The 144,179-nt window shown below is 43.6% G+C and overlaps 5 protein-coding genes and 1 long non-coding RNA gene across 16 annotated transcripts in view; 2 read left to right on the top strand and 4 right to left on the bottom strand.

Annotated features, from left to right (window-relative positions):
• Nucleotides 1-89, bottom strand: part of si:ch211-278j3.3 (E3 ubiquitin-protein ligase RNF19A) — an 80,271-nt gene extending 80,182 nt beyond the window's left edge. Inside the window, exon 1 of the mRNA XM_042301098.1 lies at nt 1-89. This exon is cut by the window's left edge and continues 1 nt beyond it. The gene's annotated coding sequence lies outside the window, so the exon portion shown is untranslated.
• A 263-nt stretch (nt 90-352) lies between these two features.
• On the top strand, nt 353-14,235 carry LOC112217969 (zinc finger protein 513). 2 transcript variants are annotated; one of them, XM_024378591.2, is made up of 5 exons: nt 353-579; nt 1,146-1,282; nt 8,496-8,633; nt 12,454-13,125; nt 13,290-14,235. In XM_024378591.2, the coding sequence occupies exons 1-5, from the start codon at nt 569-571 to the stop codon at nt 14,144-14,146; spliced, it is 1,815 nt and encodes a 604-aa protein (XP_024234359.2). In that variant the 5' UTR covers nt 353-568; the 3' UTR covers nt 14,147-14,235. The 2 variants fall into 2 exon arrangements, with proteins under 2 accessions (XP_024234359.2, XP_024234358.2); XM_024378590.2 differs by having other exon boundaries at nt 354-579; nt 12,451-13,125.
• An 11,727-nt stretch (nt 14,236-25,962) lies between these two features.
• On the bottom strand, nt 25,963-94,365 carry LOC112217967 (sorting nexin-17). 2 transcript variants are annotated; one of them, XM_042301094.1, is made up of 15 exons: nt 93,584-94,365; nt 82,561-82,635; nt 75,962-76,079; nt 68,400-68,464; nt 63,373-63,483; nt 62,826-62,916; nt 53,103-53,190; nt 37,412-37,481; nt 34,541-34,633; nt 32,786-32,989; nt 27,429-27,569; nt 27,224-27,301; nt 27,061-27,135; nt 26,873-26,914; nt 25,963-26,619 (listed from the first exon to the last, which is right to left on the bottom strand). In XM_042301094.1, the coding sequence occupies exons 1-15, from the start codon at nt 93,641-93,643 to the stop codon at nt 26,500-26,502; spliced, it is 1,431 nt and encodes a 476-aa protein (XP_042157028.1). In that variant the 5' UTR covers nt 93,644-94,365; the 3' UTR covers nt 25,963-26,499. The 2 variants fall into 2 exon arrangements, with proteins under 2 accessions (XP_042157028.1, XP_042157029.1); XM_042301095.1 differs by lacking the exons at nt 75,962-76,079; nt 82,561-82,635; nt 93,584-94,365 and adding an exon at nt 70,475-70,645.
• LOC121840000 lies at nt 72,677-75,955 on the bottom strand. 8 transcript variants are annotated; one of them, XR_006079301.1, is made up of 3 exons: nt 74,397-75,955; nt 72,923-73,238; nt 72,677-72,752 (listed from the first exon to the last, which is right to left on the bottom strand). It is a non-coding gene; the product is annotated as an uncharacterized LOC121840000 (long non-coding RNA). The 8 variants fall into 8 exon arrangements; XR_006079300.1 differs by having other exon boundaries at nt 74,366-74,403; XR_006079302.1 differs by lacking the exon at nt 74,397-75,955 and adding an exon at nt 74,298-74,331.
• A 1,036-nt stretch (nt 94,366-95,401) lies between the features above and the next one.
• On the top strand, nt 95,402-100,308 carry LOC112217966 (all-trans retinoic acid-induced differentiation factor). 2 transcript variants are annotated; one of them, XM_024378588.2, is made up of 7 exons: nt 95,402-95,542; nt 98,139-98,281; nt 98,838-98,906; nt 98,997-99,068; nt 99,268-99,389; nt 99,559-99,659; nt 99,978-100,308. In XM_024378588.2, the coding sequence occupies exons 1-7, from the start codon at nt 95,450-95,452 to the stop codon at nt 100,080-100,082; spliced, it is 705 nt and encodes a 234-aa protein (XP_024234356.1). In that variant the 5' UTR covers nt 95,402-95,449; the 3' UTR covers nt 100,083-100,308. The 2 variants fall into 2 exon arrangements, with proteins under 2 accessions (XP_024234356.1, XP_024234355.1); XM_024378587.2 differs by having other exon boundaries at nt 98,820-98,906.
• A 3,677-nt stretch (nt 100,309-103,985) lies between these two features.
• Nucleotides 103,986-136,414, bottom strand: eif2b4 (eukaryotic translation initiation factor 2B, subunit 4 delta). Its single transcript, XM_042301092.1, has 13 exons — nt 136,334-136,414; nt 135,839-135,876; nt 129,114-129,276; nt 128,357-128,581; nt 125,803-125,885; nt 119,778-119,869; nt 117,338-117,452; nt 114,931-115,007; nt 113,139-113,241; nt 110,990-111,117; nt 110,276-110,453; nt 108,135-108,315; nt 103,986-104,610 (listed from the first exon to the last, which is right to left on the bottom strand). The coding sequence occupies exons 1-13, from the start codon at nt 136,353-136,355 to the stop codon at nt 104,411-104,413; spliced, it is 1,605 nt and encodes a 534-aa protein (XP_042157026.1). The 5' UTR covers nt 136,356-136,414; the 3' UTR covers nt 103,986-104,410.
• Between the last annotated feature and the right edge of the window lie 7,765 nt (nt 136,415-144,179).

Below are 144,179 nucleotides of genomic sequence, written 5' to 3'. Positions count from 1 at the left end.
TTGGAAGGCTACTGTCTCTGCGCTGATCGCCTGTGAGTGAGACAACGTTAGCTAGTCAATGGGAGAGTAGTAGAACGCCCCTCTGAATAATAGCTGTAGTTTTGGCTTAACTGCGTTGGGAAAAAGAAAGACTCAGGTGAGGCACACAAATGCTTATATTTTCTCGTAGTGAGGAAACGAGTAACTTTTTACAACACACATTACATTTTATGGACATAATTAATAAAAATGTCCCTGAAATGTCCCTTTAAATAGGCTGCAAATGTCTGAAATTATTTTTTTAACAGAAAGGCAATAAAATTAAAATAAAACTACATGTACCATGAAACAATCGACCGGAAATGTATTTCGGATGCGGAAACACGTGTCCCAGCGGAAGAGAATGTATACAATGGAAATCCAAAAATCAATTAAGTTATGAAAAACACCATTAATTGTCTTTCTTTTGTCGCAGCTGCACATAAAAAATGGCGGATATCTCGACACAGTCATTTAGATCTCGTTTATGACCGTTTACGTGGAGCGTTGAGTTACTGGATGAAAACGGCTACAGACGAGAGGTTTATTTATGATATTTAGGTAAGTTAGCTTGATAACTAACGTTAGTCATACTTTTTTTTTCCATAGCTAAGGTTACGGATCTTAATCGTTGTCTACATCTTGTCATTAACTAGCAAGTATACTTTAAAACATTTTTTTTATAACAAACTCTACTTCAATTTGAAACCGTAGCCTTTCAGTCAAATTAGCCTGGTAACGTTACGTGTAGTCATTGATGCTAACATTAGCTAGATAGTTAACATCATTAGATAGTTAGCTGTCTACAAAGGATCATTAAGGGCCTTGAGCAAGTGAGCAAGCTGCAACAACAGCCACCGGACAGAGCAATTTGATCTGACCGCATCCCTTTACTCAGCCAAATGGCTTGCTATGGTTATCTCTAATGTTAACAAGGCATTTTAATCATGGATGTACAGCTGTTACCTAGGTCTGTGTCACGCAGTTGCTAGCTAGTTAGCTGTGCCTTTACCAGAGCTATGTAGAGTTGTAGCTAGGTTCAATTGTGCCTGAATTGCTTAAATGCTTTGGCATATCTGATTCAATCTTTTGAAAATGTTTATTTTTATTTTTTAATCTGTGTCTAGAACTACTGGAGAAGCACCGTTTCCTGGAAAGCAGCATGAGCTGATAGTGACTGAGGTGTTCCAGAAGAGGTTTCAAAAGAGAGAGGCTGCCCGGAAGATGCCAAGAAGAAAACAACAGAATCCTCAATCTGTCAAGTGTAAGGGATCAAACTTTCATTCTTATAGCACAAACAGACTGGTACCCAGGCTATGTAATCATTCTAAACATTGTCATATGCCAAACATTACCTAAGAATACAAAAAAATGTTAGGAGAGAAAAAAAACAGGTCTGGATATCAGGCCAACTGTTATATGAATTGTCCCTGTATAGAACAAGGATGGTCGCTCCCATTCTGTATGCGGAAACAAGCATTATATTGCCATTGTTAATGTTGTTTTACATTGTGTCCTGTCTGTGTACACCGACTACCTGATAGTCACATTTTGAAATACAGGAACAACAGCATTCATTCATTCACAACATAATTTGTTTTACTGGAATGTTTTGTAAGGTGTAAACTGATTTGGTAATGTTATCCAACATGGTTGAAATGGACATACTTTGTGATGAAAACCACCCTACTCCAATAGGCATTTGACTGGAGAACCTGGCAATGGTTAAACAATTGTTTTCACGTGATAATCTTTGAGGAACAGATGTCCAAAAAATGATAAGGAACCATAGTTAGATGAAGCTAATAGCCGACAGGAAATGACTTGCATGTTATCAGAGCCTATGGGAAAGCTATGTCATCAGGTTAAGCTTTATTTATACAGCACATTTCATACATGGAATGCAACCGAATGTTATTCAAAGGGGAAAACTAATGAAATGTATGAAAATAAAGGCTGAAATAGTTACTACACAAACATAAGAGGATAAAAAAAAGCATAACAATTAAAATTGAATGACACAAAAGCCTCCCGAGGAAAAGCAAAGCTAAAATGTGTGTTTTTAAGATCTCTTTTCAATATGTCAAACCGTTTCAGCCTCCCTCAGGTTCTCTGGCAGGCTATTCCAGAGGCAGGGAGAATAGTAACTAAATAGTAGCCTAATAGTAGCCTCTCCATGCCTCTTGGTCCTAGGCTTTGGGATAGTTAAGGCTAGTGCCAGGAGACCTACTGGGTACATAACTTAAAAGCATGTCTGACATGCAGTACCAGTCAAATGTTTGGACACACCTTCTCATTCAAGGGTTTTTTGTTACTTTTACTATTTTTTACATTTTAGAATAATAGTGAAGACATCAAAATGATTAAATAACACATATGGAATCATGTAGTAACCAAAAAAGTGTTAAACAAATCAAATTGTATTTTAGATTCTTCCAAGTAGCCACCCTTTGCCTTGATGACAGCTTTACACACTCTTGGCATTCACTCAACCAGCTTCATGAGGTAGTCACCTGGAATGCATTCCAATTAACTGGTGTGCCTTGTTAAAAGTTCATTTGTGGAACTTCTTTCCTTCTTAATGTGTTTGAGCCAATCAGTTGTGTTGTGACAAGGTATACAGAAGATGGTCTTTTACCAAATAGGGTTAAGTCCATATTATGGCAAGAACAGCTCAAATAAGTAAAGAGAAAAGACAGTCCATCATTACTTTAAGACATGAAGGTCAGTCAATCTGGAAAATGTCAACAACTTTGAAAGTTTCTTCAAGTGCTGAAACTGGCTCTCGTGAGGACCTCCCCAGGAAAGGATGACCCAGAGTTACCTCTGCTGCAGAGGATAAGTTCATTAGCGTTACCTCTGCTGCAGAGGATAAGTTCATTAGCGTTAGCAGCACCTCCGATTGCAGCAAAAATACATGCTTCAGAGTTTAAGTAACAGACACATCAACTGTTCAGAGGATACTGAGTGAATCAGGCCTTCATGGTCGAATTGCTGCAAAGAAACCACTACTAAAGGAAATCAATAGGAGGCTTGTTTAGGCCAAGAAACACGAGCAATGGACATTAGACCGGTGGAAATCTGTCCTTTTGGTCTGGAGTCCAAATGTGCTATTTTTGGTTCCAACCGCTGTGTCTTTGAGACAGAGTAGGTGAACGGATGATCTCTGCATGTGTGGTTCCCACCGTGAAGCATGGAGGAGGAGGTGTGACGGTGTGGGGATGCTTTCTTGGTGACATTGTCAGGGATCGTTTTAGAATTCAAGGCACACTTAACCAGCATGGCTACCACAGCATTCTGCAGCGATACGACTTCCAATCTGATTTGGCCTTAGTCCCACTATCATGTGTTTTTCAACAGGACAATGACCCATCACACCTCCAGGCTGTGCAAGGGATATTTGACATAGAAGGAGAGTGCTTGAGTGCTGCATCAGATGACCTGGCCTCCACAATCACCTGACCTCAACCCAATTGAGATGGTTTGGGATGAGGTTGACAGCAGAGTGAAGGAAAAGCAGCCAACAAGTGCTCAGAATATATGGGAATTCCTTCAAGACTGTTGGAAAAGCATTCCAGGTGAAGCTGGTTGAGAGAATGCCAAGAGTGTGCGAAGCTGTCAAGGCAAAGAGTGGCTATTTTGAAGAATCTTAAATATAAAATATATTTAGATTTATTTAACACTTTCTTGGTTACTACAGTACATGATTCCATATGTGTTATTTCATAGTTTTGATGTATTCACTGTAGAATAACAATGTAGATCCTTCTATATAACAACTATCCCAGGGGGGCCCCCGGACCCTCTAAACAAGGGGACTGGAATTGGCCAAACTTGCAGTTTTAATACATGTACAAAATGATCACTTCAGTCCATGTAGATGAAGGGGAGGAGACGGGTTAAATAAGCTGTTTTTTTTTTTTTTTTTAAGCCTCGAGACAATTGAGACATGCATTGTGTGTGCGTGCCATTCAGAGGGTGAATGGGCAAGACAACATATTGAAGTTTCTTTGAACAGGGTAGGGTAGTAAGTGCCAGGCGCACCGGTTTGAGTGTGCCAAGAAATGCAACGCTCAACAGTTTCCCGTGTGTATCAAAGAATGGGTCGACATCCAGCCATTTTGACACAACTGTGGGAAGCGTTGGAGTCAACATGGGCCAGCGTCCCTGTAGAACGCTTTGAACACCTTGTGGAGTCCATACCTGACACATTGATTCTGTTTCTGAGGGCATAACGGGGTCCCACTCAAGATTAGGAAGGTGTTCTTAATGTTTTGTACACTCTGTGCGTAGGGCACAGGTCAGATTAGGATCTCAAGGAATTCAGCTACAAATGTGTTTTATGTAGGAAATCTGTTCACTTAAGTATTCCCATGAATAAAGCCATAGCAATCTCATTTTGGAGTTTAGCTGTAGTCAATTTGTAGTGTACAAATTATAATTATGCCCAGACAAAAACCGTCCCGCAGCTGAATCTACTTGCCTAGGGAGTAGGTGCCATTTGAGAACCAACCAGACATGTTCAGTCATACTGTCATGCATCACATTCTCCACTAGAGGGCAGCAGAGTTAACTCGGAAGGTCTCTGTGGCAGACTGAAAACTACAGGCAGCTGGTGTCATTGACTGCTGGATATTCATAGCTGTGTATATCCATGGTGGTTTTTTAAAAAGTTTTTTTTACATGAACTTTGACAAGTTTGAATTTCTGTCATTTCATGCTAGCAAAACATGGCTTGATTCATATGAAATGGCCAACATCAAGTTAAGGATCATTTTACCTCCATCTTGCCTGATACCTTAGACCCCCATCCAATTTTGCATACCGCACCAACAGATCCACAGACGATGCCATTACACTGCCCTATCCCATCTGGACAAGAGGAATACCCATGTAAGAATGCTGTTCAATGACTACAGCTCAGCATTCAACACTATAGTACCCTCCAAGCTCATCATAAAGCTTGGGAACCTGGGTCTGAAACCCATCCCGTGCAACTGGGTCCTGGACTTCCTGACGGGCCGCCCCCAGGTGGCGAAGGTAGGAAACAACACCTCCACTACGCTGATCCTCAACACTGGGGCCCCACAAGGGTGCGTGCTCAGTCCCCTCCTGTACTCCCTGTTCACCCATGACTGCGTGGCCACGCACGCCTCCAACTCAATCATCAAGTTTGCTTGATGATTGACGACACAACAGTAGTAGGTCTGATTACCAACCATGGCGAGACAGCCTACAGGGAGGAGGTGAGGGCCCTGGCGGAGAGGTGCCAGGAAAATAACCTCAACAAAATTAAGGAGCTGATCGTGGACTTCAGGAGACAGCAGAGGGAGCACCCCCCCATCCACAACGACGGGGCCGCAGGGGAGAGGGTCAAGAGCTTCAAGTTCCTCGGCATACACAACACTGACTATCTGAAATGGTCCACCCACACAGACAGTGTGGTGAAGAAGGCGCCACAGCGCCTCTTCAACCTCAGGAGGCTAAAGAAATTTGGTTTAACCCCTAAGACCCTCAAACTTTTACAGATGCACCATTGAGAGCATCCTGTCGGGCTGTATCACCACCTGGTACGTAAACTGCACCGCCCGCAACCACAGGGCTCTCCAGAGGGTGGTACAGTCTGCCCAACGCATTATCGAATGCACACTGCCTGCCCTACCAGGACACCCGATTTATCACAGGAAGGCCAAAAAAGATCATCAAGGACATCAACCGCCTGTGCCACGGTCAGTTCACCCCGCTATCATCCAAAAGAAACTCTCACTTCTTATTTGTGTTTTCATTCCCTGATTTAATATAAAGAAGGAAATGCAATTACTAGGATGTTTTTGTTACTTTTCAGGGCATTTAACAGCATACAATTCTTACATATAATGATCATCTTTGGTGACATTTTATCAAAGGGTAGTAGTAGGCCTTTTGTGGCCTACTACTAGGGACGATACATTTTGTTTTTATTTTATATTTTTACTTTATTTGTGATTTATTGTGTACTGGACAAAAAATAGAAATGTAACATGCAACAATTTTAAAGATTTTACTGCATTACAGTTCATGTGAAGAAATTTGACAATTTTTAAATATCTTCATATGACTGAGAATTACAGATATGCATTTGTTGGTCACAGACCAAGTATATTGAATATCTTATTGCAAAATCATTGGCATTAGTATGGATTTGGTCCCCCCTTTTGCTCCACTCTTCTGGGAAGGCTTTCCATTAGATGTTGGAACATTGTTCCAGGGACTTGCTTCCATTCAGGCACAAGAGCATTAGTGAGGTCGGGCACTGATGTTTGGTGATTTAGGCCTGGCTCGCAGTCGGTGTTCCAATTCATCCCATAGGCGTTCAATGGGGTTGAGGTCAGGGCTCTGTGCAGGCCAGTCAAGTTCTTCCACACCGATTTTTGACTAACCATTTCTGTATGGAACTCGTTTTGTGCACGGGGGCATTGTCATGCTGAAAGAGGAAAGGGTCCTTCCAAAACTGTTGACACAAAGTTGGAAGCACAGAATCATCTAGAATGTCATTGTATGCTGTAGCGTTAACATTTCCCTTCACTGGAACTAAGGAGCCTGAACCATGAAAAACAGACCCAGACCATTATTCCTCCTCCACTAAACCTTAGTTGGCACTCTAGAGAACACGTTTCCATTCCAGAGTCCAATGGTGGCGAGCTTTACACCACTCCAGCCGACAGCCATGGAAACCCGTTTCATGAAGCTCCCGACGATTAGTTATTTTGCTGACGTTGCTTCCAGGGGCCGTTTGGACCTCGGCAGTGAGTGTTTGCAATCGAGGACAGACGATTTTTACGTGCTTCAGCACTCGCCGGTCCCGTTCTGGGAGCTTGTGTCGTCTACCACTTTGCGTTTGAGCCGTTGTTGCTCTTAGGCGTTGCCACTTCACAATAACAGCACTTGCAGTTAACCCTGGCAGCTCTATCAGGGCAGAAATGTAACAAACTGACTTGTTGGAAAGGTGGCACCCTATGACGGTGCCACGTTAAAAGTCCGAGCTCTTCAGTAAGGCCAGTTCTACTGCCAGTGTTTGTCTGAGATTGCATGGCTGTGTGCTTGATTTTATTGACCTGTTTCTATTTATTTATTCTATTTAACCAGGTAGGCCAGTTGAGAACAAGTTGTCATTTACAGCTGCAACCTCTGGCCAAGATAAAGCAAAGCAGTTCGACAAAAACAGAGTTACAAAAACATAGTCAACAACACAATAGAAAAGTCTATATACAGTGTGTGCAAATGTAGTAAGATTAAGGAGGTAAGGCAATAAATAGGCCATAGTGGCGAAATAATTACAATTTAGCATTAACACTGGAGTGATAGATGTGCAGGTACACATGGATAGATGGGCTGTGTACAGGTACAGTGATCAATAAGCTGCTCTGACAGCTGATGCTTAAAGTTAGAGAGGGAGATATATAAGACTCCAGCTTCAGTGCTTTTGCAATTCGTTCCAGTCATTGGCAGCAGAGAACTGGAAGGAAAACCTGTCAGTAACGGATTTGGCTGAATCCACTCATTTGAAGGGGTATCCACATACTTTTTTGTGTGTGTGTGTGTGTGTGTGTGTGTGTGTGTGTGTGTGTGTGTGTGTGTGTGTGTGTGTGTGTGTGTGTGTGTGTGTGTGTGTGTGTGTGTGTATAGTGTTTCTTAAAGGTACGGGTGTGGATCAGGAAACCAGTCAGTATCTAGTGTGACCATTTTGCCTCATGCAGCACGACACAGCTCCTTCACATAGAGTTGATCAGGCTGTTGATTGTGGCCCGTGGAATGTTGTCCCACTCCTCTTCAGTGGCTGTGTGAAGTTGCTGGATATTGGCGGGAGCTGGAACACACAAACGTACACTCCGCTCCAGAGCATCCCAAACATGCTCAATGAGTGACATGTCTGGTGAGGATGCAGGCCATGGAGGAACTATTGCATTCACCCACCATACACCTGGTTGTGAGGCCAGTTGGATGTACTGCTAAATTCTCTAAAATGATGTTGGAGGTGGCTTATAGTAGAGAAATTAACATTTAAATTCTCTGGCAACAGATCTGGTGGACATTTCTGCAGTCAGCATGCCAATTGCACACTCCTTTAAAACTTGAGACATCTGTGACATTGTGTTGTGACACAACTACACATTTTAGTGGCCTTTTATTGTCCCCAGCACAAGGTGCACCTGTGTAATGAGCATGCCGTTTTAATCAGCTTCTTGATATGCCACACCTGTCAGGTGGATCGATTTATCTTGGCAAAATATTAAATGCCCACTAACAGGGATGGGATGTAAACAAATTTTATGCACACAATGAGATAAATGTATTTATTGTGATTTGTAGAAAATGTCTTCTCTTTTATCTCTGCTCATGATACATGGGAGCAACACTTTTTTTTTCCCCCATGTTTTTATATTTTTGTTTAGTTATCGATAGCGTATGCTAGATGGAGTTGTTGCTCTGTGTTGCAGTGGATTCTGAAGATGGTGTAGTGACCATTGTAGCTCCAGGAATCCTCACCTTGGAGGCAGATTTCGTTCTGGGACACGACCTTGAGTTTTGTGACGCCGACCATGACAAGATCCTAGGCCTGGACGACAAGTACTCAGGTTGGTACTTTTTTAAACATTTTATTTTTTAAAAGTTTTTTTATTTGACCAGCTTAGTCACAATTAGGTCAAATCTCTGAGGGAGGGAGACCTGGGCCTGAATTTATAAAGTGTCTGTAAGGAGATTGCTACTGTTTCTGGAATCAGTTTAGCACTTATATGGTGGTGCTTTTATAGTCCTGTCAAACCGGTTATGCATTGGTTGAAACTCCCAATGTTAAATTAAAAATAATATCCCTACCCACCATACTGTTATCTGACACCAAAGTCGATGACAATTGGCCAATCAACTTGGAGGTACACTGCACACTCCCCGCCTCTCGTCATGACCCGTCCTGCCACCCCACTGAGAACTACTCTACCGGATTTCCTGACATTAGAGTCATCAGTTATATATTTTCTCCAGCTCTTGTTTTAATTTTTTTTATCATGTTTGTAGTAAATATTACCCCCCTGTCAAGCACATTGTTGCATTCCATGTCTGAAATAAAACTTGATTTGATCTGACAATTTGTGACAATTGGATTTAGATCCATTTGGACTGAGTACGTTTGTAGATTTATAATACATGCACACGCCAGAATGTTGCTGTTAAAAGATCCAGAGAGCAAATTCTCTAACCCTTATTACATTTTCTTATTGTCATTATTATCCATTTTCCGTAACAGGGTTCGTAGCTCACCTGGGATTTAAAGGTCCTGTGTTTGCCTACCGGAGGGGATATTTAGACCATCCTCTTTCCTGTATAGTATTTGACACCACCCTCCCTTTCCCGACACATACACCGGCACGCAAACGCACGGTGCTCGGGTGCGTGCTTATTTTCATTCATTAGGTGTCTCTTTTTAAAGAAACTTTTGGGTTCGTTGGGCATCGTTGAGTTGCAAGGGACAGGGAGTATGACACCGCGTACTAGTCAGTGGAGAGACCAGCTCAAGGGGCAGGGAGTATGACACCGCGTACTAGTCAGTGGAGAGAGCGGTGGAGAGACCAGCTCAAGGGGCAGGGAGTATGACAACGTGTACTAGTCAGTGGAGAGACCAGCTCAAGGGGCAGGGAGTATGACAACGTGTACTAGTCAGTGGAGAGAGCGGTGGAGAGACCAGCTCCCAAACTCTCAAGGAAGACGGTACAAATGTTTACAACGATAAATGTTTACAACTTCTCTTTCAGGCACCGCTTTGTCATTTTGAGAAGCTAAGAAATGTGTCAAGCTGGCTCACGTGGAGCTGACAAACAGCTATGTGAGAAGGTTTGACTCCTAAGCAACCTGCCTACACATTGTTGGGAGTACAATAGACCAACATAGCTACTGCAGTACGTCAAAACTGTGTGCTGGGAAAACCTTGGTAGCGCATGGGTGGAGTAGCCATAGGTGCTCGGGAATTTCCTTGGTAGCGCATGGGTGGAGTAGCCATAGGTGCTCGGGAAAACCTTGGTAGCGCATGGGTGGAGTAGCCATAGGTGCTCGGGAAAACCTTGGTAGCGCATGGGTGGAGTAGCCATAGGTGCTCGGGAAAACCTTGGTAGAGCATGGGTGGAGTAGCCATAGGTGCTCGGGAAAACCTTGGTAGAGCATGGGTGGAGTAGCCATAGGTGCTCGGGAAAACCTTGGTAGAGCATGGGTGGAGTAGCCATAGGTGCTCGGGAAAACCTTGGTAGCGCATGGGTGGAGTAGCCATAGGTGCTCGGGAAAACCTTGGTAGCGCATGGGTGGAGTAGCCATAGGTGCTCGGGAAAACCTTGGTAGCGCATGGGTGGAGTAGCCATAGGTGCTCGGGAAAACCTTGGTAGCGCATGGGTGGAGTAGCCATAGGTGCTCGGGAAAATCTTGGTAGCGCATGGGTGGAGTAGCCATAGGTGCTCGGGAAAACCTTGGTAGCGCATGGGTGGAGTAGCCATAGGTGCTCGGGAAAACCTTGGTAGCGCATGGGTGGAGTAGCCATAGGTGCTCGGGAAAACCTTGGTAGAGCATGGGTGGAGTAGCCATAGGTGCTCGGGAAAACCTTGGTAGAGCATGGGTGGAGTAGCCATAGGTGCTCGGGAAAACCTTGGTAGAGCATGGGTGGAGTAGCCATAGGTGCTCGGGAAAACCTTGGTAGAGCATGGGTGGAGTAGCCATAGGTGCTCGGGAAAACCTTGGTAGCGCATGGGTGGAGTAGCCATAGGTGCTCGGGAAAACTTGGTAGCGCATGGGTGGAGTAGCCATAGGTGCTCGGGAAAACTTGGTAGCGCATGGGTGGAGTAGCCATAGGTGCTCGGGAAAACCTTGGTAGAGCATGGGTGGAGTAGCCATAGGTGCTCGGGAAAACCTTGGTAGAGCATGGGTGGAGTAGCCATAGGTGCTCGGGAAAACCTTGGTAGAGCATGGGTGGAGTAGCCATAGGTGCTCGGAAAACCTTGGTAGAGCATGGGTGGAGTAGCCATAGGTGCTCGGGAAAACCTTGGTAGAGCATGGGTGGAGTAGCCATAGGTGCTCGGGAAAACCTTGGTAGCGCATGGGTGGAGTAGCCATAGGTGCTCGGGAAAACCTTGGTAGCGCATGGGTGGAGTAGCCATAGGTGCTCGGGAAAACCTTGGTAGCGCATGGGTGGAGTAGCCATAGGTGCTCGGGAAAACCTTGGTAGAGCATGGGTGGAGTAGCCATAGGTGCTCGGGAAAACCTTGGTAGAGCATGGGTGGAGTAGCCATAGGTGCTCGGGAAAACCTTGGTAGTGCATGGGTGGAGTAGCCATAGGTGCTCGGGAAAACCTTGGTAGAGCATGGGTGGAGTAGCCATAGGTGCTCGGGAAAACCTTGGTAGAGCATGGGTGGAGTAGCCATAGGTGCTCGGGAAAACCTTGGTAGCGCATGGGTGGAGTAGCCATAGGTGCTCGGGAATTTCCTTTTTCCAGTTTTACTTCTCAATTTAAAAAGTAGTTTTTTTTTAGTTTTTAAATTAAGATCCACGGTCCATGATAGCATGGATGTCATTGAGGTCCAAAAGTTACTGCTGAATTCAGACCCATTTGAGATGTGCCAGAGACCACCAAAACAGACTGACTGGGGTCAAGGGCTTGAGGCTATGCCTGAGGTATCTGCATCACCTTCATGTTAACCTAGTTGGGTTTTAGACTGAGGCCTTCTCTCCTTTCAGGGGTGGCCATGAGTATGAGTACTGGAATAGATTTCAAAGGCTTCATCTTTTTTTCAAATACTATAAAACTATTTGGTGGTGCTTTGTGGGTTGCCTGAATGGGCAAGTAAAATTATCTTGAAGATCGATGTTAATTTACTTTGACTCTAGTGTTCTCCTTTTTGTGGGGACACAACAACAACAACAACAACAACGAAAAGAAACCAAGCCAAGCATCACACTGTTCTTCTCCCCAAAAATTCCCCCATCTACTCCGTGTCTCTTTCACTCAACTGCGTTCAGCCTGTACACCCTCGGTCTCGATGAGCCATGTAATGCCTTAAGCTGCGTTGCCTTAGACCTCGGGAGGGCTGAATAAATTAATGTTAAATGGCACTAGCTTTTCTATTTATATATATATATTTATATTATTGTGTGTGTATATGGGGAAATTATTTCCAAAGGTTATAAAATGCGATCTGTTGGCATTTAAGATAAATGAGAAATGTTTTTCAGGCGAGTGCTCAACCAGTCAAATGCCAAATTCCCATCTCTAGCTCCACCTATCCTTCCCCCATCTCCCCCTCCCACAACTTGTAGAGTCCATGTCCTGACAAATTGAGGGGGGATGCAACTCTAATATGAGGAAGGTGTTCCTATTGTTTGGCCTGTTCCTCATACTGCTGTTTTCTCCCCCTGTAGCAGCTGAGATCTCTGTGTACCCTCTGGGTGATGAGGAGAGTTGTGCCTTCAGCAGTCTCAGTATGGCTGGGCAGTGTGACCAGGAGCAGGGCCCTGAGTCCCAGCCCGACCACGAGCCCCCCTACCTGTCCTGCCGGGGCTGTGGTCTGGACCTAGTGGGACCCTACTGTCACCGCTGCTGCAAGGGAGAAAGGGGGGAATTCAGAGGCTTTCGCTCCGGTTCGCGACCACAAGCGTACGATGGCGATGGCGAGGAAGGGGACGGAGGCGGGATGGACGGCGCTGATGGAAAGGACGATAACTTCATAATGGGCGACGACGGTCCTTCCTCCAAGCGCCACTCCTGCCAGTTATGTGGGTTCTCCTCACGCTATGCCAATCACGTCAAGAGGCACATGAAGACTCACAACGGGGAGAAGCCGTACCGTTGTCCCATGTGTACCTACGCCTCGGCCCAGCTGGTCAACCTGCAGAGACACCTGAGGATTCACACTGGGGAGAAACCCTACAGCTGTGACTCCTGCTCCTTCGCCTGCAGTTCCCTAGGCAACCTGAAAAGGCATCAGAGGATGCATGTGGTGGGACAGGAAGCAGTCAGACCTGCTAGTGGACCTCCTATTGGTCCCTCTGGTCTGAAGAGGCAGCGGGAGGAGGAGCCTAATGTGCCAGCTGAAGGTAATGAAGGCTTTCCATTTAATTTAATTTGAAAAAACCTGAACTAAAGATTCAGGCCTGGAATAGTTTAAGATGTGTTCATGTGTGTTTTTTATATATTTTAGGCAATTATATTATTATTTTTTTGAACTTGCTTGTTTCTCCCACGTCTGATCTCGTTCCAGAAGCCCTAAGGCCTGACCTGAACCTCCATGTAGGAGGCCATAACAGAGACTACCTGCCATGCTCTGATGGACTGAGGGTACCACCACCAGAACTCCCTGAGCACCATCCCTCAAGACTTCTGGAGGTGCCTGGCTGTGGACCTGGGGCTGAGTCCGGGGGTAGGGTTGGGGCTGTGGTGGGAGTGAAGTCCGAGGACAGAGATTCGCTCCCTCCTCTCCCCTTCCTCTTCACCTGTCGTATCTGTGGTATCCCCATGGAGGACGAGGACGGCTCCACCACCCAGATCTGTGCCAAGTGCACGCTGGACATGCTGAACAAGGACTCGTCTGGCCCCAACAGCCCCGGAGAGCGTGGGGACAAGGTCTACACCTGCAGTGCCTGTCCCTTCCTCACCCACTACCCCAACCACCTGGCGCGACACATGAAGACGCACACGGGAGAGAAGCCGTACAAGTGCCCTCAGTGCGACTACGCCTCCGCCCACTTCGACAACCTGAAACGCCATCACCGCGTGCACACGGGCGAGAAGCCGTACAAGTGCCACCTGTGTGACTACGCCTGTGGGAACCTGGCTAACTTAAAACGTCACCAGCGGGTCCACTCGGGCGCCAAGCCGTTCCAGTGCGCAGTGTGTAGCTACAGCTGTAACCAGAGTATGAATCTGAAGAGACACATGCTGAGACACACGGGAGAGAAGCCTTATAAGTGCCAGCAGTGTGGCTACACCACAGGACACTGGGACAACTACAAACGACACCAGAAGAAACATGGCCTCGCCACCGACGGCTGGGTCAAAGTTCAGATGCCAGGTGCCCATGAGGAGGAGGAAGAGAGGGAGGTGGGACAGCCAGAGTAAAGAAGGAGATTGGTGATGCAGTATTTGCTCAGATAAGGAGAAGAAGAGCTGGGACATACATTTAACATGTAAATAAAAGAGAAATCCTAGATTGTTTTTGTTATTTTGTCAAAGATCTTCTGCGGCTGCTATGTAGAATCATGCAAAATATAAAATTATTGTGATTATTCTTATGTTTTTTATGCCTTTGGACACAGAGTTGGATGGAGGAAGCTATTTAGGTTGTTGTTGTTGCCAGACAAATGAACTACTTTAACATTCCCCCTAAAGCCCAAAATGCTGCATTCTCCACCATATGCTGTTTTCTTACACACACCAACTGTGCCCTACAGCTCCTCCAAACATCATTGCACATTATGGCTTACAACCACTAGTTGACCTCTTATTACAGATGTAGGACCTTCATTTGAACCAGTTTTGCAATAGCAGGAAAATATTCCTGCTTGCAACAGGAAATGTGGATTATAATTCATGGACATTTTTTTGTAGAGGCTGATTTTTTTTTTTTTCTTCTTCAGGGCAAATCAAGTCTGAAATTTCAGTGGAAATGATACTTTTTAGAAGCTTAATTTTATTTATTTTTTTAACTTGTACACAAGTTTGCTTGGAAAATTGTCAGTGACAAAAGTAATCAAATTAAGATCCTACATCTGTACCAGTCTAGTCTACAATTCCAAACTCTCTACTGTCCACTTCATCTTCCATAGCTCCTCCCTGCTCTCCTCCTCAACCCCTTATATCTCCATTACAACCTGGGGGTGTGTTCAGGGCACAGCGTTTTGGAACGTTCAGATAGCATATTTCTATGTAGAACAATTTAATGTCTGTTCTATTCAGGGTATTCCTATCTGCTACGTTCCAAAACATCTGCCTCCTGAAGCTGGCCTCGTTGAGAAAGGCCCTCGGACGGAGAGTGTATGGACCTGATACCAGATCTGTTCCTGATCTCTTGCTGACCAACTGCTGTCAATGACCATAGGCGTTGGCAAGACTGCACAAACCGATCTGGGACCAGAGGGGTATATTATAAAGTAGAATCAACGAGTTAGCCAGAGAACTTTGATAAACAGCCAGAAATATTCACTTGGATACACTACATGACTAAAAGTATGTGGACACATGCTCGTCGAACATCTCATTCCCAAATCATGGGCATTAATATGGAGTTGGTCCCCCTCCCCCTTTACTGTTGTAACAGCCTCCACTCTTCTGGGATGGTTTTCCACTAGATGTAGGAACATTGCTGCTATAACAGCCTCCACTCTTCTGGGAAGGCTTTCTACTAGATGTCGGAACATTACTGCGGGGACTTGCTTCCATTGGTAGTTAGTTGCAACCGAGGACAGACGATTTTTTAAAAGAGCTTCAGCACTCGGCGGTCCTGTTCTGTGAGCTTGTGTGGCCTACCACTTTGCGGCTGAGCCGTTGTTGCTCCTAGACGTTTCCGCTTCACAATAACAGCACTTACAGTTGACCAGGGGTAGCTCTAGCAGGGCAGAAATTTGATGAACTGACTTGTTGGAAAGGTGGCATCCTATGACGGTGCGACGTTGAAAGTCACTGAGCTCTTCAGTAAGGTCATTCTACTGCCACGGTTTGTCTATGGAGATTGCATGGCTGAGTGCTTGATTTTTATACAGCTGTCAGCAACAGTGTGGCTGACAAAGCCGAATCCACTAATTTGAAGTAGTGTCCACATACTGTGTGTGTGTGTGTGTATATATATATATATATATATATATATATATATATACTGCTCCAAAAAATTAAGGGAACACTTAAACAACACAATGTAACTCCAAGTCAATCACACTTCTGTGAAATCAAAATGTCCACTTAGGAAGCAACACTGATTGACAATACATCTCACATGCTGTTGTGCAAATGGAATAGACAATAGGTGGAAATTATAGGAAATTAGCAAGACACCCCCAATAAAGGAGTGGTTCTGCAGGTGGTGACCACAGACCATTTCTCAGTTCCTATGCTTCCTGGCTGATGTTTTGGTCACTTTTGAATGCTGGCGGTGCTTTCACTTTAGTGGTTGCATTAGACGGAGTCTACAACCCACACAAGTGGCTCAGGTAGTGCAGCTCATCCAGGATGGAAACATCAATGCGAGCTGTGGCAAGAACATTTGCTGTGTCTGTCAGCGTCGTGTCCAGAGCATGGAGGCGCTACCAGGAGACAGGCCAGTACATCAGGAGTCGTGGAGGAGGCCGTAGGAGGGCAACAACCCAGCAGCAGGACCACTACCTCCGCCTTTGGGCAAGGAGGAGCAGGAGGAGCACTGCCAGAGCCCTGTAAAATGACCTCCAGCAGGCCACAAATGTGCATGTGTCTGCTCAAATGGTCAGAAACAGACTCCATGAGGGCCCAACGTCCACAGGTGGGGGTTGTGCTTACAGCCCAACACCGTGCAGGACGTTTGGCATTTGCCAGAGAACACCAAGATTGGCAAATTCGCCACTGGCGCCCTGTGCTCTTCACAGATGAAAGCAGGTTCACACTGAGCACACGTGACAGAGTCTGGAGACGCCGTGGAGAACGTTCTGCTACCTGCAACATCCTCCAGCATGACCGGTTTGGCGCTGGGTCAGTCATGGTGTGGGGTGACTGACCCCACACCGTGACTGACCCCTCTGCCATTAGGTACCGAGATGAGATCCTCAGACCCCTTGTGAGACCATATGCTGGTGCGGTTGGCCCTGGGTTCCTCCTAATGCAAGACAATGCTAGACCTCATGTGGCTGGAGTGTGTCAGCAGTTCCTGCAAGAGGAAGACATTGATGCTATGGACTGCCCCACCCGTTCCCCAGATCGGAATCCAATTGAGCACATCTGGGACATCATGTCTCGCTCCATCCACCAACGCCACGTTGCACCACAGACTGTCCAGGAGTTGGCGGATGCTTTAGTCCAGGTCTGGGAGGAGATCCCTCAGGAGACCATCCGCCACCTCATAAGGAGCATGCCCAGGCGTTGTAGGGAGGTCATACAGGCACGTGGAGGCCACACACACAACTGAGCCTCATTTTGACTTGTTTTAAGGACATTACATCAAAGTTGGATCAGCCTGTAGTGTGGTTTTCCACTTTAATTTTGAGTGTGACTCTAAATCCAGACCTCCATTGGTTGATAAATTTGATTTCCATTGATAATTTTGTGTGTGATTTTGTTGTTCCCTTTATTTTTTCAGTATATATATATATATATATATTATTATATATTATTATTTTGGGGTTGGAGTAGACCATTCCCATTTCAAGTTGAACTTTCCAAAAAAAATGCAAAACAATTTTCAGAATATTTAAGGAAAGTTGTAGTAGTGTGTTGCTGTGGAAACCCTCACTGTGTTCATATTAACTGTGAAGCCCATTTGTTATGTTCTCCTGTTTTGTTTCTACTTGAAGAAGCAAGTATGCTTCCCCAAATGCACCCTATTTCCTATGGGCCCTGGTCAGAAGTAGTGCACTACATGGGGAATATGGTGCCATAGGGTTCTGGTCTAAAGTAGTGCCCTATTAATGGAATAGGGTGCCATAGGGTTCTGGTCTAAAGTAGTGTCCTATTAATGGAATAGGGTGCCATAGGGTTCTGGTCTAAAGTAGTGTCCTATTAATGGAATAGGGTGCCATAGGGTTCTGGTCTAAAGTAGTGCCCTATTAATGGAATAGGGTGCCATAGAGTTCTGGTCTAAAGTATGTGTGTGTTTGTGTGTATATATATAGCGTTTATTTTGTTTACGTGACTATCCTCATTAGATGTGCATTTCTTTTATTTATTTTTTATAACGATTTCCCCCTTAATCTTGAATGTGTGATGTGCCATTAAGCTTGTTATACGGGAGAAATATACAAAATTACCATGAACTTTACATCTTCTCAAGTCCATTTGTTACTATATACAGTAAAACAAATATCCGGTTGTAACGAAATGATGGATAATCTGAAATGCATTGATTAGTCTAGCCTGGAGTGCCCCACATTTCTTGTGATTGGGTTTGAGGGTCCATTTCAGCCAATTCAGAAGTAAACTGATTCAAAAGGATAATTAGAATTTCACTTTCAATTTGAAATGGAATTCATCCCAACCCTGGCTGAATGTCTTTTTCCCCTCTCACTGTGTGTAGAAGGTGAGATGTCTCGTGTGTGAGCTTTAAGACAGACGTGTGTGTGTGTGTGTGTGGCGCTTAAGGTTATGTCCAGCTCTACCTATCTACGGTCCAAGTGTAACTCTTGTTCTGATGGTTTTATAATTGCCTTAATTAAGTATTTTGAAATAAACACTTTGTGTTCAATCAGTGGGAGACTGCATTCTTTTGTTTCTGTATTTTTGGGGGCACGATTCCAATTTAGGAAATTGCATAATTTCCTACGCACTTCTCAGTAGTTCGCGGTTCCCTTGTGCACGCTGAATACATGTAATTGAACCACTGACACCCCCCCGGCCAACATTTTCTTGTGGTGTTGTCATTAAATACAGTTTTCATTTATCTTAGGCCATCCATTTAAATTAGTTCGCCAGACTATAACGGAGAGAACCGTTCAGAATATTAGGGATCAATGAAAGAAAACCGTCAAAATATGAGTCCCCGTTTCACCAACTGGTAGATTTAAAAAAATACTCATCTTGTAGATTTTATTTAGGGTTTAGGAAAGTGTTTAAAAACATATTTTAAGAGCCTTTATGCATGAAATAAGTCGTTTTATTCTTTCTATAAAATTGCCACATTCAATTCTGCAACCCATGATATGCTGAAAGGTTAGTGGATCATAAGGAGAATAGCAGGTTATAACCCTCGTCTATAGTCTGCACGAACCATGGAACGGTGTGACGACACAGCCGAGTATAGGTTATAACCCTCGTCTATAGCCTGCACGAACCATGGAACTGTGTGACGACACAGCCGAGTATAGGTTATACCCCTCGTCTATAGCCTGCACGAACCATGGAACTGTGTGAAGACACAGCCGAGTATAGGTTATACCCCTCGTCTATAGCCTGCACGAACCATGGAACGGTGTGAAGACACAGCCGAGTATAGGTTATAACCCTCGTCTATAGCCTGCACGAACCATGGAACGGTGTGACGACACAGCCGAGTATAGGTTATACCCCTCGTCTATTGCCTGCACGAACCATGGAACGGTGTGACGACACAGCCGAGTATGGCGCCATGAGTCCGGTTCAATCGTTTATGGCTTGGTCTCTATTCTGGTTCATCATCATAATAAGTAACCACATGGCTGTGACAGTGTTTAGAGGAAGTAGATAAATGTTGTGATAATGTAGTCTATACCAACTGAAGGGAACCGACAGTAAATTGTATGATAATGCAGACTATGCCAACTGAAGGTAGCTAACAGTAAATTGAATGATAATGTAGTCTATACCAACCAAAGGGAACCGACAGTAAATGGAATGATAATGTAGGCTATGCCAACTGAAGGGAACCGACAGTAAATTGAATGATAATGCAGACTATGTAGATAATGTAGATCATTGAGACACGGATCACTTTAGGTTTGATATGCAGCACATCAGAAATCCTTCCATCTGAAGTAAGGAGACTTCTCCCTCATCTGACACACAGGCCCTTCACTAGTTTATACCAGTAGAATGAATGTTACATTCTGTTGTTCATCCAAGGCTAATACAAATACAGACTCAAGATTGTTGGTATAATTTGGCACCTAAAAATGTATTTAAATCCATTTAACAGTATAATATGGTGATGGGAAAAACCAAAACAGAATCATCATGATACCCTATTTCCCATAGGGGTCTAAAGTAGTGCACTACATAGGGGTGCCATTGGGTCCCAATAAAAAGTAGTGCACTACATAGGGAATACTGTAGGGTGCCATTTTGGCCGATGCAAACAACATTCTCTGCAGAAAACATCCATCCATTCTATAAGAGCACAGTCTATGGGTTTGCATTTCCTTGACTTTATTTATTTATTTTTATTTTACCTTTATTTAACCAGGTAGGCAAGTTGAGAACAAGTTCTCATTTACAATTGCGACCTGGCCAAGATAAAGCAAAGCAGTTCGACAGATAGACTTGCCATGGCGCTACATTGGATCAGAACAGCTGGTTGAGATAACATTCTGCTTCCTCCTCATAGCCTGGTCCCAGATCTGTTTGTGCCGTTTGGCTCAATTTCCATAGCCTGGGTACTAGTCTGTTTAGCTAGCATGCCACTCATTTTATTCAGTGTGATTGTGAGTGGAAGGCTAATAACTAAGACAGACTGGTACCCAGGCTACTACAATGACCGTAGGCAAGACAACACAAGCGGCTCTTGGACCCCAAGGCGATCCTCCTATAGCTTTCTCCGTGTCTACTTTTATTAGTATTCAATATATGGTAATACGAGACTAAGTATTGTTCATCAACGAGGAAAAAGCCTGGAATCCAGGTTACATTGATGCTAACAAAATGGGAATGTTTTGAATAAACTCCTGTGGAATCCAATTTAACAAAATGGTGTAAATGAATTTTTCCATACAGACTTTCATCTGTGACCTTGAACATGAATGAGATCACAGATTAAATATGTCCATTTTCAATTAAGCACCTCTTGAGATGATTGCCTCATTGTTTATTCAAGAAAAATGTTACACAAACCCCCAAAACTTTGTTTGCTAAACTAACACAATCAATAATCAAAATCGGACAATGGTATTTTAATACACTTTTCATTACAACTAAAAAAAATGTTTTTTAAAAATCATTCTGTAAACAATTGATTACATTTGATCTGTTTTTGATGACAAACTATTGACTATTCAGACGTTACTACAACGTTCAGAATATTTTACTTACATGTACATCTATCTATAAGTCACTTTATACCATGGCTTTAAAAAATAAAAAGTTTGTTGTGCAAAATGCTTTAGTAAACTATAATTTTGGCATTTATGAAGAACCACAAAACAAATCGGTGAGGAGGGGGGGAGGGGACAAGAAATTATGGATTTTCAGAACCCTTTGGAAATATTCCATGGCACCCTATTCCCTATGTACTGCACTATATAGGGAATAGGGTTATATAATGCCCTGGTTTAAAGTAGTGCACTATATAGGACACAGGGTGCCATTTAGGAAGCAGACCATTGTTTTTCATGCCCCACATTACTTAATAAATATCCATCTCCATCTGTAATACTGTGCAAAATTCTGGGTTCAGGAAGTGCAAGCAGTTCAGCCGACCAAATCAAACCACATCTCCTCCTGCAAGATTCTAGCTGGTGAGGTCGCATTAGCTAAGGCTGATACTTGGTTGGTGGGTTTTGCGTTTCGACCTATGGCAAACCCACAGTGGACCACAGGACCAGAAGTGGAAATGTTCCAATCATCTTTCTGGCAATATTAACAAGTCTGAAACTTGTACTTGGAGATTCACATTAAAACTCATACTAATCATTATTAAAACAGCACTGTTATGAAATGGGGAAGATCAATAACACCCTACAAAGGAAGTTATTGGGAAAAACATTTTGGCATATTGGCAACATTAACACTTACATTCCACGGATAAGTAACCCATTTCAAGAGCTAGAATTGACAACGTACCTTGGATTTCTGATGTGACAGAATTACAGGCTAAAAGAAAAGACACCGATGAAGACAAAGACACAAGGCCCCTTTTAGAATGAAGGAATGTCAGGACGCTCTATGGTAGAATGAAGGAATGTCAGGACGCTCTATGGTAGAATGAAGGAATGTCAGGACTCTCTATGGTAGAATGAAGGAATGTCAGGACTCTCTATGGTAGAATGAAGGAATGTCAGGACGCTCTATGGTAGAATGAAGGAATGTCAGGACGCTCTATGGTAGAATGAAGGAATGTCAGGACGCTCTATGGTAGAATGAAGGAATGTCAGGACGCTCTATGGTAGAATGAAGGAATGTCAGTATGCTCTATGGTAGAATGAAGGAATGTCAGGACGCTCTATGGTAGAATGAAGGAATGTCAGGACGCTCTATGGTAGAATGAAGGAATGTCAGTATGCTCTATGGTAGAATGAAGGAATGTCAGGACGCTCTATGGTAGAATGAAGGAATGTCAGGACGCTCTATGGTAGAATGAAGGAATGTCAGGACGCTCTATGGTAGAATGAAGGAATGTCAGGACGCTCTATGGTAGAATGAAGGAATGTCAGGACGCTCTATGGTAGAATGAAGGAATGTCAGGACGCTCTATGGTAGAATGAAGGAATGTCAGGACTCTCTATGATCTTCTGTTGAATCTGACAATTAATCTTAATGGTTGTACAGTCGTCTCAAATAAAACTGTGAAGGACCTCGGCGTTACTCTGGACCCTGATCTCTCTTTTGAAGAACATATCAAGACCATTTCAAGGACATCTTTTTTCCATCTACGTAACATTGCAAAAATCAGAAACTTTCTGTCCAAAAATGATGCAGAAAAATTAATCCATGCTTTTGTCACTTCTAGGTTAGACTACTGCAATGCTCTATTTTCCGGCTACCCGGATAAAGCACTAAATAAACTTCAGTTGGTGCTAAATATGGCTGCTAGAATCCTGACTAGAACCAAAAAATTTGATCATATTACTCCAGTGCTAGCCTCTCTACACTGGCTTCCTGTCAAAGCAAGGGCTGATTTCAAGGTTTTACTGCTAACCTACAAAGCATTACATGGGCTTGCTCCTACCCATCTCTCTGATTTGGTCCTGCCGTACATACCTACACGTACGCTATGGTCACAAGACGCAGGCCTCCTAATTGTCCCTAGAATTTCTAAGCAAACAGCTGGAGGCAGGGCTTTCTCCTATAGAGCTCCATTTTTATGGAACGGTCTGCCTACCCATGTCAGAGACGCAAACTCGATCTCAACCTTTAAGTCTTTACTGAAGACTCATCTCTTCAGTGGGTCATATGATTGAGTGTAGTCTAGCCCAGGAGTGGGAAGGTGAACGGAAAGGCTCTGGAGCAAAGAACCGCCCTTGCTGTCTCTGCCTGGCCGGTTCCCCTCTTTCCACTGGGATTCTCTGCCTCTAACCCTATTACAGGGGCTGGGTCACTGGCTTACTGGGGCTCTCTCATGCCGTCCCTGGAGGGGGTGCGTCACCTGAGTGGGTTGATTCACTGTTGTGGTCATCCTGTCTGGGTTGGTGCCCCCCCCTTGGGTTGTGCCGTGGCGGAGATCTTTGTGGGCTACACTCAGCCTTGTCTCAGGATGGTAAGTTGGTGGTTGAAGATATCCCTCTAGTGGTGTGGGGGCTGTGCTTTGGCAAAGTGGGTGGGGTTATATCCTTCCTGTTTGGCCCTGTCCAGGGGTGTCCTCGGATGGGGCCACAGTGTCTCCTGACCCCTCCTGTCTCAGCCTCCAGTATTTATGCTGCAGTAGTTTATGTGTCGGGGGGCTGGGGTCAGTTTGTTATATCGGGAGTACTTCTCCTGTCCTATTCGGTGTCCTGTGTGAATCTAAGTGTGCGTTCTCTAATTCTCTCCTTCTCTCTTTCTTTCTCTCTCTCGGAGGACCTGAGCCCTAGGACCATGCCCCAGGACTACCTGACATGATGACTCCTTGCTGTCCCCAGTCCACCTGGCCATGCTGCTGTTCCAGTTTCAACTGACCTGAGCCCTAGGACCATGCCCCAGGACTACCTGACATGACTCCTTGCTGTCCCCAGTCCACCTGGCTATACTGCTGCTCCAGTTTCAACTTCCACCTGACTGTGCTGCTGCTCCAGTTTCAACTGTTCTGCCTTATTATTATTCGACCATGCTGGTCATTTATGAACATTTGAACATCTTGGCCATGTTCTGTTATAATCTCCACCCGGCACAGCCAGAAGAGGACTGGCCACCCCACATAGCCTGGTTCCTCTCTAGGTTTCTTCCTAGGTTTTGGCCTTTCTAGGGAGTTTTTCCTAGCCACCGTGCTTCTACACCTGCATTGCTTGCTGTTTGGGGTTTTAGGCTGGGTTTCTGTACAGCACTTTGAGATATCAGCTGATGTACGAAGGGCTATATAAATAAATTTGATTTGATCTATGGTGGAATGTCAGGACGCTCTATGGTAGAATGAAGGAATGTCAGGACGCTCTATGGTAGAATGAAGGAATGTCAGGACGCTCTATGGTAGAATGAAGGAATGTCAGGACTCTCTATGGTAGAATGAAGGAATGTCAGGACTCTCTATGGTAGAATGAAGGAATGTCAGGACTCTCTATGGTAGAATGAAGGAATGTCAGGACTCTCTATGGTAGAATGAAGGAATGTCAGGACGCTCTATGGTAGAATGAAGGAATGTCAGGACGCTCTATGGTAGAATGAAGGAATGTCAGGACGCTCTATGGTAGAATGAAGGAATGTCAGGACGCTCTATGGTAGAATGAAGGAATGTCAGGACGCTCTATGGTAGAATGAAGGAATGTCAGGACGCTCTATGGTAGAATGAAGGAATGTCAGGACGCTCTATGGTAGAATGAAGGAATGTCAGGATGCTCTATGGTAGAATGAAGGAATGTCAGGACGCTCTATGGTAGAATGAAGGAATGTCAGGACGCTCTATGGTAGAATGAAGGAATGTCAGGACTATGGTAGAATGAAGGAATGTCAGGACGCTCTATGGTAGAATGAAGAAATGGCAGGACGCTCTATGGTAGAAAGTCATATATGAAGACCAGGGGTTGGAACTGGTTCAGGGAACAGAACAGAAAAATAACTACATTTTTTGAGGAACAGAACCAGAACCGAGAATGGAAGTGATCAATACTGTTCCAGAACAGAACCGTTCTTCTAAAAGCATGGGAACTGGTTGATAACGCTCTTTTACATTCTGGGTATTTTTCATTCCCACAAAAACAAAAAAAACCGCAACAAAGCACCAATGCAAAGCCCTCACTTTATCACTCAGGAAGTCATTCCAGTGTCTGTCTGTGCCTGCCAGCTGAACATCTTTGCCAGTGTGTTTGTAGGCTACCTGCCCCTCCCTCTGAAGCATAGTCTACTGTAGCTACTGATGTTACAAGCATGGATTTCTGGAATTTACTATGATCCCTGTCCAGCATTCATTTCTATGACTGTCAGCTAGCTGGACAGAGTGAAGAGACTATAGATGACTGTCAGCTAGCTGGACAGAGTGAAGAGACTATAGATGACTGTCAGCTAGCTGGACAGAGTGAAGAGACTATAGATGACCGTCAGCTAGCTGGACAGAGTGAAGAGACTATAGATGACTGTCAGCTAGCTGGACAGAGTGAAGAGACTATAGATGACTGTCAGCTAGCTGGACAGAGTGAAGAGACTATAGATGAGTCAGCTAGCTGGACAGAGTGACTATAGATGACTGTCAGCTAGCTGGACAGAGTGAAGAGACTATAGATGACTGTCAGCTAGCTGGACAGAGTGAAGAGACTATAGATGACTGTCAGCTAGCTGGACAGAGTGAAGAGACTATAGATGACCGTCAGCTAGCTGGACTGAAGAGCTAGATGACAGAGCTGGACAGAGTGAAGAGACTATAGATGACCGTCAGCTAGCTGGACAGAGTGAAGAGACTATAGATGACCGTCAGCTAGCTGGACAGAGTGAAGAGACTATAGATGACCGTCAGCTAGCTGGACAGAGTGAAGAGACTATAGATGACCGTCAGCTAGCTGGACAGAGTGAAGAGAAGAGACTATAGATGACGTCAGCTAGCTGGACAGAGTGAAGAGACTATAGATGACCGTCAGCTAGCTGGACAGAGTGAAGAGACTATAGATGACCGTCAGAGCTGGACAGAGTGAAGAGACTATAGATGACCGTCAGCTAGCTGGACAGAGTGAAGAGACTATAGATGACCGTCAGCTAGCTGGACAGAGTGAAGAGACTATAGATGACTGTCAGCTAGCTGGACAGAGTGAAGAGACTATAAATGACTTATCAAGCTGGACAGAGTGAAGAGACTATAGGCGTAGGTCCATTATCACTGATACACAGCTTCCACTTGGTTTTAGTCATTTCAACGTCAATTGAGTGTTTCACAGCATGACCCCGTGGATTAGACTTCAGACTGTAATTTTAGTTCTATTTGTTCTTGATATTTTATTAAGTTGAATGTCTGGTATAGAAAAGGCAGAAATAAAACAATTCAATAAACATAGGATTGTAAAACAGGAGGGCAGTGGGTAGTCATTTCATTCTGTACCTGAAACACATAAGATTGCCATCTATCTTTGTGAAGCTGATATGACAAGACTGATCTTAAGGCAGGCAGCAGACTCCCAGGAAGGGCTACAATCTTACAGAATCAGACAATCCGCTCGGCTCAGCTTGGAATCTTTGCAGATTGCGTTCGACAGGTGGAGTTGGGGAAGGGGTGAATATTACAGGTCATCATCCCCGATCCCCTCGAAGGCATAGTTGCCATGGAAATCGTTGCCGCTGATGTCATTGGCTGAGTTGGAGGCGCTGATCCCTCTGAGAGACACAGAGCTCAGCTTAGTCTGAGAGAGAGAGAGAAACAGAGACATCGTGTTAGAGCAACAGTCACTTACACATTTCCATATCGACCCCCAGCCACCTAAAACAGAGACTCATATCGACCCCCAGCCACCTAAAACAGAGACTCATATCGACCCCCAGCCACCTAAAACAGAGACTCAACCATAGAGATCAGATGATTTACTGTTAATTGTGATTCTCTATGTAATTCTGTGGACTTGACATTTGGGAGATCAAAGCAGAAGCATTACTCACTGAGAGTTTGACAATCTGGTCTCGGTTTGGGTCAGGAGAGTCCTGCAGGGGAGAGGAAGGTCACAAATAAGGTGAAACATCAAGTAGAAGATCTTTCCATTCTAAAAAAAACGTCTAAACGTGTTCTCTCCGGGGGTGTACGGTAATCAGTGGCATATATCATAGACCTGTGCAGTCCCCGGTCTCACCAGTAGAGGGGGGGATTTCACAGCTTGCTGACTTTCAGACCGATGCAGAGGGCCATTGTGACGTTTCCTTAGCATCTGAACAAGACATAATGAATACAGGAAGTCAGAACACGGCAGACAAGTTAAGGTGGATCTGTCCAATCACCAAAGACCAAACACGCACCTTCTTGATGCTTCCTCCTGACTTCTTTACCATCAGCTCATCAACCATCGACTGAAGACAGATGCTCATCATGATTGCCTGAAATCACACACACACACACACACACACACCAACTCTAGATATTTCATTCATTAGCAGCAGAGGTTAAACTCCTATCTCTTGGGTGACTCCATATTGACCTGACCGCTAAACCCTAACCTCTGACCTGTGGGCTGGTGATGGTGACCCACTGGAGACGATCTTTGCTCATCAGATACTCGAAGGCCAGCTCCAACTTCACCTCACACTTGGCTGAGGAGCAGGGGCCCGGGGTTGGGGAGGAGGAGCCGTTCACTACCGGGACCTGCTGCGGTTGGGAAAGGAGACAGGGGCACTATGGTTGGACACCACCACCATCATCGTCGTCATCATCATCATCATCCCCCCAACTCAAGCAGTCTGTGCAGCTAATGAATGCCTACACTACAGGGAATGTAATGTTAGCTAAAGGACAGAGGGTGAAGCTTCCCTGATTGAAGGTACAATCAGATGCTGTGAGCATAGGACTCGGGTCAAAAGTAGTGCACTACTACATAGGACTCGGGTCAAAAGTAGTGCACTACTACACAGGACTCGGGACTCGTCTCCCATAGGACTCGGGACTCGTCTCCCATAGGACTCGTCTCCCATAGGACTCGGGACTCGTCTCCCATAGGACTCGGGACTCGTCTCCCATGGGACTCGTCTCCCATTATTGTACAGTCTTTACTTAAGGGCTCTGCAGTGGGTCGTTTGGGATATACACCGTTTCATCATCATAGTGCTCACTAGCCCTACTGTTTATAGGAGTCTCCTTCTGGAAAAACAGTCTGTTTCCACTTCATCCTCAAGCTCCCTGGGTAATGAGATGGAACAAGAGATTCTATTCTAAGTTGAGATGTGTTTTTCAGATGCTTCTCCTAGTAATGTACAGCTGATGCATTAGGATGTTTGGAAATAGTTTGATTGGAGAGGAACAATCATTAAATATGACGAGGATCCCTGAGGGCGAGTTTAGTAGAACCGTTAACTACTGGTCCATGTAGTGGGGGGGTGGGACAGAACTAAGTTCCCTGTTACCAACTGGATGCCATTCAGCCACAAGAGCATTAGTGAGGCCGGGCACTGTTGTTGGACGATTAGGCGTTCCAATTCATCCCAAAGGTGTTTGATGGCGTTGAGGTCAGGGCTCTGAGCAGGCCAGTCAAGTTCTTCCACACCGATCTCAATAAACTATTTCTGTATGGACCTCGCTTTGTGCCCAGAGGGCATTGTCATGCTGAAACAGGAAAGGGCCTTCCCCGAACTGTTGCCACAAAGTTGGATGCACAGAATCATCTAGAATGTCATTGTATGCTGTAGCATTAAGATTTCGAGAGGTCTTTATAGAGGTTACAGAGATTATAGAGGTTACAGAGGTCTTTATAGAGGTTACAGAGGTCTTTATAGAGGTTATAGAGGTCTTTATAGAGGTTAGAGAGATTATAGAGGTTAGAGAGGTCTTTATAGAGGTTATATAGGTCTTTATAGAGGTTAGAGAAGTCTGTATAGAGGTTACAGAGATCTTTATAGAGGTTAGAGAGGTCTTTATAGAGGTTACAGAGATTATAGAGGTTAGAGAGGTCTTTATAGAGGTTAGAGATTATAGAGGTTAGAGAGGTCTTTATAGAGGTTACAGAGGTCTTTATAGAGGTTACAGAGATTATAGAGGTCTTTATAGAGGTTAGAGGGGTCTTTATAGAGGTTAGAGAGGTCTTTATAGAGGTTACAGAGATTATAGAGGTTAGAGAGGTCTCTATAGAGGTTACAGAGATTATAGAGGTCTTTATAGAGGTTAGAGAGGTCTTTATAGAGATAACAAAAGGTCTTTATAGAGGTTACAGAGGTCTTTATAGAGGTTACAGAGGTCTTTATAGAGGTTACAGAGATTATAGAGGTCTTTATAGAGGTTACAGAGATTATAGAGGTCTTTATAGAGGTTACAGAGATTATAGAGGTTAGAGAGGTCTTTATAGAGGTTACAGAGATTACAGAGGTTAGAGAGGTCTTTATAGAGGTTACAGAGGTCTTTATAGAGGTTAGAGAGGTCTTTATAGAGGTTACAGAGGTCTTTATAGAGGTTACAGAGATTATAGAGGTCTTTATAGAGGTTAGAGAGGTCTTTATAGAGGTTACAGAGGTCTTTATAGAGGTTACAGAGATCTTTATAGAGGTTACAGAGGTCTTTATAGAGGTTACAGAGATCTTTATAGAGGTTACAGAGGTCTTTATAGAGGTTACAGAGATTATAGAGGTCTTTATAGAGGTTAGAGAGGTCTTTATAGAGGTTACAGAGGTCTTTATAGAGGTTACAGAGGTCTTTATAGAGGTTACAGAGGTCTTTATAGAGGTTACAGAGATCTTTATAGAGGTTACAGAGATTATAGAGGTCTTTATAGAGGTTACAGAGATCTTTATAGAGGTTACATAAATCTTTATAGAGGTTACAGAGGTCTTTATAGAGGTTACAGAGATTATAGAGGTCTTTATAGAGGTTACAGAGATTATAGAGGTTACAGAGGTCTTTATAGAGGTTACAGAGGTCTTTATAGAGGTTACAGAGGTCTTTATAGAGGTTACAGAGGTCTTTATAGAGGTTACAGAGATTATAGAGGTCTTTATAGAGGTTACAGAGATTATAGAGGTCTTTATAGAGGTTACAGAGATCTTTAGAGGTTACAGAGGTCTTTATAGAGGTTACATAGATCTTTATAGAGGTTAGAGAGATTATAGAGGTCTTTATAGAGATTAGAGAGATTATAGAGGTCTTTATAGAGGTTAGAGGGGTCTTTATAGAGGTTAGAGAGGTCTTTATAGAGGTTACAGAGATTATAGAGGTTAGAGAGGTCTTTATAGAGGTTACAGAGATTATAGAGGTCTTTATAGAGGTTAGAGAGGTCTTTATAGAGGTTAGAGAGATTATAGAGATCTTTATAGAGGTTATAGAGCTGCTTTATAGAGCTGCTTTATAGAGGTTAGAGAGATTATAGAGGTCTTTATATAGGTTATAGAGATCTTTATAGAGGTTATAGAGATTATAGAGGTCTTTATAGAGGTTATAGAGGTCTTTATAGAGGTTATAGAGGTCTTTATAGAGGTTATAGAGATTATAGAGGTCTTTATAGAGGTTATAGAGATTATAGAGGTCTTTATAGAGGTGTTTTATAGAGGTTAGAGAGGTCTTTATAGAGGTACTTTATAGAGGTCTTTATAGAGTGTTATAGAGGTCTTTATAGAGTGCTTTATATAGGTTATAGAGGTGATTTATAGAGGTGCTTTATAGAGGTTAGAGAGGTGCTTTATAGAGGTGCTTTATAGAGGTGCTTTATAGAGGTACTTTATAGAGGTTATAGAGCTGCTTTATAGAGGTTACAGAGGTCTTTATAGAGGTTAGAGAGGTCTTTATAGAGGTTACAGAGGTCTTTATAGAGGTTACAGAGATCTTTATAGAGGTTACAGAGGTCTTTATAGAGGTTACAGAGATTATAGAGGTCTTTATAGAGGTTACAGAGGTCTTTATAGAGGTTACAGAGATCTTTATAGAGGTTACAGAGGTCTTTATAGAGGTTACAGAGATCTTTATAGAGGTTACAGAGGTCTTTATAGAGGTTACAGAGATTATAGAGGTCTTTATAGAGGTTAGAGAGGTCTTTATAGAGGTTACAGAGGTCTTTATAGAGGTTACAGAGATTATAGAGGTCTTTATAGAGGTTACAGAGATCTTTATAGAGGTTACATAAATCTTTATAGAGGTTACATAGGTCTTTATAGAGGTTACAGAGATTATAGAGGTCTTTATAGAGGTTACAGAGATTATAGAGGTTACAGAGGTCTTTATAGAGGTTACAGAGGTCTTTATAGAGGTTACAGAGGTCTTTATAGAGGTTACAGAGGTCTTTATAGAGGTTACAGAGATTATAGAGGTCTTTATAGAGGTTACAGAGATTATAGAGGTCTTTATAGAGGTTACAGAGATCTTTAGAGGTTACAGAGGTCTTTATAGAGGTTACATAGATCTTTATAGAGGTTAGAGAGATTATAGAGGTCTTTATAGAGATTAGAGAGATTATAGAGGTCTTTATAGAGGTTAGAGGGGTCTTTATAGAGGTTAGAGAGGTCTTTATAGAGGTTACAGATATTTTGAGGTCTTTATAGAGGTTAGAGAGGTCTTTATAGAGGTTAGAGAGATTATAGAGATCTTTATAGAGGTTATAGAGCTGCTTTATAGAGCTGCTTTATAGAGGTTAGAGAGATTATAGAGGTCTTTATATAGGTTATAGAGATCTTTATAGAGGTTATAGAGATTATAGAGGTCTTTATAGAGGTTATAGAGGTCTTTATAGAGGTTATAGAGGTCTTTATAGAGGTTATAGAGATTATAGAGGTCTTTATAGAGGTTATAGAGATTATAGAGGTCTTTATAGAGGTGCTTTATAGAGGTTAGAGAGGTACTTTATAGAGGTACTTTATAGAGGTACTTTATAGAGGTACTTTATAGAGGTGCTTTATAGATGTGCTTTATATAGGTTATAGAGGTGATTTATAGAGGTGCTTTATAGAGGTTAGAGAGGTGCTTTATAGAGGTGCTTTATAGAGGTGCTTTATAGAGGTACTTTATAGAGGTTATAGAGCTGCTTTATAGAGGTTAGAGAGGTGCTTTATAGAGGTTAGAGAGGTGCTTTATAGAGGTTATAGAGGTGCTTTATAGAGGTTATAGAGGTGCTTTATAGAGGTTAGAGAGGTGATTTATAGAGGTTATAGAGGTGCTTTATAGAGGTTAGAGAGGTGCTTTATAGAGGTGCTTTATAGAGGTGCTTTATAGAGGTTATAGAGGTGCTTTATAGAGGTTAGAGAGGTGCTTTATAGAGGTGCTTTATAGAGGTTAGAGAGGTGCTTTATAGAGGTTAGAGAGGTGCTTTATAGAGGTGCTTTATAGAGATTATAGAGGTGCTTTATAGAGGTTATAGAGGTGCTTTATAGAGGTTAGAGAGGTGCTTTATAGAGGTTAGAGAGGTGCTTTATAGAGGTTAGAGAGGTAATTAATAGAGGTGTGTGAAGACAGTTAAACTGTAGTCAGGCAATGACCCGTCTTTCGTCCTACATTGGTACTGTACATGTATGGTACAGGAAGCAGGAAGGGACGCCTTCGAATGAGCATACAGCTGTCAGGCTGGGTGATAAAGGGGCTCTGTGGGGTTGTGTGTAAGTGGTCAGTTTACCCAGAGGAGAGGAATAGAAGCATGTGTGTGGCACACTACAGGGGGGGAGACAAATGGGAGAACCACACTTGTGTTAATGAGAGGGAGGGGAAAGGGGGAGGTGAGAGGTCACGCTAACACCAATTTCGGTCATAATTTGGATGGATTCCAAAACTAATTATGAAATTGGTTCCCCTCCCCTGTAAAACTGACCGTAGAGAACAACTTCCCTCTACTCCAAATTCAGCATTCAGAGGACACTTAAAATAGAGAGTAGAGTAACATAATTTGGGGGAGGGTTACTTACAGACGAAGTGACCCTCCAGCACCTCATGCGCGTGACCTTGAAGCTCCCCTCCTTCATCTGTTCATTGGGCAGCTTGACCTGGAAGTTAAGCTCGTTGTTGCCTGCAGAGACGATCACGTGACAGCCCTTCTCCGGGAAGTCTGTCACGCACGGGTCAAACTTGATGTAGCCAAAGTACTTCAGCGTCTGACCGAGCCTAATGAACTGGAGAAACAGGCAGACATCTTAGTCTAATGAACTGGAGAAACAGGCAGACATCTTAGCCTAATGAACTGGAGAAACAGGCAGACATCTTAGCCTAATGAACTGGAGAAACAGGCAGACATCTTAGCCTAATGAACTGGAGAAACAGGCAGACATCTTAGCCTAATGAACTGGAGAAACAGGCAGAAATCTTAGCCTAATGAACTGGAGAAACAGGCAGAAATCTTAGCCTAATGAACTGGAGAAACAGGCAGAAATCTTAGCCTAATGAACTGGAGAGACAGGCAGAAAGACATGAACTAGAAGAATGAACTGGAGAGACAGGCAGAAAGACATGAACTAGCCTAATGAACTGGAGAGACAGGCAGAAAGACATGAACTAGCAGAATGAACTGGAGAGACAGGCAGAAAGACATGAACTAGCAGAATGAACTGGAGAGACAGGCAGAAAGACATGAACTAGCCTAATGAACTGGAGAGACAGGCAGAAAGACATGACCTAGCAGAATGAACTGGAGAGACAGGCAGAAAAACACAAACTAGCAGAATGAACTGGAGAGACTGGCAGAAAAACACAAACTAGCAGAATGAACTGGAGAGACAGGCAGGAAGACATTGGCTACACCACTGGCCACAACCTTCTACAATATCTTCATTTTTAATCCAAAATGTCTTCCTAAAGGGAGTATTGGAGATAAAATCGGTTAACTACTAAATTGTGCGACTACCTACAAAGTTACTATGTAGTTGATTGGAAGCCATTGCTCCACTTTCTAACTAATACATAGGAGATTTTGCCTCCAACCCATTCAACTTCTTCTATAATACTGTCACTCTGCACCAGCTTGGTAGAAGAAGAAGAGGGATATAGTTCTAGGAGACAGCCTTGGTAGAAGAAGAAGAGGGATATAGTTCTAGGAGACAGTCTTGGTAGAAGAAGAAGAGGGATATAGTTCTAGGAGACAGCCTTGGTAGAAGAAGAAGAGGGATATAGTTCTAGGAGACAGCCTTGGTAGAAGAAGAAGAGGGATATAGTTCTAGGAGACAGCCTTGGTAGAAGAAGAAGAGGGATATAGTTCTAGGAGACAGCCTTGGTAGAAGAAGAAGAGGGATATAGTTCTAGGAGACAGCCTTGGTAGAAGAAGAAGAAGAGGGATATAGTTCTAGGAGACAGCCTTGGTAGAAGAAGAAGAAGAGGGATATAGTTTGGTAGAAGAAGAAGAAGAGGGATATAGTTCTAGGAGACAGCCTTGGTAGAAGAAGAAGAGGGATATAGTTCTAGGAGACAGCCTTGGTAGAAGAAGAAGAAGAGGGATATAGTTCTAGGAGACAGCCTTGGTAGAATAAGAAGAAGAGGTATATAGTTCTAGGAGACAGTCTTGGTAGAATAAGAAGAAGAGGTATATAGTTCTAGGAGACAGTCTTGGTAGAATAAGAAGAAGAGGTATATAGTTCTAGGAGACAGTCTTGGTAGAAGAAGAGGTATATAGTTCTAGGAGACAGTCTTGGTAGAATAAGAGGGATATAGTTCTAGGAGACAGTCTTGCTTACTTCTTTCTTGGATCCTTTCTCTTGCAGTGATTTCAGCTGTCTGTGCTGGTCCTTGTTAACGAGGATCCAGCCTCTATCTATGTCCGACACCGTCTAGGGAGAGAGACAAGGATCATCTTTCTGCCCCAAACCCTCCTCATAGAGGCTTCAGATACAACTGTTCCTCAGTTTAAGTCCAAAATGAACTATTCCACTGTTGAATTAAACACCAAAACACACACATTTGGCAGCTGAATACACACATATACAAGTCAATGACACACACATTGCAGACAATGGCAAACAGACAATTCTCTCTTTCCATTAAAATATTGCATCCTTTGGCCCATAACATTAGCTAAGCCCCCCACACAGAGACAAGACAGCAGCCAGATCAGATGAACCATCTCTGAAATGCTATAGAAACACCCTGTGTTGCTGCTGTATCTGGGTAGTGGGTGTTGCTATAGAAACACCCCCATGTTGCTGCTGTATCTGGGTAGGGGGTGTTGCTATAGAAACACCCCCCATGTTGCTGCTGTATCTGGGTAGGGGGTGTTGCTATAGAAACACCCCCATGTTGCTGCTGTATCTGGGTAGGGGGTGTTGCTATAGAAACACCCCCCATGTTGCTGCTGTATCTGGGTAGGGGGTGTTGCTATAGAAACACCCCCATGTTGCTGCTGTATCTGGGTAGTGGGTGTTGCTATAGAAACACCCCCATGTTGCTGCTGTATCTGGGTAGGGGGTGTTGCTATAGAAACACCCCCGTGTTGCTGCTGTATGTATGTAGGGAATAGGGCCCTGGTCTAAAGTAGTGCACTATGTAGGGAATAGGGCCCTGGTCTAAAGTAGTGCACTATGTAGGGAATAGGGCCCTGGTCTAAAGTAGTGCACTATGTAGGGAATAGGGCCCTGGTCTAAAGTAGTGCACTATGTAGGGAATAGGGCCCTGGTCTAAAGTAGTGCACTATGTAGGGAATAGGGCCCTGGTCTAAGTAAGTAGTATATGTAGGAATAGGGCCCTGGTCTAAAGTAGTGCACTATATAGGGAATAGGGCTCTGGTCTAAAGTAGTACCACTATATAGGGAATAGGGCCCTGGTCTAAAGTAGTGCACTATGTAGGGAATAGGGCCCTGGTCTAAAGTAGTGCACTATGTAGGAATAGGGCCCTGGTCTAAAGTAGTGTATATAGGGAATAGGGCTCTGGTCTAAAGTAGTACCACTATATAGGAATAGGGCTCTGGTCTAAAGTAGTGTACTGTATAGGGAATAGGGCTCTGGTCTAAAGTAGTGTTCTATAAGGAATAGGGCCCTGGTCTAAAGTAGTGCACTATGTAGGGAATAGGGCCCTGGTCTAAAGTAGTGCACTATGTAGGGAATAGGGCCCTGGTCTAAAGTAGTGCACTATATAGGGAATAGGGCTCTGGTCTAAAGTAGTACCACTATATAGGGAATAGGGCCCTGGTCTAAAGTAGTGCACTATGTAGGGAATAGGGCCCTGGTCTAAAGTAGTGCACTATGTAGGGAATAGGGCCCTGGTCTAAAGTAGTGCACTATATAGGGAATAGGGCTCTGGTCTAAAGTAGTACCACTATATAGGGAATAGGGCTCTGGTCTAAAGTAGTGTACTGTATAGGGAATAGGGCTCTGGTCTAAAGTAGTGTACTGTATAGGGAATAGGGCTCTGGTCTAAAGTAGTGTACTATATAGGGAATAGGGCCCTGGTCTAAAGTAGTGCACTATATAGGGAATAGGGCTCTGGTCTAAAGTAGTGCACTATATAGGGAATAGGGCTCTGGTCTAAAGTAGTGCACTATATAGGGAATAGGGCTCTGGTCTAAAGTAGTGCACTATATAGGGAATAGGGCTCTGGTCTAAAGTAGTGCACTATGTAGGGAATAGGGCTCTGGTCTAAAGTAGTGCACCATGTAGGGAATAGGGCTCTTGTCTAAAGTAGTGCACTATGTAGGGAATAGGGCCCTGGTCTAAAGTAGTGTACTATGTAGGGAATAGGGCTCTGGTCTAAAGTAGTGTACTATATAGGGAATAGGGCTCTGGTCTAAAGTAGTGCACTATATAGGGAATAGGGCTCTGGTCTAAAGTAGTGCACTATATAGGGAATAGGGCTCTGATCAAACGTAGTGCACCATCTAGGGAATAGGGCCCTGATCAAATGTAGTGCACCATCTAGGGAATAGGGCCCTGGTCTAAAGTAGTGCACCATGTAGGGAATAGGGCTCTTGTCTAAAGTAGTGCACTATGTAGGGAATAGGCCTCTGGTCTAAAGTAGTGTACTATATAGGGAATAGGGCTCTGATCAAACGTAGTGCACCATCTAGGGAATAGGTCCCTGGTCTAAAGTAGGGCACTATATATGGAATAGGGCCCTGGTCTAAAGTAGTGCACTATGTAGGGAATAGGGCTCTGGTCTAAAGTAGTGTACTATATAGGGAATAGGGCTCTGGTCTAAAGTAGTGCACTATATAGGGAATAGGGCTCTGGTCTAAAGTAGTGCACTATATATGGAATAGGGCCCTGATCAAACGTAGTGCACCATCTAGGGAATAGGGCCCTGGTCTAAAGTAGTGCACTATATAGTAGTGCACATGTCGGTATTTCCATACAGCTGGTTGTTAAAGGAACATAGAGTTGTCTGCTTCGTGTCTTTGCCCGGGAAACAAGACGACGATACTGGTATCATCACAGCCCTGAGAGGAGGCAAGTTTCAGGTATACAAGGAGATTAAATCAGATTAAATCAGAAATACTAAAAACACAAACCTGATCTTTAGACCTACTTGATCATTCAAAATACCCAATATACCCCAAATGAAGGGGGGAGAAAAGCCAACAGACAACTGGTATGACCTCTGACCTGCGACCCCTCACCTGGGCGTATAGTAGATTTAGTCCCACTCGGTTGTCCATTACATCACTGTCATACGCCGTGTCCCAGTAACTAGAAGAACAACAAGAGGGAGTGAATACTTGAACCACCAGCAGTCAAGAACTTGAAGCCTGAAAATGCAATAAAAAAAAACACAATTTACAATGGAAGTTACATTTTAAAAAGCGATCATTTAATTTCAAGCTTTTAATAAAACGTTAATGTGTTGGAGGAGGGGCTGTTGTATCTTTGTTGGGTATGAAATGTCATGAAGTCTGATCATCGACACCTGCTGGCTTCGTGCCTGGAATTGCAGCCAGCCAGCCTGTGTCCGTTCAATCAGCTAAGTGAGTGTACTGACTAAAGGGCTGTGTAGGTAAGTGAGAACACAGCACCACCACAGTGTCTGCTCTGAGTCTTCAATCACAGCATTATATGGGACGTGTTCCCCTGAATGCTTTGAAAGCTGATTGTTCTGAGGGTTTAAAAATCACATGTAATGCATGTGTGGTGGATGGCCTTGTTCAAATTCATAGAAGCATTCAGTAATATTTTGGGTTCGATTTTGGGATATTCAATAACAAAATGTTGTTGGACATCATCTTCGGTCAGTTTATGGGAAGGAATCTGACTAAGTGTCCATTAAAAAAAAAGCATCTTAGAGAAGATATCATGATATTCTCATGTTAGGCTTATTATCATAGGCTTTTAGGTCCATAAACTGGACTGTTAACATTGCTTACTATGATTGGCTGCAGACCGTAGCCAATGTTCTGTCACTTCCTGAGAAACCTTAGAATGGTTTGTGATGACATGCCTCATTATGACATCATAGAATGCAATGAGGTTAAATACTTTCATTAACTCTAGTTTGTCATTATCGACTGGCTAAGCAATCAAGCAATTGTTTTTTTTATTTTATTAATAATTTAATACTAATAAGTAGCAGGAGTGATTAAGGTATTGCAAAACAACCACAGGTGCTCTTGGAGGGAGGTGCTAAGTGGCATAAAAAGGTATTTGTGGTAATAGTTTTTCATTTTCACTAGGTTTTATAGTGTATCAGACTCATTCTATATCACTAGGTTTTATAGTGTATCAGACTCATTCTATATCACTAGGTTTTATAGTGTATCAGACTCATTCTATATCACTAGGTTTTATAGTCTATCAGACTCATTCTATATCACTAGGTTTTATAGTGTCTATCAGACTCATTCTATATCACTAGGTTTTATAGTGTGTATCAGACTCATTCTATATCACTAGGTTTTATAGTGTATCAGACTCATTCTATATCACTAGGTTTTTATAGTGTATCAGACTCATTCTATATCACTAGGTTTTATAGTGTATCAGACTCATTCTATATCACTAGGTTTTATAGTGTATCAGACTCATTCTATATCACTAGGTTTTATAGTGTCTATCAGACTCATTCTATATCACTAGGTTTTATAGTGTCTATCAGACTCATTCTATATCACTAGGTTTTATAGTGTGTATCAGACTCATTCTATATCACTAGGTTTTATAGTTCTATCAGACTCATTCTATATCACTAGGTTTTATAGTATTGTCTATCAGACTCATTCTATATCACTAGGTTTTATAGTGTATCAGACTCATTCTATATCACTAGGTTTTATAGTGTATCAGACTCATTCTATATCACTAGGTTTTATAGTGTATCAGACTCATTCTATATCACTAGGTTTTATAGTGTATCAGACTCATTCTATATCACTAGGTTTTATAGTATTGTGTATCTGACTCATTCTATATCACTAGGTTTTATAGTGTATCAGACTCATTCTATATCACTAGGTTTTATAGTGTATCAGACTCATTCTATATCACTAGGTTTTATAGTGTATCAGACTCATTCTATATCACTAGGTTTTATAGTGTATCAGACTCATTCTATATCACTAGGTTTTATAGTGTGTATCAGACTCATTCTATATCACTAGGTTTTATAGTGTATCAGACTCATTCTATATCACTAGGTTTTATACTATCAGACTCATTCTATATCACTAGGTTTTATAGTGTATCAGACTCATTCTATATCACTAGGTTTTATATATTGTGTATCAGACTCATTCTATATCACTAGGTTTTATAGTGTATCAGACTCATTCTATATCACTAGGTTTTATAGTGTATCAGACTCATTCTATATCACTAGGTTTTATAGTGTATCAGACTCATTCTATATCACTAGGTTTTATAGCATTGTGTATCAGACTCATTCTATATCACTAGGTTTTATATTGTGTATCAGACTCATTCTATATCACTAGGTTTTATAGTAGACTCATTCTATATCACTAGGTTTTATAGTGTATCTGACTCATTCTATATCACTAGGTTTTATAGTGTCTATCAGACTCATTCTATATCACTAGGTTTTATAGCATTGTGTATCAGACTCATTCTATAGTATTGTGTATCTGACTCATTCTATATCACTAGGTTTTATAGTGTCTATCAGACTCATTCTATATCACTAGGTTTTATAGTGTATCAGACTCATTCTATATCACTAGGTTTTATAGTATTGTGTATCTGACTCATTCTATATCACTAGGTTTTATAGTGTATCAGACTCATTCTATATCACTAGGTTTTATAGTGTATCAGACTCATTCTATATCACTAGGTTTTATAGTGTATCAGACTCATTCTATATCACTAGGTTTTATAGTATTGTGTATCAGACTCATTCTATATCACTAGGTTTTATAGTGTATCAGACTCATTCTATATCACTAGGTTTTATAGTGTCTATCAGACTCATTCTATATCACTAGGTTTTATAGTATTGTGTATCAGACTCATTCTATATCACTAGGTTTTATAGTGTATCAGACTCATTCTATATCACTAGGTTTTATAGTGTATCAGACTCATTCTATATCACTAGGTTTTATAGTATTGTGTATCAGACTCATTCTATATCACTAGGTTTTATAGTGTATCAGACTCATTCTATATCACTAGGTTTTATAGTGTCTATCAGACTCATTCTATATCACTAGGTTTTATAGTGTCTATCAGACTCATTCTATATCACTAGGTTTTATAGTGTATCAGACTCATTCTATATCACTAGGTTTTATAGTGTATCTGACTCATTCTATATCACTAGGTTTTATAGTGTATCAGACTCATTCTATATCACTAGGTTTTATAGTGTATCAGACTCATTCTATATCACTAGGTTTTATAGTGTATCAGACTCATTCTATATCACTAGGTTTTATAGTGTATCAGACTCATTCTATATCACTAGGTTTTATAGTGTATCAGACTCATTCTATATCACTAGGTTTTATAGTGTATCAGACTCATTCTATATCACTAGGTTTTATAGTGTATCAGACTCATTCTATATCACTAGGTTTTATAGTGTATCAGACTCATTCTATATCACTAGGTTTTATAGTGTATCAGACTCATTCTATATCACTAGGTTTTTATATTGTGTATCAGACTCATTCTATATCACTAGGTTTTTAGTAGTGACTCATTCTATATCTATCAGACTCATTCTATATCACTAGGTTTTATAGTGTATCAGACTCATTCTATATCACTAGGTTTTATAGTAGTGTATCAGACTCATTCTATATCACTAGGTTTTATAGTGTCTATCAGACTCATTCTATATCACTAGGTTTTATAGTGTATCAGACTCATTCTATATCACTAGGTTTTATAGTATTGTGTATCTGACTCATTCTATATCACTAGGTTTTATAGTGTATCAGACTCATTCTATATCACTAGGTTTTATAGTGTATCAGACTCATTCTATATCACTAGGTTTTATAGTGTATCAGACTCATTCTATATCACTAGGTTTTATAGTGTATCAGACTCATTCTATATCACTAGGTTTTATAGTGTATCAGACTCATTCTATATCACTAGGTTTTATAGTATTGTGTATCAGACTCATTCTATATCACTAGGTTTTATAGTGTCTATCAGACTCATTCTATATCACTAGGTTTTATAGTGTATCAGACTCATTCTATATCACTAGGTTTTATAGTGTATCAGACTCATTCTATATCACTAGGTTTTATAGTGTATCAGACTCATTCTATATCACTAGGTTTTATAGTGTATCAGACTCATTCTATATCACTAGGTTTTATAGTATTGTGTATCAGACTCATTCTATATCACTAGGTTTTATAGTGTATCAGACTCATTCTATATCACTAGGTTTTATAGCATTGTGTATCAGACTCATTCTATATCACTAGGTTTTATAGTGTATCAGACTCATTCTATATCAATAGGTTTTATAGTGTATCTGACTCATTCTATATCACTAGGTTTTATAGTGTATCAGACTCATTCTATATCACTAGGTTTTACAGTGTATCAGACTCATTCTATATCACTAGGTTTTATAGTCATTCTATCAGACTCATTCTATATCACTAGGTTTTATAGTGTATCTGACTCATTCTATATCACTAGGTTTTATAGTGTATCAGACTCATTCTATATCACTAGGTTTTATAGTGTATCAGACTCATTCTATATCACTAGGTTTTATAGTGTATCAGACTCATTCTATATCACTAGGTTTTATAGTGTCTATCAGACTCATTCTATATCACTAGGTTTTATAGTATTGTGTATCAGACTCATTCTATATCACTAGGTTTTATAGTGTCTATCAGACTCATTCTATATCACTAGGTTTTATAGCATTGTGTATCAGACTCATTCTATATCACTAGGTTTTATAGTATTGTGTATCTGACTCATTCTATATCACTAGGTTTTATAGTGTATCAGACTCATTCTATATCACTAGGTTTTATAGTGTATCAGACTCATTCTATATCACTAGGTTTTATAGTGTATCAGACTCATTCTATATCACTAGGTTTTATAGTGTATCAGACTCATTCTATATCACTAGGTTTTATAGTGTATCAGACTCATTCTATATCACTAGGTTTTATAGTGTATCAGACTCATTCTATATCACTAGGTTTTATAGTGTCTATCAGACTCATTCTATATCACTAGGTTTTATAGTGTATCAGACTCATTCTATATCACTAGGTTTTATAGTATTGTGTATCTGACTCATTCTATATCACTAGGTTTTATAGTGTATCAGACTCATTCTATATCACTAGGTTTTATAGTGTCTATCAGACTCATTCTATATCACTAGGTTTTATAGTGTATCAGACTCATTCTATATCACTAGGTTTTATAGTGTATCAGACTCATTCTATATCACTAGGTTTTATAGTATTGTGTATCAGACTCATTCTATATCACTAGGTTTTATAGTGTATCAGACTCATTCTATATCACTAGGTTTTATAGTGTATCAGACTCATTCTATATCAATAGGTTTTATAGTGTATCAGACTCATTCTATATCACTAGGTTTTATAGTGTATCAGACTCATTCTATATCAATAGGTTTTATAGTGTCTATCAGACTCATTCTATATCACTAGGTTTTATAGTGTATCAGACTCATTCTATATCACTAGGTTTTATAGTATTGTGTATGACTCATTCTATATCACTAGGTTTTATAGTGTCTATCAGACTCATTCTATATCACTAGGTTTTATAGTGTATCAGACTCATTCTATATCACTAGGTTTTATAGTGTATCAGACTCATTCTATATCACTAGGTTTTATAGTGTATCTGACTCATTCTATATCACTAGGTTTTATAGTGTATCAGACTCATTCTATATCACTAGGTTTTATAGTGTATCAGACTCATTCTATATCACTAGGTTTTATAGTGTATCAGACTCATTCTATATCACTAGGTTTTATAGTGTCTATCAGACTCATTCTATATCACTAGGTTTTATAGTGTATCAGACTCATTCTATATCACTAGGTTTTATAGTGTATCAGACTCATTCTATATCACTAGGTTTTATAGTGTATCAGACTCATTCTATATCACTAGGTTTTATAGTGTATCAGACTCATTCTATATCACTAGGTTTTATAGTGTCTATCAGACTCATTCTATATCACTAGGTTTTATAGTGTATCAGACTCATTCTATATCACTAGGTTTTATAGTGTCTATCAGACTCATTCTATATCACTAGGTTTTATAGTATTGTGTATCTGACTAATCTTTCTTGCCATTTAAAAGCAGTGGTTCTGAGCACCTGTGATTAGATGGCTCTCCTCCTGATCTTGGTTCTGATTGGTGGAGGTCTGGCAGCACCCCTATGGAACAGAGGTAGGGGGGAGGAGACTGCTAACCTGGAGCTGATTTCTGACCCTCATCTTGTTAAGGACCACATCAGCCTTTTTGACGATTATGGTGTGAGGCCCGTGTCCCCTCGTCTGCCGCCCTACCTCCTCCGAAGCCCTTACATACCTAACCTGGAGGACGAATACTACTAGAACCACACTGACCAGCTGAGGATTTACAGTGAAACTCAACATCTCCACTCAAGTCCTCCCGACTTCTGTAGGACATAGGTCTACTGTATTTTGACTGGTATGGCTTAAAAACAGCGCTGGTTGCGGAGTAGAAAATAAAGGTGCAGAAAACTAACACACGCGACTGTGTGTTATTCCCTTTGCTGAATAAAATTAACTCACACAGTCAAGTTTGGACACACCTACTCATTCAAGAGTTTTTTTTTATTTTTTTTTACTATTTTCTACACGGTAGAATAATAGTGAGGACATCAAAAACTATGAAATAACACATATGGAATCATGTTGTAAGGTTTAAACGAATCTAAATATATTTTAGATTCTTCAAAGTAGCCACCCTTTGTCCTGATGACAGCTCACACATAATATACATTTATACACATAATATACATTTATACTGACACTACACACCCACTTACACACTGCTGCTACTCTGGTTATCTTATATCCTGTTGCCTAGTCATCACCTAACCCCTATACATATCTACCTCCATCCTTCCCTCCCACTATACATATCTACCTCCATCCTTCCCACTATACATATCTACCTCCATCCTTCCCTCCCACTATACATATCTACCTCCATCCTTCCCCCTATACATATCTCTCCATCCTTCCCCCTATACAGTATTTACCTCCATCCTTCCCCTATACATATCTACCTCCATCCTTCCCCCTATACATATCTACCTCCATCCTTCCCTCCCACTGGTACATATCTACCTCCATCCTTCCCTCCCACTATACATATCTACCTCCATCCTTCCCTCCCACTATACATATCTACCTCCATCCTTCCCCCTATACATATCTACCTCCATCCTTCCCCTATACATATTTACCTCCATCCTTCCCCCTATACATATCTACCTCCATCCTTCCCCCTATACATATCTACCTCCATCCTTCCCTCCCACTATACATATCTACCTCCATCCTTCCCCCTATACATATCTACCTCCATCCTTCCCTCCCACTATACATATCTACCTCCATCCTTCCCTCCCACTATACATATCTACCTCCATCCTTCCCTCCCACTATACATATCTACCTCCATCCTTCCCCCTATACATATCTACCTCCATCCTTCCCCCTATACATATTTACCTCCATCCTTCCCCCTATACATATCTACCTCCATCCTTCCCCCTATACATATCTACCTCCATCCTTCCCTCACTATACATATCTACCTCCATCCTTCCCCCTATACATATCTACCTCCATCCTTCCCTCCCACTATACATATCTACCTCCATCCTTCCCTCCCACTATACATATCTACCTCCATCCTTCCCTCCCACTATACATATCTACCTCCATCCTTCCCCCTATACATATCTACCTCCATCTTTCCCTTTATACATATCTACTCCATCCTTCCCTCCCACTATACTGCTGCTACTCTGGTTATCTTATCTACCTCCATCCTTCCCCCTATACATATCTACCTCCATCCTTCCCTCCCACTATACATATCTACCTCCATCCTTCCCTCCCACTATACATATCTACCTCCATCCTTCCCTCCCACTATACATATCTACCTCCATCCTTCCCCCTATACATATCTACCTCCATCCTTCCCTCCCACTATACATATCTACCTCCATCCTTCCCTCCCACTATACATATCTACCTCCATCCTTCCCTCCCACTATACATATCTACCTCCATCCTTCCCCCCCTATACATATCTACCTCCATCTTTCCCTCCCACTATACATATCTACCTCCATCCTTCCCTCCCACTATACATATCTACCTCCATCCTTCCCCCTATACATATCTACCTCCATCCTTCCCTCCCACTATACATATCTACCTCCATCCTTCCCTCCCACTATACATATCTACCTCCATCCTTCCCTCCCACTATACATATCTACCTCCATCCTTACCCCTATACATATCTACCTCCATCCTTACCCCTATACATATCTACCTCCATCACTCTAGTATCCCTGTACATGTTAATATGGTACTGACCCTGTATATAGTCACCTTACCCCTATACATATCTACCCCCATCACTCCAGTATCCCTGTCTCCTTACCCCTCTACATATCTACCTCCATCACTCCAGTATCCCTGTACATTGTTAATATAGTCCTGGAACTGACCCTGTATATAGCTACTGACCCTGTATATAGCTACTGACCCTGTATATAGCTACTGACCCTGTATATAGCTACTGATCCTGTATATAACTACTGACCCTGTATATAACTACTGACCCTGTATATAGCTACTGACCCTGTATATAACTACTGATCCTGTATATAACTACTGACCCTGTATATAGCTACTGACCCTGTATATACTACTGACCCTGGAACTGTCCCTGTATATAGCTACTGACCCTGTATATAACTACTGACCCTGTATATAGCTACTGACCCTGTATATAGCTACTGACCCTGTATATAGCTACTGACCCTGTATATAGCTACTGACCCTGTATATAACTACTGACCCTGTATATAGCTACTGACCCTGTATATAGCTACTGACCCTGTATATAGCTACTGACCCTGTATATAACTACTGACCCTGTATATAACTACTGACCCTGTATATAGCTACTGACCCTGTATATAGCTACTGACCCTGTATATAACTACTGACCCTGTATATAACTACTGACCCTGGAACTGTCCCTGTATATAGCTACTGACCCTGTATATAGCTACTGTCCCTGTATATAACTACTGACCCTGGAACTGTCCCTGTATATAGCTACTGACCCTGTATATAGCTACTGACCCTGTATATAGCTACTGACCCTGTATATAACTACTGACCCTGGAACTGTCCCTGTATATAGCTACTGACCCTGTATATAGCTACTGACCCTGTATATAACTACTGACCCTGTATATAACTACTGACCCTGTATATAGCTACTGACCCTGTATATAACTACTGACCCTGTATATAGCTACTGACCCTGTATATAACTACTGACCCTGTATATAACTACTGACCCTGTATATAGCTACTGACCCTGTATATAACTACTGACCCTGTATATAACTACTGACCCTGTATATAACTACTGACCCTGTATATAACTACTGACCCTGTATATAACTACTGACCCTGTATATAGCTACTGACCCTGTATATAACTACTGACCCTGTATATAACTACTGACCCTGTATATAACTACTGACCCTGTATATAGCTACTGACCCTGTATATAACTACTGACCCTGTATATAACTACTGTCCCTGTATATAACTACTGACCCTGTATATAACTACTGACCCTGTATATAGCTACTGACCCTGTATATAACTACTGACCCTGTATATAACTACTGTCCCTGTATATAACTACTGTCCCTGTATATAACTACTGACCCTGTATATAACTACTGACCCTGTATATAGCTACTGACCCTGTATACAGCTTCTCACTTTCTTGTGTTTATCTTTCTTATATTTCCTCGTGTGTTTTTGTTCTACCTTGTTATTTTTAGTGCTACATTGATATTGATTACTACATTGTTGGATATGGAGCTGGCAAGAAAGGCATTTCACTGTACCTGTGCACTTGACATTAATACTTCAAAGTTAATCCACCTGCGATTCAACTGTAATCTGCCCAGTTTAACATCCCTTAATACAATTATAATCTGACCAGTTTAACACCCCTTAATACAATTATAATCTGACCAGTTTAACACCCCTTAATACAACTGTAATCTGACCAGTTTAACACCCCTTAATACAACTGTAATCTGACCAGTTTAACATCCCTTAATACAATTATAATCTGACCAGTTTAACACCCCTTAATACAACTGTAATCTGACCAGTTTAACACCCCTTAATACAACTGTAATCTGACCAGTTTAACACCCCTTAATACAACTGTAATCTGACCAGTTTAACACCCCTTAATACAACTGTAATCTGACCAGTTTAACACCCCTTAATACAACTGTAATCTGACCAGTTTAACACCCCTTAATACAACTGTAATCTGCCCAGTTTAACATCCCTTAATACAATTATAATCTGACCAGTTTAACACCCCTTAATACAATTATAATCTGACCAGTTTAACACCCCTTAATACAACTGTAATCTGACCAGTTTAACACCCCTTAATACAACTGTAATCTGACCAGTTTAACACCCCTTAATACAACTGTAATCTGACCAGTTTAACACCCCTTAATACAACTGTAATCTGACCAGTTTAACACCCCTTAATACAACTGTAATCTGACCAGTTTAACACCCCTTAATACAACTGTAATCTGACCAGTTTAACACCCCTTAATACAACTGTAATCTGACCAGTTTAACACCCCTTAATATAACTGTAATCGGACCAGTTTAACAACCCCTTAATACAACTGTAATCTGACCAGTTTAACACCCCATAATACAACTGTAATCTGACCAGTTTAACACCCCTTAATACAACTGTAATCTGACCAGTTTAACACCCCTTAATACAACTGTAATCTGCCCAGTTTAACACCCCTTAATACAACTGTAATCTGCCCAGTTTAACACCCCTTAATACAACTGTAATCTGCCCAGTTTAACACCCCTTAATACAACTGTAATCCGACCAGTTTAAACACCCCATAATCTGTAATCCAACCAGTTTAAACACCCCATAATCTGTAATCCAACCAGTTTAAACACCCCATAATCTGTAATCCAACCAGTTTAACACCCCATAATCTCCCTGGAACCTAACTAGTGAATGAGGATGAAGCCAGGGATATTTAAGGGGAGCAATTAGAAGTTGTTTATAAAAGAGGATTAACTCTGGCCGCATGAGCAATTCATAGACCCCAGCAGGGGGAGAGAAGAGGGAGAATAAGAAGGGGATGGAGGAGAGGAAGAAGAGTGGAGAGGGATTCGTCTCTACTAACCACTGCATATTTCTACTTATTTGACCTGGCAAGTAAGTCTCCGTCTTCAACAAAACAGAACATTATGCTTTCATTATAATCCAGTTGTTGATCTGGGGGTTAGTGTTTCAGGCTCCCTGGGCTGATGCTGCTAGTTCTGTTGCTCACCGTTCTCCATCTGCGTCCTAAAAGGTACCCTATTCTCTATATAGTGCACTGTTTTTGACCAGGACCAATAGGGCTCTATATATGGAATAAGTTGCCATTCACACTCAGCCCTTCTGACCTACTTGTAACAGAGACTAAGACTTTCCTTGAGGGAGACAGGAGGGGGTGAAACAACACCATCCTGTCTAGTTTATCCCTTTCTGTTCTGGAGGGGGAGGGGACGAGGAAGAGAGAGGGGTAGAAAGAACGGTGTAGGCTTTACTGTGAAAAACGTTCCTACGATGCAGAGTTTAAAACAACAATGTAATAGTAACACAAGAGGAATAAATAAAACCACAGGAATGGAGATTTATACAGGAAGTACCAGATCAATGTGCAGAGCTATATACTGGAAGTACCAGATCAATGTGCAGAACTACATACAGGAAGTACCAGATCAATGTGCAGAGCTATATACTGGAAGTACCAGATCAATGTGCAGAGCTATATACTGGAAGTACCAGATCAATGTGCAGAGCTATATACAGGAAGTACCAGATCAATGTGCAGAGCTATATACTGGAAGTACCAGATCAATGTGCAGAGCTATATACTGGAAGTACCAGATCAATGTGCAGAGCTATAAGGTATTTGAGGTAGATATGTACATGAAGGCAGGGTAAAGTGACTAGGCATCAGGATAGATAGTAATAAGGTATTTGAGGTAGATATGTACATGAAGGTAAAGTGACTAGGCATCAGGATAGATAATAATAAGGTATTTGAGGTAGATATGGACATGAAGGCAGGGTAAAGTGACGAGGCATCAGGACAGATGATAATAAGGTATTTGAGGTAGATATGGACATGAAGGCAGGGTAAAGTGACGAGGCATCTGGATAGATAATAATAAGGTATTTGAGGTAGATATGTACATGAAGGCAGGGTAAAGTGACTAGGCATCAGGATAGATAGTAATAAGGTATTTGAGGTAGATATGTACATGAAGGTAAAGTGACTAGGCATCAGGACAGATGATAATAAGGTATTTGAGGTAGATATGGACATGAAGGCAGGGTAAAGTGACGAGGCATCTGGATAGATAATAATAAGGTATTTGAGGTAGATATGTACATGAAGGCAGGGTAAAGTGACTAGGCATCAGGATAGATAGTAATAAGGTATTTGAGGTAGATATGTACATGAAGGTAAAGTGACTAGGCATCAGGATAGATAATAATAAGGTATTTGAGGTAGATATGTACATGAAGGCAGGGTAAAATGACTAGTCATCAGGATAGATAATAATAAGGTATTTGAGGTAGATATGGACATGAAGGCAGGGTAAAGTGACTAGACATCAGGATAGATAATAATAAGGTATTTGAGGTAGATATGGACATGAAGGCAGGGTAAAGTGACTAGGCATCAGGACAGATGATAATAAGGTATTTGAGGTAGATATGGACATGAAGGCAGGGTAAAGTGACGAGGCATCAGGACAGATGATAATAAGGTATTTGAGGTAGATATGGACATGAAGGCAGGGTAAAGTGACGAGGCATCTGGATAGATAATAATAAGGTATTTGAGGTAGATATGTACATGAAGGCAGGGTAAAGTGACGAGGCATCTGGATAGATAATAAGGTATTTGAGGTAGATATGGACATGAAGGCAGGGTAAAGTGACGAGGCATCTGGATAGATAATAAGGTATTTGAGGTAGATATGGACATGAAGGCAGGGTAAAGTGACGAGGCATCAGGATAGATAATAATAAGGTATTAGAGGTAGATATGTACATGAAGGTAAAGTGACTAGGCATCAGGACAGATGATAATAAGGTATTTGAGGTAGATATGGACATGAAGGCAGGGTAAAGTGACGAGGCATCAGGATAGATAATAATAAGGTATTTGAGGTAGATATGGACATGAAGGCAGGGTAAAGTGACTAGGCATCTGGATAGATAATAATAAGGTATTTGAGGTAGATATGTACATGAAGGCAGGGTAAAGTGACTAGGCATCAGGATAGATAGTAATAAGGTATTTGAGGTAGATATGTACATGAAGGTAAAGTGACTAGGCATCAGGACAGATGATAATAAGGTATTTGAGGTAGATATGGACATGAAGGCAGGGTAAAGTGACGAGGCATCTGGATAGATAATAATAAGGTATTTGAGGTAGATATGTACATGAAGGCAGGGTAAAGTGACTAGGCATCAGGATAGATAGTAATAAGGTATTTGAGGTAGATATGTACATGAAGGTAAAGTGACTAGGCATCAGGATAGATAATAATAAGGTATTTGAGGTAGATATGTACATGAAGGCAGGGTAAAATGACTAGTCATCAGGATAGATAATAATAAGGTATTTGAGGTAGATATGGACATGAAGGCAGGGTAAAGTGACTAGGCATCAGGACAGATGATAATAAGGTATTTGAGGTAGATATGGACATGAAGGCAGGGTAAAGTGACGAGGCATCAGGACAGATGATAATAAGGTATTTGAGGTAGATATGGACATGAAGGCAGGGTAAAGTGACGAGGCATCAGGATAGATAATAATAAGGTATTTGAGGTAGATATGGACATGAAGGCAGGGTAAAGTGACGAGGCATCTGGATAGATAATAATAAGGTATTTGAGGTAGATATGTACATGAAGGCAGGGTAAAGTGACGAGGCATCTGGATAGATAATAAGGTATTTGAGGTAGATATGGACATGAAGGCAGGGTAAAGTGACGAGGCATCTGGATAGATAATAAGGTATTTGAGGTAGATATGGACATGAAGGCAGGGTAAAGTGACGAGGCATCAGGATAGATAATAATAAGGTATTAGAGGTAGATATGTACATGAAGGTAAAGTGACTAGGCATCAGGACAGATGATAATAAGGTATTTGAGGTAGATATGGACATGAAGGCAGGGTAAAGTGACGAGGCATCTGGATAGATAATAATAAGGTATTTGAGGTAGATATGTACATGAAGGCAGGGTAAAGTGACTAGGCATCAGGATAGATAGTAATAAGGTATTTGAGGTAGATATGTACATGAAGGTAAAGTGACTAGGCATCAGGATAGATAATAATAAGGTATTTGAGGTAGATATGGACATGAAGGCAGGGTAAAGTGACTAGACATCAGGATAGATAATAATAAGGTATTTGAGGTAGATATGGACATGAAGGCAGGGTAAAATGACTAGTCATCAGGATAGATAATAATAAGGTATTTGAGGTAGATATGGACATGAAGGCAGGGTAAAGTGACTAGACATCAGGATAGATAATAATAAGGTATTTGAGGTAGATATGGACATGAAGGCAGGGTAAAGTGACTAGGCATCTGGATAGATAATAATCAGAGTAAAATAAAGAACAGAGTAGCAGCAGCATATGGTGAGTGAAAGTGTCTGTGTTGTGTCGTTATGCGTGTTAAGGGTGTGCATAGTGATGAGTCAGGAGAGAGAGAAAGAAAGAGAGCGTATGAGAGAGAGAGAACGAGAGAGCCAAAGCGAGAGAGGGGGGGGACACGGGGAGAGAGGAAGATCAAAGAGAAGCAGAGAGAGACGGAGGAAGTTGACACAAGACAGGTGCTAAAAGTCGAGGAGGGAGAGAAGTTATCAGGTCTCAGACTGCAGACAGAGAAACCTCACGTCACTAACACACATGGTAGCCAGAGGACCAGACTTCCTTGAAGTATTCTTTTTTTCGTTGCTCATGATAAAACTCTTCGCTCTTCAGTCAATCTGTTATATTTCTCTCTGTACCAGATGGCTTCACTTTATATAAACCAGCTGGACTCATACTGGGACAACTCAGGATACCCAAGTGTCTGGGGAGGTCACAAGTACAGTACTGGTGACATCTCTCGGTAAGGTTTGTGGTGTAGTCAAATGGTTTCACGAGATCATCTATGGGAAGAGATTATGTAGCTAGATTAGAGAATCCAGACTGGTCCTCACTTGTCAGCACTTGGAAGGAGAGAAACCTTGTAACAGTTGCTTCTTCCTAAAAAGAGCCAAGTGGTTGACATTTGTTGAGTATCTTTGTTGTATTTAACTGCCAGCTATTCAATCCAAGTGACTGTAGTTCTGATTGGAGCTGCATATCTAGACAAGTAGTTAGAACATGACAATCAACATGTAGAGAGGTAGAGGAGTAGAGATACCTTTTCCGCAGGATGATGTGGAACTCTGAGCTTCGTAAGCTGGTGACTGATACGTACGGTAACTCAAACTCCTGCAGCTTCCTCACAACTGGAGAGAGAAAGAGAGAGAAACAGACAGATGAGGACAGTCCATCCGGACAGAACCCAGCAGGGTCCATCCGGACAGAACCCAGCAGGGTCCATCCGGACAGAACCCAGCAGGTTCCACCCGGACAAAACCCAGCAGGGTCCACCCGGACAAAACCCAGCAGGGTCCATCCGGACAGAACCCAGCAGGGTCCATCCGGACAGAACCCAGCAGGGTCCACCCGGACAAAACCCAGCAGGGTCCACCCGGACAAAACCCAGCAGGGTCCATCCGGACAGAACCCAGCAGGGTCCATCCGGACAGAACCCAGCAGGGTCCATCCGGACAGAACCCAGCAGGGTCCATCCGGACAGAACCCAGCAGGGTTCATCCGGACAGAACCACCACTAACTGTTATAGGCCTATTTCTATTGCGCCCTGTTTATCAAAAGTGTTGGGAAAAACTTGTCCATAATCAACTGACTGGCTTTCTTGATGTCTATAGTATTCTCTCTGGTATGTCTATAGTATTCTCTCTGGTATGTCTATAGTATTCTCTCTGTTATGTCTATACTATTCTCTCTGGTATGTAATCTGGTTTCCACTCAGGTTATTGATGTGTCACTGCAACCTTAAAAGGTCCTCAATGATGTCACCATTACCCTTGATTCTAAGCAATGTTGTTCTGCTATTTTTATTGACTTGACCAAAGCTTTTGATATGGTAAACCATTCCATTCTTGTGGCTGGCTAAGGAGTATTGGTGTCTCGGAGGTGTCTTTGGCCTGGTTTGCTAACTACCTCTCTCAAAGAGTGTAGCGCATAAAGTCAGAACATCTGCAGTCTCAGCCACTGCCTGTCACCATGGGAGTACCCCAAGGCTCGATCCTAGGCCCCACGTTCTGGCACCTCCCCGGATTTTGTGTTAAATGCTCTACAACGAAGCTTTCAAAGTGTCCAACACGCTTTATCTACCCTTAACCTTGTTCTTCACACCTCCAAAACAAAGGTCATGTGATTTGGTAAGAAGAATGCCCCTCTTCCCACAGGTGTGATTACTACCTCTGAGGGTTTAGAGCTTGAGGTAGTCACCTCATACAAGTCCTTGGGAGTATGGCTAGATCGTACACTGTCCTTCTCTCAGCACATATCAAAGCTACAGGCTAAAGCTAATCTAGACTTGGTTTCCTCTATCGTAATCGCTCCTCTTTCACCCCAGCTGCCAAACTAACTCGGCCTACCAAAAGGCCTCATGGAAGCTGAACATGTCCCAGTTCTACAATGGCCTGTATACTCACCAGACATGTCACCCATTGAGCATGTTTGGGATGCTCTGGATCGACAGCGTGTTGCAGTTCCTGCCAATATCCAGCAACTTCACACAGCCATTGAAGAGTAGTGGGACAACATTCCACAGGCCACAATCAACAGACTGATCAACTCTATGTGAAGGAGACGTGTCGTTCTGCTTGAGGTAAATGGTGGTCACACCACACACTGACTGGTTTTCTGACCTACAACTCCTACCTTTTTATGACGATATCTATGACCAACATATATCTGTATTCCCAGTCATGTGAAATCCATAGATTAGGGCCAATTAACTGATGTCCTTATATGAACTTTAACTCAGTAAAATGAGTTGAAATTGTTGCATATTGCATTTATACTTCTGTCCAACATAGATGGACAGACAAAGCTATATTTTACAGAGGTTCAATCTAGTCCGTAGCGGAACTTCAGTTGACTCCTGAATTGTTGCCTCATTATTTTAGCTAGCCTACAGGAGGAAAACATGCTAACTACACACACAGACAGTCACTCCTCCTCCAAGGAGTTTTAGTATGCTGGGCAGTATGCACACCACACCCTTCCAAGCCTCACTCTCAATGTTGGCTCATTCATGAATGAAAATAACAAATCTAAATCTAAAAATCTGTTAAATATACAAAAAGGTCTTTACAGAAAGATGACAGTGATCTCATTGCTATCTCACTCACTCTGTTATGAAGGTAATTCGTTTTAGTCTAACGTCACAAATGGCAACCTATACCTTACGTAGTACACACCTTTTGACCAGGGCCCATTGTGTATGGAATAGGGTGCCCTTTGGAACACACTTCTTGTGATTAGCTAATATTTTTTGCAACAATTCAAATATTTTGCAATCAGCTCCTCAATTAATTTCCTAGTGGGAGATTTAGGAACCAAATAAGCAAAAACACAAGTTAAAATGAAGGCATGAAAATGTTATTGAATAATTCCTTTTCTACTTCCTTTCCATTTATGATTTAAGTCAAATAATAGTTGTATTGTTTCACATCAGGTGTCCCTCCGCACTGCTGTGCGTTTCCAGGGAAAGAACCTGAGTCTGATGAGCTGTCTGTAGGTACATCACCAACCTACAGTATATGGACAAGCATACGAAGACGTTGTCTGACCGGGTCTTTCCTGTTACTGACACATTTTCCATAAAGTGGAGTGAAAAGGAGACACTAGAGCAAGAGCCCGTCAACAACAGGAGACACTAGAGAGACCGCCGTCAACAACAGGAGACACTAGAGAGACCGCCGTCAACAACAGGAGACACTAGAGAGACCGCCGTCAACAACAGGAGACACTAGAGAGAGCCCGTCAACAACAGGAGACACTAGAGAGACCCGTCAACAACAGGAGACACTAGAGAGACCGTCAACAACAGGAGACACTAGAGAGAGACCCGTCAACAACAGGAGACACTAGAGAGACCGCCGTCAACAACAGGAGACACTAGAGAGACCGCCGTCAACAACAGGAGACACTAGAGACACTAGAGAGCCCGTCAACAACAGGAGACACTAGAGAGACCGCCGTCAACAACAGGAGACACTAGAGAGACCGTCGTCAACAACAGGAGACACTAGAGAGCGAGAGACCGTCAACAACAGGAGACACTAGAGAGACCGTCGTCAACAACAGGAGACACTAGAGAGACCGCCGTCAACAACAGGAGACACTAGAGAGACCGTCGTCAACAACAGGAGACACTAGAGAGCGAGAGACCGTCAACAACAGGAGACACTAGAGAGACCGTCAACAACAGGAGACACTAGAGAGACCGTCGTCAACAACAGGAGACACTAGAGAGCGAGAGACCGTCAACAACAGGAGACACTAGAGAGACCGCCGTCAACAACAGGAGACACTAGAGAGCGAGAGACCGTCAACAACAGGAGACACTAGAGAGACCGTCGTCAACAACAGGAGACACTAGAGAGACCGTCGTCAACAACAGTAGACACTAGAGAGACCGTCGTCAACAACAGTAGACACTAGAGAGACGTCAACAACAGTAGACACTAGAGAGACCGCCATCAACAACAGGAGACACTAGAGAGACCACCGTCAACAACAGGAGACACTAGAGAGACCGCTGTCAACAACAGGAGACACTAGAGAGACCGCCGTCAACAACAGGAGACACTAGAGAGCGAGACCGCCGTCAACAACAGGAGACACTAGAGAGCGAGAGACCGTCAACAACAGGAGACACTAGGGAGACCGTGGTCAACAACAGGAGACACTAGGAGACAGTGGTCAACAACAGGAGACACTAGAGAGACCGTCGTCAACAACAGGAGACACTAGAGAGACCGCCGTCAACAACAGGAGACACTAGAGAGCGAGAGACCGTCAACAACAGGAGACACTAGAGAGACCGCCGTCAACAACAGGAGACACTAGAGAGACCGTCGTCAACAACAGGAGACACTAGAGAGTGAGAGACCGTCAACAACAGGAGACACTAGAGAGACCGCCGTCAACAACAGGAGACACTAGAGAGCGAGAGACCGTCAACAACAGGAGACACTAGAGAGACCGTCGTCAACAACAGGAGACACTAGAGAGACCGTCGTCAACAACAGTAGACACAAGAGAGACCGTCGTCAACAACAGTAGACACTAGAGAGACCGGCGTCAACAACAGTAGACACTAGAGAGACCGCCGTCAACAACAGTAGACACTAGAGAGACCACCGTCAACAACAGTAGACACTAGAGAGACCGCTGTCAACAACAGGAGACACTAGAGAGACCGCCGTCAACAACAGGAGACACGTCACCGTCAACAACAGGAGACACTAGAGAGCGAGAGACCGTCAACAACAGGAGACACTAGAGAGTCAACAACAGGAGACACTAGGAGACAGTGGTCAACAACAGGAGACACTAGAGAGAGTCAACAACAGGAGACACTAGAGAGAGACCGTCAACAACAGGAGACACTAGAGAGACCGCCGTCAACAACAGGAGACACTAGAGAGACCGCCGTCAACAACAGTAGACACTAGAGAGACAACAGGAGACACTAGAGAGACCGCCGTCAACAACAGTAGACACTAGAGAGACCGGCGTCAACAACAGTAGACACTAGAGAGACCGTCAACAACAGTAGACACTAGAGAGACCGCCGTCAACAACAGTAGACACTAGAGAGACCACCGTCAACAACAGTAGACACTAGAGAGACCGCCGTCAACAACAGGAGACACTAGAGAGACCGCCGTCAACAACAGGAGACACTAGAGAGCGAGAGACCGTCAACAACAGGAGACACTAGAGACCGAGAGACCGTCAACAACAGGAGACACTAGGGAGACCGTGGTCAACAACAGGAGACACTAGGAGACAGTGGTCAACAACAGGAGACACTAGAGAGACCGTGGTCAACAACAGGAGACACTAGAGAGACCGCCGTCAACAACAGGAGACACTAGAGAGACCGCCGTCAACAACAGGAGACACTAGAGAGCGAGAGACCGTCAACAACAGGAGACACTAGAGAGACCGTCAACAACAGGAGACACTAGAGAGACCGTCGTCAACAACAGGAGACACTAGAGAGACCGTCAACAACAGGAGACACTAGAGAGACCGCCGTCAACAACAGGAGACACTAGAGAGAGAGACCGTCAACAACAGAGACACTAGAGAGACCGTCGTCAACAACAGGAGACACTAGAGAGACCCGTCAACAACAGGAGACACTAGAGAGAGTCAACAACAGTAGACACTAGAGAGACCCGGCGTCAACAACAGGAGACACTAGAGAGACCGTCAACAACAGGAGACACTAGAGAGACCGTCAACAACAGGAGACACTAGAGAGACCGTGTCAACAACAGGAGACACTAGAGAGAGAGCCATCGTCAACAACAGGAGACACTAGAGAGACCGTCGAGGGCCGTCAACAACAGGAGACACTAGAGAGACCGTCAACAACAGGAGACACTAGAGAGACCGTCAACAACAGGAGACACTAGAGAGACCGTCAACAACAGGAGACACTAGAGAGAGCCGTCAACAACAGGAGACACTAGAGAGGCCGTCAACAACAGGAGACACTAGAGAGACCGTCAACAACAGGAGACACTAGAGAGACCGTCAACAACAGGAGACACTAGAGAGACCGTCAACAACAGGAGACACTAGAGAGACCGTCAACAACAGGAGACACTAGAGAGACCGTCAACAACAGGAGACACTAGAGAGACCGTCAACAACAGGAGACACTAGAGAGACCGTCAACAACAGGAGACACTAGAGAGACCGTCAACAACAGGAGACACTAGAGAGACCGTCAACAACAGGAGACACTAGAGGCCGTCAACAACAGGAGACACTAGAGAGACCGTCAACAACAGGAGACACTAGAGAGACCGAGGAGACACACGTCAACAACAGGAGACACTAGAGAGACCAGGAGACACTAGAGAGCCGTCAACAACAGGAGACACTAGAGAGACCGTCAACAACAGGAGACACTAGAGAGACCGTCAACAACAGGAGACACTAGAGAGACCGTCAACAACAGGAGACACTAGAGAGACCGTCAACAACAGGAGACACTAGAGAGACCGTCATCAACAGGAGACACTAGAGAGACCGTCAACAACAGGAGACACTAGAGAGACCGTCAACAACAGGAGACACTAGAGAGACCGTCATCAACAGGAGAGAGCCCGTCAACAACAGGAGACACTAGAGAGACCGTCAACAACAGGAGACACTAGACCGTCAACAACAGGAGACACTAGATCAACAACAGGAGACACTAGAGAGACCGTCAACAACAGGAGACACTAGAGAGACCGTCAACAACAGGAGACACTAGAGAGGCCGTGGTCAACAACAGGAGAGACACAACAGGAGACACTAGAGAGACCGTCAACAACAGGAGACACTAGAGACCGTCAACAACAGGAGACACTAGAGAGACCGTCATCAACAGGAGACACTAGAGAGACCGTCAACAACAGGAGACACTAGAGAGACCGTCAACAACAGGAGACACTAGAGAGGCCGTCAACAACAGGAGACACTAGAGAGGCCGTCAACAACAGGAGACACTAGAGAGACCGTCAACAACAGGAGACACTAGAGAGGCCGTCAACAACAGGAGACACTAGAGAGGCCGTCAACAACAGGAGACACTAGAGAGGCCGTCAACAACAGGAGACACTAGAGAGACCGTCAACAACAGGAGACACTAGAGAGGCCGTCAACAACAGGAGACACTAGAGAGACCGTCATCAACAGAAGACACTAGAGACCGTCATCAACAGCAGACACTAGAGAGACCGTCATCAACAGGAGACACCGTCATCAACAGGAGACACTAGAGGCCGTCAACAACAGGAGACACTAGAGAGACCGCCAACAACAGGAGACACTAGAGAGCGAGAGACCACCAACAACAGGAGACACTAGAGAGACCATCAACAACAGGAGACACTAGAGAGACCGTCAACAACAGGAGACACTAGAGAGACCGTCAACAACAGGAGACACTAGGGAGACCGCCGTCAACAACAGGAGACACTAGGGAGACCGCCATCAACAACAGGAGACACTAGGGAGACCGCCGTCAACAACAGGAGACACTAGAGAGACCGTCAACAACAGGAGACACTAGGGAGACCGCCGTCAACAACAGGAGACACTAGGGAGACCGCCGTCAACAACAGGAGACACTAGAGAGACCGCCGTCAACAACAGGAGACACTAGAGAGACCGTGGTCAACAACAGGAGACACTAGAGAGACCGTGGTCAACAACAGGAGACACTAGAGAGACCGTGGTCAACAACAGAAGACACTAGAGAGGCCGTCAACAACAGGAGACACTAGAGAGGCCGTCAACAACAGGAGACACTAGAGAGACCGTCATCAACAGGAGACACTAGAGAGACCGTCAACAACAGGAGACACTAGAGAGGCCGTCAACAACAGGAGACACTAGAGAGACCGTCATCAACAGGAGACACTAGAGACCGTCATCAACAGGAGACACTAGAGAGACCGTCATCAACAGGAGACACTAGAGAGGCCGTCAACAACAGGAGACACTAGAGAGACCGTCAACAACAGGAGACACTAGAGAGACCGAGAGACCATCAACAACAGGAGACACTAGAGAGACCGCCGTCAACAACAGGAGACACTAGAGAGACCGTCAACAACAGGAGACACTAGAGAGACCGCCGTCAACAACAGGAGACACTAGAGAGACCGTCAACAACAGGAGACACAACAGGAGACACTAGAGAGACCGTGGTCAACAACAGGAGACACTAGAGAGACCAGGAGACACTAGAGAGACCGTCAACAACAGGAGACACTAGAGAGACCGTCAACAACAGGAGTCAACAACAGGAGACACTAGAGAGACCGTCAACAACAGGAGACACTAGAGAGACCGTCACCAACAGGAGACACAGTCACCAACAGGAGACACTAGAGAGACCGTCATCAACAGGAGACACTAGAGAGACCAGGAGACACTAGAGAGACCGTCAACAACAGGAGACACTAGAGAGACCGTCAACAACAGGAGACACTAGAGAGGCCGTCAACAACAGGAGACACTAGAGAGACCGTCAACAACAGGAGACACTAGAGACCGTCATCAACAGGAGACACTAGAGAGACCGTCATCAACAGGAGACACTAGAGAGACCGTCAACAACAGGAGACACTAGAGAGACCGTCAACAACAGGAGACACTAGAGAGGCCGTCAACAACAGGAGACACTAGAGAGACCGTCAACAACAGGAGACACTAGAGAGACCGTCAACAACAGGAGACACTAGAGAGACCGTCAACAACAGGAGACACTAGAGAGACCGTCAACAACAGGAGACACTAGAGAGACCGTCAACAACAGGAGACACTAGAGAGACCGTCAACAATAGGAGTTATTGGTTCTCTCTCATGTCTGTCACAAAACATCCCCCTAGCCAGCTAGAACAATTCTGTGATAATCACAAGTTACCACTGCCACAAAGTCACATCTGGCCTATATTTCTAGACCCTAAACTTGAATGAAGACCAATAAGTTAATTTTTGTTTTTATGACTTTTACAATAGACAATTATTTTCACTTTGTGGCTGTGGTAACTAGTGACATCCCAACTGGCACCCTTTTCCCTATTTAGTGCACTACTTTTGACCAGGGCCCATAGGGTAGTGTGAGTATGTAGGGGATATATACTGAGTGTACAAAACATTAAGAACACCTGCTCATTCCATGACATAGACTGACCAGGTGAAAGCTATGATCCCTTATTGATGTCACTTGTTAAATCCACTTCAAATCAGTGTAGATGAAGGGGAGGAGACGGGTTAAAGAAGGATTTTTAAGCCTCGAGACAATTGAGACATGGATTGTGTAGGTGTGCGATTCAGAGGGTGAATGGACTAGACAAAATATTTAAGTGCCTTTGAACGGGGTTTGGTAGTAGGTGCCAGGCGCACCGGTTTGTGTCAAGAACTACAACGCTGCTGGTTTTTTTCACGCTCAACTGTTTCCGTGTTTATCAAGAATGCCAGGTCAGCCAACACGTTTTAGATCGCTGGCTAGACTAACTAACCCATCTAAACCTGTAGTAATCCTGATTGAATTACTGACCGAGGGGCCGCCATTCATTTTGTTAGTCACTCTCACTCAGATATCATATTCAAAACTGCAAACATTTCTCTCCTATAGGAAACCGTGTAGAACTACAGGAAATGAACTGTAAAACTGCATGACAACATAAGTAGAATTGCATGAAATTTGTTATTAAAAAACAATATTTTAAAAAAACATGTTTTTATAACATTTTGTTTTAACGCTTCTATCACATCGTCGTGGCGCAAAATAGCACGCAGCGTCATCTTGATATGTCTGTAACAGTTCAACATTCACCTTCTGCTACCATTTCTGTCAAGCCGTCCACACATACAGTTTGACACATACGTTTGATAAATCCTAAATGTACGCACCGCCCACACAGAACGCACTGCGGCTGCCTCCGCAACGCAATTGCTGCAAGGCAAACGCAGCGTTTTTCATTGGAAATTAATGTCATTCTGGGGTGATCGAAGCGTTAGGGTCCCCAAAAAGGCCACGGCCGGCTCTGACTGCATGTGTGGGTACGAAGACCCACAAGCCACTGCAGCCCCTCATTATGAATTCAGAATTTTGTTGTGGCCCCTACTCCATCCCTGGTATAGGAGATAGAGCCATTTGGCCTTTCAGATTGTATTTCATTCAGATACCACTGCATCTCATTCAGACACCACTGTATTCCAGTCCTCTGAACGGTTAGCGGACGGTTAAAGTTGAATGCTTACACGTTAATCCCCCGTCCACTCCTTCTCGAACCAGGAAGAGACTGAAATAACCAACCAGCTCATCAGGAAGGTCCAGTTTTGACGCAACAGCCTGCGAATCAGAAAACAGACCGGAAGATCATTTCTGGTTCATCTTTTTTTGTGTGTTAGATATGAAGCCACAACTCGTACAAAACATACTGTAGCTTTTTAAAAAGCATTTTATCCACTGACTGACAGCTATACAGTCTCCGGTCAAGTCCTTCTCGTATATAACATCATCTTATGGAGAACACTTTACAGCTATATGTTATAGTAACAGCTGTCTGTTCAACATAACGGTTCTGGATCTATCTGGGAGAGAATGCTGCCTTCACCTATGACTGAAGAATATCCAGAGTGAATTCTCTCTCCCTAAGCTTCCATAGGGTTCCTGGTAGTGTTGGTATGGCTATTCATTGTATATAAAAAACATTCAGTATATTGTGTTCACTTTATTAACTCTTCAACACCGATTACTAACATCCAGTAGAAGTGTGTCCTTTGAAACCCAGTCGAGACGGTTTACCTCGAGGACGTCCTCTGTTTGGTCGGAGGTCAGGATGTTAACCTCGACCTTCTGGCCGTTAGACAGGTAGATCTCCAGAGGAACCTCTTCGGTTGGGATCTGCTGGGTCTCCTATACGGTATTGACAGGTTATATACATGTTACAGAAGACAGAATGTGTTCCATGACAGACAGAATGTGTTCCATGACAGACAGAATGTGTTCCATGACAGACAGAATGTGTTCCATGACAGACAGAATGTGTTCCATGACAGACAGAATGTGTTCCATGACAGACAGAATGTGTTCCATGACAGACAGAATGTGTTCCATGACAGACAGAATGTGTTCCATGACAGACAGAATGTGTTCCATGACAGACAGAATGTGTTCCATGACAGACAGTGTAGTCAGTACAGAACAGAGAGTTAGTTCTCTCCAGTCAGGGAAGTAGGTTTTTATCTATAAACTCTCTCCCTGTAAGAGACGCAGGGTAAAGTCAGTATCTGGCTTTTATGCTTCTATGACACCATATAGTTACATAATGTCTTATTACAGGATGTCCTCAAAAAGCATGACAATCCTACATTGACAGGAGGAAGACGACAATAAATTTTAAAAAACAGAGAAGCACAATTGGCCCAGCATTGTCAGAGTTAGGGAGGGTTTGGCCGGGGGGGCCTTTACTTAGCTCATTGAGCTCTAGCGACTCCTTGTGGCGGGTCGGGCGCCCGCAGGCTGACTTCAGTCGTCAGTTGAACGGTGTTTCCTCTGACACGTTGGTGCAGCTGGCTTCTGGGTTATAAGCAGGCGGGAGTTAAGAAGCGCGGTTTGGCGGGTCATGTTTCGTAGGACTCGTGACTCGACCTTCGCCTCTCCTGAACCCATTGGGGAGTTGCAGCGATGAGACAAGATGGTAGTCACGAAATTGGGAGAAAAAGGGGATCAAATATATATATTTTTTATTGTAATAAATGAATAAGAAAAAGACTAATGATTTATCTAAGCAGCTAACCTTCTGCCTGCTTCCTCCTCCTCCTCTCAGCTTTCGTGCCCATGCTGGGTAAATTAATGTTTAATCTTTCCCTGTCCCCCACTGCTAGACAGGAGGTGTCAGAGTGTATCTGGATTGCTGGGGAAGTGTGTGTGTGTGTGTGTGTGGTGGCTCCCATAAAGTGCCAAGGCCAGGCTGGCTGGCTGCTGGCTGAGAACTCATTCTCTATTCTGCTGTTGTCCTTTCAGCATGAGGTAGGGGAGAGGAGGGAGGGGGGAGAGGAGGGAGGGGGAGGGGGAAGAGGGAGAGATGAGGGATGATGAAGGGATGCAGAGGAGTGAGAGAAGGGGGGGATGATAAAATAGAGAGATCTAGAGAGACGCAGTGTGTACACCACCTTGAATGACATATCTGATGAAAGTAGACTTACGCCATGCAGCCTAGCAGCACAGTCAGGTCACCTCCTGGGGTGAGTGATGGCTCTCACTTCCATGCTCACACTATCAACCAATAGGAAAACTAGCCTTCACTGAGCAGCAATAGCATCCCGCTATGAGCCAATGGGAACACTAGCATTGATTTACTGTGAACATATCATGAATATTCATTCCAAATCAATCATTTCAATGTTCCATCTATATGCTAACAAGCAACTGAGGAAGCAGTATACCAAGGTATGCCAAAACACACACACACACACACACACACACACACTCCCTGGATCGATTCTCTCTGTAACGTCTTCTTTGTTTTAGAGAAGAAATCTAAACTACCATTCAACATAAGAATGTTTGTACATCATACTTTGGCATACTGTATGACAGTAATGTACACACAATGACTCATAACTCCTCTCACATTTAAAACCTCTGTTCTTCATTCGTTAAATGGCAGATTACACGGTAAACACGGTAGAGAGGATTCAACTCCTACACTGGCTGCGTGTCACTGGGTGGCTCAAACTGACCAATGGTGGTGAGGTTGTGTCACCATAGTGATGCGTCTGAAAGAATCGTTTAACATATACACTAGAGTTCGCACACGCACGCACGCACGCACGCACGCAGGAGAATAGAACGGTATGAGCAGCCTTCCCCAAAAACCCCTGCCTGCATTGTCCACCATGCTGTTTTCTATCCCCTTCCACCCACCCCCCCACCCACACACGCATGCACCCACACATCCACGTGTGAACTATGACGAACATTGTGAATGTCAAACTGTGGCTGATAACTATTACCAAGACTGAAGCAATTACTGAGTCAGCAGTGTGTGTGTGTGTGTTGTGTGTGTGTGTGTCTGAGGGTATTTGTGCCACATGGCTAACAGAGCATCAAACAGCTAACAGCCTGCTGAGGAGTCTGTTTTACGTAGAACAGAACTGACACACACTGCTGAACACTTCAACTGGCCTGTACCTTAGCACGCACATCGACTGATGCTACGAGACTTATTTATTATCGCTAAATAATGTAAAACACTTGCTCTCCAAAACATAAATATTGGTGAGTGCCTTCCTGTATTTATGAAATAATAAATATATATATAAATTCAGCAAAAAAAGAAAACGTCCCTTTTTTCAGGACCCTGTCTTGAGATAATTCTGAAAAAAATCCAAATAACTTCACAGATCTTCATTGTAAAGGGTTTGGATTTAGGGGGCGCTCTTTTAATTTTTGGATGAAAAACGTTCCCGTTTTAAACAAGATATTTTGTCACGAAAAGACGCTCGACTATGCATATAATTGACAGCTTTGGAAAGAAAACACTGACGTTTCCAAAACTGCAAAGATATTGTCTGTGAGTGCCACAGAACTGATGTTACAGGCGAAACCCAGATAAAAATCCAATCAGGAAGTGCCGCATTTTTTGAAACCGCCTCATGCCAATGACTCCTTATATGGCTGTGAAGGAGCTAGGAGTCAGCTTACGTTTTCCACGTTTTCCCCAAGGTGTCTACAGCATTGTGACGTCTTTTTAGGCATTTCCATTGGAGAATGGCTGTAAGAGACCATATAGGGCGAGTGGTCGCATGGTGTCTCCTGGAGATAATTTGGTTGCTTTTCTTATTTTCGTGAAAATGTTGTCTGCTGCCAGCAGAGCCATGCATAGCATTATGCCATGATAAACTTACACAAATGCTTGTCTAGCGTTGGCTGTAACACATATTTTGAAAATCTGAGATGACAGTGTTGTTAACAAAAGGCTAAGCTTGTGTTTGAATATATTTATTTCATTTGCGATTTTCATGAATAGGAAACGTTGCGTTATGGTAATGCACTTGAGGCTATGATTACGCTCCCGGATACAGGATTGCTCTTCGCTAGAGGTTAAACACTGTTTCCCATGCTTGTTCAATGAACCATAAACAATTAATGAACATCCACCTGTGGAACGGTCGTTAAGACACTAACAGCTTACAGACGGTAGGCAATTAAGGTCACAGTTATGAAAACTTAGGACACTAAAGAGGCCTTTCTACTGACTCTGAAAAACACCAACAGAAAGATTCCCAGGGTCCCTGCTCATCTGGGTGAACGTGCCTTAGGCATGCTGCAAGGAGGCATGAGGACTGCAGATGTGGCCAGGGCAATAAATTGCATTGTCCGTACTGTGAGAAGCCCAAGACAGCACTCCAGGGAGACAGGACGGACAGCTGATCGTCCTCGCAGTGGCAGACCAAGTGTAACAACACCTGCACAGGATCGGTACATCCGAACATCACACCTGCGGGACAGGTACAGGATGGTAACACCTGCCTGAGTTACACCAGGAACGCACAATCCCTCCATCAGTGCTCAGACTGGCCGCAAAAAGCTGAGAGGCTGGACTGAGGACTTGTAGGTCTGTTGAAAGGCAGGTCCTCACCAGACATCACCGGCAACAACGTTGCCTATGAGCACACACCCACCGTCGCTGGACCAGACAGGACTGGCAAAAAGTGCTCTTCACTGACGAGTCGCGGTTTTGTCTCACCAGGGGTGATGGTTGGATTCGCGTTTATCGTAGAAGGAATGAGCGTTACACCGAGGCCTGTGCTCTGGAGCGGGATTGATTTGGAGATGGAGGGTCCGCCATGGTCTGGGGCGGTGTGTCACAGCATCATCGGACTGAGCTTGTTGCGATCTCAACGCTGTGCATTACAGGGAAGACATCCTCTTCCCTCATGTGGTATCCTTCCTGCAGGCTCATCCTGACATGACCTTCCAGCATGACAATGCCACCAGTCATACTGCTGGTTCTGTGTGTGATTTCCTGCAAGACAGTAATGTCAGTGTTCTGCCATGGTCAGCGAAGAGCCTGGATCTCAATCCCATTGAGCACGTCTGGGACCTGTTGGATCGGAGGGTGAGGGCTAGGGCCATTCCCCCCAGGAATGTCCAGGAACTTGCAGGTGCCTGGTGGAAGAGTGGGGTAACATCTCACAGCAAGAACTGGCAAATCTGCTGCAATCCATAAGGAGGAGATGCACTGCAGAACTTAATGCAGCTGGTGGCCACACCAGATACTGACTGTTACTTTTGATTTTGAACCCCCCTTTGTTCAGGGACACATTATTCCATTTCTGTCAGTCACGTGTCTGTGGAACTTGTTCAGTTTATGTCTCAGTTGTTTAATTTAGTTATGTTCATACAAATATTTACACGTGTTAAGTTTTCTGAAAATAAAACACAGTTGACAGTGAGAGGACGTTTAATTTTTTTGCTGAGTTTATATGTACAATGTATATGTCTATTCTACCGAGCCATTTACTTTTTATTCATATCTTATCTCTTATGGTTGTTGCATTATCGAGAGGGAACCTGCAAGGAAGCATTTCATTGGACGGTGTACTCCATGGGCATCCAGTACATACGACTTCAAACACCCACAGCTTCCTGATGAACTGACACACACGCCCCCTGACGAGATGTCCTACGTAGAACAGAACTTCTCTGAACATAGATCAGCTACGTTGAACAGAACAAATACACAGCCGGGAGTAAAGGACAGCTAGTTGCAGACAGAACAGTAAGAAAGCCAGGGGGTAATAACAACTAGCTACAGTACCAACCTGCTGGGCTTTCCTTAGAAAGCTGTTGAACATCTCGGAGGCGCCGAGCATGGGGTCCTGACGCACTGTTGAAAGAGAGAGAGAGAAGATTATAAAAGAGAAACTGGAGATGCTCTTTTTCCCCCTCTCTCACCTGTCCATCTCCTCATCTAAAATTCCATGCTGTCACTTGTCCATTCAAACTTAAAAGAAAATTCCACCCAAAAACTGTGTTGGTATTTGATTTCATTAGTCCATTGTTGACATAAGCAAAAAATGTTGGGACCGTCAGCAAATCAGGGTTTCAAGATATGTAACTTTCAAAATACAGAAATCACCCCTGTATGAAATCAAATGATGCATATTTTGCATCATCATACGAGGATGCACCACTAGGTGTTCTAGGAAAGTTCCTCAATGACACCTTGATAAGATGACAATATCTCACCACTCATCGTACTGGGTGACTTCAACTTCCATACTTCGACTCATTTCTTTCCACCTCTTTCTTTCCCCGGCTTGCCTCTTTTGACCTCACCCTTTTCCCAGTCCCCCTCCCACTCACAAGGCAGGCAATATGCTTGACCTCATCTTTAGGTCAAGCATATTCGCCGACTGATCTCACTGCAACCCCCCTCCAGGTCTCTGATCACTACTTTCTTTTTCTCGCTCTTCCAACATTACCCACTCAGCCCCTACCCAGATGGTCATGCACCGTCGTAATCTTCGCTCGCTTTCCCCAACTGCTCTCCTCTTCTATTCCGTCATCACATCCTTCCTCTAAATCCTTCTAACTCCTGTCTGCCTCGTCAACCCTACCCTCCTCCCTCCCCTCCTGCTCTTTGGCTGAGTGACTCACTGAGTGATCACAGAACAGAGGTTCTAACATCCTTCCACTCTCTCCTTGCTACATTTTCTTCCTCTGTATCTGCTGCTGAAGCCCCTTCCTATCACTCTAAATTCCAAGCCTCTGCCTCCAACCCTGGGAAACTTTTTCACCTTCTCCCGTCCTTAATCCTCCACCCCCTCCCTCCCTTTCTGCAGATGACTTTGTCAACCACTTTGAAAAAAAGGTTAACGACATCATTCACTCAGCCAACTGTGTCCACTCACAGGAAACTTTCCTTGTCCTCTTTTTATCCTCGCTCTCCAGATGAAATCCTGCGACTAATGATGTCCAGCCACCGGACAATCTGCCCACTCGACCCCATCCCTTCTTCCCTTCTCTAGACTTTCTCTGGAGACCTACTCCCATTCCTCATCAACTCTACCCTGACCACTTGCTGCAGCCCCCCTCACTTCAAGGTGGCCGGAGTCGCTCCCCTCCTCAAGAAACCAAGACTCGACCCCTCCGACGTCAAAAACATCTGGTACCCCTTCTTTCTAAAACACTTGAGCGTGCTCCCTCTTACCAAATCTCTTGTTATTTCTCTCCGAATTATCTCTTTGACCCTAACCAGTCAGGCTTCAAGACGGGGGGCCACTCAGAGACGGCTCTTCACTACGCCACGGAGGCTGACTCCTCATCCTCCTAGATCGCTCCGCTGCCTTCAACACCATGATCCATCATATCCTCCTTTCCGCCCTCTCAGGTCTGGGCGCCTCAGGCAATTGCACACTCCCAGAATGCATCCAACCTGGCAGGTCACTCCTACCAGGTGGTGTGGAGAGGATATGTGTCTATACCATGTGCTCTCACTACTGGTGTCCCCCCGGGCTCGGTTCTAGGCCCTCCTCTCTTTACACAAAGTCACTCAGCTATACTATATCCTCACATGGTCTCTGCTACCATTGCTATGTGGATGACAACTACTTTTCACATTCCCCGCTTCTGATAACCAGGTGGCGACACGCATCTCTGCGTACTTGACAGATATCTCAGCTTGGATGTTGGCCCACCACCTCAAGCTCAACAAGATAGAGCTGCCAGGAAGACCTGTCCGCTCGACCTCTCCATCAGAGTTCGGTGTCCCCCTCCCAGGGTGCAAAGAACCTTAGCGTGACCCTGGACCACCCTGTCGTTCTCTGCAAACATCATAGTAGGGAATCACTCCTGTGGTTTCATGCTCTACGACATCTGTAGAGTACGACCTTACCTCACACAGGAAGCGGTGCAGGTCCTAATCCGGGTACTCGTCATATCCCATCTGGACTACTGCAACTTATCCAGAAGGCTGCAGCCCGTCAGGTGTTCAACTTTCTCAAGTTCTCCCATGTCACCCTGCTCCTCCGTACACTCCACTGGCTTCAGTCAAAGCTCGCATCCTCTGAAAGACCATGGAATAGCAAGAGGAACCGCCCCTCCCTACCTTCAGGCTATGCTCAAACCCAACATCCCAACCCACCTCTGGTCTCTTGGCCATTCCACCCCTACAGGAGGTCAGCTTCTGCTCAGCCCAGTCAAAGCTCTTCCCTATCCGGTCACCCCAATGGAGGAAACAGCTGCCCCCTGATGCTAAGAGTCCCTGCCCATCTTCCGAAAATGTCTGCAACCCAACCTCAAAGATAATCTTATAGATATGTCTTACGACTGTGCTGTGGTCGTTTCTCTTAGCTACTTACAACTGTGCTGTGGTCGTTTCTCTTAGCTACTTACGACTGTGCTGTGGTCGTTTCTCTTAGCTACTTACGACTGTGATGTGTGTCGTCTCACCTAGCTATCGTAAAACGTTGCACAATATATATTCCACAACTCTTTTAGTTGGAAGGATGAACCCAATCAGAATGTTTAACAGAAACCTAAACCTGCAGTATTCCCTTTAAGATGAAAGCACTAACTAGGTCCCTTTGGATAAGAGAGACTGCTAAATTACTCAAATGTAAAAGGCAAGATCACTTTTAGATCTGGACCTCATCAATCTGTAGTAGTAGTAGTGTATATCTACGTGGACCTCATCAATCTGTAGTAGTAGTGTGTATCTACGTGGACCTCATCAGTAGTAGGGTATATCTACGTGGACCTCATCAATCTGTAGTATTAGGGTATATCTACGTGGACCTCATCAGTAGTAGGGTATATCTACGTGGACCTCATCAATCTGTAGTATTAGGGTATATATACACGTGGACCTCATCAGTAGTAGGGTATATCTACGTGCACCTCATCAGTAGTAGGGTATATCTACGTGGACCTCATCTGTAGTAGGGTATATCTACGTGGACCTCATCTGTAGTAGTAGTAGTTCTACATGGACCTAATCAATCTAGTAGTAGAAGTAGTAGTAGTTCTATGTGGCCCTCATCTGTAGTAGTAGTAGGATATATCTACGTGGACCTCAATCTGTAGTAGTAGTTCTACATGGACCTCATCAATCTGTAGTAGTAGAAGTAGTAGTAGTTCTATGTGGCCCTCATCTGTAGTAGTAGTAGTAGTTATATGTGGCCCTCATCTGTAGTAGTAGTAGTAGTAGTAGTTCTATGTGGCCCTCATCTGTAGTAGCAGTAGGCTATATCGGCGTGGACCTCAATCTGTAGTAGTAGTAGTTCTATGTGGCCCTCATCTGTAGAGGCAGTAGGTATCGGCGTGGACCTCATCAGTAGTAGTAGTAGTTCTACATGGACCTCAATCTGTAGTAGTAGTAATAGGGTATATCTACGTGGACCTCATCAGTAGTAGTTGTAGTTCTACATGGACCTCATCAATCTGTAGTAGTAGAAGTAGTAGTAGTTCTATGTGGCCCTCATCTGTAGTAGTAGAAGTAGTAGTAGTTCTATGTGGCCCTCATCTGTAGTAGTAGAAGTAGTAGTAGTTCTATGTGGCCCTCATCTGTAGTAGTAGTAGGCTATATCGGCGTGGACCTCAATCTGTAGCACCTGCCTGTAGTGTGTTTGAACGGGGCCATCATCATACTACCTCATCAGTAGTAGGGTATATCTACGTGGACCTCATCAGTAGTAGGGTATATCTACGTGGACCTCATCAGTAGTAGTGTATATCTACGTGGACCTCATCAGTAGTAGTGTATATCTACGTGGACCTCATCAGTAGTAGTGTATATCTACGTGGACCTCATCAGTAGTAGTGTATATCTACGTGGACCTCATCAGTAGTAGTGTATATCTACGTGGACCTCATCAGTAGTAGTGTATATCTACGTGGACCTCATCAGTAGTAGGGTATATCTACGTGGACCTCATCAGTAGTAGTGTATATCTACGTGGACCTCATCAGTAGTAGTGTATATCACGTGGACCTCTCAGTAGTAGTATATCTACGTGGACCTCATCAGTAGTAGTGTATATCTACGTGGACCTCATCAGTAGTAGTGTATATCTCGTGACCTCATCAGTAGTAGTGTATATCTACGTGGACCTCATCAGTAGTAGTGTATATCTACGTGGACCTCATCAGTAGTAGTGTATATCTACGTGGACCTCATCAGTAGTAGTGTAGTGGACCTCATCAGTAGTAGGGTATATCTACGTGGACCTCATCAGTAGTCATATCTACGTGGACCTCATCAGTAGTAGGTATATCTACGTGGACCTCATCAGTAGTAGGGTATATCTCGTGGACCTCATCAGTAGTAGGGTATAACGTGGACCTCATCAGTAGTAGTGTATATCTACGTGGACCTCATCAGTAGTAGGGTATATCTATGTGGCCCTCATCTGTAGTAGCGTATATCTATGTGGTCCTCATCTGTAGTAGCAGTAGGCTATATCTATGTGGACCTCATCAGTAGTAGGGTATATCTACGTGGACCTCATCAGTAGTAGGGTATATCTACGTGGACCTCATCAGTAGTAGGGTATATCTACGTGGACCTCATCAGTAGTAGGGTATATCTACGTGGACCTCATCAGTAGTAGGGTATATCTACGTGGACCTCATCAGTAGTAGGGTATATCTACGTGGACCTCATCAGTCATATCTACGTGGACCTCATCAGTAGTAGGGTATATCTACGTGGACCTCATCAGTAGTAGTGTATATCTACGTGGACCTCATCAGTAGTAGGGTATATCTACGTGGACCTCATCAGTAGTAGGGTATATCTACGTGGACCTCATCAGTAGTAGTGTATATCTATGTGGCCCTCATCTGTAGTAGCGTATATCTATGTGGTCCTCATCTGTAGTAGCAGTAGGCTATATCTATGTGGACCTCATCAGTAGTAGGGTATATCTACGTGGACCTCATCAGTAGTAGTGTATATCTACGTGGACCTCATCAGTAGTAGGGTATATCTACGTGGACCTCATCAGTAGTAGGGTATATCTACGTGGACCTCATCAGTAGTAGTGTATATCTACGTGGACCTCATCAGTAGTAGTGTATATCTACGTGGACCTCATCAGTAGTAGGGTATATCTACGTGGACCTCATCAGTAGTAGGGTATATCTACGTGGACCTCATCAGTAGTAGGGTATATCTACGTGGACCTCATCAGTGGTAGGGTATATCTACGTGGACCTCATCAGTAGTAGGGTATATCTATGTAGACCTCATCAGTAGTAGGGTATATCTATGTGGACCTCATCAGTAGTAGTAGTAGGGTATATGGCCCTAATCTGTAGTAGCGTATATCTATGTGGTCCTCATCTGTAGTAGCAGTAGGCTATATCTATGTGGACCTCATCAGTAGTAGGGTATATATACGTGGACCTCATCAGTAGTAGGGTATATCTACGTGGACCTCATCAGTAGTAGGGTATATCTACGTGGACCTCATCAGTAGTAGGGTATATCTACGTGGACCTCATCAGTAGTAGGGTATATCTACGTGGACCTCATCAGTAGTAGGGTATATCTACGTGGACCTCATCAGTAGTAGGGTATATCTACGTGGACCTCATCAGTAGTAGGGTATATCTACGTGGACCTCATCAGTAGTAGGGTATATCTACGTGGACCTCATCAGTAGTAGGGTATATCTACGTGGACCTCATCAGTAGTAGGGTATATCTATGTAGACCTCATCAGTAGTAGGGTATATCTATGTGGACCTCATCAGTAGTAGTAGTAGGGTATATCTATGTGGACCTCATCAGTAGTAGTGTATATCTATGTGGACCTCATCAGTAGTAGGGTATATATATGTGGACCTCATCAGTCTGTAGCAACCTGCCTGTAGTGTGTTTGAACGGGGCTATCAGAGCCGGCCGACCCCACAGATGCGTCACGCATACTCTCTTAGTATACTTGAGGACATTTTGGGGACCAACATTCAAAATCCTACTTTCCATAACCCTTATCCCCACCCAGGAAGTGGTCGGTGAGCCAGGAAGTGTGTGTGTGTGTGTGTGTGTGTGTGTGTGTGCTCCCAGACTATGAGAAAATATGCCCCAACAAGGCTTAGGTTTATTCTGAGGTAACGGCCAGTACTCAAAGAGGTATACTGGGCACTGTTGCTGCCAGTTCAGTTCCACGCATCTCTTATCTGTGTGTGTGTGTGTGTGTGTGCGTGCCACAGTTCACCCTTGACCTGCTTGGAGAAGCGTTAGGACAAAGCGGAGGTTGAGGTCAGGATGGACGGGGCAACATAACCTAACCCTTGCACCTTTAACTGAGGAGGAACGAGCAGAAAAATAAAATTTTACATCTTCCTGACAAGGACCCACACTGAGGGGTGAAACTGACCATTAGTTTTAACTGTCCACTCAACCCTGGCAAGTTTCTTTGGGGTACATATTGCACCTAACATAATACAACTTTCCCATTGGTTCTGAGGATCTATCTGGGATAGGAATCTATTGGAACAGTGAGTTGGTCTGATTTTTAGGTCTGTCGGGGGGGAAGAGGACAGCCAAGAGGCATTGGCCCCAAGTAAGTGCTTATTAGGGTCTGCTCAGAAAAGTATAACACTAGTTCAGACACCTAGAGCTATAGTGTGGCCAACAGACAGACCAGTTTCAGCCTGTACTTACGGTGTTCTCAGATCAGTATTACCTTGAGTCAAAAGCCTGTAAAGTAAGCTGCTACCCACACTAAAACCACACCAGGCTAAAAGCAGACAGTCAGCGACTAACTAGGTATTCTGATACATGGATTGGTCATTCTGGTTGCTATGAGGAAATGTTCCAACAGGAGATCATGAATCGGCTACTGTCTGTTCCACTATACTGCCGTTTTATTGACTTTGAGTCAGCTACTGTCTGTTCCACTATACTGCCCTTTTATTGAGTCAGCTACTGTCTGTTCCACTATACTGCCCTTTTATTGAGTCAGCTACTGTCTATTCTACTATACTGCCCTTTTATTGAGTCAGATACTGTCTGTTCTACTATACTGCCCTTTTATTGAGTCAGCTACTGTCTGTTCTACTATACTTCCCTTTTATTGAGTCAGCTACTGTCTATTCTACTATACTGCCCTTTTATTGAGTCAGCTACTGTCTGTTCCACTATATCCTCCTCCCCATGGGAAAGTCTGAGGTCACTTCTAGTTTAATTTAGTAGAGATGAATTCGTGACTTTGAATTCAATAATATAAAACCCTCTTTGAAAATAGCTAACTTTTCTCTCAACAATACTTGAATTAGAATTTCAATTCTGCTTCTGAATAGAGGTAATTAAAAAGAAATCGAATGGACCCCAACCCCTGAAATACAGATCCCAGAACTGAAACCTCCTCCCTCACCAGCTTGCATGTATTTTTCCAACTGTTCACGTCTCTGCTCCACATCATTCGGTGTCAGAGTGAAGATCTTCTTTGGGGGGAAAGCAGGTACCAAGTTGTTGCCATGCTCCTTCTTTATCTGGGAGGGGGGGAAAAAAGACTGGCTTCAGACAGTGAACTCTATAGGAAAGAAAGGACTTGTCAGAAAAAATATTGAGCATTACCAATGTTTTGAGGAACCTCTGATTACAGATCATATCTTAAAATAGTTGACTACTTAAAAGTTACATTCTGAATATTTTATTCTTCAGTCTTGTTAATAAAAGTAATGGGTTGAGAGGAACCGAAGTTAGGCCAGAATACATGGATATACAGTGGTTTCCCCAGACTGAAGGTCGACAAGGTTTTCTAGCCTAACTCATCTGAATGTCGTTGGATAACCTGGTCTAACTCATCCGAAGGTCATTGGATAACCTGGTCTAAACTCATCCGAAGGTCGTTGGATAATCTGGTCTAACTCATCTGAAGGTGGTCGGATAACCTGGTCTAAACTCATCTGAAGGTGGTCGGATAACCTGGTCTTACTCATCTGAAGGTCGTCGGATAACCTGGTCTAACTCATCTGAAGGTCGTCGGATAACCTGGTCTAACTCATCTGAAGGTGGTCGGATAACCTGGTCTAACTCATCTGAAGGTCGTCGGATAACCTGGTCTAAACTCATCCGAAGGTCATTGGATAACCTGGTCTTACTCATCTGAAGGTCGTTGGATAACCTGGTCTAACTCATCTGAAGGTCGTTGGATAACCTGGTCTAAACTCATCTGAAGGTGGTCGGATAACCTGGTCTAACTCATCTGAAGGTGGTCGGATAACCTGGTCTAACTCATCTGAAGGTGGTCGGATAACCTGGTCTAACTCATCTGAAGGTGGTCGGATAACCTGGTCTAAACTCATCTGAAGGTGGTCGGATAACCTGGTCTAACTCATCTGAAGGTGGTCGGATAACCTGGTCTTACTCATCTGAAGGTCGTTGGATAACCTGTCTAAACTCATCCGAAGGTGGTCGGATAACCTGGTCTAACTCATCTGAAGGTCGTTGGATAACCTGGTCTAACTCATCTGAAGGTGGTCGGATAACCTGGTCTAACTCATCTGAAGGTCGTTGGATAACCTGGTCTAACTCATCTGAAGGTCGTTGGATAACCTGGTCTAACTCATCTGAAGGTGGTCGGATAACCTGGTCTAACTCATCTGAAGGTCTTGCGTGCAGTTTGAGGATGAATCACAGGTTTATTTCAAGGCCAGACAGTCTGGTGGAGAGGTGGGTAGTTCCCATGTAAAACATATGCAGGCAGCACATATATCTGGCTTAATACGGTCTAGCCATACTAAGTTCCCTTAGCTCATTACTCACTCGTTGTTATTGAAATCAGGGACTTTATCATCAGAAGGTCTCTGGCTTTGAAACGATATGCTTTGCCTGGCACCCTGAGTATCAACAGACATCAAACGAAGTTCTAATTCAGATCTGAATAAAGCTATGGGCTAAAAGGCACTGGTGTAGTGTGCATCTGTAGCAACTGCAAGCAGGGGCGGATTGGCCATCTGGCAATTCTGGCAAATGCCAGATGGGCTGGACAATGTTTTTTGGGGGGTGGGCTGATTGTCAACATCAAACTAATATATTTTCTGTGTAAAAAATATTTTAAAAAATGTAGGAAAAGGGTGACATGGCCGGCGGCAATAACGGCAACAATTTTTTTAAAGCAATCTCTAATTATTGTATAACATTTCAAAAATGCAATTGCGGGAAAAACAGCTTAGGAAGGTTTGTCGACTTGCCCCTGTTGAAGAGGGGAGGGTCTCTGTTGGATGAATATGTGGCAACAGTGGATAATATATTTAGAGTTCGTTTAGCCAATGATTTTAATTAGGGCCTTCAGAAAGTATTCATACCCCTTGACTTATTCCACATTTTGTTGTGTTACAGTCTGAATTAAACATTTATTAAATTTGATTTGTTTCAGCCATCCCCACACAATACCCCATAATGACTAAGTCAAAAACAGGTCTTTTGAAAATGTGCCAAATTTATTGCAGGAAAGAATAAATAGAGGTGAAGTTGGCAACGCGCGCAGTGCTGTGGGTTGGTGTGGATAAAATGCCAGGGCTGAATTATTGTCCGAGTCCGTCCCTGACTTCAAGGTGCATTTCACTGATATGCTGCCCTACCTCTTTCTCATGCATACAGATCAGTCTTGTAAATCTATACACAGACCGTCTGAAAAGGGCACCCTATCCCCTATATAGGGCACTACTTTTGACCAGGGTCCCCATCGGGAATAGGGGGCCATTTTGGACACATCTTCTGACAGATCAGATGAATGGGTCCTTCTAAAACAAACTCCCACGGGCCTCTCCACACCACGGATGTCACTAGGAATAACACTCCCACCCCCATTTAACATCCCCTTCCATCACCATCACCAGGAAGAACATCCAGGAGGAATGGGTTCGTACTGTAGTGTTGACAGGGACGTGTCCAGGAGGAATGGGTTCGTACTGTAGTGTTGACAGGGGCGTGTCCAGGAGGAATGGGTTCGTACTGTAGTGTTGACAGGGGCGTGTCCAGGAGGAATGGGTTCGTACTGTAGTGTTGACATGGACGTGTCCAGGAGGAATGGGTTGTACTGTAGTGTTGACATGGACGTGTCCAGGAGGAATGGGTTTGTACTGTAGTGTTGACAGGGACGTGTCCAGGAGGAATGGGTTTGTACTGTAGTGTTGACAGGGACGTGTCCAGGAGGAATGGGTTCGTACTGTAGTGTTGACAGGGGCGTGTCCAGGAGGAATGGGTTTGTACTGTAGTGTTGACATGGACGTGTCCAGGAGGAATGGGTTCGACTGTAGTGTTGACAGGGGCGTGTCCAGGAGGAATGGGTTCGTACTGTAGTGTTGACAGGGGCGTGTCCAGGAGGAATGGGTTCGTACTGTAGTGTTGACAGGGGCGTGTCCAGGAGGAATGGGTTCGTACTGTAGTGTTGACAGGGGCGTGTCCAGGAGGAATGGGTTCGTACTGTAGTGTTGACAGGGGCGTGTCCAGGAGCAATGGGTTCGTACTGTAGTGTTGACAGGGGCGTGTCCAGGAGGAATGGGTTCGTACTGTAGTGTTGACAGGGGCGTGTCCAGGAGGAATGGGTTCGTACTATAGTGTTGACAGGGACGTGTCCAGGAGGAATGGGTTCGTACTGTAGTGTTGACAGGGGCGTGTCCAGGAGGAATGGGTTCGTACTGTAGTGTTGACAGGGGCGTGTCCAGGAGGAATGGGTTCGTACTATAGTGTTGACAGGGACGTGTCCAGGAGGAATGGGTTCGTACTGTAGTGTTGACAGGGGCGTGTCCAGGAGGAATGGGTTCGTACTGTAGTGTTGACAGGGACGTGTCCAGGAGGAATGGGTTCGTACTGTAGTGTTGACAGGGACGTGTCCAGGAGGAATGGGTTCGTACTGTAGTGTTGACAGGGACGTGTCCAGGAGGAATGGGTTCGTACTGTAGTGTTGACAGGGACGTGTCCAGGAGGAATGGGTTCGTACTGTAGTGTTGACAGGGCGTGTCCAGGAGGAATGGGTTCGTACTGTAGTGTTGACAGGGCGTGTCCAGGAGGAATGGGTTCGTACTGTAGTGTTGACAGGGACGTGTCCAGGAGGAATGGGTTCGTACTGTAGTGTTGACAGGGGCGTGTCCAGGAGGAATGGGTTCGTACTGTAGTGTTGACAGGGACGTGTCCAGGAGGAATGGGTTTGTACTATAGTGTTGACAGGGGCGTGTCCAGGAGGAATGGGTTCGTACTGTAGTGTTGACAGGGGCGTGTCCAGGAGGAATGGGTTTGTACTGTAGCGTTGAGTGACTACTGACAGATGAGACTAATGAAATGATACTAGTGTCTATACAAAATGCACAATAAGAAGTGCTCAACTCTTACTGGGGGGCATTTTTACCGCAGCAAGTTCAAACCTGGTTTCAAAAGAGACGTCTCACCCTGTTGTTACTGCTGAAAATACATCATTATTTTACTGTAGTTGATTTGTAAGTGATGGTCAGCTGTGCTTTCATACCAATGGAGGAGATACGGGATCCAGGTGATTAGGTGGTAACCAGGGGAGTATTATTTACAAAGAGCAGCATTAACATTCACATTCTGTCAGATGTAAATTACACGGAGTAGCACCGCAATTAGAAATTTAAAAAAAACAGAGGTTGGCGTGGTTACAGGGAACCGTGCGCCATACAGGGAACCGTGCGCGACGGGTACTACCCGTGGGGTAGTACCCGCGACTACCATAACAGTCAGATGTTAGTTCCAAAAACGGTACCCTATTCCCTATATAGTGGTCAAAAGTAGCACACTCTAAAATAGGGAATAGGGTACCGTTGGGAACAAGCCGTGTGGGTATTCCATCCCACGCAGTGTTACCTAGCAACGGCAGCTGTGGAGTGTGTGGAGGTGTACGGAACACAGCCTTGACGACGGAGAACCTGTTGTTCCTTTATTCCTTGATCATGTGTATTGACGCAATGTGCAGTCTTACATACAGCGGTGAGATGTCACAGCTACTGTAGTGTAACAGTATAACTTCAGACCGTCCCCTCGCCCCGACCCGGAACCACTATATAGGTGTAACAGTATAACTTCAGACCGTCCCCTCGCCCCGACCCGGAACCACTATATAGGTGTAACAGTATAACTTCAGACCGTCCCCTCGCCCCGACCCGGAACCACTATATAGGTGTAACAGTATAACTTTAGACCGTCCCCTCGCCCCGACCCGGAACCACTATATAGGTGTAACAGTATAACTTCAGACCGTCCCCTCGGCTATGAACTGACAGCATCTTAATCCCTAAGTACTGTAGTGCACTGCGTTTGACCCGGAACCACTATATAGGTGTAACAGTATAACTTCAGACCGTCCCCTCGCCCGACCCGGAACCACTATATAGGTGTAACAGTATAACTTCAGACCGTCCCCTCGCCCCGACCCGGAACCACTATATAGGTGTAACAGTATAACTTCAGACCGTCCCCTCGGCTATGAACTGACAGCATCTTAATCCCTAAGTACTGTAGTGTAACAGTATAACTTCAGACCGTCCCCTCGGCTATGAACTGACAGCATCTTAATCCCTAAGTACTGTAGTGTAACAGTATAACTTTAGACCGTCCCCTCGCCCCGACCCTTCACAGAATGCAGGAGACACTTGACAACTGGCTAATTGAACAAACAGTCGGCAGGGCAGCAGGGGGTTGGGGGGGGGGACGAGAAAACAAACACACAGAGGCTTTCAAATGAATGGAAACATACTGAGGCTATGAACTGACAGCATCTTAATCCCTAAGTACTGTAGTGCACTGCGTTTGACCCGGAACCACTATATAGGTGTAACAGTATAACTTTAGACCGTCCCCTCGCCCCGACCCGGGCGCGAACCAGGGACCCTCTGCACACATCAACAACAGTCACCCCTCGAAGCATCGTTACCCATCGCTCCACAAAAGCCGCGGCCCTTGCAGAGCAAAGGGGAACTACTACTTCAAGGTCTCAGAGCAAGTGACGTCACCGATTGAAACGCTATTTAGCGCGCACCGCTAACTAAGCTAGCCGTTTCACATCCGTTACACTAGCAGTGGTCAGATGAAGGAAGAGACCAGAGGACGATAGCCTGAACAAAAGGGTTGACTACTACCCATTAGCTATCATAGCAACCTACATAGCAACCTACATAGCATCCTACATCTAAGACAAAGTCCTTCCTTATTAGGTCCTAAACGGACCTTTCAATTTATTTATTTTTAATACACATTATTTCTGGGCTAACAAACTTGTCTGATTCCCTTCAGTCAATCTGAAAATGCTACAGAGGAAGTCCACGGTTTCGCAAACAGGTAAAAGGAGGAAGTGAACAAGGCCAAGAAGAACATTCCTTCCATGACAACGCCTTTCACTTTTTAAACTCTTAACCGCTCGGTTACGTATTCTAGCATGAACTAGCCTGAACACCCAGGCTTGAGGTTGGTTCTAGTTCTGGTTCAAGGCTGAACATCAAGCAGGACAGTTGTAATAGTTAGAGACGTGAGGCCACGGTGAGGAAATGGCAGGGGGCAGCGTTGAGGTGATGTTCGTAGCAGTGTTACCCCTGGCCCGGAACATTGCTGACGTTTGATGGAGGCGGGGGCCCCCCTTTGTCCAGCTCAATTGACGCTCCAACCAAAAAGCCCTTGACCTTAATTGGTTTCAATTGAAGCCTTGGGCCTGCATTCACATGGGCTGTGTTTACACAGGCAGCCCAATTATTGGCAAAAGAGCTGATCTGATTGGTCAAAAGAGGAATTAGTAGGGAAAGATCATAATTGGGCTGCCTGTGTAAACACAGTCAAAGCCTCTCAGAGTACGATTGTTGATCTCAGATCGGTTTTGTCTTATAGATCACAATGAACAAGATGACTTGCCTGGCTAGAGAGGTCAGAATAATTCAGTTTGAGTCATCAGGCAATACGATGCCATGTTGAAGGGGCATCTGGTCCTAGAATAGCACTCAGAGGAATATATTCTATTGGTACCTGTTCGTGTAGTCCCAGGAGCTGACTGTAGCGAACCCGACAATGGAGAACCCCGTTCACATGGATGTTGTAGGCCTGAAGGAGACACGTGGGGAGAGAAAGTAGTGAGTATAGCTTCTAACTGAGCTGAAAGACTAAACAAAAAAGGGGGTCTGCCACGGTACAGCCTGTTGTGGATCGATTGATTTGGCAGAAGAAGACAACTAAAACTGCTGTTGTACTCATTGTCTGAACAATTACTTGCACACTGTAGTGCATTCTGGTATTTCATTACCTTATATTTAAATCATTGTACATCACCACTATGGAGACGTTTGCTGGGCAGTAATGATCTGTTCTGAAGCAACGTTTCGGTGTAAACTAAGCATACATTTGTAAGTGATTGAGAGTTTGGAACCTCTCCACGAGAGAGACTTATCGACTTTGTAGTTCGAAGGAGGAAAACAAACACTGTAGGTAAATCTAATTCAGGGAGGGGAGAACTTGTTTATAGTTTCACTTCTTATATCAAAACAACAACAATTGAACTGCCTTGAAGTTCAATCAAGAAGCACTTCCTCCACACTGGGGGGGGGTGCTAGTGATGCGCGTCGACTCTTACACTTCATTTTAAATCATGGAGACTAGGCGTGCATCCGAAATGGCACCTTATTCCCTATTTTAGGGGACACTACTTTTAACTAAGGCCTGTAAAGGGGTCTGGTTAAAAGTAGTGCACTAGATTAATAAATGGGGTGCCATTTGGGACACAACCTAGGCTTAATGAAGTGTTGCTGCTTTGGCTTAAAACACAAACACTTCTCACTTTCAATTACATCGTGGATACCAGTGTGAACACACACACACACACACTAACTACATCTTTCACCCACACAGACAGTGTTTATATTATGCCGTGGCCAATAACACAGTGTTATGAATGAAAGATGAATGTGTTTCAATGCCAGAAGTTGGACTTGTTTGCTCAACTTCCCTGTTTTTTTTGTTTTTTTTACAAGAGCCATCGTTGGCTCCTCCTACGCAACAGCAACAGTTTGGGATCAACAACAGCCCGTCATGTGATTGAGGTCAGAAGTAGGGTCTAATCACCGGCAGGTGAAGCTAATTCGAACTGTTATTTTGGAAGGCTTCATTAATATGGACCAGACAACCCCCTGCCCCCTCCTTAGCCAACCCCCTGCCCCCTCCTTAGCCAACCCCTGCCCCCTCCTTAGCCAACCCCTGCCCCCTCCTTAGCCAACCCCTGCCCCCTCCTTAGCCAACCCCCTGCCCCCTCCTTAGCCAACCCCCTGCCCCCTCCTTAGCCAACCCCCTGCCCCCTCCTTAGCCAACCCCCTGCCCTCTCCTTAGCCAACCCCCTGCCCTCTCCTTAGCCAACCCCCTGCCCTCTCCTTAGCCAACCCCTGCCCTCTCCTTAGCCAACCCCTGCCCCTCCTTAGCCAACCCCTGCCCCCTCCTTAGCCAACCCCTGCCCCCTCCTTAGCCAACCCCCTGCCCTCTCCTAAGCCAAAACATATCACAAGAATGCCTGTACATAGCCCATCTGTAAATAGCCCAAACAACTACCTCATCCCCTACTCTATTTATTTATCTTGCTCCTTTGCACCCCAGTATCTCTACTTGCACATTCATCGACTGCACATCTACCATTCCAGTGTTTAATTGCTATATTGTAATTACTTCACCACCCTGGTCTATTTATTGCCTTTACCTCCCATCTCACCTCATTGGCACTCACTGTATATAGACTTTTTTTCTACTGTATTATTGACTGTATGTTTGTTTTACTCCATGTGTAACTCTGTGTTGTTGTATGTCTCGAACTGCTTTGCTTTATCTTGACCAGAGGTCACAGTTGTAAATGAGAACTTGTTCTCAACTGGCCTACCTGGTTAAATAAAAGGTGAAATAAATGTTAAAAAAATAAATAAAAATGCAATGCAGAGTCGTAGACAGAGAGCCTCTGGCAGTGCATCAATTCAACAACACAGTCCGGAACTGTGTATAAAATTAAAACAGACTTCTGGTTCTGTGACTTAAGTCTGTCCAGGGACCCTGACTAGGCAAACTGGAGACCCAGGGACCCTGACTAGGCAAACTGGAGACCCAGGGACCCTGACTAAGCAAACTGGAGACCCAAGGACCCCTGACTAGGCAAACTGGAGACCCAAGGACCCCTGACTAGGCAAACTGGAGACCCAAGGACCCCTGACTAGGCAAACTGGAGACCCAGGGACCCCTGACTAGGCAAACTGGAGACCCAGGGACCCCTGACTAGGCAAACTGGAGACCCAGGGACCCCTGACTAGGCAAACTGGAGACCCAGGGACCCCTGACTAGGCAAACTGGAGACCCAGGGACCCTGACTAGGCAAACTGGAGACCCAGGGACCCCTGACTAGGCAAACTGGAGACCCAGGGACCCCTGACTAGGCAAACTGGAGACCCAGGGACCCCTGACTAGGCAAACTGGAGACCCAGGGACCCCTGACTAGGCAAACTGGAGACCCAGGGACCCCTGACTAGGCAAACTGGAGACCCAGGGACCCCTGACTAGGCAAACTGGAGACCCAGGGACCCCTGACTAGGCAAACTGGAGACCCAGGGACCCCTGACTAGGCAAACTGGAGACCCAGGGACCCCTGACTAGGCAAACTGGAGACCCAGGGACCCCTGACTAGGCAAACTGGAGACCCAGGGACCCCTGACTAGGCAAACTGGAGACCCAGGGACCCCTGACTAGGCAAACTGGAGACCCAAGGACCCCTGACTAGGCAAACTGGAGACCCAAGGACCCCTGACTAGGCAAACTGGAGACCCAAGGACCCCTGACTAGGCAAACTGGAGACCCAAGGACCCCCCGTCATATGCATATATAACAAATAAATAAATCACGTATTGTCAAATCAGGTGAATGAAAATGTCAGGTAGAAGTTCAACTTTAATTTTTTAGATCTGACAGAGTGTCATTATTTTGACCTTCCCACAGTTACCTGGAAGAGGAAGTGTAATCTAACAGCCTATTAGCTAGAAAGGTAACATGGCGGCTGGAAAACATGTTTCAGTTTTGAAGATAATGTCCTGCAATTCTATGCATTTTGCCAAGCAGCTAGTCCTAGGCCCAGACCGTCTTCAGAAAGCGGCCGGTCCTAGGCCCAGACCGTCTTCAGAAAGCGGCCGGTCCTAGGCCCAGACCGTCTTCAGAAAGCGGCCGGTCCTAGGCCCAGACTGTCTAACTTGGTGATGAAAGATGGTTCTGGTGCTGACTGTCAGTCAAAACAAATTAAATGTATTTAGGCCTATGAGAAATTATCCCTATAGATGCACACAGTGTTGAGGAGCAGTGCGTGTTGAGGAGCAGTGCGTGTTGAGGAGCAGTGCGTGTTGAGGAGCAGTGCGTGTTGAGGAGCAGTGTGTGTTGAGGAGCAGTGTTGGCCAGGGATAAGAGGAAGAACACTTATTGGCAGGAGGAGTTTCCTGTTCGAAAGTCAAAGACAAGAAGGCTCAGTTAACACTTTGAACTATAGACTACACTGTAAACTACACTATAGACTGTAGACTATAAACTACACTATACAATAGAGACTAAACTATAAACTACAGACTAAACTATAGACCAGACTGTAAACCAGACAAAACTATAAACGACACTATAGACTGTAAACTAGACTAAATTATAAACTATAGCCTGCAAACTAGACTGTAGCCTGCAAACTAGACTGTAGCCTGCAAACTAGACTGTAGCCTGCAAACTAGACTGTAGCCTGCAAACTAGACTGTAGCCTGCAAACGAATTAGCATAAGATTCCGTCTGTTTACCTGCCAGTCTGTTCACTCACTAGCATGACTAGTTACAGTCAACAAGATGACATGTCGTGTATAGAAACAACAAACCAGTAATGAGGCTGGTGGTTGCTTTCTCCAGGCTACAGTTGGTCAACTGGAACTTACCCAAATCTAAAAACACAGAAGCATCCTGTAGAATAAAAGAATAGTAAAAACATGCACATGTAGGCAGAACTAAAAATGTCCATGCAGGAAGGATGACAAGACAAAGTGTGCCCCAAATGGCACCCTATTCCCTATGTAGTGCCCTGTGTTTGACCACAGGCCCATAGGGTTTTGGTTAAAAGCAGTGCACTATTAAAAAAAGGGGACAGGATGCCATTTATGACACCGCCAAGAAAACATGACATGTATAATAACAAGGAGAACTAGGTCACTTGGTAAATATGTGGATACAGGAGTTGATTTAATGTAATGCAAAATCTTCCCTTTAACAAAAAAGGGATACTTCAGGATTTAGGCAACGGAGCACTTTAATCTACTTCACAAGAGTCCGATGAACTAGCGGATAGGATGTGTGTGCCTCATCTGCAAATGCAGGTTTAGCAAGCTAATGCTAACTAGCATTAGCGCATTGACTGAAAGTCTATAGGCGTCTGCTATATATAGCATGCTAAAATTAGACAATGAAGATTTTCATTTATCTTTGCAACCTACTGCTTCAACCCAACTCTCCTTGAATAGCCCAACAGGTTGCAGATCTCTGAGAGGTCTGCAATTCTCATAAACCCAACGATTTGATGCAGAAATTGGACTAATGACTAAAAATGTTGTGATAACCTTGATAAAATAATACAATTATAGACCATTGCATGGCAGTTATGTTTTTCAATGAAATTATTAGAAAGCATCTCTGTGTGTGTATATATAATATATAATATATATAATATATATATATATACACACACACACACAGTGGGGCAAAAAAGTATTTAGTCAGCCACCAATTGTGCAAGTTCTCCCACCATAATTTGCAAATAAATTCATAAAAAATCCTACAATGCTATTTTCTGGATATTTTTTCTAATTTTGTCTGTCATAGTTGAAGTGTACCTATGTTGAAAATTACAGGCCTCTCTCAACTTTTTAAGTGGGAGAACTTGCACAATTGGTGGCTGACTAAATACTTGTTTGCCCCACTGTATATATGGTAGACTTCACCTCCTCACCACTCTATGGCTATTTTCTCTGAACAGGGGGGAGGGGAGGGTGAAACCTATTACCAAATTTACTGTGAATACATTACATCGTATGAATGAACAATACGCAACGCCGCAGCTTCATACTACTTGTCAAACAGAGAACTGATTCTCTTTACTGGCCATTGGGGGTTGATGGGGTGTGGTGGGGGGAGGCTGTCGGTGGTTTTTTACTATTTGTGGATACCTCAAATCATTGTTAACCAGAGATATCGTTCAAGTCGGATGTTGGGTACTATAATTTATTGAATATTTAAAAAGTTTTTTTTTAAAGTCAAATGGAAAATAACTGATTGCACCCATATTGGCTATCTTTAAAATTCTCAGAGTTCAAATTATCTTTCAACAAAGAAATGTTTCAGGAATGTTTCTCTTCTCCCGTTTCTAACGACAGAAATCATTTCAGAACAGTCGGAGATGGTGGGTGTTAAAATCCTGTAGTGTTATTATTTCTAATGGTGTAAATAGTATGAAATTGAGGTCTGGACATTAAGCAACCCCCCCCACCCCCACCAATATGCCAATATAGACCAAGACAGGTCCAGAACTAGAGGTTCATAGGAATTGCAGTCTTCAAAAAGTTATTCAACACATGCGAGGTTATTGTGGCCATTAACACACCCAGTTCACTTTATGCTGTTCGGGAACAAGGTCACAAGCATGGAAACTAGTCGTTCTCAGAATGTGTTTTCCTGAACTAGCCTATATCCTGGCTCAACAAAAAAAAGGATATTACTAGGTAATTCACATTGGAATGTGATATAATATGTCTAAAGAAGGAAGGCACATGGGGGGGGGGCAAGGCATTTATCTACATAAAACATACTGGAACCTCACAGTAAGTATACCCAACAGATATCAAAGCATTTTCTAAAAGACACGTTTCAATCTGCCACCAACTAAACAATACACACACTATCAATTACAGTTCACACACACACAGTCTCCTTCCCACACTGCACTTGCTCAGTATAGATACATACAGTGCACTCGGGAAAGTATTCAGACCCCTTGACTTTTTCCACTTTGCTACGTTACAGCTTTATTCTAAAAATTGATTACATCGTCGTCCTCCCCCCCCCACCTCAATCTACACACAATACCCCATAATGACGAAGTGAAAAGATGTTTAGATATTTCAGTTAAAAAAAACTAAACTATCACATTTACAAAGGTATTCAAACCCTTGTACTTTTTTGAACGACTTTAGCAGTGACTACAGCAGAGTCTTCTTGGCGCTTCAAGCGAGGAACACCTGTATTTGGGGAGTTTCTCCCATTCTTCTTCACAGATCCTCTCAAGTTCTGTCTGGTAGGATGAGAAGCGTCGCTGAACAGATATTTTCAGGCGTCTCCAGGGATGTTCGATCAGGTTCAAGTTCGGGCTCTGTCTTGGTTACTGAAGGACATTCAGAGACTTGTCCCGAAGCCACACCTGCGTTGTCTCGGCTGTGTGCTTAGCGTTGTTGTCCTGTTAGAAGGTGAACCTTTGCCCCAGTCTGAGGGCCTGAGCAGGTTTTCATCATGGATCTCTCTGTACTTTGCTCTGTTCATCTTTCCCTCAATCCTGACGAGTCTTCCAGTCCCTGCTGCTGAAAAACATCCCCACAGCATGATGCTGCCCCGACTATGCTTCACCGTAGGGATGGTGACAGGTTTCCTCCAGACGTGACGCTTGGCATTCAGGCCAAAGAGTTCAATCTTGGTTTCATCAGACCAGAGAATCTTGTTTCTCATGGTCTGAGAGTCCTTTAGGTGCATTTTGGCAAACTGCAAGCGGGCTGTCATGTGCCTTTTACTGAGGAGTGGCTTCTGTCTGGCCACTCTACCATAAAAGCCTCATTGGTGGGGTGCTGCAGAGATGGTTACCTCCCTGACCAAGGCCCTTCTCCCCCGATTGCTCAGTTTGGCTGGGTGGCCAGCTCTAGGAAGAGTCTTGGTAGTTCCAAACTTCTTCAATTTAAGAATAATGGAGGCCACTGTGTTCTTGGGGACCTTCAACACTGCAGACATTTTTTAGTACCCTTCCCCAAATCTGTCCCTCAAAACAATCCTGTCTCTGAGCTCTACGGACAATTCCTTCGACCTAATGGCTTGGTTTTTGCTCTGACATCCATTGTCAACTGTGGGACCTTATATAGACAGGTGTGTGCCTTTCCAAATCATGTCCAATCAATTGAATTTACCTCAGGTGGACTCCAATCAAGTTGTAGAAACATCAGGTGGACTTTCACTCCAAATACCTATGTTTTTTTTTTATATATACATTTTTTTTTAAATGTAAAAATCAACTGTTTTGACTTGGTCATTATGGGATATTGGGTGTCGATTGTTAGGGGAAACAATATATATTTAATAAATTGAGACTAAGGCTGTAACGTAACAAAATGTGGGAAAAAATGAAGGGGTCTGAAAACTTTTCAAATGCATTGTTTTAACCATAGTTCAGTAGAGACCATATAACTACACAGGAAAACTTGTTGCCCGTCCCAAAACCACAGGAAGTAACAACTGTCAAAGAAAGAATGGTTTTTGCTCACAAAGGAATTCCGGCATTTAAAAATGCAGTCTTTGTTTTCCTAAAGCCCCTGTACTGTGCTGTGTTATGTGTGGTGCGGACGCTGGTTCCAAGGTACACAGACAATCCCTCAGTATTAAAGGAAAAATATTTTTTTAAATGTATTTTTAGTATTTGTTTCATTAGTCCACTGTTGATACAGTCCCAAAATGTTTTACATGTCAGCTATCAAGTTCTAGATTTAGAACTTTCAAAATCTAGAAAAGTGGCACAGTATGTGTTTTGGAAGTGCATGAATAGTTCATTGAATGTATAGTGGACTGAGATGTGTCCCCAATGGCACCTTTTTCCCTTTATAGTGCACCACTTTAGACCAGGGCCCATAAGCACCCTATTCCCTACAGTGTTACTACATTTAAAAAAATCTGGAGCCCTATGGGCCCTGGTCAACAAGGGTAGTGCACTATAAAAGAGAATAGGGTGCAATTGGGGACTCAGCCCAGGACATTGGGGACTCAGCCCAGGACATTGGGGACTCAGCCCAGGACATTGGGGACTCAGCCCAGTCTATTCCTGTTGACTCGTTGAACACACTACAGTCCGTGTCACAGTGACACAACTCACTGTAGTCAGACTACAGATAGGCCTCTCTACAAGGAAACAGTTACAGTAAGACAAAGACAGACTCCTTTACCCCTACCCAAAAAAAAACCCTGCCTGCATTTTCCACCATCTGCTGTTCTCTACACCCCCTCCACTCAAAACACACAGTTGTTAAAAACGTTCCCATTCTTAAATTCTAAAAAATTAAAAGAGGACTTCCTTTCCTTGAGATGTTGGTAAGAACTGTAAGTTGGTGCGTTTCCTTAGCGACAGTTAGCGTTACCCCTTGGTACTTTGCTCTCTCTCCGCCACACTACTCACTCATGGTTAATGGTTGAAACCGGTCTGTCCATGCCCCATCAGCAGCTGGAGACCTTTACTGACCTTTATAAGTCATCAATCTTTACTCCAGTGTTGCTCCGTTCCTTTCAGCTGTCAAGAGACTGACGTTTTGCTTCAGGCTACATCGGAGACAGTGACTGTGTATTTTCCTACTAGCACCGACTTTGCTGATAACCTTGAGGGAACATTTTCTTACGCTTCGATCATACTCGACAGCGTCATTGCATTTTGGTACACCAGAAATACATTAATTTCCAATGAAAAACGCTGCGTTTGCCTTGCAGCAATTGCGTTGCGGAGGCAGCCGCAGTGCGTTCTGTGTGGGCGGTGCGTACATTTAGGATTTATCAAACGTATGTGTCAAACTGTATGTGTGGACGGCTTGACAGAAATGGTAGCAGAAGGTGAATGTTGAACTGTTACAGACATATCAAGATGACGCTGCGTGCGAATAACTTCATTTTCCTGTAAAGTTACTCATGGTGTGGTGCCCAGTACCTGGATGTGAAAACTACAAGCAAGCACAGGATGCTGGGGCAACCAGTTACCTGCCGGCGATTATCCTCAGAGCCGACAGTGGCTAGGCGGCAATAAAGATGCTGCGAATACTCTAGTGGAAAAATATCTGAAATGTCCATGTTTGTAGCCAGCACATTCAGGCAGAGGATTTCAAAACAGACCTGAAGTCTCAACTGATGGGGTTGCCAGGTCGTTGATTGTTAAAAAAGGTGATGGGGTTGCCAGGTCGTTGATTGTTAAAAAAGGTGATGGGGTTGCCAGGTCGTTGATTGTTAAAAAAGGTGATGGGGTTGCCAGGTCGTTGATTGTTAAAAAAGGTGATGGGGTTGCCAGGTCATTGATTGCTAAAAAAGGTGATGGGGTTGCCAGGTCATTGATTGTTAAAAAGGTGGTGGGGTTGCCAGGTTGTTGATTGTTAAAAAGGTGGTGGGGTTGCCAGGTCGTTGATTGTTAAAAAAGGTGATGGGGTTGCCAGGTCATTGATTGTTAAAAAAGGTGATGGGGTTGCCAGGTCATTGATTGCTAAAAAAGGTGATGGGGTTGCCAGGTCATTGATTGTTAAAAAGGTGGTGGGGTTGCCAGGTTGTTGATTGTTAAAAAGGTGAAGCTACTTTATGCCATCAATTTTCCCCCTTCACTTCAAAGGGGAAGGCTTCCAATCAGCCAACAACGGCACAGCAGAAAATAAGTTGAGCAAAGGTACATACATACATATAAAAGAATATGAATGTAAATTGTATTTGTGTCTTTCCAATATATAACTTATATAATTGAAAAAATAAAAACACAGTATAGATTGATAGATAAATTGTTTGTTTTTTAAAATTCAGCCTTGTCTATGTACTTTCTTTACGGAACACAATTTTCCAACACAATGCTAGAGTGGCTAATGCTACTTCCTGATGTAGCGCTCTGCTTTCAGCCATGCAGACTGCTGCAACCTGATTGGCTGAACACGATACACAACATCTGGGAATAGCATTCCAAGGCATTATCCACTCTAGCATGGTTGTGGGAAATGATTTCATTTATAAAGTAGGCATATTTTCCCCACCTTCTCCCCATAAAATCGACACCTCTGCAGCCTGAATGGAGAATGTTTTAGGTACGAACCGGTCCACGGGGGATACGATTGTATGCAACCGGCAATACAATGCCTTTGGACGGTAAGATGAGGACACAATATCGCCATCTGCCGGCCTTTGAGCTAATTTCAAGGCACAAGGCAATGTTTATTAAACATACAGAAGACAGAAGCCGCTGGTGGGCTTCAGACCCCGGGACCCAGCCTTGGTGGGCTTGGTGGGCTTCAGACCCCCCTAGTGGGGGACAGCCGCTTCAGACCCCGGGGCAGCCAGTGGGCTTTCACCCCGGGCAGCCATACATACATACATACATACATACATACATACATTGAATGTAGCAGTGTTGCACAGATCCACAAGCTGTGTGAGCCTCCAGTTTACCAACTACACTTCCTCTCCAGTTAACTGACAGGTTTTCAGAGCATGCTAGATAGCTAATAGCACAGGTGGTGGCCTCTGTATTCAGTCTGTCTTCTGTAAACAAGCTCTGTAGCATGGACATATGGCCGTGTGGGAACACTAACCCTATATATATATATATATTTTTTTTTTAAATATTTTTTTTTTTAAAGTGTGTAGGAATTTCCCCTTTAGGTTTTTTGAAAATGATTTCTTGCTGATATGAAAGATCAATTTCTTACGTTTCCAAAAAGGAGTATGTCAAGCATTAACGTTACAGCATCCGGCACTTAAAACTCCCCCAGTCAGAAGACAATATCATCAATTGGCTTAGCTCTATGAATGGGGTAGACCTGGGGCAACCATTCCACCCATTCCGCTCCTGCCATTACCACGAGTCAGTCCTCCCCAATTAAGGTGCTACCAACCTCCTGTGATTTCACATTCTAAGGAATCTGCAGTAAAATAACTGTACGTCGTAAAACAGACAAACGAAATCAGTTCTGGAACTCACCACATAAGTTGATCCATTTTCTCCCGAACGAACCTCCGTTTCGGGAATGGAGAAATGCATTTTAGATTTCAGATGGTCCACACTGGGCGAGAGATGCACTCTTTAAGATGAAATAGAAAAAAATCTTGAAGATAAAGTCTACGCGATTGCTTGGTGATGACTACAATCATTTGAAGAAGAAAGTAGTCTTGCACTCCTCCGCTCTTACTCGGGCAACCCAGTGTTTATGTGCGTTGTTCAATCCGAGGCGACGAAGGAAAAAAAAAGATTTACTTTATACAACAATTCCTGCTGTACTGTAATGGATTAGTATAAAACTACTCCCACGTCAGTACTCTAAACTTTTCCCACTAGCAGCCATGTTGCAGATTTAGGTAATTCCACCTTTATTGTTGGCAGTACAATTCAACTTATTCGTCGACTCTGTGTGTAGAGGTAAAAAAAACAGTCACCGTTGGCCCTGTTACAGCAATCCGTTGTCCAATTCGTGCCGACAATTCCCTTCACTTGCGTAATCATTAGAACTTTCGGATGAAAAGACGCAGTTTGCTCCTGCAAACCTCCGGTCACTGCCCTAAATGGTACAAACGACCGAGAGAGAGAAAACAAGCACAGATGTGTTGTAGCCTATATATATTTTTTGTAACGCTTTCTGTGTCTTGAAGTTCTCCTAAATAGGTTACTTTGGTGAGCAGGCGGTTCGAGAAAATAGACTTGATACTAATCCACGAAAACTGGATGCATTGTAGCCGTCCAGCAATAATGTATCTAATGGGCATCAAGTAGATCATTAAGAAGCCTTGCAACAGTCCTCCGGTCCAAACCATTTCTGAGAGAGGGGACCACATTTATTTCAAACATTGCAAAACAATTGTATTCCTACTTTTAAATGAATTCACGTGAAAAAATGATTAACTTATTTTGGGGTTTAGGCCACACATACATAAAATATGTGATATTTACTAACAGCATGCAACAAAAACAATCCTTAGGTAAATGATCTCCTCTTGTATTCTGACCCCTGTTCTGTGATGGTGCTTTCCTGAGAGTCGGGATGGTCAGATGACGGTGCATTTGAGCAGTCCAGACAACTTCCAAAACCAATTGAAATGTTTTTCTTAATAACAGCATTATAAAAATGGTAAATTATTTATGTTTTATTTCAAAAATGTGTTATTTTGGCCATGTAAACCTGTGCATATTTGTTTGTCTTGTAAGGCAGGGAACAAATAAATGTAGGCAATTAATAATACAACATATTTAATAGACTACTACAGTCTAATAGGCTCTCTCTTTGAGATGCATGGGGCTGCAGGTAGTCTAGTGGTAATAGCGTTTGGGCCAGTAACCGAAAGATTGCTATTTTGAATTCCCGAGCTGACAAGGCAACAGTCTGTCGTTCTGCCCCAGAACAAGGCAGTTAACCCACTGTTCCCCGGCAGGCCGTCATTTTAAATAAGAATGTGTTCTTAACTGATTTGCCTAGTTAGATAAAGGTTAAATACAAAATCGTCAATCTATAGGCTGCATTTTAGGTATGCAAAAAATGTTGCGCAAATTGTACGGTCACGATGCACTGTCCGCGTTCAAACACTTCTGGTTTTCTTTTATATTCTCTGTCTCTTAATGATCATTCATGTGAACAGAAAGAGTAATAGATCTACAAGCAAAAATATACGATCTTTCTGAACGGCATTTACTATATCACTCTACCATAGTTTTTTTTAATCTATTCAAATCGAGGACTAATCAAGGGTGGAAAGGAAACGAGGCAAGGAGACGAGGACTATCGGGGACGCGGCCGTGATTCACTCGCTTACAGTCACATGCCTATACGTTCCGGTCATGTGACTTGCGCCGTAGAAAATGACCGCTGGACACAGCCAGCAGAATGCAGCAGTGGTCTTGTTGTTCATTCATTTATGTTTCTCTGGTGGTTATCAGCTGACTGAGTTACAGGTAAAGGGTCTGCTTCAGGTCTATAGGCAATGCTGTTCGGTGTCATATCAGATCCGTTAAATTGTTACTGCTGATGCTAGGCTACACTCGTTGTTGTTGTTACATTGTAACTGCTTCTATACTCAGAGTAGATTTGTTAATTTGTTTATACACTCGGATGTGTTACATTGTAATTATGCTGCTACACTGCGTTGTTACATTGTAACTGCTACTCTACTTGGCTACACTCAGCGTTGTTACATTGTAACTGCTACGCTACTTGGCTACACTCAGCGTTGTTACATTGTAACTGCTACGCTACTTGACTACACTCAGCGGTGTTACATTGTAACTGCTACGCTACTTGGCTACACTCAGCGTTGTTACATTGTAACTGCTACGCTACTTGGCTACACTCAGCGGTGTTACATTGTAACTGCTACTCTACTTGGCTACACTCACGCTACTTGGCGTTGTTACATTGTAACTGCTACACTACTTGGCTACACTGCGTTGTTACATTGTAACTGCTACTCTACTTGGCTACACTCAGCGTTGTTACATTGTAACTGCTACGCTACTTGGCTACACTCAGCGTTGTTACATTGTAACTGCTACGCTACTTGGCTACACTCAGCGTTGTTACATTGTAACTGCCACGCTACTTGGCTACACTCAGCGTTGTTACATTGTAACTGCTACACTACTTGGCTACACTGCGTTGTTACATTGTAACTGCTACGCTACTTGGCTACACTCAGCGTTGTTACATTGTAACTGCTACGCTACTTGGCTACACTCAGCGTTGTTACATTGTAACTGCTACGCTACTTGGCTACACTCAGTGGTGTTACATTGTAACTGCTACACTACTTGGCTACACTCAGCGTTGTTACATTGTAACTGCTACGCTACTTGGCTACACTCAGCGTTGTTACATTGTAGCTGCTACTCTACTTGGCTACACTCAGCGTTGTTACATTGTAACTACTCTACTTGGCTACACTCAGCGTTGTTACATTGTAACTGCTACACTCAGCGGTGTTACATTGTAACTGCTACTCTACTTGGCTACACTCAGCGTTGTTACATTGTAACTGCTACGCTACTTGGCTACACTCAGCGTTGTTACATTGTAACTGCTACGCTACTTGGCTACACTCAGCGTTGTTACATTGTAACTGCTACTCTACTTGGCTACACTCAGCGTTGTTACATTGTAACTGCTACTCTACTTGGCTACACTCAGCGTTGTTACATTGTAACTGCTACTCTACTTCGCTACACTCAGCGTTGTTATATTGTAACTGCTACGCTACTTGGCTACACTCAGCGTTGTTATATTGTAACTGCTACGCTACTTGGCTACACTCAGCGTTGTTACATTGTAACTGCTACGCTACTTGGCTACACTCAGCGGTGTTACATTGTAACTGCTACGCTACTTGGCTACACTCAGCGTTGTTACATTGTAACTGCTCGGCGTTGTTACTACTGGCTTGGCTACACTCAGCGTTGTTACATTGTAACTGCTACGCTACTTGGCTACACTCGGCGTTGTTACATTGTAACTGCTACTCTACTTGGCTACACTCAGCGTTGTTACATTGTAACTGCTACTCTACTTGGCTACACTCAGCGTTGTTACATTGTAACTGCTACTCTACTTCGCTACACTCAGCGTTGTTACATTGTAACTGCTACTCTACTTCGCTACACTCAGCGTTGTTATATTGTAACTGCTACGCTACTTGGCTACACTCAGCGTTGTTATATTGTAACTGCTACGCTACTTGGCTACACTCAGCGTTGTTACATTGTAACTGCTACTCTACTTGGCTACACTCGCCATTGTTACATTGTAACTGCTACTCTACTTCGCTACACTCAGCGTTGTTACATTGTAACTGCTACGCTACTTGGCTACACTCAGCGTTGTTACATTGTAACTGCTACGCTACTTGGCTACACTCAGCGGTGTTACATTGTAACTGCTACGCTACTTGGCTACACTCAGCGTTGTTACATTGTAACTGCTACGCTACTTGGCTACACTCAGCGTTGTTACATTGTAGCTGCTACTCAATTTGGCTACACTCAGCGTTGTTACATTGTAACTGCTACGCTACTTGGCTACACTGCGTTGTTACATTGTAACTGCTACTCTACTTGGCTACACTCAGCGTTGTTACATTGTAACTGCTACTCTACTTTGCTACACTCAACGTTGTTACATTGTAACTGCTACTCTACTTGGCTACACTCAGCGTTGTTACATTGTAACTGCTACTCTACTTGGCTACACTCAGCGTTGTTACATTGTAACTGTCTTCTGCTGGCCTGCATGCTACACACTCACTGAGATTGCACTGCATTGTTGGTTAAGGGCTTGTAAGTAAGCATTTCACTGCATTGTATTTGGCGTATGTGACAAATACAATTTGATTTTGTCGCTTGAAGCTACAGTATTGGTCAATAGTTGCCTGTAAGATAGATTTTTTTTCTGAAGCATTTGTTGTAGAAAGCTATTGTTGCTAGGCTAGGCTACAGTCTTGTTTATAAAGGCGTTGTGAATAGCTCCGTGTTGTGTATTTGTTGTCCACAACAACAACAACAGGTGGGCCTGTGCCATCTCTGCAACGGGACGGTCCAGAACGGCACTGCCGTGAGCCAGTTCTGTTCCGCGTCTGCGGGTTTGATTGATGGCCGCTGCTGCCTGCTGAGAAAAGAGAACATCCGGGATGCGGACTACATCATCGGGTAGGAATTAGATTTTGTGCTTTGAAAAGCATTTCAGTCTCTCGATGTGCAAAACTGATAGAGACATACCCCAAGCGACTTACAGCTGTAATTGCAGCAAAAGGTGGCGCTACAAAGTATTAACTTAAGGGGGCTGAATAATTTTGCACGCCCAATTTTTCAGTTTTTGATTTGTTAAAAAAGTTTGAAATATCCAATAAATGTCGTTCCACTTCATGATTGTGTCCCACTTGTTGTTGATTCTTCACAAAAAAAATACAGTTTTATATCTTTATGTTTGAAGCCTGAAATGTGGCAAAAGGTCGCAAAGTTCAAGGGGGCCGAATACTTTCACAAGGCACTGTACTTTGTGTAATAACATTTAGTAACATCCAACAACTATTGGAAAAGAGATGTTCTCTCAATGAGGAAAAACCCGTATAAATAAAGGTAAAATATATATATATTTTGAAAATGTACCAACTGATGACTTGTCTTGTAGCCAGTATCTGTCATAGTGTTTTGTTTTCCTGTCTGTGCCCTTATCAACATGTATTAGTCTTTACGTTTCCCTCAGCTTGGACCTGTCAAACTGTTCCCTGAGCCGTGTGGAAGACCTTCAAGATGCATTCAGCGCTACAACAATGTATGGAAAAACAGACGTTCGCATTGACCTACATTACCAGTGTGTTACTATGTGCTGCGTTAACTTCTGTTTTCTCTCTTGACTTGGCAGAGATCTCTCACTGAACCCCATTGTAAATCTGGACGATTCGCTGTTTGAAGGCTTTATCCAGTTGGCTAACCTGTAAGTGCAATATAATTATTATTATTATGACTGAGCTGTAATTTTTATAATACACATTTTACAAGTCCATCAATGTTTTGTCAATAACACCATTGCTAAATCTCTCCTGTACTGTACTCTCAGGGACTGAGCACCCTCCAGTAGCTCTGGTGCTAGTCTCTTCTGGTTCTAGTATTGTTTTCTTCTTTCAACCTGTAAGGATTCTGCCTGCCAACTTGGTCTGTCCAGGAGGCAATGCATCATGGGACAAGGTGAAGGTCAAAGGGGAAACTCATTTTTGTGAAGGACAGAAAGACATCTGTAACCAGACTGGTTATTTGTGTAAGTCAGTCACTTACCATTACGGTTTTCTGGGAAACTATTTAAAATTTTAAAAAATGGGTGCCCACCTTAGCAGTGATTCTATATACAGTGTGAACTGGCATCAGTCTTTTAACTGACAGTTTATACAGTATGTTCTTCTTCTCTCCCCATAACTTGGCTTCGACAGCGTTGAACTGCCCCGAGAACTCCCTCTGTGTACCATACGGTCCGGGCTTCTTTCAATGTAGCTGCGTGGATGCCTTCCGTGGATACAAGTGTCTTCGAGAGGTCAGTTATGACAACACAGCCTCCTTGTCATTTATTGGAAAATATTCTTACAAAATGTTGTATTATTATTATTTTGGGACAATGGCGATAAGTTGCATCACAAAAAAAAAATATATATATATATATATATATGTTATTAATTAATATCGACATTCCATCACTGATTGTTGAAGACAACACAAGTATGAACTGCCAAAGGAAACAAACTCACAGCCTGTTCAAACTTAATAACTGCTATGGTCATATGAAACCCTTCAAAAAGAAAACAATACTGCTATGCATGAAATTAAATCGTTGTTGTCTGTGTGTTGTTGGCAGGGAGAGTTTCCTATAATCCAGGTGTTCGGGCCTCTAGCGGGCTCCACGGTCCTGGTCTCCATCCTGCTATGGCTCACCCAAAGACGCAAGGCCATATCAGTCTGAGGTTGTACCCGAGCACCTGGTCGGAGGCCTAGTCCTAGGACATTTTCAAGTGGTACTGACCTGAAATAGCAGGGGAAATGCTGAGTGGACTGTTGATTGAGATGGTCTCAGGGGTTAATGTTATATTGCTGACAGTGGACTGTTGATTGAGGAGATGGTCTCAGGGGTTAATGTTATAGTGCTGACAGTGGACTGTTGATTGAGGAGATGGTCTCAGGGGTTAATGTCATAGTGCTGACAGTGGACTGTTGATTGAGGAGATGGTCTCAGGGGTTAATGTCATAGTGCTGACTGTGGACTGTTGATTGAAATGGTCTCAGGGGTTAATGTCATAGTGCTGACAGTGGACTGTTGATTGAAATGGTCTCAGGGGTTAATGTCATAGTGCTGACAGTGGACTGTTGATTGAAATGGTCTCAGGGGTTAATGTCATAGTGCTGACAGTGGACTGTTGATTGAAATGGTCTCAGGGGTTAATGTTATAGTGCTGACAGTGGACTGTTGATTGAAATGGTCTCAGGGGTTAATGTCATAGTGCTGACAGTGGACTGTTGATTGAGGAGATGGTCTCGGGGTTAATGTCATAGTGCTGACAGTGGACTGTTGATTGAGGAGATGGTCTCGGGGTTAATGTCATAGTGCTGATAGTGGACTGTTGATTGAAATGGTCTCAGGGGTTAATGTCATAGTGCTGACAGTGGACTGTTGATTGAGGAGATGGTCTCAGGGGTTAATGTCATAGTGCTGACAGTGGACTGTTGATTGAAATGGTCTCAGGGGTTAATGTCATAGTGCTGATAGTGGACTGTTGATTGAAATGGTCTCAGGGGTTAATGTCATAGTGCTGACAGTGGACTGTTGATTGAGGAGATGGTCTCAGGGGTTAATGTTATATTGCTGACAGTGGACTGTTGATTGAGGAGATGGTCTCAGGGGTTAATGTTATATTGCTGACAGTGGACTGTTGATTGAAATGGTCTCAGGGGTTAATGTTATAGTGCTGACAGTGGACTGTTGATTGAGGAGATGGTCTCGGGGGTTAATGTCATAGTGCTGATAGTGGACTGTTGATTGAAATGGTCTCAGGGGTTAATGTCATAGTGCTGACAGTGGACTGTTGATTGAGGAGATGGTTTCAGGGGTTAATGTCATAGTGCTGACAGTGGACTGTTGATTGAGGAGATGGTCTCAGGGGTTAATGTCATAGTGCTGACAGTGGACTGTTGATTGAAATGGTCTCAGGGGTTAATGTCATAGTGCTGACAGTGGACTGTTGATTGAGGAGATGGTCTCAGGGGTTAATGTTATAGTGCTGACAGTGGACTGTTGATTGAGGAGATGGTCTCAGGGGTTAATGTCATAGTGCTGACAGTGGACTGTTGATTGAGGAGATGGTCTCAGGGGTTAATGTCATAGTGCTGACAGTGGACTGTTGATTGAAATGGTCTCAGGGGTTAATGTTATAGTGCTGACTGTGGACTGTTGATTGACTGTTGAATGGTCTCAGGGGTTAATGTCATAGTGCTGACAGTGGACTGTTGATTGAGGAGATGGTCTCAGGGGTTAATGTCATAGTGCTGACAGTGGACTGTTGATTGAGGAGATGGTCTCAGGGGTTAATGTCATAGTGCTGACAGTGGACTGTTGATTGAGGAGATGGTCTCAGGGGTTAATGTCATAGTGCTGACAGTGGACTGTTGATTGAGGAGATGGTCTCAGGGGTTAATGTCATAGTGCTGACAGTGGACTGTTGATTGAGGAGATGGTCTCAGGGGTTAATGTCATAGTGCTGACTGTGGACTGTTGATTGAGGAGATGGTCTCAGGGGTTAATGTCATAGTGCTGACAGTGGACTGTTGATTGAGGAGATGGTCTCTAGGCCCATATGACATGTTTTGTTGTACAGCGTGCAGCCATATATCTCCATCACCATGGCGTTGTGTTCAACATAAGCTGTAACTTAATGTATATTCTATTCATGGTTTATTTACTAAGACTAACGCTCGGTACCTGAAGCAGGTAACGTCATCTACTTTGCATGTGAATAAGTCAATTCTAGTCGGAGCTATAATGTGCAATATAAATTGCAATAGCAACAAAATATTATCATTGTTTTTTTGGGGGGGACTGACAAGATATCGATTTGATAAATCACATTATAGAGAGACATGAGCAAAACACATTGCTTGCAGACAGTACCACCAATGTTGCCTTGTTCATACATGGTTACAGATCAATATGTTTATTAACTGAAATGGGTTGCCTTTTTGTATTTTTACCTTGGATTAAAGACAGATGTTATACACGGACTCAAGTGATTTGCTGTGTGTGTGTGTGTGTGTGTGTGTGTGTGTGTGTGTCTCTCGACCTGAAGAGCCATTCTGAACGGCACACAGGTGACTTATGTACTGACCAAAAACCTCAATCTGTCCAATTTCCTCTGCGCCATTGAGCAGTTCATTGAATACTAATTGTGTTGACTTCTCTCTCTAATAAAACATCTCTGCGATAGAACGTTATGGAACACTAAAGAAAAGTCTTTAAAGGAGACATTCTCCAACACTCTACTCGATAAATTGGATGCAGTCTATCACAGCGCCATCCGTTTTGTCACCAAAGCCCCATATATTACCCACCACTGAGACCTGTACGCTTTCGTTGGCTGGCCCTCGCTTCATACTCATCGCCAAACCCACTGGCTCCAGGTCATCTACAAAACCCTGCTAGGTAAAGTCCCCCCTTAGCTCGCTGGTAACCATAGCAGCACCCACCTGTAGCACACGCTCCAGCAGGTATATCTCTCTGGTCATCCCCAAAACCAATTCTTCCTTTGGCCGCCTCTCCTTCCAGTTCTCTGCTGCCAATGACTGGAACGAACAACAAAAATCTCTGAAACTGGAATCACTTATCTCCCTCACTAGCTTTAAGCACCAGATGTCAGAGCAGCTCACAGATTACTGCACCTATACATAGCCCACCTATAATTTAGCCCAAACAACTACCTCTCCCCCTACTGTATTTATTTTGCTCCTTTGCAACCCATTATTTCGATCTCTACCTTGCACATTCTTCCACTGCAAATCTACCATTCCAGTGTTTTACTTGCTATATTGTATTTACTTCGCCACCATGGCCTTTTTTTGCCTTTACCTCCCTTATCTCACCTCATTTGCTCACATTGTATGTAGACTTATTTTTCTATTGTATTATTGACTGTATGTTTGTTTTATTCCATGTGTAACTCTGTGTTGTTGTATGTGTCGAACTGCTTTGCTTTATCTTGGCCAGGTCACAGTTGCAAATGAGAACATGTTCTCAACTAGCCTACCTGGTTAAATAAAAGGTGAAATATATATATATTTTTTAAATGCTCTCTTCCTCCAACAATGTATTCTATTACACACTGATGGTATTATATTCAACAAACTGGCACTCTATTCAAATCATGGTTTACTAACACTAAAACTCCATAATAGGCATTTTAAGCCACAGCAGTACCTAATTCAATCAGAACAGTTCAAATGTTTTGCTGTAGTTTGAATGAGGATACAGCATTCAGGGATACACAACTACAGCAACAACAAAAAACACTATTTGAAATAACTTAATTGGTTTGATTGAAAACGTTCAAAACAGAAATCTTGGATTTTCATTGCCACTTCTCTGCCGTTGAGATTTTCCTTTGATCAAGCTCGTATCCACAGTCTTGAGTGCTGATCTAGGGTCAGTTTAGTCTTTTACATCATAATGAATACAATTGTATGGACAGATCCCAGGTCAACTCTCCTACTCTGAGATGCTATGTGGATACGGGACCTGTTCCCTATACCTTCTACCCCCACCTCCACCCGGACCAAATCCTCTATCGTCAACCCTGTCCAAAGAACACACAGGAAACTCTTGTTTAAAAAAAAAAATAATGTGCCATTTATTACATGCCAAACAGGTGTGAATGCCTACTCAGAGTAGAACACTTCTGTAGTCTTTCTTGGGGCCAGATGTTAACAGTGGATATAGCCTAGCATGTAGAAAGACTGAACAAAGTGAGAGTCTAAAGACCCGGTCCAATATCAACACTAGCACGCTACTAACGATTAAAACAAATGTATTTGGTAGGTCCATGCATTCTAGAATGGTCGTCGGAACATAAGTGTACACCCCCCATTTGGAATCCTATGACCTAATACCCTACACTATATAGGAGGATAGGGTGCCCATAGCTTACAACTCTCAAACACAAGTGCTTCTTATAGAACACCACATCAAGTCAGATGCATCCTCAGTCTGCGGCTCTACGCCAGACCCCTGCGTCATTCCCCTTCCACCTCTTACTGGTCCAGGTTTTTAACCCTGAGAACAACAGGAACTGAGGTGCAGGGGATCATGCCCAGGTCTGTGATGACCAGGTCCACAAAATCTGGTGGTGTGACGTCGTAGACCAGGTTCAGCAGACCCAGGGAGCTGACGTCCTGCCAGTTCTCCAGCTGGGTCTTCCCCTTCCGGGTCACCATCAGGTCATCGGGGTCATCTAAGGGAAAGGAGTGTTTGTGAGTATTGCACTGCTACTGATGTTTCTATTGATTGGATAATTGTGTCTATCGAAATTTATATTACAGATCCCTATCTAGGTTACATCTCAGCGCTAGAGGCATCACTACAGACCCTGGTTCGATTCCAGGCTGTATCGCAACCGGCCGTGATTGGGAGTCCCATAGGGTGGCGCACAATTGTCCCAGCGCCATCCGGGTTACCTCATTGTAAATAAGAATTTGTTCTTAACGGACTTGCCGAGTTTAAATAAAACAATGACCAAGATCCATATCTAGGTTACCAGGAAGTAGAAAGGAAACGACCCAAACTCAGCAAACTAAAACGTTTCATTCTATTGCGTTTATTAAAGATCCCCATTAGTTCCTGCCAAGGCAGCAGCTTCTCTTCCTGGGGTCCAGCAACATTAAGGCAGTTATATACAGTTTAAAATATTACATGACATTACACTTTATCCAATACATTTAGTGTGTTCCTTCAGGCCACTACTCTACTACCACATATATACAATACAACGTATGTGTGTGTAGAGTGTGTGTATTATCATGTGTCTGTACCTGTGTCCGTGTCTCTTCACAGTCCTCGCTGTTCCATAAGGTGTATTTTTACCTGTTATTTAAATCTGATTCTACTGCTTGCATCAGTTACCTGATGTGGAATAGAGTTCCATGTAGTCATGGATCTATGTAGTCCTGTTCACCTCCCATAGTCTGTTCTGGACTTGGGGATTGTGAAGAGACCTCTGGTGGCATGTCTTGTGGGGTATGCATGGGTGTCAGAGCTGTGTGCTAGTAGTTTAAACAGACAGCTCAGTACATTCAGGATATCAACACTTTTTACAAAAACAAGTAGTGATGAAGTCAATCTCTCCTCTACTTTGAGCCAGGAGTGATTGACGTGCATATTGTTAATGTTGGCTCTCTGTGTACATCCAAGAGCCAGCCGTGCTGCGCTGTTCTGAGCCAATTGTAATTTTCCGATGTCCCTCTGTGGCACCTGACCACACGACTGAACAGTAGTCCAGGTGCGACAAAACTAAGGCCTGTAGGACCTGCCTTGTTGATAGTGTTGTTAAGAAGGCAGAGCAGCGCTTTATTGTAGACAGACTTCTCCCCAGCTTAGCTACTGTTACATCAACATGTTTTTACCATGACAGTTTACAATCCAGGGTAACTCCAAGCAGTTTAGTCACCTCAACTTGCTTAATTACTACATTATTTATTACCAGATTTAGTCTAGGTTTAAGGGTTTAGTGAATGATTTGTCCAAAATACAATGCTTTTAGTTTAAAAAAATATTTAGGACTAAATTATTCCTTGCCACCCACTCTGAAACTAACTGCAACTCTTTGCTAAGTGCTGCAGTCATTTCAGTAGCTGTAGTAGCTGACGTGTATAGTGTTGAGTCATCCGCATACATAGACACACTGCTTCACTCAGAGCCAGTGGCAGGTCATTAGTAAAGATTTTAAAAGTAATGGGCCTAGACAGCTGCCCTGGGGAATTCCTGTTCCTACTTGGATTATGTTTGAGAAGCTTTCACTAAAGAACACCCTCTGTGTTCTGTTAGGCAGGTAACTCTTTATCCACAATATAGCAGGGGGTGTAAAGCCATAGCACATACGTTTTTCCAGCAGCAGATTATGATCAATAATGTCAAAAGCCGCACTGAAGTCTAATAAAACAGCCCCAATCTTTTTATCATACATTTCTCTCAGCCAATCATCAGTCATTTGTGTAAGTGCTGTGCTTGAACATCCTTCCCTATAAGCGTGCCGAAAGTCTGTTGTCAATTTGTTTACAGTAAAATAGCATTATATTTGGTAAAACCATTTTTTCCACCATTTTTTCCAAAAGTTTACTAAGGGTTGGTAACAGGCTGATTACTGGCTCAAATAGCAGAGCAAATGGGGCAAATGGGGCTACTATTCTTGGGTAGCAGAATTATTGTGGCTTCATACTGTAGATTCATCTATTAGCTCTAATAGGATAACTATATACACTGAAGGTCTTTACTTCAACTTAGAAAACGCTAAGTTTGGATCCTGATTGGTCAATGGCCATTAGTTGTTGACGATAATCCATGCAAAATTCTAAAATTCCATTTCAAGTATCAATCCACTATCCAGCCAGGCATTCATAAACTGTCCCACGGCCCAGCCAGTCATTCAGAAACTGTCCCACAGCCCAGCCAAGCATTCATAAATGGAATCCATTGTCCTGCAGCCCTGCCAAGCATTCAAACTTCATCCGCTGTCCTGCAGCCCAGCCAGGCATTCAAACTTCATCCGCTGTCCTGCAGCCCAGCCAGGCATTCAAACTTCATCCGCTGTCCTGCAGCCCAGCCAGGCATTCAAACTTCATCCGCTGTCCTGCAGCCCAGCCAGGCATTCAAACTTCATCCGCTGTCCTGCAGCCCAGCCAGGCATTCAAACTTCATCCTCTGTCCTGCAGCCCAGCCAGGCATTCAAACTTCATCTGCTGTCCTGCAGCCCAGCCAGGCATTCAAACTTCATCCGCTGTCCTGCAGCCCAGCCAGGCATTCAAACGTCATCCGCTGTCCTGCAGCCCAGCCAGGCATTCAAACGTCATCCGCTGTCCTGCAGCCCAGCCAGGCATTCAGAAAAGTAATCTTCCATGGATAAAATAGTTATTTTCCCATCCTTCTTGCCTAACATTTGGTTCGGTACAGAAGGGGTTAATAATAAGCCTATCTGACCTGTGACCTGTGCAACGTGTTGCAGTTTGTTTTCCTTCTGGATCTCCACCGTGCCATGCATTTGAACGACAGACAGCTTCTCTGAGCCAGGCCAATTCATTTATTAGGATCATTATAAATGGATATATCCAAAGAAATGGCAATAGAAACAAAAAGGTCAAACAAACTAAAAATGCACAGTTTACTGTCAATGCAGCTGCTTGTTGTGATTGTGTGTTCGCTCTAGATGGCTAGCTAACTTTAGCTAGCAAAGGAGAAGTAACGTTAGAATAGCTATCCTCCTTAAACATCTTATTGACCATACAATTAACTGGTTGTTGCCTATTTGTACCTCTGCTATAAAGCTTACATGCCAATGATTTGTTTAGCATAGCAATGTGGAATGAACGACTGGGTCAAACCATCCCAATAGAATTAACGACCAACCTGTTTGGCTAGCTACTTTAGAACCTCAGAACAAACAACTGGCTTTTACATGAACTATATCGTCTGGTGGAAGGATGAAATAAAACTAATTTACTCATTAAAATGTTCATGTTTTTAAATGAAAACATATGGTTAATCTTTTTTTTATTTTTATAATTTGGCTAACTGTTTTATAAAAGCAACAAGGTGCTCGAACTCGGGAATTATTGTGTGATAACAGAACTTTTTAGAGGGAGTTTCCCGGGCCTAGGCTCAGAGCAGCCCTCTGTCGGGAGTTATCACACCATAATCCTTAGGTTCTCAAGCCTTACCTATAAAATAATAAACTCAAGAAGGCTAAATGAATGCTTGTCACCTTACCGAGCTCATTGGAGACAAAGGAGTCAGTCTGCACCTTCTCACAGAACTTGTATGTTTCACAGCAGACCAGAACTGGCACGTTGAACGTCCTGGCCACCAGAGCTATCTGAGATGTTCCCACACGAGACATCACATAGCCATTAGCCAGCAGGGCATGGGCACCCAGGAACACCTTCGACACCTGGGAGAAAGGGGCACGTTTAATGACGGAATTTTTAGTTAAATTAGACCACTTATAAAACAGACACATGTGCTGTGGGGAGGTTAGTTAAAAGAACAGGGAAGAGCGAGAGAGTTAAACCAAAAGAACACTTTAAGGAAAACTATTCACTGGGATTTTGGATTATCTACAAGAGGTCCACGACGTGATAATCAACAAGTGCCTAAATGATAAAAGTTCCACAGTGCAATGACACCTCCTGTCCTCTAGGAGGCAATCAACTGTTTTGTGCCCACATCAGGTGGTAGGGCTGGCTACTGCCAGGGATGACAATGTTATTGCGATTCTCACGATTCTACAGTGCCTTCACAAAGAGACGGAATTCTAAACAGATTTAACAGATTTTGTAGCTCACCCATAATGACTGTGAAAACATGTTTAGAAAATTGTTGCAAATTTATTGAAAATGAAATACAGAAATATATCATTTACACCCCATGAGTCAACACTTTGTAGAAGCCCCTTTGAGTCGTCTTGGGTATGTCTGTATCTAGATTTGGGGATTTTCTCCCATTCTTCCTTGCAGATTCTCTCAAACTCTGTTAAGTTAGATGGAGAGCAGTGGTGGACAGCAATCTTCAAGTCTTTCCAGATTTTCAATGGGATTCAAGTCTGGGCCACTCAGGGACTTTCACATTCTTGTTCTGAAGCCATTCCAGTGTTGCATTGGCTGTATGTTTGGGGTCATTGTCCTGATGGAACATAAATCTTCACCTCAGTCTGTTTGCACTCTGAAGAAGGTTCTCATCAAGGATTTGCCTGTATTTGGCTCCATTCGTTCTTCTCTCTATCCTTACCAGTGGCCGAGTCCCTGCTGCTGAAAACCCATCTCCATATCATGAGGCTGCCACCACCATGCTTTACGGTAGGGATGGTGTTAGACAGGTGATGAGCTGTGCCTCGTTTTCTCCAGACATAGCGCTTTGCATTCAGGCCAAAGAGTTCAATTTTTGTCTCATCAGACCACAGAATACTTTGCCTTATGATCGCAGTCTTTCACGTGCCTTTTTTATAAACTCCCGGCGTGCAGTCATGCACCTTTTTTCTTAGGAATGGCTTCCATCTGGCCACTCTCCCATAAAGCCCAGCTTGGTGAAGTGCGGTAGAGACTGTTGTCCTTCTGGCAGGTTCTCCCATCTCATCCAAGGAACTCTGTAGTTTTGTCAGACTGGTCATGGGGTTCTTGGTCACCTCCCTGACCAAGGTCCTTCTTGCCCAGTTTGGTCAGACATCCAGCTCTAGTCTGGGTAGTTACATATTTTTTCCATTTCCCAATGATGGAGACCACTGTGCTCTTGGAAACTTTCAACACTGTAGAAATTGTTTCATATCCTTCCCCAGATATATGCCTCATCAGAATTACATCTCAGATATCTATGGACAGTTCCTTGAACTTCATGATATAGTTTCTGCTCTGACATGCACTGTCAACTGTGGGACCTCACATGGACAGGTGTTTCTTTCTAAATCATGTCCAAACAATTGAATTGGCCACAGGTGGACTCCAATCAAGTTGTAGTGACATCTCAAGCATGATCAAATGAAATTGACAAGTGTCATAGCAAAGGGGTGTGAATACTTATGTAAATGAGATATTTCTGTATTTAATTTTCACTTTTTCCACTTATTTTCCACCATAATTTGCAAATAAATTCATTAAAAATCCTACAATGTGATTTTCTGGATTTTTTTTTCTCATTTTGTCTGTCATAGTTGAAGTGTATCTATGATGAAAATTACAGGCCTCTCATCTTTTTAAGTGGGAGAACTTGCACAATTGGCTGACTAAATACTTTTTTGCCCCACTGTATGTATGAGGACTAGGTTACCTCAGGTAGTATATGTATGAGGACTAGGTTACCTCAGGTAGTATTTATGAGGACTAGGTTACCTCAGGTAGTATTTATGAGGACTAGGTTACCTCAGGTAGTATGTATGAGAGCGCAGAAATGAGGACGTAGGTGCAGCTGATGCCTCTCTGTACGAGACGTCTCAGAGCCTCCCTTCCCTCCAGACGAGGCCGGCTGTCCACCACAATAACACGGAACTTCCTGCTCTTCTCAAACGCCTCGCACAGGATGTTGTTCACCAGGGACGAGCTACGGAAGGACAGGATATGACATCAACAACTGATGAGTTCCTTACTGACGGAGTGGTAAGGAGTGGTTGGAGTGGTGGTTTCTACTTAGTCATTAACACCATGGAGTGGTTTCTACTTAGTCATTAACACCATGGAGTGGTTTCTACTTAGTCATTAACACCATGGAGTGGTTCCTACTTAGTCATTAACACCATGGAGTGGTTCCTACTTAGTCATTAACACCATGGAGTGGTTCCTTAGTCATTAACACCATGGAGTGGTTCCTACTTAGTCATTAACACCATGGAGTGGTTTCTACTTAGTCATTAACACCATGGAGTGGTTCCTACTTAGTCATTAACACCATGGAGTGGTTCCTACTTAGTCATTAACACCATGGAGTGGTTTCTACTTAGTCATTAACACCTTGGAGCGGTTTCCCAGACACAGATTAAGAATAGGCCTGGACTGAAAAGCTATTTCAATGGACATTCTCAATTGACCGGCCCTAAGAGGCTCAGACCTCTTGATTAAAAGTCGTTATTGTTTTCTTACCATCCATAAACTAGAATGACATCTCCATCACTGATCTTCTCTATAGCGTATTTAGATATGGCCTTGGCTGCCAGAACTATCTTCTCCTCTATGTACCGGTCTATACACGTCAGCAGTTTGGTCTTCGCCTATGGAGGGGGAGAGGAGACAAAATGACCACATGGGGGAGGAGACAAAATGACCACATGGGGGGGGAGGAGACAAAATGACCACATGGGGGAGGAGACAAAATGACCACATGGGGGGAGGAGACAAAATGACCATATGGGGGAGGAGACAAAATGACCATATGGGGGAGAGGAGACAAAATGACCATATGGGGGGGAGACAAAATGACCATATGGGGGAGAGAGAGACAAAATGACCATATGGGGGAAGAGAGACAAAATGACCACACGGGGGGAGAGAGACAAAATGACCACATGGGGGAGAGAGACAAAATGACCACATGGGGGGAGAGAGACAAAATGACCACATGGGGGAGAGAGAGACAAAATGACCATATGGGGGGAGACAAAATGACCATATGGGGGGGGAGACAAAATGACCACATGGAGGGGGGACAAAATGACCATATGGGGGGAGAGGAGACAAAATGACCACATGGGGGAGGAGACAAAATGACCATATGGGGGGAGAGAGACAAAATGACCATATGGGCGGGGAGAGACAAAATGACCTTATGGGGGAAGAGAGACAAAATGACCATATGGGGGGAGAGACAAAATGACCATATGGGGGAGAGAGAGACAAAATGACCATATGGGGGGGGAAGAGAGACAAAATGACCACATGGGGGAGAGAGACAAAATGACCACATGGGGGAGAGAGACAAAATGACCACATGGGGGAGAGAGAGACAAAATGACCACATGGGGGAGAGAGAGACAAAATGACCACATGGGGGGAGAGAGACAAAATGACCATATGGGGGGAGACAAAATGACCACATGGGGGGACAAAATGACCATATGGGGGGGAGAGGAGACAAAATGACCATATGGGGGGAGAGAGAGACAAAATGACCATATGGGGGGGGTAGACAAAATGACCACATGGGGGGGGGGACAAAATGACCATATGGGGGAGAGGAGACAAAATGACCATATGGGGGAGAAGAGACAAAATGACCACATGGGGGAGGAGACAAAATGACCATATGGGGGGAGAGAGACAAAATGACCATATGGGCGGAGAGAGAGACAAAATGACCATATGGGGGAAGAGAGACAAAATGACCATATGGGGGGAGAGAGACAAAATGACCATATGGGGGAGAGAGAGACAAAATGACCATATGGGGGGAAGAGAGACAAAATGACCACATGGGGGGAGAGAGACAAAATGACCACATGGGGGAGAGACAAAATGACCACATGGGGAGAGAGAGACAAAATGACCACATGGGGGGAGAGAGACAAAATGACCACATGGGGGAGAGAGAGACAAAATGACCATATGGGGGGAGACAAAATGACCACATGGGGGGACAAAATGACCATATGGGGGGAGAGGAGACAAAATGACCATATGGGGGAGAAGAGACAAAATGACCACATGGGGGAGGAGACAAAATGACCATATGGGGGGAGAGGAGACAAAATGACCATATGGGCGGGAGAGAGACAAAATGACCATATGGGGGAAGAGAGACAAAATGACCACATGGGGGAGAGAGAGTCAAAATGACCACATGGGGGGAGACGAAATGACCATATGGGGGGGGGAGAGACAAAATGACCATATGGGGGGACGGGGGGACAAAATGACCTCATGGGGGAGAGAGACAAAATGACCACATGGGGGAGACAAAATGACCACATGGGAGGGAGACAAAATGACCACATGGGGGAGACAAAATGACCACATGGGGGGAGGGGAGAGACAAAATGACCACATGGGGGAGACAAAATGACCACATGGGGAGAGACAAAATGACCACATGGGGGGAGGGAGAGACAAAATGACCACATGGGGGGAGGGAGAGAGACAAAATTACCACATTGGGGGGGGACAAAATGACCATATGGGGGAGACAAAATGACCACATGGGGGGAGAGACAAAATGACCAGACGTAATATGGATATGATGAGTGAAACATCTTTCTGACCACAACCTGGCCACTAACACACTGTATTCTGAATTTACCTCCTCCTCTTTGCATTGACTTGGAATATTGGAGATTTCTTTCTTGATGTACTTGATTGCGTTGCCCATGCTCGCTGACAGAGGTCGACATTGATTGAGAAAGCTGCAACAACAACATGGTGGTACAAGCTCAACCCTGAGACATGATTCACAAGATGCTAGTTCCACAGTAAGATGTGACATACAATGCACTCAGAAAGTATTCAGACACCTTGACTTTTTCCACATTGTTACGTTACAGCCTTATTCTAAAATAGATTAAATTACCCCCCCCACAATCTACACACAATACCCCATAATGACATCACAATACCCCATAATGACATCACAATACCCCATAATGACATCACAATACCCCATAATGGCATCACAATACCCCATAATGACATCACAATACCCCATAATGGCATCACAATACCCCATAATGACAAAGCAAAAACGTTATACATTTTTGTAAATGTATAAATAAATAAAATAAGTATTCAGACCCTTTACTCATTACTTTGTTGAAGCACCTTTGGCAGCGATTACAGCCTCAAAGTCTTCTTGGGTATTGAAGCTACAAGCTTGGCACACCTGTATTTGGGGAGTTTCTATCATTCTTATCTGCAGATCCTCTCAAGCTCTGTCAGGTTGGATGGGGAGCGTCGCTGCACAGATATTTTCAGGTTTCTCCAGAGATGTTTGATCTTGTTCAAGTCCGGGTTCTGTCTGGGCCACTCAAGGACATTCAGAGACTTGTCCCGAAACCACTCCTGTGTTGTCTTGGCTGTGTGCTTAGGGTGGTTGTCCTGTTTGAAGGTGAACCTTCGCCCCAGTCTGAGGTTCCGAGTGCTCTGGAGCAGGTTTTCATCAAGGATCTCTCTGTACTTTGCTCTGTTCATCTTTCCATCGATCCTGACTAGTCTTCCAGACCCTGTCGCTGGAAAACATCCCCACAGCATGATGCTGCCACCACCATGCTTCACCGTAGGGGTGGTGCCAGGTTTCCTCCAGACGTGACGCTTGGCATTCAGGCCAAAGAGTTCAATCTTGGTTTCATCAGACCAGAGAATCTTGTTTCACTCGAGTCCTTTAGGTGCCTTATGGCAAACTCCATGTCATGTTCCTTTTACTGAGGAGCGGCTTCCGTCTGGCCACTCTACCATAAAGGCCTGATTGGTAGAGTGCTGCAGAGATGGGAGAGCCTTCCAGAAGGTCAACCATCTCCACAGAGGAACTCTAGAGCTCTGTCAGAGTGACCATTGGGTTCTTGGTCACCTCCCTGACCAAGGCCCTTCTCCCCCGATTGCTCAGTTTGTCCGGTCGGCCAGCTCTAGGAAGAGTCTTGGTGGTTTCAAACAACTTCCATTTAAGAATGATGGAGGCCACTGTGTTCTTGGGGATCTTCAATGCTGCAGAAATGTTTTGGTACCCTTCCCCAGATCTGTGCCTCGACACAATCCTGTCTCAGAGCTCCACGGACAATTCCTTTGACCTCATAGCTTGCTTTTTGCTCTGACATGCTCTGTCAACTGTGAGACTTTATATAGACAGGTGTGTGCTTTTCCAAACCAAATCATGTCCAATCAATTGAATTTACCACAGGTGGACTCCAATCAAGTTGCGTTTCATATTGTCATTATGGGGTTGTGTGTGTAGATTGATGGGGGGAGCGGGGGGAAAATTTAATCCATTTTAGAATAAGGCTGTAACATAACAAAATGTGGGAAAATGTTAAGGGGTCTGAATACTTTCCAAATGCACTGTATGAACATAGTATTTCACAGGAAGTGTTATGAGGACCCTGTACCTGATATAGGGCTTCAGTTTGTTGACCAGATCCCTGGACAGCTCTTCATTGGGTGGAGTAGTGTAGTCCCTGATCACCTGTTGGTAGAGGTATAGTCGTAGGTATAGTCGTATGGATGGTTGTATGGATGGTCGTAGGTATAGTCGTAGGGTATAGTCGTAGGGTATAGTCGTAGGTATAGTCTTAGGGTATAGTCGTAGGTATAGCCGTAGGGTATAGCCGCAGGGTATAGCCGTAGGGTATAGCCGCAGGGTATAGTCGCAGGGTATAGTCGTAGGGTATAGTCGTAGGGTATAGTCGTAGGGATGGTCGTAGGTATAGTCGCAGGTATAGCCGTAGGGTATAGCCGTAGGGTATAGCCGTAGGGTATAGTCGTAGGGTATAGTCGTAGGGTATAGTCGTAGGTATAGTCGTAGGGTATAGTCGTAGGGTATAGTCGTATGGATGGTTGTATGGATGGTCGTAGGTATAGTCGTAGGGTATAGTCGTAGGGTATAGTCGTAGGTATAGTCTTAGGGTATAGTCGTAGGTATAGCCGTAGGGTATAGCCGCAGGGTATAGCCGCAGGGTATAGTCGCAGGGTATAGTCGTAGGGTATAGTCGTAGGGTATAGTCGTATGGATGGTCGTAGGTATAGTCGCATGTATAGTCGCAGGTATGGATGGTAGCCGTAGGGTATAGTCGTAGGGTATAGTCGTAGGGTATAGTCGTAGGGTATAGTCGTAGGTATAGTCGTATGTAGGTTATAGTCGTAGGGTATAGTCGTAGGGTATAGTCGTATGGATGGTTGTATGGATGGTCGTAGGTATAGTCGTAGGGTATAGTCGTAGGGTATAGTCGTAGGTATAGTCTTAGGGTATAGTCGTAGGTATAGCCGTAGGGTATAGCCGCAGGGTATAGCCGCAGGGTATAGTCGCAGGGTATAGTCGCAGGGTGTCGTAGGGTATAGTCGTATGGATGGTCGTAGGTATAGTCGCAGGTATAGCCGTAGGGTATAGCCGTAGGGTATAGCCGTAGGGTATAGTCGTAGGGTATAGTCGTAGGTTATAGTCGTAGGGTATAGTCGTAGGGTATAGTCGTATGGATGGTTGTATGGATGGTCGTATGGATGGTCGTAGGTATAGTCGCATGTATAGTCGCAGGTATAGCCGTAGGGTATAGCCGTAGGGTATAGCCGTAGGGTATAGTCGTAGGGTATAGTCGTATGGATGGTCGTATGGATGTTCGTAGGTATAGTCGCATGTATAGTCGCAGGTATAGCCGTAGGGTATAGCCGTAGGGTATAGTCGTATAGTCGTAGGGAGTCGTGTATAGTCGTATGGATGGTCGCATGTATAGTCGCATGTATAGTCGCAGGTATAGCCGTAGGGTATAGCCGTAGGGTATAGCCGTAGGGTATAGTCGTAGGGTATAGTCGTAGGCTATAGTCGTAGGGTATAGTCGTAGGGTATAGTCGTAGGGTATAGTCGTAGGGTATAGTCGTAGGGTATAGTCGTAGGGTATAGTCGTAGGGTATAGTCGTATACAATCACCCGTGTGCATACGTAGCACCAAAACAAAAAGAGACTGATGGATGTGGGGAATGTAAGACACTTCAATGTCAGTGAGTATGGGGGAAAATGGAAGTACCTGTTCAAAAAGTAGAGCAGGGCCACAGAGTGAGGACTGGAACTTATTTCCTTAAGAGTCCAAGACGTTGGGGAGGAGGCGGTGGGGTTGGGCGGGGGGGGGTCTAGGCTGACATGTGGAATTGTTTGAAGATGGTCATACTATAACTATTTGATTTAGAATTGTAGGACCCCTTTTGTTATCAAAAAATATTAAGTATTGATTTATATATTCAATCTTTTATTAAATATATATATATATATATATATACTTAATATTTTTTGATAACAATTAGTTAATGAAATATTGAATTTGGCCTTTACCACCATACCCCATAGAAACACATTCAGAAAAAGGCCAGTCCAAAAAAATAAACCATAAGAAACAAGGTGTAGAATAGTTTGTCCTATATCTAGGAGATATACACATATTTAACCCCTTTGGGGGGGTAGGCACAAAGCTAGAGTCATAATTCCATTAGTTAAGAGAGAGAAGAAAAATATGGTCGTAATAGTGTGTAGGTGAAACCGGTCACACACTACAGACGTTTTCGTGAGAAGACCGATTTTTCGGGACGTCTCCTGGTCTGACGAACACAGCAGAAGTGAAAGTGCAACACTGGCGGATTGAGACACATCCAATGCAACAAAATACAAACATAAACAACCTCTAGCTGAAACGGACTAATTTTGATGTGGATTTGTTTGTTATGCAACTTAGATTTACTCACCGGCGCATCAATCGACCGTAGGGGGGTAACTAAGAGCAGGTCTGGGGGGGGGGGTCAGTCGTACTGTACCTGTTTGAAGGCATGGAGCAGGGCCACAGAGCGAGCGTTGGAACCCGCCACGATACCCTGGGAGTACTGCAGACCCAACCGCACGATGGAGGGGTGGATCACTGTAGAGGGAATGCTGACAGACAGAACCAAACAATTACCCATCAGATCACAGACAGAACCAAACAATTACCCATCAGATCACAGACAGAACCAAACAATTACCCATCAGATCACAGACAGAACCAAACAATTACCCATCAGATCACAGACAGAACCAAACAATTACCCATCAGATCACAGACAGAACCAAACAATTACCCATCAGATCACAGGCAGAACCAAACAATTTCCCACCAGATCACAGACAGAACCAAACAATTACCCATCAGATCACAGGCAGAACCAAACAATTACCCATCAGATCACAGACAGATTAATAAATTAATAAACAACCACTTGCCGAGACCAATTTATCACCAATCAGATCACAGAAAGACTTTTAGTTGAAAGGGTTAGACAATATGAGACGGATTTTACTCACTTAGTCCTACCTCAGTATTATATAGAAATTACAATACAATGCGCAGACATTTAGCTAGAAGACAATCTTATCCATCAGGATAATTGTATTTAAATAAAGAGCCAAAAACACGCTCATACTACAACCACTGTTATGGTCTGATATATCATTCCGGTCAGCCAAATCAGCATTCAGGGCTCGAAACCACCCAGTTTGTAATCACTTAAAAACAATCCCAGAGCATTAAAACTAAGAGAGAACGGTTCAGATGGGAACAGTGTCCCTGTGCAGAGCCATAGAAAACACTCTCTAAATACCTCTGGTTGCAACAGTCGTAACTCTCTGTGTCCGACAGGGGAAATTGTTCTCTACGACGGACCTAAAAATCCTATCTGTTACACCAGCTGGGCATAGCTGTTAGCCCTATCATGAGCTAACTCCGTTTCACGTTTCATGTTATGCACAGAACATCTATTTTTTTTTTTAAAAAGGGTGCGAGTCTCATGTTCGTATTTCACAACCTCCGCGGGGGCTTCGAGTTTCCTCAAAGTCAATAATCCACTTGATTTATACCACACCGCTAAATGTGTCTGATCAGATATTAGAAAAACAAAATAGATGAACGGTCACCTCCACTTATTTATTTGCCCAGTCAGAGATCAAATAACCAAATACTGTAAGACATTCAGTGAAACAAAACAAAAAATGACAATGATTGACTATCAGAAGTCAAGGACTTTCAGTCATGATATAGCCGAAGCTACTACGCCAGTGAAGAGAGAAATAACCCACCTGTTATACCAGGCTAGCGTATGCTACATAACATGCTAGATAAATGTTCTGATAACACTGTTAGATGAGCAAACTAGACTAAATATTATCGTCATGAACACGCAACTCGGCTAACATTTCCCCAGCTTTAATTGTGACCAAATATCCCAAACGGAGATTCAGTGAAAACACAAAATCGGACATCGATCGATTTGTCAAGATGAGTCCCCCCCCCCAACGCTCGTCTCAAAGCAGAGCGACAACGCTGTCCCGATCATAACGTTGCTGAAATGTATAGTTGAACACGAAAAACTGCTTTCAAGTATTTAAAACGGTTAGATGCCTTTGGAAGTTTCAGTAAATAACAATATGATAAAGGCCTTCAATTGCATTAGCCTATTTAATTCCAATATTTTCTTAACTCAGTGATATTCCTTTGGGGCGGCAGAGTAGCCTAGTGGTTAGAGCGTTGGACTAGTAACCGGAAGGTTGCAAGATCGAATCCCTGAGCTGACAAGGTACAAAATCTGTCGTTCTGCCCCCTGAACAGGCAGTTAACCCACTGTTCCCCAGTAGGCCGTCATTGAAAATAAGAATTTGTTCTAAACGGACTTGCCTAGTTAAATAAGAAGGTGAAATAAAAATAAAAATTCCCCCAGTAATTATTGATTGTTCCATCCAGATGTGGTACATGCTCAGCGGTGGGCTTTGTGAAGTGACGGGACAAAGTTTACAACTGGCACAAGCCTAGCAACGGGGCTGCCTAGCAACCATCATTATGATGCATCAGTTATAACTAGTCTTATTTTTTTGATTGGTGCAAATAGGTGTAAATTCTGATCCCCAAGTCGGACGTAGCTTGCCTCAACTAGCATTTAAAACCAACTTTTTTTTTAATGCCCAACTGGTGCAGGTAGGTAGTTACCTGAGTAGCTGGGTGAGGGGGGTAGGGGCAGGTAGGTAGTTACCCGAGTACCTGGGTGAGGGGGGCTCTGGGTAGGGGCAGGTAGGTAGTTACCTGAGTTGCTGGGTGAGGGGGCTCTGGGTAGGGGCAGGTAGGTAGTTACCTGAGTAGCTGGGTGAGGGGGGCTCTGGGTAGGGGCAGGTAGGTAGTTACCTGAGTTGCTGGGTGAAGGGGGCTCTGGGTAGGGGCAGGTAGGTAGTTACCTGAGTTGCTGGGTGAGTGGGGCTTTGCGGCTATACTGGTGCAGGTGAGAGAACAGGCTGACTTTGTAGCCATAGTCGGATCGCAGTGGGATCTGAAATAAACACACACACACACACGTTTAGTTCACCGTGATCCTCTTGGGTTCAGAGGTCAAAGGTTCAAAGGTGGATGGGTGAGGTCAAGTCCAAACATACATAGATGCCAACCCCCACAGCAACCAAGCATAACTCTGAGCAGTAGGCCAGCTCAACAACCGCACCATATTCTGTACTGTAGGCCAGCTCAACAACCACACCATATTCTGAGCAGTAGGCCAGCTCAACAACCACACCATATTCTGAGCAGTAGGCCAGCTCAACAACCACACCATATTCTGTACAGTAGGCCAGCTCAACAACCGCACCATATTCTGAGCAGTAGGCCAGCTCAACAACCACACCATATTCTGTACAGTAGGCCAGCTCAACAACCACACCATATTCTGTACAGTAGGCCAGCTCAACAACCACACCATATTCTGTACTGTAGGCCAGCTCAACAACCACACCATATTCTGTACTGTAGGCCAGCTCAACAACCACACCATATTCTGTACTGTAGGCCAGCTCAACAACCACACCATATTCTGAGCAGTAGGCCAGCTCAACAACCACACCATATTCTGTACAGTAGGCCAGCTCAACAACCACACCATATTCTGTACTGTAGGCCAGCTCAACAACCACACCATATTCTGTACAGTAGGCCAGCTCAACAACCACACCATATTCTGTACTGTAGGCCAGCTCAACAACCACACCATATTCTGTACAGTAGGCCAGCTCAACAACCACACCATATTCTGTACAGTAGGCCAGCTCAACAACCACACCATATTCTGTACTGTAGGCCAGCTCAACAACCACACCATATTCTGTACTGTAGGCCAGCTCAACAACCACACCATATTCTGTACTGTAGGCCAGCTCAACAACCACACCATATTCTGTACAGTAGGCCAGCTCAACAACCACACCATATTCTGTACTGTAGGCCAGCTCAACAACCACCACCATATTCTGTACTGTAGGCCAGCTCAACAACCACACCATATTCTGTACTGTAGGCCAGCTCAACAACCACACCATATTCTGAGCAGTAGGCCAGCTCAACAACCACACCATATTCTGAGCAGTAGGCCAGCTCAACAACCACACCATATTCTGTACTGTAGGCCAGCTCAACAACCACACCATATTCTGAGCAGTAGGCCAGCTCAACAACCACACCATATTCTGAGCAGTAGGCCAGCTCAACAACCACACCATATTCTGTACTGTAGGCCAGCTCAACAACCACACCATATTCTGAGCAGTAGGCCAGCTCAACAACCACACCATATTCTGTAGCAGTAGGCCAGCTCAACAACCACACCATATTCTGAGCAGTAGGCCAGCTCAACAACCACACCATATTCTGAGCAGTAGGCCAGCTCAACAACCACACCATATTCTGTACAGTAGGCCAGCTCAACAACCACACCATATTCTGTACAGTAGGCCAGCTCAACAACCACACCATATTCTGTAGCTGTAGGCCAGCTCAACAACCACACCATATTCTGTACAGTAGGCCAGCTCAACAACCACACCATATTCTGTACTGTAGGCCAGCTCAACAACCACACCATATTCTGTACTGTAGGCCAGCTCAACAACCACACCATATTCTGTACTGTAGGCCAGCTCAACAACCACACCATATTCTGTACTGTAGGCCAGCTCAACAACCACACCATATTCTGTACTGTAGGCCAGCTCAACAACCACACCATATTCTGTACTGTAGGCCAGCTCAACAACCACACCATATTCTGTACTGTAGGCCAGCTCAACAACCACACCATATTCTGTACTGTAGGCCAGCTCAACAACCACACCATATTCTGTACTGTAGGCCAGCTCAGAGAACATGAGAGAAAAACTAGGAAATGCCAAGTAGAACATATAAATGCCGAGTAGAACATATAAATGCCTAGTAGAACATATAAATGCCTAGTAGAACATATAAATGCCTAGTAGAACATATAAATGCCTAGTAGAACATATAAATGCCTAGTAGAACATTGTGTACAGCCATTCAATACAGACTGCACATCACTGTTTCATCATGTATCAACATGTAGGATTTTACAGTGAGCTCCAAATGTATTGGGACATGTTTTATTGTTTTGGCTCTGTACTCCAGTATTTTTGGATTTGAAATGATACAATGACTATGAGGTTATTTAACTGCAGACTGTCATCTTTAATCTGAGTGTATTTTCATCCATATTGGGTGAATCGTTTAGAAATTACAGCCCTTTTTCTACATCCCATTTTAGGGGAGCAAAAGTATTGGGAAAAATTTACTTACAGTGCCTTGCGAAAGTATTCGGCCCCCTTGAACTTTGCGACCTTTTGCCACATTTCAGGCTTCAAACATAAAGATATAAAACTGTATTTTTTTGTGAAGAATCAACAACAAGTGGGACACAATCATGAAGTGGAACGACATTTATTGGATATTTCAAACTTTTTTAACAAATCAAAAACTGAAAAATTGGGCGTGCAAAATTATTCAGCCCCCTTAAGTTAATACTTTGTAGCACCACCTTTTGCTGCGACTGACATTTTTTCCCATTCCTCCTTGCAAAACAGCTCGAGCTCAGTGAGGTTGGATGGAGAGCATTTGTGAACAGCAGTTCAGTTCTTTCCACAGATTCTCGATTGGATTCAGGTCTGGACTTTGACTTGGCCATTCTAACACCTGGATATGTTTATTTTTGAACCATTCCATTGTAGATTTTGCTTTATGTTTTGGATCATTGTCTTGTTGGAAGACAAATCTCCGTCCCAGTCTCAGGTCTTTTGCAGACTCCATCAGGTTCTCTTCCAGAATGGTCCTGTATTTGGCTCCATCCATCTTCCCATCAATTTTAACCATCTTCCCTGTCCCTGCTGAAGAAAAGCAGGCCCAAACCATGATGCTGCCACCACCATGTTTGACAGTGGGGATGGTGTGTTCAGGGTGATGAGCTGTGTTGCTTTTACGCCAAACATAACGTTTTGCATTGTTGCCAAAAAGTTCCATTTTGGTTTCATCTGACCAGAGCACCTTCTTCCACATGTTTGGTGTGTCTCCCAGGTGGCTTGTGGCAAACTTTAAACAACACTTTTTCTGGATATCTTTAAGAAATGGCTTTCTTCTTGCCACTCTTCCATAAAGGCCAGATTTGTGCAATATACGACTGATTGTTGTCCTATGGACAGAGTCTCCCACCTCAGCTGTAGATCTCTGCAGTTCATCCAGAGTGATCATGGGCCTCTTGGCTGCATCTCTGATCAGTCTTCTCCTTGTATGAGCTGAAAGTTTAGAGGGACGGCCATGTCTTGGTAGATTTGCAGTGGTCTGATACTCCTTCCATTTCAATATTATCGCTTGCACAGTGCTCCTTGGGATGTTTAAAGCTTGGGAAATCTTTTTGTATCCAAATCCGGCTTTAAACTTCTTCACAACAGTATCTCGGACCTGCCTGGTGTGTTCCTTGTTCTTCATGATGCTCTCTGCGCTTTTAACGGACCTCTGAGACTATCACAGTGCAGGTGCATTTATACGGAGACTTGATTACACACAGGTGGATTGTATTTATCATCATTAGTCATTTAGGTCAACATTGGATCATTCAGAGATCCTCACTGAACTTCTGGAGAGAGTTTGCTGCACTGAAAGTAAAGGGGCTGAATAATTTTGCACGCCCAATTTTTCAGTTTTTGATATGTTAAAAAAGTTTGAAATATCCAATAAATGTCGTTCCACTTCATGATTGTGTCCCACTTGTTGTTGATTCTTCACAAAAAAATACAGTTTTATATCTTTATGTTTGAAGCCTGAAATGTGGAAAAAGGTTGCAAAGTTCAAGGGGGCCGAATACTTTCGCAAGGCATTGTATGTGTATTGTAGAAGTAAAACATGATGTATGTGGTCCAAATATTCATAGCATGCAATGGTTACATAAAGCTTGATGGATGCATTTTTAGTTTGTTTTGGTTGTGTTTCAGATCATTTTGTGAATAATGGTGAGTTATTGTAATGGAGAGAGTGGTTGGTGGTTGACGATATCCCTCTAGTGGTGTGGGGGCTGTGCTTTGGCAAAGTGGGTGGGGTTATATCCTTCCTGTTTGGCCCTGTCCGGGGGTATCATCGGATGGGGCTACAGTGTCTCCTGACCCCTCCTATCTCAGCCTCCAGTATTTATGCTGCAGAAGTTTGTGTCGGGGGGCTAGGGTCAGTTTGTTATATCTGGAGTACTTCTCCTGTCTTATCCGGTGTCCTGTGTGAATTTAAGTATGCTCCCTCTAATTCTCTATTTCTCTTGGACGACCTGAGGCTCATGCCTCAGGACTACCTGGTATGATGACTCCTTGCTGTCCACCTTGCCGTGCTGCTGCTCCAGTTTCAACTGTTCTGCCTGCGGCTATGGAATCCTAACCTGTTCACCGGACGTGCTACCTGTCCCAGACCTATTATTTGACCATGCTGGTGTTCTTGGAGGTACAATATTTGTGCGTTTACAGAATATCTTTAATCATGGTAACATCCACATTAACGTAGAAGTGTTTCCCGCAAAACATATTCTTAATTACAATAAATGTGACCATTTTTTGTTGACACATAACATTATTTACCATTTCATTTCAAATTGGGCACCAAAATAATCTGAAACACAACCAAAACAAACAGCAAATGCATCCAACACATTTGTAGAGTCACAAGCTTGATGTAATCATTGCCTTCTAGGACTATGAGACCAAATAATAAACATTTTACTACTTTAAGTGGATTTGTCCCAAGACTTTTGCTCCCCTAAAAATGGGAGACGACTATGTACAAAAAGTGCTGTAAATTTCTAAACAGTTCACCCGATACGAATGAAAATACCCCACAACTTAAAGCTGACACTCTCCACCTCATAGTCATTGTATCATTTCAAATCCAAAGTGCTGAAGTACAACAGTTGTCACTGTCCCAGTATTGTTGGGAGCTCACTGTACGTCTCTGTCGTGATGGTTCTTTCTGCTGACCAGGTGAAAGACAGGGTCATTATGTCAGGAAGGTAGGTCAGATGGTGGGGAAAATGACATGAACAGACTTTTAATTTTTTTAATTTACCCCTTTTTCTCCCCAATTTCGTGGTATCCAATTGTTTTAGTAGCTACTATCTTGTCTCATCGCCACAATGGGCTCGGGATAGACGAAGGTTGAAAGTCATGCGTCCTCCGATACACAACCCAACCAAGCCGCACTGCTTCTTAACACAGCGCGGCTCCAACCCGGAAGCCAGCCGCACCAATGTGTGAGGAGGAAACGCCGCGCACCTGGCAACCTTGGTTAGCGAGCACTGCGCCCGGCCCGCTGGTGCGCGATGAGACAAGGATATCCCTACCGGCCAAGCCCTCCCTAACCCGGACGGCACTAGGCCAATTTGTGCGTCGCCCCACGGACCTCCCGGTCGCGGCCGGCTACGACAGAGCCTGGGTGCGAACCCAGAGTCTCTGGTGGCACAGCTGGCGCTGCAGTACAGCGCCCTTAACCACTGCGCCGCCCGGGAGGCCCGACATGAACAGCCAAACAAAACAGACGGTAAAAACAAATCAACGGCACACAAAGCAAAGGCCAAACCTTGACACTTAATACCTTATTAGAGGCGCCGTGCGGTAGCGTCTGAAAGAAAATGTGAGGTACAGAATAGAAGCAATTGCGGTGAGACATGGAGGTAGGTTAGGTTATTGATGTGAGGAGGTTTGGCTGGTTACCTGACAACTCCCTGTGTTCTATCTAGGACTTCATCTTACCCATAATCCAAAGTTTCCCCTAATAATACAAGGGAACCACTCTGACGATCTACTGAGATGGCTAATCTCAGTGTTACTGGTAAATTAGTCAAGCAGTGCCTTGATGAAAACAGAGCAGCGCGATGTGGAAGGACAATAACATGCCACAAACCTGTTGTCTCTCCAACTTCTTGGCCAGTCGTTTCACCACTGCAGGGTCATCCACTTGGACATGCTCAGGAAGTCTCTTCACCACTAACAGGAACAGGAAGCCACAAATGATCGTTGAAAACATACTTACTACAACTGCAGAAATATGTATACTACTACTGAGGCACCATGTATACTACTACTGAGGCACCATGTATACTACTACTGAGGTACCATGTATACTACTACTGAGGCACCATGTATACTACTACTGAGGTACCATGTATACTACTACTGAGGTACCATGTATACTACTACTGAGGTACCATGTATACTACTACTGAGGTACCATGTATACTACTACTGAGGCACCATGTATACTACTACTGAGGTACCACTTACTACAACTGCAGCAATATGTAGAATACTACTGAGGTACCATGTATACTACTACTGAGGTACCATGTATACTACTACTGAGGCACCATGTATACTACTACTGAGGTACCATGTATACTACTACTGAGGTACTATGTATACTACTACTGAGGTACCATGTATACTACTACTGAGGTACTATGTATACTACTACTGAGGTACCATGTATACTACTACTGAGGTACCATGTATACTACTACTGAGGTACCATGTATACTACTACTGAGGTACCATGTATACTACTACTGAGGTACCATGTATACTACTACTGAGGTACCATGTATACTACTACTGAGGTACCATGTATACTACTACTGAGGTACCACTTACTACAACTGCAGCAATATGTAGAATACTACTGAGGCACCATGTATACTACTACTGAGGCACCATGTATAATACTACTGATATGTAGAATACTACTGAGGTACCATGTATACTACTACTGATATGTAGAATACTACTGAGGCACCATGTATACTACTACTGATATGTAGAATACTACTGAGGCACCATGTATACTACTACTGATATGTAGAATACTACTGAGGCACCATGTATACTACTACTGAGGTACCATGTATACTACTACTGAGGCACCATGTATACTACTACTGAGGCACCATGTATACTACTACTGAGGTACCATGTATACTACTACTGAGGCACCATGTATACTACTACTGAGGCACCATGTATACTACTACTGAGGTACTATGTATACTACTACTGAGGCACCATGTATACTACTACTGAGGTACCATGTATACTACTACTGAGGCACCATGTATACTACTACTGAGGCACCATGTATACTACTACTGAGGCACCATGTATACTACTACTGAGGTACCATGTATACTACTACTGAGGCACCATGTATACTACTACTGAGGCACCATGTATACTACTACTGAGGCACCATGTATACTACTACTGAGGTACTATGTATACTACTACTGAGGCACCATGTATACTACTACTGAGGTACCACGTATACTACTACTGAGGCACCATGTATACTACTACTGATATGTAGAATACTACTGAGGCACCATGTATACTACTACTACTGAGGCACCATGTATACTACTACTGAGGCACCATGTATACTACTACTGAGGTACCACTTACTACAACTGCAGCAATATGTAGAATACTACTGAGGTACCATGTATACTACTACTGAGGTACCATGTATACTACTACTGAGGTACCATGTATACTACTACTGAGGTACCATGTATACTACTACTGAGGTACCATGTATACTACTACTGAGGTACCATGTATACTACTACTGAGGCACCATGTATACTACTACTGAGGCACCATGTATACTACTACTGAGGCACCATGTATACTACTACTGAGGTACCATGTATACTACTACTGAGGCACCATGTATACTACTACTGAGGTACTATGTATACTACTACTGAGGCACCATGTATACTACTACTGAGGTACCATGTATACTACTACTGAGGCACCATGTATACTACTACTGAGGCACCATGTATACTACTACTGAGGTACCATGTATACTACTACTGAGGCACCATGTATACTACTACTGAGGCACCATGTATACTACTACTGAGGCACCATGTATACTACTACTGAGGTACCATGTATACTACTACTGAGGCACCATGTATACTACTACTGAGGCACCATGTATACTACTACTGAGGTACTATGTATACTACTACTGAGGCACCATGTATACTACTACTGAGGTACCACGTATACTACTACTGAGGCACCATGTATACTACTACTGATATGTAGAATACTACTGAGGCACCATGTATACTACTACTGAGGCACCATGTATACTACTACTGAGGTACCACTTACTACAACTGCAGCAATATGTAGAATACTACTGAGGTACCATGTATACTACTACTGAGGCACCATGTATACTACTACTGAGGCACCATGTATACTACTACCGAGGTACCACTTACTACAACTGCAGCAATATGTAGAATACTACTGAGGTACCATGTATACTACTACTGAGCAAGTCAAATTTGTCCAAGTCAAATTTCCCCTCTGAAACAAAGTTTATGAAATGATACATCATAAATCAACAAGGTGCTCCAGAGGTCTACCGGGAGCTGTTGTACCTGGGTTCAGTTCACTGAGAGGGACTTTGGTCTTGATGCCGGAGGACGAGGAGCCTGGCTGTTTAGCGGCCCTGTCAGTCTCCTGCCTGGCTCTCCTCTCTGCCTTCAGCTCAGCTTTGCTCTTGGCTGGCTTGTCTGCCGGGGAGGGTGCGGGAGAGGAGTGGAAGGGAGCTGAGGCAGGCACAGGTATTGGTGCAGAGGCAGGGGCAGGCAATGCTGAGGGAGCTGGGGAAACAGACAGACTAGGTGAACGGACCAATGAAGTGGATGGAGGAACCATGAATGATTGGTAAATAGACCAATGACAAAGCTAGCAGTTTATGAAAATTAGTAAACAACTAACTGAAAATGACAGATATGCTAACTTGCTATAGGTTGCTCTCCGGTTTTGTGATGAAACAAAAGGTTTGTTTGAATTGATTCTAAAACCTTTTTCAATGTGCCATTTCTGGCTCTGGACAACATGACAGGAACATCTTTAAATGTATTTGTTTTTCAAAGATATTTAAAATGATACAATCAGACCTTTGTGCAAAAACCGGAACGTTGAATAAATTCCCTGGTTTTCCAGAAATCCTGGTTGAAGAATCCAGATGTCCTGGGCATATTCCCTCCTGATTCCAGGAAACCTTCAACCAGGATTTCAGGAAAACCAGGGATCCTAATCAAACCCACTCTGATGATGGTGCAAAAAAAAAAAAAAAGTTGTATGACATGATGATATCAATAAGCATTAGACCAGGCTAGAATACAACACCTTTCTGTGTTGCCACAGGTCGTGGTGGTGGCAACAGGGAGACAGGTGTCTTTTCCTTCTCTGTTTCTGACTTTTCATTCTTCCTTTCCTTCTGTTTCTTCTGTTGTTTCTTCTGTTTCCTCAGACGTTGCTTCTCCTCTTTGCTTAACTCCTTCCCTTCATTCTAGTAGGTGGTGTGAAAGGTGAAATCCAGTTGAATTCAAATCACTTTTTTGACAGCATCCCGTTTGATTTAAACAAAACTTTCCATACATGTTTGGTCAGTAGCTATATACAGGGACAGTTCCAGGGTCAGTAGTTATATACAGGGACAGTAGTATATACAGGGACAGTAGTTATATACAGGGACAGTTCCAGGGTCAGTAGTTATATACAGGGACAGTTCCAGGGTCAGTAGTTATATACAGGGTCAGTAGCTATATACAGGGACTATATACGTGTGAAACTGAAGGCACGAACCACTGCTTTTAATCAGGGCAAGGTGTCTGGTAACATGACTGAATACAAACAGTGCAGCTATTCCCTCCGCAAGGCTATCAAACAAGCTAAGCGCCAGTACAGAGACAAAGTAGAATCTCAATTCAACGGCTCAGACACAAGAGGCATGTGGCAGGGTCTACAGTCAATCACGGACTACAGGAAGAAACCCAGTCCAGTCACGGACCAGGATGTCTTGCTCCCAGGCAGACTAAATAACTTTTTTGCCCGCTTTGAGGACAATACAGTGCCACTGACACGGCCTGTAACGGAAACATGCGGTCTCTCCTTCACTGCAGCCAGAAGTGAGTAAGACATTTAAACGTGTTAACCCTCGCAAGGCTGCAGGCCCAGACGGCATCCCCAGCCGCGCCCTCAGAGCATGCGCAGACCAGCTGGCCGGTGTGTTTACGGACATAATCAATCCCTATACCAGTCTGCTGTTCCCACATGCTTCAAGAGGGCCACCATTGTTCCTGTTCCCAAGAAAGCTAAGGTAACTGAGCTAAATGACTACCGCCCAGTAGCACTCACATCCGTCATCATGAAGTGCTTTGAGAGACTAGTCAAGGACCATATCACCTCCACCCTACCTGACACCCTTGACCCACTCCAATTTGCTTACCGCCCAAATAGGTCCACAGGGATGCAATCTCAACCACACTGCACACTGCCCTAACCCATCTGGACAAGAGGAATACCTATGTGAGAATGCTGTTCATCGACTACAGCTCGGCATTCAACACCATAGTACCCTCCAAGCTCGTCATCAAGCTCGAGACCCTGGGTCTCAGGACCCAGCCCTGTGCAACTGGGTTCTGGACTTCCTGACGGGGCCCCCAGGTGGTGAGGGTAGGCAACAACATCTCCTCCCCGCTGATCCTCAACACTGGGGCCCCACAGGGTGCGTTCTGAGCCCTCAGGGTCTCCTGTACTCCCTGTTCACCCACGACTGCGTGGCCATGCACGCCTCCAACTCAATCATCAAGTTTGCGGACGACACAACAGTGGTAGGCTTGATTACCAACAAGGGTCAGAGACGGCCTACAGGGAGGAGGTGAGGGCCCTCGGAGTGTGGTGTCAGGAAAATAACCTCACACTCAACGTCAACAAAACTAAGGAGATGATTGTGGACTTCAGGAAACAGCAGAGGGAACACCCCCATCCACATCGATGGAACAGTAGTGGAGAGGGTAGCAAGTTTTAAGTTCCTAGGCATACATCACAGACAAACTGAATTGGTCCACTCACACAGACAGCATCGTGAGGAAGGCGCAGCAGCGCCTCTTCAACCTCAGGAGGCTGAAGAAAGGGCTTGTCACCAAAAGCACTCACAAACTTCTACAGATGCACAATCGAGAGCATCCTGGCGGGCTGTATCACCGCCTGGTATGGCAACTGCACCGCCCTCAACCGTAAGGCTCTCCAGGGGTAGTGAGGTCTGCACAACGCATCAGGGGGCAAACTACCTGCCCTCCAGGACACCTACACCACCCGATGCTACAGGAAGGCCATAAAGATCATCAAGGACATCAACCACCCGAGCCACTGCCTGTTCACCCCGCTGTCATCCAGAAGGCGAGGTCAGTACAGGTGCATCAAAGCTGGGACCGAGAGACTGAAAAACAGCTTCTATCTCAAGGCCATCAGACTGTTAAACAGCCACCACTAACATTGAGTGGCTACTGCCAACACACTGTCAATGACACTGACTCTACTCCAGCCACTTTAATCATGGGAATTGATGGGAAATGATGTAAATATATCACTAGCCACTTTAAACAATGCTACCTTATATAATGTTACTTACCCTACATTGTTCTTCTCATATGCATACGTTGATACTGTACTCTATATCATCGACTGCATCCTTATGTAATACATGTATCACTAGCCACTTTAACTATGCCACTTGGTTTACATACATCTCATATGTATATACTGTACTCGATATCATCTACTGTATCTTGCCTATGCTGCTCTGTACCATCACTCATTCATATATCTTTATGTACATATTCTTTATCCCCTTACACTGTGTATAAGACAGTAGTTTTTTTGGAATTGTTAGTTAGATTACTGCTGCTCGTTATTACTGCATTGTCGGAACTAGAAGCACAAGCATTTGGGCAAAACACTCGCATTAACATCTGCTAACCATGTGTATGTGACAAATACAATTTGATTTGATTTGATTTGGACAGTTCCAGGGTCAGTAGTTATATACAGGGTCAGTAGCTATATACAGGGACAGTTCCAGGGTCAGTAGTTATATACAGGGACAGTAGCTATATACAGGGTCAGTAGTTATATACAGGGTCCGTAGTTATATACAGGGTCAGTAGTTATATACAGGGACAGTTCCAGGGTCAGTAGTTATATACAGGGTCAGTAGCTATATACAGGGTCAGTAGCTATATACAGGGACAGTAGTTATATACAGGGACAGTTCCAGGGTCAGTAGTTATATACAGGGACAGTAGCTATATACAGGGACAGTTGTTATATACAGGGTCAGTAGCTATATACAGGGTCAGTAGTTATATACAGGGACAGTTCCAGGGTCAGTAGCTATATACAGGGTCAGTAGCTATATACAGGGTCAGTAGCTATATACAGGGTCAGTAGCTATAAACAGGGACAGTAGCTATATACAGGGACAGTTCCAGGGTCAGTAGCTATATACAGGGTCAGTAGCTATATACAGGGTCAGTAGCTATATACAGGGACAGTTCCAGGGTCAGTAGTTATATACAGGGTCAGTAGCTATATACAGGGTCAGTAGCTATATACAGGGACAGTAGTTATATACAGGGACAGTTCCAGGGTCAGTAGTTATATACAGGGTCAGTAGTTATATACAGGGTCAGTAGCTATATACAGGGTCAGTAGTTATATACAGGGTCAGTAGTTATATACAGGGTCAGTCGCTATATACAGGGTCAGTAGTTATATACAGGGTCAGTAGTTATATACAGGGTCAGTAGCTATATGCAGGGTCAGTAGTTATATACAGGGTCAGTAGTTATATACAGGGTCAGTAGCTATATACAGGGACAGTAGCTATATACAGGGTCAGTAGCTATATACAGGGTCAGTAGCTATATGCAGGGTCAGTAGTTATATACAGGGTCAGTAGTTATATACAGGGTCAGTAGCTATATACAGGGACAGTTCCAGGGTCAGTAGTATATACAGGGTCAGTAGTTATATACAGGGACAGTTCCAGGGTCAGTAGTTATATACAGAGACAGTAGCTATATACAGGGACAGTTGTTATATACAGGGTCAGTAGCTATATACAGGGTCAGTAGCTATATACAGGGACAGTTCCAGTACCTTGTACCTTGGATTTGAACTTACAACCTTTCGGTTACTAGTCCCACGCTCTAACCACTAGGCTACCCTGCCGCCCCTCCACTCCAACCACTAGGCTACCCTGCCGCCCCCTCCACTCCAACCACTAGGCTACCCTGCCGCCCCTCCACTCCAACCACTAGGCTACCCTGCCGCCCCCTCCACTCCAACCACTAGGCTACCCTGCCGCCCCTCCACTCCAACCACTAGGCTACCCTGCCGCCCCTCCACTCCAACCACTAGGCTACCCTGCCGCCCCTCCACTCCAACCACTAGGCTACCCTGCCGCCCCTCCACTCTAACCACTAGGCTACCCTGCCGCCCCTCCACTCTAACCACTAGGCTACCCTGCCGCCCTCCACTCTAACCACTAGGCTACCCTGCCGCCTCTCCACTCTAACCAGGCTACCCTGCCGCCCCTCCACTCTAACCTTTAGGCTACCCTGCCGCCCCTCCACTCTAACCACTAGGCTACCCTGCCGCCCCAACACTCAAACCACTAGTCTACCCTGCGATGACTAGCCATGTGGAGAATCGATGACTAGCCATGTGGAGAATCGATGACTAGCCATGTGGAGAATCGATGACTAGCCATGTGGAGAATCGATGACTAGCCATGTGGAGAATCGATGACTAGCCATGTGGAGAATCGATGACTAGCCATGTGGAGAATCGATGACTAGCCATGTGGAGAATCGATGACTAGCCATGCGGAGAATCGTACGCGACTCGTTTCATCTCGTTCTCGATACCATGTCTTGTTTGAGGTGTTTTGACTCATTTCATTTCAACGCTAATATGGCAACAACAAAAAATACACTAGCGAGCTAACTAACCAACTGTAACGATGTATTTGAGAGACAACAAGTGGTCATTGTGCAAATGTATTTATGTTTTCAATAAACATTTGGAGACGCAATACAGTTTACATGTTGTCAACAATCTAAGCAAAACCTCTTCCGTTCTGCATGATTCGGTCTTGTTGCTAAACAAACCAGGGTTATAGTGTCCCCACATGCCATATCGCTTGTTTTTACAGAAGACAGAAAGACAAGACATACGTGGCCACCTGTGCTAACTAAAAATACAATTTAAAAATGAAGCACATTTTTGTGCAGTTTTTTGTTGCTCGCCATGCTGTGTGTTCATGTGTTGCTCACCATGCTATGTCGTCGTCTTAGGTCTCTATGTAGTCTTAGGTCTCTATTTCGTGTCGTCTCTCTTGTCGTGATATTTAAAATGTATTATTCTATCCCCCGTCCCTGCAGGAGAGGCCTTTTGCCTTCTGGTAGGCCGTCATTGTAAATAAGAAATTGTTCTTAACTGACTTGCCTGGTTAATTTAAAGGTTAAATATGATATATATATATTTTTTTATGTAAATATCTAGAGGAAGTGTAGTTGGTAAACTGGAGGCTCACACAGCTTGTGGATCTGTGCAACACTGCTACATTCAGTGTGTGTGTGTATATATATATATATATATGTGTATATCACTGATATGAAAGATAAGAGGCATATATATCAGCATATGTTTTGAAAATCGGTTTGAAAGCGATGATTGTCTTTTTAACATTTCGAGAAACGTCAGCGTCTGGAAATTGTAGTTCACACGTAGCCATCAGTGTGCGAATGGGGCGGCAGCCTAGTGGTTGGACTGGAGGGGCGGCAGGGTAGCCTAGTGGTTAGAGTGGAGGGGGGCAGGGTAGCCTAGTGGTTAGAGTGGAGGGGGGCAGGGTAGCCTAGTGGTTAGAGTGGAGGGGGCAGGGTAGCCTAGTGGTTAGAGTGGAGGGGCGGCAGGGTAGCCTAGTGGTTAGAGTGGAGGGGCGGCAGGGTAACCTAGTGGTTAGAGTGGAGGGGCGGCAGGGTAGCCTAGTGGTTAGAGTGGAGGGGCGGCAGGGTAGCCTAGTGGTTAGAGTGGAGGGGCGGCAGGGTAGCCTAGTGGTTAGAGTGGAGGGGCGGCAGCGTAGCCTAGTGGTTAGAGTGGAGGGGAGGCAGGGTAGCCTAGTGGTTAGAGCGTTGGACTAGTAACCGAGAGGTTGCTAGATCGAATCCCTGAGATGACAAGGTACAAAATCTGTTGTTCTGCCCCCTGAACAAGGCAGTTAACCCACTGTTCCTAGGCCGTCATTGAAAATAAGAATTTGTTCTTAACTGACAAAATAAAAGTAAAATAAAGTGTTTAAAGAAATAAATAATGTAATATCTGAAACTCTACATATGGAGAAGAATGGTTTTCTAGATAATACCGACCCTTACGCTTGTTTACACTGAGCTGCACTAGGGTATGAACACAATCACGGTTACACACTGTGAAGCCGGCGCTAGACATGGGTCAGGAAAACGTACCTCAATGCAGGGGGGGGGGGATATGCCACCGTACTCCAAATTTCATCCACACTGTTCCATTGAGAAGATTGAAATACTGCGAGTTTTTACTCTCCAGAAAACGACCCTTTTCGTCCTCATGCTCGCTAACAGTAGCCACCTCAGCCATTTTGGAATGGCACTGGTCAGCCAATCAGCTCCTTTGTTGTTCAACACAACATGACACTGGCAAATCCCATCCCTGCATTGAGGTATGTCTTTCGACCCATATCTAAAACGCCCGCCACTATGGTTTCTTAATATAACCTTGATTGCGTTCCAACCCCAGTGCAGCCCAGTGTAAACAAGTGTAAAAGGTACGGCCAGAATTAACTCCCCCAAGCACAATTTAACCAGGCGCTCTATAGTAGGGGCGTCCATAGAGGAGGTCTGTGCATCAGGCCCCCCCACCCCCCTCCTCTAAAGTGACGCAACATATTGTATAAGGACTCTCAATGTCATGTCGTTTTGTTCTCGGATTTAAAATCATTCGGTACATTGTCTCGGTGTTTTGAAAAGACTTACTTTTGAGCGTGTGATATCATCTTTGTTGCCAGGGCCATCTGTAAGGACGATGAATACAGTGTGGTGATGAGGATGACACAGGACTGTATAAGTTACTGCTGCACATGCAGCTGGGACAATGCTCTCTCTCTTCATCTTACTAGCAAGCCATGTCCTAGTTAAACAGAGATATCTTACAGGATAACTAACTGTAGCACTTTTACTAGGTGTGTTGTTTTAATGAAATCTTTATGTATTTTTTAAAATGTTGGCTCATGAATCAATGTAAATGACACAATACTCTTCAGTGACTGAAGCTACCATCACTTCTCAGGCTAGTTAGTTAGCCCGCAATGCTACCCACAATGACTGGTGTAGCTAGTTAACATTTACTATAAAGGTCACACAAGCTGACACGTCAGGTTTTATTCCGTGATATTTCAACCAGAGTTGTAGCTATAGGTCGATGTTTTTTTTGTTAAGTGTATTGACAGCTGTCATTGTTTTCAGACTCACCCGGTTCTCCACAGTCTGCCATGTTTCCGATAGTTTCAGCAGGAAATACACGTCTGAATTAGTGCGGAGGAAATGGACAGCGCCCTCTTGCGGTTGAAGTTAACGGGTTTCACAAGCAACTACAAAATGAGGTATTTGTTGAGGGCATTTTCATTATTTTTTAATAAACTGTCACTCATCGGACTTCCCCGTATTCATGGTTCTCACAGACAGTAGTGTAAAGTACTTTAAAGTACGACTTAAGTATTTTTGGGGGGTATCTGTACTTCACAATTGATATTTTTGACTACTTTTACTTTTACTTCACTACATTCCTAAAGAAAATATATTTTTTTACTCCATACATTTCCCTGACACCCAAAAGTACTCTTTACATTTTGAATGCTTAAAAGGACAGGAAAATTGTTAAATTTACACACTCCTCTGTCCAGTGTCTGTGTTGTTTTGCCCATCTTAATCCTTTCTTTTTATTGGCCAGTCTGAGATATGGCTTTTTCTTTGCAATTCTGCCTAGAAGGCCAGCATCCCAGAGTCGCCTCTTCCCTGTTGACGTTGAGACTGGACAGAGGAACTCTGCCTAGAAGGCCAGCATCCCAGAGTCGCCTCTTCACAGTTGACGTTGAGACTGGTGTTTTGCGGGTACTATTTAATGAAGCTGCCAGTTGAGGACTTGTGAGGCGTCTGTTTCTCAAACTAGACACTCTAATATACTTGTCCTCTTGCTCAGTTGTGCACTGGGGCCTCACACTCCTCTTCCTATTCTGGTTAGAAACAGTTTGATCTGTTCTGTGAAGGGAGTAGTACACAGCGTTGTACCAGATCTTCAGTTTCTTAGCAATTTCTCACATGGAATAGCCTTCATTTCTCAGAACAAGAATAGACTGACGAGTTTTGGAAGAAAGTCTTCTTTGTTTCTGGCCATTTTGAGCCTGTAATCGAACCCACAAATGCTGATGCTCCAGATACTCAAGTAGTCTAAAGAAGGCCAGATTTATTGCTTCTTTAATCAGGACCAGAGTTTTCAGCTGTGCTAATGTAACAGGGTTGGTTATGTTTCCACTTGCCTCTAAAGAAATGGGTATTTAATGTTCAAGCATTCTTATTAGTTGTTTCAACTCTGATGACAATGAGGTGTGTTGTGATTGGCCCCGCTTTCAGATAGGGGGAGATCGCGAACGTCAGGTCTACCCAGTATGAAAATGTGATGCAAGGGGTGGGCCACATATTGAATAGTGTTTTCTATTTTACAATGTGTACAAGTTTGCTGTACGTTACTGATTTATACATGTGTGGATATGTGGTACCTGTTAGGGATTGAGGGGCTTTCTGGGATGTGCTTTGGCATATAATTACTATAAATAAGTGTGTTAGCTAGCATACACCGATGTAATGGTCACAAAAGCCCACTGCTAACACAGTTGTCTTCATGCTACAGATGAATGCCATCGACAGCCACCCATATCATTAAGCCCTGCACAACTAACGTGCTGTTTCCCATTTAACAACAGCAACAGGAATAAATGATGCTCAACTGAGACCACTGGCTGATGTGATATATTAGGAGACCGTGACCCAGACCACTGGCTGATGTGATATATTAGGAGACCGTGACCCAGACCACTGGCTGATGTGATATATTAGGAGACCATGACCCAGACCACTGGCTGATGTGATATATTAGGAGACCATGACCCAGACCACTGGCTGATGTGATATATTAGGAGACCATGACCCAGACCACTGGCTGATGTGATATATTTGGAGACCATGACCCAGACCACTGGCTGATGTGATATATTAGGAGACCGTGACCCAGACCACTGGCTGATGTGATTTATTTGGAGACCGTGACCCAGACCACTGGCTGATGTGATATATTAGGAGACCGTGACCCAGACCACTGGCTGATGTGATTTATTTGGAGACCATGACCCAGACCACTGGCTGATGTGATATATTAGGAGACCATGACCCAGACCACTGGCTGATGTGATATATTAGGAGACCATGACCCAGACCACTGGCTGATGTGATATATTAGGAGACCATGACCCAGACCACTGGCTGATGTGATATATTAGGAGACCATGACCCAGACCACTGGCTGATGTGATTTATTTGGAGACCGTGACCCAGACCACTGGCTGATGTGATTTATTTGGAGACCGTGACCCAGACCACTGGCTGATGTGATATATTAGGAGACCGTGACCCAGACCACTGGCTGATGTGATTTATTTGGAGACCGTGACCCAGACCACTGGCTGATGTGATATATTAGGAGACCATGACCCAGACCACTGGCTGATGTGATATATTAGGAGACCGTGACCCAGACCACTGGCTGATGTGATATATTAGGAGACCGTGACCCAGACCACTGGCTGATGTGATATATTAGGAGACCGTGACCCAGACCACTGGCTGATGTGATATATTTGGAGACCATGACCCAGACCACTGGCTGATGTGATATATTAGGAGACCGTGACCCAGACCACTGGCTGATGTGATATATTAGGAGACCGTGACCCAGACCACTGGCTGATGTGATTTATTTGGAGACCGTGACCCAGACCACTGGCTGATGTGATATATTAGGAGACCGTGACCCAGACCACTGGCTGATGTGATATATTAGGAGACCGTGACCACTGGCTGATGTGATATATTAGGAGACCGTGGCCCAGACCACTGGCTGATGTGATATATTGGAGACCGTGACCCAGACCACTGGCTGATGTGATATATTAGGAGACCGTGACCCAGACCACTGGCTGATGTGATATATTAGGAGACCGTGACCCAGACCACTGGCTGATGTGATATATTAGGAGACCTGACCCAGACCACTGGCTGATGTGATATATTAGGAGACCGTGACCCAGACCACTGGCTGATGTGATATATTAGGAGACCGTGACCCAGACCACTGGCTGATGTGATATATTAGGAGACCATGACCCAGACCACTGGCTGATGTGATATATTAGGAGACCGTGACCCAGACCACTGGCTGATGTGATATATTAGGAGAAAACACAACGCAAGGAGAGTATGATATACATCTGTTACACTCATGTAACAGTTTAGCTTTCGTCCCTCTCCTCGGCCCTACCTGGGCTCGAACCAGGGACCCTCTGCACACATCCGCAACAGCCACCCTCGAAGCCGCGGAGCAAGGGGAACAACTACTTCAATCAGTGACGTCACCAATTGAAACATTTAGCGTGCACCCCGCAAACTAGCTAGCCATTTCACATCGGTTACACAAACATAATTGCAAAAGGGTTTTCTAAAGATCAGTTAACCTTTTAAAATGATAAACTTGGATTAGTTAACACAACGTGCCATTGGACCACAGGAGTGATGGTTGCTGATAATGGACCTCTGTACATCTATGTAGATATTCCATTAAAAATCAGCCGTTTCCAGCTACAATAGTCATTTACAACATTAACAATGTCTATATTATATTTTTGATCAATTTTATGTTATTTTAATTTACCAAAAATGTGCTTTTCTTTAAAAAACAAGGACATTTCTAAGTGACCGCAAACTTTTGAACGGTAGAGTATGTATGTACAGTATGTAGGTATGTATGTGTGTGTGTATGTATAGTGTATCTGTATATATGTATGTATGTATGTATGTATGTATGTATGTATGTATGTATGTATGTATGTATGTATGTATGTATGTATGTATGTATGTATGCGATGTATGTATGTATGTAGCCATGTATGTATGTATGTATGTATGTATGTATGTATGTATGTATGTGTGTGTAAAATGTAAACTGTGTTAGTGTATGTATAGTGTATCTGTATATATGTGTGTGTGTGTGTGTGTGTGTGTGTGTGTGTGTGTGTGTACATCTGTGTGATATGTGTGTGTGTGTGTGTGCTACAATGTGTTGTGTGTGTGTGTATTGTGTGTGTGTGTGTGTGTTTTGTGTGTGTGTGTGTATGTACCAAATATTGTATCTGTATGTGTATATTAACATCTGATTTATGGAGACACAAAAACACATTAACATCTGATTTATGGAGACACAAAAACAGATTAACATCTGATTTATGGAGACACAAAAACACATTAACATCTGATTTATGGAGACACAAAAGACATTAACATCTGATTTATGGAGACACAAAAAGACATTAACACCTGATTTATGGAGACACAAAAAGACATTGACATCTGATTTATGGAGACACAAAAACACATTAACACCTGATTTATGGAGACACAAAAACACATTAACACCTGATTTATGGAGACACAAAAACACATTAACACCTGATTTATGGAGACACAAAAAGACATTAACACCTGATTTATGGAGACACAAAAAGACATTAACATCTGATTTATGGAGACACAAAAACACATTAACACCTGATTTATGGAGACACAAAAAGACATTAACATCTGATTTATGGAGACACAAAAAGACATTAACACCTGATTTATGGAGAAACAAAAACACATTAACACCTGATTTATGGAGACACAAAAAGACATTAACACCTGATTTATGGAGAAACAAAAAGACATTAACATCTGATTTATGGAGACACAAAAACACATTAACATCTGATTTATGGAGACACAAAAACAGATTAACATCTGATTTATGGAGACACAAAAACACATTAACATCTGATTTATGGAGACACAAAAAGACATTAACATCTGATTTATGGAGACACAAAACAGATTAACATCTGATTTATGGAGACACAAAAAGACATTAACACCTGATTTATGGAGACACAAAACACATTGACATCTGATTTATGGAGACACAAAAACATGCAGCAGTAGGGCTACTCTGTCTTTCGTTCCCGCTGTATGTGTATATATGTTTTATATATATATATATATAAAATCAAACTTTATTTGTCACATGCGCCGAATACAACATGTGTAGACCTTACCGTGAAATGCTTACTTGCAAGCTCTTAACCAACAGTGCTGTTCAAGATAGATGAATGTGTATATGTATATACAGTGCATTTGGAAAGTATTCAGACCCCTTGACTTTAACCACATTTTGTTACGTTACAGAGTTATTCTAAAATGGATTAAATTGTTTTTTTCCCCTCATCGTTCCACACAGTACCACATAATGACAAAGCAAAAACAGTTTTTTAGACATTTTTGCTAATTTATTCAAAGCAAGAAACTGAAATGTCACATTTCAGCGACATTGGACTCACCTGGACTCCCTTATCACCTGTTTATTTCCTCCCCTATATTATATATTTGTCTGTTCCCTGCTCTGTTTCCCAACTTCTGCATTGATTGTTTTTTTGTCTTTGTGTTCTTGTATGTTGACGCAGTTTCTGTCTCGTTCCATGTCAGTTCTTTATTACATGTTTGACTCCCCGTACCTGCTTCACCTCTCCAGGGTCATTCCATGTGACTTTTGGGGAGTTTCTCTCATTCTTCTCTGCAGATTCTCTCATTCTTCTCTGCAGATTCTCCCATTCTTCTCTGCAGATTCTCCCATTCTTCTCTGCAGATTCTCTCATTCTTCTCTGCAGATTCTCTCATTCTTCTCTGCAGATTCTCTCATTCTTCTCTGCAGATTCTCTCATTCTTCTCTGCAGATTCTCTCATTCTTCTCTGCAGATTCTCTCATTCTTCTCTGCAGATTCTCTCATTCTTCTCTGCAGATTCTCTCATTCTTCTCTGCAGATTCTCTCATTCTTCTCTGCAGATTCTCTCATTCTTCTCTGCAGATTCTCTCATTCTTCTCTGCAGATTCTCTCATTCTTCTCTGCAGATTCTCTCATGCTCTTTCAGGTTGGATGGGGATTGTTGCTGCACAGCTATTATCAGGTCTCTCCAGAGATTTTCGATCTTGTTCAAGTCCGGGCTCTGGCTGGGGCCACTCAAGGACATTCAGAGACTTGTCCCAAAACCACTCCTGTTGGAAGGTAAACTTTGCCCCGGTCTGAGGTCCTGAGTCCTCTGGAGCAGGTTTTCATCAAGGATCTCTCTGTACTTTGCTCCGTTCATCTTTCCCTCGATCCTGACTAGTTTCCCAGTTCCTGCCGCTGAAAAACATCCCCACAGCCTGATGCTGCCACCACCACCATGCTTCACCGTAGGGATGGTGCCAGGTTTCCTCCAGACGTGACGCTTGGCATTCAGGCCAAAGAGTTCAATCTTGGTTTCATCAGACCAGAGAACCTTGTTTCTCATGGTCTGAGAGTCCTTTAGGTCCCTTTTGGCAAACTCCAAGCGGGCTGTCATGTGACTTTTACTGAGGAGTGGCTTCCGTCTGGCCACTCTACCATACAGGCCTCATTGGTGGAGTGCTGCAGAGATGGTTGTCCTTCAGGAAGGTTCTCCCATCCCCACAGAAGAACGTCAGAGCGACCATCGGGTTCTTGTCACCTCCCTGACAAAGGCCCTTTCCCCCCGATTGGTCAATTTGTCTGGGCGGCCAGCTCTAGTAAGAGTCTTGGTGGTTCCAAACTTCTTACATTTAACAATGATTGAGGCCACTGTGTTCTTGGGGACCTTCAATGTTGCAGAAATATTTTGATACCCTTCCCCAGATCTGTTCCTCGACACAATCCTGTCTCGGGGCTCTACGGACAATTCCTTCGATCTCATTGCTTGTTTTTTTTCTCTGACATGCACTGTCAACTGTGGGGCCTTATGTAGACAGGTGTTGTACCTTTCCAAATCATGAATTTACCACAGGTGGCCTCCAATCAAGTTGTAGAAACATCTCAAGGATGATCAATGGAAACAGGATGCACCTGAGCTCAATTTCGAATCACATATCAAAGGGTCTGAATACTTATGTAAATAAGTTATTTCTGTTTTTATTTGTAATAAATGTACAAAAAAAACAGCCTGTTTTTGCTTTATCATTCTGGGGTATTGTGATGTCACTATGGGGTATTGTGATGTCACTATGGGGTATTGTGATGTCACTATGGGGTATTGTGATGTCACTATGGGGTATTGTGATGTCACTATGGGGTATTGTGTGTCGATTGTTGAGGATTTTTTTTATTTAATCCATTTTAGAATAAGGCTGTAACGTTACAAAATGTGGAAAAAGTCAAGGGGTCTGAATACTTTCCCGAAGGCGCTGTTTGTATATATATATATATATATATATATAAAGATTTCCCAAAAATATTTATGGGTGATTGGAAATGATGCAGACAATTACATCTATCTGTAATATTAAATCTGATCTACCCCCTAAAATAAAAAATTATCTCCAATGTTATCATTACTAGCAGCATTAGAGTTAAATTGTTAGGACCTACGTTAGCTATGTTGAAACGGGAGATAAACAATTTATATTTTGAATGTTTGTGTTGTTGGTTATTTCTGTTGTATTAGATGTGTAAAATGTAAAACAATGAAGGATGTGAAAAACATGAATTATACAAATGTATAAAGATCTTATTTTGGACCTACGAGTAGTGTTCAAATAGTTACTGATATTATAATTACTAGTTATAATGAATTATAATTACCAATGTGGAACTCAAACTTCTTGTAGTTTGTTAGCTTAGGGGCAATTTCTATTAATTCCCAATTCCTACTTGGTATTACCAGCATCCATTTGTAAATATAGCTTAAATTTAGATAAGCTATAGAGATATAGTATGATACATGTTTATAAATATATAAAACCCTACTAAATGTGTTTAGTAATTTAATAAAAGGCAGTATACTGTAGCTATAATGAGTCCCCATCCTATTTCTAGATTTTATTTTCATATCACAACAACTTAATGCAAACATCAGAGAGAAAAGCACAATCACATCTTTTAATTCTTTATTTTTCAAGCACAACAATAAA

The sequence above is a fragment of the Oncorhynchus tshawytscha genome, linkage group LG18 (genome assembly GCF_018296145.1).
Source record: "Oncorhynchus tshawytscha isolate Ot180627B linkage group LG18, Otsh_v2.0, whole genome shotgun sequence".
NCBI classification, from domain to species: domain Eukaryota; kingdom Metazoa; phylum Chordata; class Actinopteri; order Salmoniformes; family Salmonidae; genus Oncorhynchus; species Oncorhynchus tshawytscha.
Note: the sequence above shows the minus strand (reverse complement) of the source record. Positions and strands in the feature narration are given on the sequence as shown.

Bases quoted from the DNA above. Each gene is read 5' to 3' on its own strand.
- LOC112217967 (XM_042301094.1), bottom strand. From the start codon at position 93,643: ATGCATTTCTCCATTCCCGAAACGGAGGTTCGTTCGGGAGAAAATGGA. The intron at 32,990-34,540 runs GTAAGCAAGACT...CTGTTTCTCCAG, and splicing joins AGAAAGGATCCAAGAAAGAA to TTCATTAGGCTCGGTCAGAC. The intron at 27,302-27,428 runs GTCAGAGGTTAG...GTGTGATTTCAG, and splicing joins TCACCATCACCAGCCCACAG to GCAATCATGATGAGCATCTG.
- LOC112217969 (XM_024378590.2), top strand. The intron at 1,283-8,495 runs GTAAGGGATCAA...TCTGTGTTGCAG, and splicing joins GAATCCTCAATCTGTCAAGT to TGGATTCTGAAGATGGTGTA. The intron at 13,126-13,289 runs GTAATGAAGGCT...ATCTCGTTCCAG, and splicing joins GCCTAATGTGCCAGCTGAAG to AAGCCCTAAGGCCTGACCTG.
- LOC112217966 (XM_024378587.2), top strand. From the start codon at position 95,450: ATGACCGCTGGACACAGCCAGCAGAATGCAGCAGTGGTCTTGTTGTTC. The intron at 98,282-98,819 runs GTAGGAATTAGA...AACATGTATTAG, and splicing joins GATGCGGACTACATCATCGG to TCTTTACGTTTCCCTCAGCT. The intron at 99,390-99,558 runs GTAAGTCAGTCA...TGGCTTCGACAG, and splicing joins TAACCAGACTGGTTATTTGT to CGTTGAACTGCCCCGAGAAC.
- eif2b4 (XM_042301092.1), bottom strand. From the start codon at position 136,355: ATGGCAGACTGTGGAGAACCGG. The intron at 128,582-129,113 runs GTGTTGTATTCT...CTGTTTCCCCAG, and splicing joins ACCTGTGGCAACACAGAAAG to CTCCCTCAGCATTGCCTGCC. The intron at 115,008-117,337 runs GTACAGTACGAC...CTCTACCAACAG, and splicing joins TGCTCCATGCCTTCAAACAG to GTGATCAGGGACTACACTAC.